At 43.4% G+C, this 144,179-nt stretch overlaps 1 protein-coding gene across 3 annotated transcripts; it reads right to left on the reverse strand.

Moving 5' to 3' along the window:
- Window positions 1-11,704: 11,704 nt before the first annotated feature.
- On the reverse strand, window positions 11,705-110,534 carry C1H4orf19 (chromosome 1 C4orf19 homolog). Of its 3 annotated transcripts, XM_069744621.1 has the most exons (5): window positions 110,371-110,534; window positions 64,995-65,045; window positions 19,799-19,841; window positions 18,321-18,373; window positions 11,705-13,742 (listed from the first exon to the last, which is right to left on the reverse strand). In XM_069744621.1, the coding sequence occupies exons 4-5, from the start codon at window positions 18,350-18,352 to the stop codon at window positions 12,947-12,949; spliced, it is 828 nt and encodes a 275-aa protein (XP_069600722.1). In that variant the 5' UTR covers window positions 18,353-18,373; window positions 19,799-19,841; window positions 64,995-65,045; window positions 110,371-110,534; the 3' UTR covers window positions 11,705-12,946. The 3 variants fall into 3 exon arrangements, with proteins under 3 accessions (XP_069600722.1, XP_069600723.1, XP_069600721.1); XM_069744622.1 differs by lacking the exon at window positions 64,995-65,045 and having other exon boundaries at window positions 110,371-110,522; XM_069744620.1 differs by lacking the exon at window positions 19,799-19,841 and having other exon boundaries at window positions 12,804-13,742; window positions 110,371-110,506.
- Between the last annotated feature and the right edge of the window lie 33,645 nt (window positions 110,535-144,179).

A 144,179-nucleotide genomic window follows, 5' to 3' on the forward strand; every position in this document is an offset into this window, starting at 1 on the left:
GGTCATAATGCACATACGGTGTCACCCGTTTGCCACTTGATCCGCTTGGTGTATTCTGACTGTTCCGGTAGTCACGGACAAAGCGATCGCGGATGGACTTCCAACGGGTATGGACAGCATCGGCTTTAAATTTAAAAAAAAAAAAAAAAAATATAAAAATAGTAGATTGTGTTAAGATATAGGAAAAATTGTTCATAGTTTGCTACGATAGTTGATATATAAATAGTAGATAGATAGTTGTTAGATAAGAAATAGTGTAGAAATAGTGTATAGATAGATAGATATATAGTGTACAGATAGTTGATAATTGAGAGATAGATAGCAGACAACAAGTGGATAGGTTGATAGGATAGAAAATTTTTTTTTTTTTAAACATTTTCCGATGTTACGTCACCAATATTTACCAATTTTTTTCTTTGAGGTTGTCGACTTCTCCATGTATCGGGGATCAAAGTGACAGATTATTTGATCCCACAACTTCCGGTTCTTCACGATGTCATGGTGGGAGCTGTCGCTCTGGTCCCATATGGAGGGGTTGGCTTCCACAAGGTTAATAAGTGTCTCATTGTGGATAGTCAATGGCTCTTCGTCAACGACAATCCTTTTTTTTTTTGTTGCTGACTTGGACTATGTAAACACAAAACGTTATGTTGATAGTGTCAATTTCACTGGATGGCCATATTCATATATACAGAGATAGATAGATACATAGATATAGCAATATATAGATATATAGATAGATAGATAGATGTAGATAGATAGATATACATTGATAGATAGATACATAGATATTGATAGATAGATATATAGATAGATAGATACATAGATATTGATAGATAGATATATAGATAGATATAGATTGATAGATAGATATTGATAGATAGATATAGATAGATAGATAGATATAGATAGATAGATAGATACATAGATATTGATAGATAGATATATAGATAGATACATAGATATAGATAGATAGATATAGATAGATAGATATAGATAGATAGATAGATACATAGATATTGATAGATGATATATAGATAGATACATAGATATAGATAGATAGATATAGATAGATAGATAGATACATAGATATTGATAGATAGATACATAGATATAGATAGACAAATAGATGGAGCGATAGATAGTTGATAGATAGTTTATAGATATAGTAGATAGAAAGTGAATAGATAGATTGTTGGTAAATATTGGATAGAATATTTCTAGTTTTATATTTACCACTGGCAGTTGTGGCGACGACAGACGTCTAGGGACCTTTTTTCTTTTTTGTCCTCCTTGTGCCACAACCTATTGTGTATGTAAAATGTAAAAAAAAATATTTTAACATTAAATAATGTTAACATTCATTGGATCAATAAATTTATGCCTGAAAAATTCAAAATGTGTGCTATGTACCTTTGTTGTTTTTGCGTGTTTTTTGGGGGGAGGTCTAACAGCCTCGGGCTCAGAAGACTCCTATTCACAATAAAACAATAAACAGGATTGTTATGCCTAGCTCAATACAATGGAGTTTCACACAACATGGTTTTTTAAAGTGCAAGCCTACCGACTCAGAAGAAAAAATCGCAGACACGCTGCTGCTGCTGACATCTGTATCGACATCTGTGTGCAACAAAACAATACATTTTTAGTACACACACATCCGACTGACATTACAGACTCCCATGATGTATACAGAGATATATAATATATAGAAATGTACTTACAATTTATAAGAGCTACGGCAAAACACTCTGTCACGTGCAGGAGACTTTGTGTGAGTGGGATATTTTAATGGCCGAAGTCACATTTCCTGTCACATGACCACATGTGACCACCCTCAAACGCTATTAAAACGTGTGGTTCTATTTGGAAATTTTTCATGATTTGCGTCTGACTGCGTTTGCCATAGCCTTCTATGGCAGAATGAACGCTTCCGTTAGTAGTGCGTTAGCTTGGCCGGACCCGAAAACGCTGCAAGCCGCGTTGAAGGTCCGTCAGAAAAAAAACGTTATGTGACAAACGCATACCAATTTAGGGATGCGTCACGATGCGTCAGACAATGCAAGTCTATGGGCGCGTTAGTATGTGCGTTACATTGCGTTTTTACTACTTAAAAACAAGTCCGTTAGACGGACACACCTAGCGCAATGTGAACCCAGCCTTATGGTACTTTGTGTTTGCTAACTGTGCAAGAAGGCTAATGGGTGGTTAGAATACCATTGAAAACACTTGTGCAAGCATGTTAGCACAGCTGAAAACAGTTTGCCTGATTAGAGAATCTATAAACCTGACCTTCCTTTGAGCTAGTTGAGAATCTGGAGCATTACATTTGTTGGTTCCATTAAGCTCTCAAAATGGCCAGAAAAAAATAACTGTCATGTGAAACTCGACAGTCTATTCTTGTTCTTAGAAATGAAGGCTATTCCATGTGAGAAATTGCCAAGAAACTGAAGATTTCTTACAACGGTGTGTACTACTCCCTTCAGAGGAGAGCACAAACAGGCTCTAACCAGAGTAGAAAGAGAAGTGGGAGGCCCCGCTGCACAACTGAGCAACAAGACAAGTACATTAGAGTCTGTAGTTTGAGAAATCGATGCCTCACAGGGCTGTTTCATTAAATAGTACACGCAAAACACCAGTGTCAACTTCTACAGTGAAGAGTTGACTCCGGGATGCTGGCCTTCAGGGCAGAGTGGAAAAGAAAAAGCCATATCTGAGACTGGCTAATAAAAGGAAAAGATTAATATGGGCAAAATAACAGACATTGGACAGAGGAAGATTGGAAAAAAGTGTTATGGACAGATGAATCCAAGTTTGAGGTGTTTGGATCACACAAAAGAACATTTGTGAGACGCAGAACAACTGAAAAGATGCTGGAAGAGTGCCCGTCAAGCACGTATGTACCCGTTCTGAGGAAGACTTTGTCATTGAAACGCACATCAAGGGGGACGTTGGACGGAACTGAACTCTGAGTATTTATCTGTGGTTTTAACTTTTGCTGCTATAATTAGTTCCCTTGATCTTTGATATGCATGACACTGTCCCTGATTGCCCTTAGGGGATTATGCACTTAATACTCTACTAGCTGAAGAGCCCAGCATTGCCTGGGCATAGTAAATATCTGTGGTTAGTTATAGCACCTCACTTCTCTTATTTTCCCATCACGCCTCTCATTTTCTCCCTCACACCTCTCATTTTCACCCTCACTCCTCTTATTTTCCCCCTCACTCCTCTCATTCCCCCCTAACACTTGTCATTTCGACCTCACATCTGTCATTTTCCGATCACTCCACTATTTTCCCTCACTCCTCTCATTTTGCACTCACACCTTTTCATTTTCACCTCACACCTCTCATTTTCACATCAAATCTCTCATTTTCCCCTCAGTATATACATGTTTGTCATCTCCCTTATATATAGTATACACCTGTATGTCATCTCCTGTATATAGTATATACCTGTATGTCATCTCCCCTGTAAATAATATATATCTGCTGTATGTCATCTCCTCCTGTATATAGTATATACCTGTATGTCATCTCTTCTGTATATAGTATATACCTGTATGTCATCCCCTCCTGTATATAGTATATACTTGCTGTATGTCATCTCCTCCATTATATAGTATGTACCTGTATTTCATCTCTTCTGTATATAGTATATACCTGTATGTCATCTCCCCTGTATATAGTATATACCTGCTGTATGTCATCTCCTTCTCTATAAACCTATGTGTCATCTCCTCTTTTATATAGTATATACCTGTATGTCATCTCCTCCTGTATATAGTGCTCCTCCTGTATATAGTATATATCTGTATGTCATCTCCTCCTATATATAGTATATACCTGTATGTCATCTCCTCCTGTATATAGTATATACCTGTATGTCATCTCCTCCTGTATATAGTATATACCTGTATGTCATCTCCTCCTGTATATAGTGCTCCTCCTGTATATAGTATATATCTGTATGTCATCTCCTCCTATATATAGTATATACCTGTATGTCATCTCCTCCTGTATATAGTATATACCTGTATGTCATCTCCTCCTGTATATAGTATATACCTGTATGTCATCTCCTCCTGTATAAAGTATATACCTAGACAAGGAAAATGGTGTGCACTCAGGTCAGGGACAAGGAGGTGCTGGTAAACTGACCGTGAGGTCAAGTCAATCATTCAAAAAAGATTACCGCACATTCAAGACTGGTAAGATGCAAAAGGTGTATGCCAATTTTATTGAAGAAAACAAAACAAAAAAGAAGTGGTTGCCACATTCATATTCATTTGAAATAGACAAAAACCAGACGTTTCGACCCTCCCGGGTCTTACTCATGGGGTTACTCAAGTCCTTTGACATAGATGCATAATAGTGGCAGTGGTAGGGGGTGTACGACCGATCCCTTGTTAAGGCACAACCTTATAATAAAGCCAGTCCGGGCAGAAGTGTCCCGGGAGCACAGAATCTGTGTGGTGAGGGCCATTAGACACCTAGTGGGTCTGAAAAGGGTCCCTGGGAGGATTAGCGGCGCATCCCGCGCCTTGCTGCGATGTCCTGGGGGGAGACCCGGAAAGTCACTTGAGTAACCCCATGAGTAAGACCCGGGAGGGTCGAAACGTCGGGTTTTTGTCTATTTCAAATGAATATGAATGTGGCAACCACTTCTTTTTTGTTTTTTCTTCAATAAATTTGGCATACACCTTTTGCATCTTACCAGTCTTGAGTGTGCAGTAATCTTTTTTGAATAAAGTATATACCTGTAAGTCATCTCCTCCTGTATATAGTATATACCTGTGTGTCATCTGCTCCTGTATATAGTATATACCTGTGTGTCATCTTCTCATGTATTAGACCTCGTTCACACGTTATTTGGTCAGTATTTTTACCTCAGTATTTGTAAGCTAAATTGGCAGCCTGATAAATCCCCCTGATGAAGCCCTCCCCCCTGGCAGTATATATTAGCTCACACATACACATAATAGACAGGTCATATGACTGACAGCTGCCGTATTTCCTATATGGTACATTTGTTGCTCTTATAGTTTGTCTGCTTATTAATCAGATTTTTATTTTTGAAAGATAATACCAGACTTGTGTGTGTTTTAGGGCGAGTTTCATGGGTCAAGTTGTGTGTGTTGCGTGTGGCGACATGCATGTAGCGACTTTTGTGAGATGAGTTTTGTGTGGTGACATGCGTGTAGCAACTTTTTGTGTGTTGAGTTACATGTGACAGGTTAGTGTAGCAAGTTGTGTGCAGCAAGTTTTGCGCATGGCGAGTTTTGCGCGTGGCGAGTTTTATGTGTGGCGTATTTTGAGTATGTGCAAGTTTTGTGTGAGGCAACTTTTGCATGTGTTGCAACTTTTGTGCTTGTGGCAATTTTTCCGCGTGTGCAAGTTTTGTGCGTGGCGAGTTTTGCGTGAGCCTAGTTTTGCATGTGGTGAGTGTTGCATGTGGCGAGTTTTGAGTGGCGACTTTTGTGTTTCAACTTTTATGTGGCGAGGTTGGTGTATGTGTGGTGAAATGTGTGCTGAGGGTCGTATATCAGTTCAAACACGTGGTAGTGTGTGGCGCATTTTGTGTGTGTGTTCATATCCCCATGTGTGGTGAGTATCCTATGTCGGGGCCCCACCTTAGCAACTATGGTATATACTCTTTGGCGCCATCGCTCTCATTCTTTAAGTCCCCCTTGTTCACATCTGGCAGCTGTCAATTTGCCTCCAACACTTTTTTCCTTTTCACTTTTTCCCCATTATCCATTATGTAGATAGGGGCAAAATTGTTTGGTGAATTGGGAAGCGCGGGGTTAAAATTTTGTCTCACAACATAGCCTATAACGCTCTCTGGGTCCAGACGTGTGACTGTGCAAAATTTTGTGGCTGTAGCTGCGACGGTGCAGATGCCAATCCCGGACACACACACACACACACACACACACACACACACACACACACACACACACACACACACACACACACACACACACACACACACACACACACACACACATTCAGCTTTATATATTAGATTACACTTTCCTTTCCTGAGGCCAATCAGGGAGAGCGGAACTCCCAGATACATGTGTGTAACGTATTAAATATTTTATATCTGTCTTGAGACTCTTTTGGTTATGAGCATTATGCACTTTATTCTGTATTTACCTATATGCAATATTGAACTGTGCCTCAAGTGGATGATATTATATTCTTCATCTTGGATGTAGTACACGTGGTATATTTATACCCAGGATACTGTCATCATCATACATGTTCTGTCCAATGTATGTTTCTTTCCATCCTGTTTTTAAGTTTGCTCTTATCTCCTTAAAACATTTTAAAATTTGTATTTTCAATAAAGAAATTATTGATTCTTTATGCTGTGTTGGGAGACTTTCATTGCTAGTTTACAGATTTTGTGGTTGCCTCTTTCAAGCATGGTGGAGGTAATGTGATGGTCTATGGTTTCTTTGGTGCTGGTAAAGTGGGAGATTTGTACAAGGTAAAAGAGATTTTGAATAAGGAAAGCTATCACTCCATTTTGCAACGCCATGCCATACCCTGTGGACAGTGCTTGATTGGAGCCAATTTCATCCTACAACAGGACAATGACCCAAAGCACATCTCCAAATTATGCAAGAACTATTAGGGAAGAAGCCGGCAGCTGGTATTCTATCTGTAATGGAGTGGCCATCGCAGTCGCCAGATCTCAACCCCATTGAGCTGTTGTGGGAGCAGCTTGACCGTATGGTACGCAAAGAGTGCCCATCAAGTCAAACCAACTTGTGGGAAGGGCTTCTGGAAGCATGGGGTGAAATGTCTCCAGATTACCTCAGCAAATTAACTGCTAGAATGCCAAAGGTCTGCAATGCTGTAATTGCTGCAAAGGGAGCATTCTTTGACGAAAGCAAAGTTTTAAGGAGAAAATTATTGTTTCAAATAAAAATCTTTTTTTTCGAACCTTGTCAATGTCTGGACTAGATTTTAAATTCATTTGACAACTCATTTGATTAATAAAAGTATGCGCTTTCATGGAAAACACAAAATTGTCTGGGTGGCCCTAAACTTTTGAACAGTAGCGTGTATATACACACACACATATATATATATTTATATATATATTTATGTGTATATATATATATATATATATATATATATACAGTACAAACCAAAAGTTTGGACACACCTCATTTAAAGATTTTTCTGTATTTTCATGACTATGAAAATTGTACATTCACACTGAAGGCATCAAAACTATGAATTAACACATGTGGAATTATATACTTAACAAAAAAATGTGAAACAACTGAAAATATGTCTTATATTCTAGGTTCTTCAAAGTAGCCACCTTTTGCTTTGATGACTGCTTTGCTGCTTTGCACACTCTTGGCATTTTCTTGATGAGCTTCAAGAGGTAGTCACCGGGAATGGTTTTCACTTCACAGGTGTGCCCTGTCAGGTTTAATAAGTGGGATTTCTTGCCTTAAAAATGGGGTTGGGACCATCCGTTGTGTTGTGCAGAAGTCTCATGGATACACAGCTGATAGTCCTACTGAATAGACTGCTAGAATTTGCATTATGGCAAGAAAAAAGCAGCTAAGTAAAGAAAAACTAATGGCCATCGTTATGTTAAGAAATGAATGTCAGTCAGTCCGAAAAATTGGGAAAACTTTGAAAGTGTCCCCAAGTGCAGTGGCAAAAACCATCAAATGCTACAAAGAAACTGGCTCACATGAGGACCACCCCAGGAAAGGAAGACCAAGAGTCACCTCTGCGTCTGAGGAAAGGTTTATCCGAGTCACCAGCCTCAGAAATCGCAGGTTAACAGCAGCTCAGGTTAGAGACCAGGTCAATGCCACACAGAGTTCTAGCAGCAGACACATCTCTACAACAACTGTTAAGAGGAGACTTTGTGCAACAGGCCTTAAAGGGAACCTGTCACCTGAATTTGGCGGGTCCTATTTTGGGTCATATGGGCGGTGTTTTTGGGTCTTTTATTAACCCCTTTTTTCCCGCTGGCCGCATGCTGGTCGCAAAATTGACTTGCTGTTGATTCGCTTTCCTCCCTAGTTAACGCGTGTGCAAAGCCATCTAGCCTTCTGCACGCGCAGTATGCTTTACCCAACTGCGGGCAAAGCCGAAAACCATTAGTGCGCATGCGCCGGCGCACTATGTCCCGGAACACAGCAAAATACTTCCGCGACCTTTGATGACGTCGCGGTCACATGAGCAGTCAGGTGACCCGTCACCTGACCCCTCATGTGACCGCGACGTCATTGAAGGTCCTTCACTCACCGCATTCTCAGGAGCGGAGGGAGACGCTAGCAACGCTGTGAGCCAGGGCCCGTCCGAGGGTGAGTATATCCATGTTTTTTATTTTTATTCTTTATTTTTTACATGAATATGGATCCCAGGGCCTGAAGGAGAGTCTCCTCTCCTCCAGACCCGGGGAACCACACGCCGAAATGCAGGATCGCTCCCTGCACACGCCGTACCCGGCGTATAAGACGACCCCCGACTTTTGGGACAATTTTTAGGGGTCAAAAAGTCGTCTTATACGCCGGAAAATACGGTACACATATATTTCATGCGTTATATGTGTAATAAATATATATCTATATATATATCTATATATAGTGGTCCAGAAGTACAGTAGGTGGACAGTATGTTGTGTAATAGGATTATGAAGGGATATTTCAAGTTTTGGGGTTTTTGGACCATTTTTTTATGGAACAGTCACAGGAGATAAGTATCTTGAAATTCTGATGAATGAAGTTGTTCCCCCAGTTAAAGCAACAGCCTAATTGAAATGACCTTTATTTCCATTAAGTTGGGGCCCCTCCACATTATTCGAGAGTAGTTCGAGAGTATCTTGATGAAACATTTCCTAATAAATGGTTTGGCCGAAGAGGCCCACTTGATTGGCCGGCACGTTCACCAGACTTGACCGCAATGGATTTTTTCTTTTGGGGAGTACTCGAGGACAAAGTTTATAGTCGAAAACCAAAACGTGTAAGTGATTTGAAAAATTACATACGACATGCATTTCAAGAAATTAATACCCAAAGAGACTTGTGCAAAAATGTGTGTCGAAGCGTAAGGGTACCGTCACACTGAAACGACGCTGCAGCGATACGACAACGATGCCGATCGCTGCAGCGTCGCTGTGTGGTCGCTGGAGAGCTGTCACACAGACAGCTCTCCAGCGACCAACGATCCCGAAGTCCCCTGGTAACCAGGGTAAACATCGGGTTACTAAGCGCAGGGCTGCGCTTAGTAACCTGATGTTTACCCTGGTTACCAGCGTAAACGTAAAAAAAACAAACATTACATACTTACGTTCCGTGTCTGTCCTCCGGCGCTCTGCTTTCCTCTGCACTGTCAGCGCCGGTCAGCCGTAAAGCAGAGCGGTGACGTCACCGCTGTGCTTTCCGGCTGGCCGGCGCTGACACAGGATGCAGGAGGAGTGCAGAGAAGCACAGCGCCGGGGACAGACAGCAGAAGGTAAGTATCTAGTGTTTGTTTTTTTACGTTTACACTGCCCTGCGCTTAGTAACCCGATGTTTACCCTGGTTACCAGTGAAGATAGCGCTGAATCGGCGTCACACACGCCGATTCAGCGATGTCAGCGGGAGATCTAGCGACGAAATAAAGTTTCAGACGATCTGCTACGACGTACGATTCTCAGCGGGGTCCCTGATCGCAGTAGCGTGTCAGACACAGCGAGATCGTAACGATATCGCTGGAACGTCACGGATCGTGCCGTCCTAGCGATCAAAGTGCCACTGTGTGACGGTACCCTAAGAGGCAGACTTCAAAGCTGTGCAAATTGTGATGGAAAACAGTTTGAGCACCTGCGTTGATAACATTTATTGTTAAGAATAAAATTTAATTGTCAATGTTATGCTTGTGTTAGTAAATATAATTTTATATATAAATTAAAATAAATGTTATTATTTTCTGTCCACCTACTTTTGGTCCATCCTGTATATATAAAATCAGACACATTAGACAGTAAAAGAAGATTGTGATATGACCCACAGATGGCACTCTGTGCGCTTTTTAAAATTTTGCATTAATTTAAATGGATACATTTTATCAAAATGAATATATATTTTTTTGCGGACACTTGGTCCACAATAAAAGCATGAACATGTGAACAGTCTTATAGACTAACTAAGATAAAAACAGAAATGGAATGTCCAGAAAAACAGTCGGTAAGTAAATATAAAATCCAAGGTTTGATTGAACAGTGGCGGCTGCCCCAGTAACATCAAACCAATGTGTTTCAGCTTTAGCATGAGTAAGACTTGGTAAGCCGAAACGCGTTGGTTTGATGTTGCTGGAGGAACCATCACTGTTTTAACCCGTTAATCCCATATGATGTACTATCCCGTCGAGGTGACCTGGGACTTAATTCCCAGCGACTGGATAGTACGTCATATGCAATCGGCCTCGCTCGCGGGGGGAGCGCAGCTGGGTGTCAGCTGACTATCGCAGCTGACATCCATCACTATGTGCCATGAGCAGTCACGGACTGCACATTAACCCTCGAAACACTGCGATCAAACATGATCGCAGCGTTCCGGGGGCATAGGGAATCATAAACTTCTGTGAAGCACTTGGTGAGTCAAAGTGCTCACCACACATCTAGATAAGTTCCTTAGGGGGTCTACTTTCCAAAATGGTGTCACTTGTGGGGGGTTTCAATGTTTAAGTACATCAGGGGCTCTCCAAACGCAACATGGCGTCCCATCTCAATTCCTGTCAATTTTGCATTGAAAAGTCAAACAGCACTCCTTCCCTTCCGAGCTCAGCCATGCGCCCAAACAGTGGTTTACACCCACATATGGGGTATCAGCGCACTCAGGACAAATTGCACAACAACTTTTGGGGTCCAATTACTTCTCTTACCCTTGGGAGAATAAAAAATTGGGGGGCGAAAAGATAATTTCTGTGAAAAAATATGATTTTTTATTTTTATGGCTCTGCATTATAAACTTCTGTGAAGCACTTGGTGGGTCAAAGTGCTCACCACACATCTAGATAAGTTCCTTCGGGGGTCTACTTTCCAAAATGGTGTCACTTGTGGGGGGTTTCAATGTTTAGGCACATTAGTGGCTCTCCAAATGCAACATGGCGTCCTATATCAATTCCAGTCCATTTTGCATTGAAAAGTCAAATGGCGCTCCTTCCCTTCCGAGCTCTGCCATGCGCCCAAACAGTGCTTTACCCCCACATATGGGGTATCGGCGTACTCAGGACAAATTGTACAACAACTTTTGGGGTCCATTTTCTCCTGTTACCCTTAGTAAAATAAAACAAATTGGAGCTGAAGTAAATTTTTTGTGAAAAAAAGTTTAATGTTCATTTTTTTTCAAACATTCCAAAAATTCCTGTGAAACATCTGAACGGTTAATAAACTTCTTGAATGCGGTTTTGAGCACCTTGAGGGGTGCAGTTTTTAGAATGGTGTCACACTTGGGTATTTTCTATCATATAGACCCCTCAAAATGACTTCAAATGTGATGTGGTCCCTAAAAAAATGGTGTTGTAAAAATGAGAAATTGCTGGTCAACTTTTAACCCATATAACTTATGTGGGAAATGTTACTTATTAAGTATTTTGTGTGACATATCTCTGTGATTTAAGGGCATAAAAATTCAAAGTTGGAAAATTGCGAAATTTTCAAAATTTATGCCAAATTTCCTTTTTTTTTCACAAATAAACGCAGGTAATATCAAATAAATTTTACCAATATCATGAAGTACAATATGTCACGAGAAAACAGTGTCATAATCATCAGGATCCGTTGAAGCGTTCCAGAGTTATAACCTCATAAAGGGACAGTGGTCAGAATTGTAAAAATTGGCCTGGACATTAACGTGCAAACCGCCCTTGGGGCTTAAGGGGTTAAACATCTTTAATAAAACCTTGGATTTTATATTTACCTACTGTTTGGCTGGATACTCCATTTCTTTCTTTGTTACTACGTCTGGTCCGGGACAACTCTGTGCAAGGCTTCATGGTTGTCCTGCTGCAACATATCGGTGAGCTGACTCTCCTTTCCCCTTTCCCATATATTCTATAGACTAACATAGGTACACATTTTATATGTGAAAAACGGACATCTATGTGAAGACCAACATTTACAGCAGTACTGTGGCTCAGTGGCTAGCACTCCGGAGCATTGGGATCCTGGAATCAAATCCCACCAAGCGCAAGGAGTTTGTATGTTCTCGGTGTTTGTGTGGGTTTCCTCCAGGTTCTTCAGGTTCCACCCGCATTATAAATACATACTGATAAGTAACCTACATTGATGTCTGTAAAGTGCTGAGGAATTAATGGCGCCATATAAGTGAGTAAAAAAAATTTACCAATGTGTAAATAATTGTCTATAGTCATCCACATTTGAGAAAGGATGATTCTACTTTTCTCACAAACTGATCTACCATAGGTTTATATGATGGAAAAATAGAATCCATTTAATGTTAAAATGTACCAATCCTTTACATTTATAGATAGGATGGATAGAGGGTATCAGGAAAATAGTAATTTATCAACACAAGTTCTTCTGCAATACGGACTCTATGTAACAACCCCATTTTTTTTTTTATATACACGAGGCCCAATTGTCCTTGATTAAACAATAACAAAAAGATCACACTGTACAATCATTCCAATAAATATTAATAGTTGCACTGAGAAATTAAATTACAAGATAAGGGAGACTGCTTCGACCAACCAGTGGTATACAGAACATCTGCTTAAAATGGACATAATGTATTAAGCATTTCATCAACAGCTTTAAATAACATCATCTGGTGTCCCTGATGACCTTTATTATATTTCCCATTATAATTTGTTTTTCTGAAAATTGTACTGTCTTGACTTGCTTTTAAATTTTGACTTGCTTTTAAAGTGCACGTACCCCCACTCCCAGGTCTCTAGTAGTCCTCATACTCTTCACCAGCTATTGCAGCGGCCAGTGCTGCTAGTGCTTCAGCCACATCTGGATCCATATCCTCTTCTAGGATTGCCCCATTTGTAACCACTTTTCTTTTACTGGAACCTCTTGCTGCGCTTCTTTCGATCATGAGGTCAATCAATGAGGGGAATCTTGACCTCTCTATTGGAACATGTTCATTTGATTGGGAACTGGATCCAGGGTCAGCTTTGTCTGGAGGATCTTTGTTGGGGTCCTGTACATAGTTTGCCTCTTTAGGAAGACTATCAAATTGTATAACTTTTCCAATGTCAGTGGAGGACTCTAAGTTTAAATCACTAGTTTTGACCTCAAGTATTGCACTTTCCGTAAGAGAAATATTTTCCAGTATTGATCCAGACAGCTCATGTTGCATGCATTCTGGCTCATCTGAATTGGCTGTGTGGTCATTTGGTATATGTTGGCTGGAAAGATGAGTTGACGTCAAGTTGTTGTCAGTAGATTGGGAGGAATAGTTATCTTGTTCTTTGACATCTTCTATGAAGTTCTCATTTAAAGCTTCATATGGTGAGAAACTTGGTTCCGTGGAGTCGGCATCATCCGTTTTAGCATTGATCTTTTCTGGCGGATTATACAAATCATGTGAATCAGTGAATCTGTCTCGTTCGATTATGTTGTACCCCTCATTCATAAGTTCACTGATCTTTATAGTTGGTGACTTGGATCGGTCATGCTCGTAGCTGCGTGCTTCATTCACATGTCCATTTGATGGTATTTCATGTGGCTTGAACATATAACTGAAAGACACCAGAATGTGACTTCATATAGATAATTACTTCATAACATATATGCGAATATAAAAATATACTTTGTACCATGTTAGCCAGTAGATAGAAAAATATTAAGATTTGAGAGTCCTCAATGGTTGATACCTTATAATGGCTAACTGAAAAGACGGTAACAAATTACGAGCTTTCGAGACTACACAGGTCCCTTCATCAGGCATAGAATTCTATGCCTGATGAAAAGACCTGATTGATCAGTCTCGAATCTTGCAATTTGTTACCATCTTTTAAGTTAGCCATTAAAACATGACATGGCTGGTTTGGGAAAAGTATCTCTACACCACCAGTGTTTCTTGTCAGAATTGCCAAGAAGAAAAAGATAATGGATTCCTTTCTGCCCAAGACCATCAGAAATGTTTGAATAAACCCTTTCATTATAATTAGACCACCTGGGTTGTTGGCATAGAAGTTAAGTATTCTTACCAAGACTTTTAAGAATTCTGCATTAATCTACTAATACTCTAGACCTGCGCTACATTGAGCAGAGGGTTGGACACAACCCTTTAGGTCGCTTCCAATTCTAACACGCAGATTTACCTATCTGGACCTCACCTCACCTCCTTACTGACCAAAATCTCACAATGTCTGTCTGCTATTTCAGCTTTCTTTTCTGCTCGCTTTCTAAAACTGAACATGAACCAAACAGAATTCATCATCTTTCCCCCTTCTCACTCCACCCCTCCACCAAACCTATCTATCAATGTCAATGGCTACTCAGTTTCCCCAGTCCCGCATGCTCGGTGCTTCAGGGTGATCCTCGACTCTGCCCTCTCTTTCAAGCCACATATCCAAGCCCTTGATTCCTCCTGCCATCTCAAACTCAAAAATATTTCCCGGATCTGCGCATTCCTTGTCCACAAAACCAAAAACACTAGTGCACACCCTTATCATCTCCTGCCTCAACTACTGCAACCTCCTACTCTCTGGCCTCTCCCCTCTAGCACTCTGACAAAGCTCCAATCCATCCTACACTCTGCTGTCCGACTAATTCACCTGTCTCCCCGCTATTCCCCAGCCTCTCCCATATGCCAAGCCCTTCACTGGCTTCCTATTGTCCAGAGGCTCCAGTTCAAAACCCTAACTATGATGTACAAATCCATCCACAACCTGTCTCCTCCATACATCTGCGACATGGTCTCCCGGTACTTACCTACACGCAACCTTCGATCCTCACAAGATCTCCTTCTCTACTCCCCTCTTATCTCTTCTTCCCAAAATCGCATACAAGACTTTTCCTGTGCCTCCCCATACTCTGGAACTCTCTACCCCAACACATCAGTCTCTCGCCTACCACGGAAACCTTCAAAAAGAACCTGATGATCACCTCTTCCGACAAGCCTACAGTCCTAGTGTATCCTCACCCATCTCCTTTAGTCTGTGAGCCCTCGCGGGCAGGGTCCTCTCTCCTTCTGTACTTGTGTTTGCCATGATTTTGCTCATGTTTATTGTACTTGTCTATATTTGCCCCTTTTCACATGTAAAGCACCATGGAAAAATGTCTACTAATAATAACATTCTAGGATTCTAAAGACCACCAGGGATGTGGACATAAACCAAAAGAGATGTTAGCATATACATCAAAAACTAATTGTCTGGATACTGTGTACAAGTTTCTACCCAGTTACGGTGGGGGCACTGTGAATCTAGCTCATGTGCAGGTAATTATTAATCTCATAGGGCTGTGCTGTACCTCTTTTGCACCCCAGTCTTGATGAACTGTTGGCTGAAATAAAGTGCCAAATTAATTCAGAAGCAAGATCCCCTAAATGAATTTCTCACATTATTCAACTGCCATGTGCCACACCAGAAATGGTACTCCAGCTCAGACTTAAAGGGAATCTGTCACCCCCAAAATCGAAGGTGAGCTAAGCCCACCGGCATCAGGGGCTTATCTACCGCATTCTGTAATGCTGTAGCTAAGCCCCCGATGTATCCTGAAAGATGAGAAAAAGAGGTTAGATTATAATCGCCATGGGGCGGTCCCAGTACGATGGGCATCGCGGTCCGGTCCCATCTTTTAAGATGACGTCCTCTTCTTGTATTCACGTTGCGGCTCTGGCGCAGGTGTACTTTGTCTGCACTGTTGAGGGCAGAGCAAAGTACTGAAGTGTGCAGGCGCCGGGCCTCTCTGACCTTTCCCGGCACCTGTGCACTGCAGTACTTTACTCTGCCCTCAACAGGGCAGACAAAGTACGCCTGCGCTGGAGCCGCAACGTGACTACAAGAAGAGGACGTCATCGTAAGAAGATGGGAGGCCCTGGACTGGACCGCGACGCCTATCGGACCGGACGGCAGCGAGACCGCCCCTGGGTGCGTATAATATAACCTCTTTTTCTTATCTTTCAGGTTACATTGGGGGCTTATCTACAGCATTCCAGAATGCTGTAGATAAGCCCGTGATGCTGGTGGGCTTAGCTCATCTTCGATTTTGGGGGTGACAGGTTTGTAAGTACATTTTTGGTGTAATTTTGGGTACTTTAGTTGGATAAATCATGAATCATTCGAATGCACTTGTTCATGTCCCACTCTACCTACTATTTTAAAAGTTGACGGACTCAGATCCATGTAGCATGAGAGGGGAGTTTGATGTGCTCCATAAGACTTCAGATTCTTTTTAGGCCCTCACAAAAATGGCAAATTCTTATTCATGAATCATGATATAGTTTAGAAACTTTTGTATCTGGCATAATTGGTTTGGTTTCTAGCCACTATAATCCTATTGTTGTGGCCTCTGGGACATGACCTACAGTTGTAAGTGAATTCTGCCATGCAAGATTTATTGCACAGGTAATTTGAAGAAAATTATGATGACATCGCTGCAGGGTATGTGCACTTATTTCCAAAATTAGTAGTATAAGAATCTAAGAAAAGCACGGAGATAGACACACAGAGGGACACACAGCCTTTCCTCTCTGAGTCCTTTCTTTTACCTTTGGGATAAGTCCTCTCCATTGTTTGCAAACAATGCAGTTACTCTGTAGAGACCTAGAAACAGGTCCTCTCCACTCAGTACATAAGGGTCAAGGGGCCAAAAAGGACTGAATCATAGCTCTCCAAGGGCCCCACTACAGCCGCATTGGCAGATCTCTGATACGAATGCCCTTGAACATGGCCATTTAGATGTTAAGATCTAAAAAATGTTAATATCTCATGAGGCACACCCTGAATAAAGAAGAAACAGTGTAGATTTGGACTTTTAGGGGCCTTCAAAATGGACACATTCAACTTTGAACACTGAGCGACAATGTGGCAATTCAATAAGGATTTGAAGCCAGCCATGTGTATTGTAACAGTGAGGGGTGTGAATCCACTGCGCCACAGGCTGGTCTTACTTTGGAGGGGTGTGACTAAGTGTCTACCTGGTTGTCACTAGAGTCTCTGGTGGCGACGATAGGCATGGCTGCAGGTAGTCACCAGGTGCCACTCCAGGGCAGTCCCCGGACTGAAGATTCAGAGGCACAGAATGCAGTACAGGAGGGCAAAGACAACAGCGTCAAACAGTCCAAGGTCAGAGAAGGTATCACAGGTTCTGGATACGTATCCGAGGTCAGGAGTGGAGAGTCCAGACAGAATGGGTTGGCAAGCCAGGTCAGTAATGGAGTAACAGAAATGCACAAACACATCACTACCAGGACCAACAGGCTAAAAACCAACATTTGGGCATAGTGTGGTGGGAGGAGCTGCCAGATACAGAGCCTGCAGAGACAAGATTGTCAGGCAAACCTAATCTTTACACAGCAGAGTTAAATTCCTGCAGAGACCGTCCACACCCACTAAGGCAAAATGGAAACCTCCGTAAGATGTAAGATGTAGTAGTGCAGCAAGAGGCAAGATTCACCGTGCCTCGTAATGACCACGGTGCTGGACAGGCATTCATGTTACTGCCATGACATGTATACTGATTGGTGTTCAAACGAATGTTTGTATGAATGTTTGCAATCATCCAGTGTAAATCAGCTAGCAATGCAAATTTCTAATGTTAAGCTCCCATGCATATTACACTAAATTCTGTCCAACCTGCCGGGTTTGGCTGACACTCTAATGAGTAAAAGAGTCCTGCGTAATTGATTTTGAGGAGTTAAAGATCTGGCTTGTCCGATTTTGGTCTGCTGATCCTTTTGTTGTAAGTCGCTTTCAGACGTGGCAGTAGCATCTCTCTCATAGAGCACACAATAACGATCAGCTGGTCTATGGTAAACCCAGCCAAGATGGCTGCTGATTGAACCAACAATCGACCAACAGCCATCCAACATGTATGGCTGGCTTTAGCGCTTCCATTTAGGCCACGTTCACACGCTCAGTGTTTGTTCAGCATTTCACATCAGTATTTGTGATCCAAAACCAGGAGTGGGTGATAAATACAGAAGTGTTAATGTGTTTCTATTATACTTTTTCTCTTATTGTTCCACTTCTGATTTTGGCTGACCAAATACTGAACATATGAACGTGACCTTATAATTTTGGATCAGACAGGACCTCAATAGAATATGGTGATACATAATATTTGTGTAGTAAAAATAAGCAGTGTACCTGTTCAGCATTCGGCAGCAGTTGCACCCCATCTGGTTAAGGTCTCTCAATACCTGATTGTGAAATAATAAAGACAAAATAATTGGGGAAACACAAGTTAAACGGGTTGTGCACAATTCTACATTTACTTTAACCCCCGTAAGTCTTCAGTCAATTTTATTTTTTTGTGTTTTACTTTTTTCCTTTTCTTCTAAAAGCCATAACTTTTTTATTTTTCCATTGACATAGCCGTAGAAGGGCTTGTGTTTTGCGATATGAGTTTTTTTATAACCTCATTCATTGTACCTTATAATGTACAGAAAAAAAATCAAGTTAGGTGAAATGGAAAAAAAACTACCCCAGCTACCATGGAAGCCATTCTGTATTTTAGAAGAGGAACCGGAGTGGACTTCCCACCAGGATTGTGCCACTTCAGTACTGCTGAAGAGATTGGCTGCAGCGATCTGAGCGGGCTCTGATTGCTGCTGTTAGAGGCAGGTGCTTTCTGTTCATCTGTGCCAGCACCTGCCCAGTGTAGAGAAGGCTCAGCTCCTAAACTGGTACCATGACCGATATACATCATGGAGCAGTAAGGACATAAAAAGGTTTTCTGAGGATATTATTTTTTTATTATAGTATTATAGACATTGAAAACACAAACACACCGATATTCAGTCTTATCAGGTCCAGCGCTGCCTTTCCACTGGTGCTCCAGTGATTGGTCACAATGGTAAAGTGTGTGGCAGCCTGTAACCAAAGACCACCAGCAGAAAAAAAGGGCAGAACTAGACCTAGAGAGGATGAATAGTGGTTTGTTTGTATTGTCTGTAACCCTATATTAGAAAAATTCCCTTTAAGGCTGTAAGTACAATACATGGCTGGTTTCACATTAAGGCCACGTTCACGTATTTGGTCAGTATTTTACCTCAGTATTTGTAAGCCAAAATCAGGAGTGGAACAATCAGAGGAAAGTATTAGGCCGGGATCACACATGCGAGAAATACGTCCGTGTCTTGCATGTGAAACCCAAGCTCTGGCGCCGGCACTCCAGAGCGGAGCGTGCGGCCACATAGGAACACATGGAGCTGCACGCTCCGCTCCCAAGTGCCGGCGCCAGAGCTTGGATTTCACATGCGAGACACGGACGTGTTTCTCGCATGTGTGATTCCGGCCTAATAGAAACATGTCGCCACTTCTGTATTTATCAGCCACTCCTGGTTTTCGCTTACAAATACTGACCAAATACTGAACGTGTGAATGTAACCTAAGCATCACTAGCAGCACAGTGTCAACTTGGTAAAGTTTATGTGCTTACTCACTGCACCAGTTGGAAAAAAGGTCTCCTTTACCCAACAGACACCATGAGAATGAAGAATTTGTGATACAGTTATTAGTAATATGAACTTGATAACTGAATTACAATTTCTAACTACAGGGATAAAAAGAACTCCTCTACATCTTTACAGAAAGTAAAAAAATAAATAAAAATAAAGCTTTACCTGGGAGGTATTCCATTAAACATCAGACATTGGAGCCACATACCTGTAGAAAGAATAATTGTCTATTAGTAAAGTATAGAAGGTGTGAGAGGCATCATGATGATAACGCATTTAAATACAATAATAATATTTCATTTTATAAGGCATTAAAAAGATTAAATGGTCAGCGTGTGGCATGAATCATCCGGACATACGCCGGTTACTAATCTACTAAAAAAAATTGTTCAGAACAACTCTCATTTAAAAATGAAACATCGTACAAAGAAGTCTGTAGGATTGCTGAGGCTGACATCCAACCTAAACTTCATACAAGTAGGGCTCGGGCATACAATCGTAAAAATCGGGCAAGTGCTGAGCCGAGACTAGGCCGCAGCAAAGGGACGGACGTGGGAGTACAAAGTTATGACTGGGGCCGTGTTTCAGGGAACGAAAGTGGAGAGTGTGAAGCGTGGGCAGACTGACTCACCAACCTGGGACTTGCGGACTAGTGGATAGTACGGTCGAGCAATGTTGGGGCCTGCGTGTCGTCTTGTGTTGCCTAGAGAGCGACAACAGTGACGGGCCCAGAAGTGACACCCTTAAGGTTGGGGTATTAGTAACATAGTAACATAGTAACATAGTTAGTAAGGCCGAAAAAAGACATTTGTCCATCCAGTTCAGCCTATATTCCATCATAATCAATACCCAGATCTACGTCCTTCTACAGAACCTAATAATTGTATGATACAATATTGTTCTGCTCCAGGAAGACATCCAGGCCTCTCTTGAACCCCTCGACTGAGTTCGCCATCACCACCTCCTCAGGCAAGCAATTCCAGATTCTCACTGCCCTAACAGTAAAGAATCCTCTTCTATGTTGGTGGAAAAACCTTCTCTCCTCCAGACGCAAAGAATGCCCCCTTGTGCCCGTCACCTTCCTTGGTATAAACAGATCCTCAGCGAGATATTTGTATTGTCCCCTTATATACTTATACATGGTTATTAGATCGCCCCTCAGTCGTCTTTTTTCTAGACTAAATAATCCTAATTTCGCTAATCTATCTGGGTATTGTAGTTCTCCCATCCCCTTTATTAATTTTGTTGCCCTCCTTTGTACTCTCTCTAGTTCCATTATATCCTTCCTGAGCACCGGTGCCCAAAACTGGACACAGTACTCCATGTGCGGTCTAACTAGGGATTTGTACAGAGGCAGTATAATGCTCTCATCATGTGTATCCAGACCTCTTTTAATGCACCCCATGATCCTGTTTGCCTTGGCAGCTGCTGCCTGGCACTGGCTGCTCCAGGTAAGTTTATCATTAACTAGGATCCCCAAGTCCTTCTCCCTGTCAGATTTACCCAGTGGTTTCCCGTTCAGTGTGTAATGGTGATATTGATTCCCTCTTCCCATGTGTATAACCTTACATTTATCATTGTTAAACCTCATCTGCCACCTTTCAGCCCAAGTTTCCAACTTATCCAGATCCATCTGTAGCAGAATACTATCTTCTCTTGTATTAACTGCTTTACATAGTTTTGTATCATCTGCAAATATCGATATTTTACTGTGTAAACCTTCTACCAGATCATTAATGAATATGTTGAAGAGAACAGGTCCCAATACTGACCCCTGCGGTACCCCACTGGTCACAGCGACCCAGTTAGAGACTATACCATTTATAACCACCCTCTGCTTTCTATCACTAAGCCAGTTACTAACCCATTTACACACATTTTCCCCCAGACCAAGCATTCTCATTTTGTGTACCAACCTCTTGTGCGGCACGGTATCAAACGCTTTGGAAAAATCGAGATATACCACGTCCAATGACTCACCGTGGTCCAGTCTATAGCTTACCTCTTCATAAAAACTGATTAGATTGGTTTGACAGGAGCGATTTCTCATAAACCCATGCTGATATGGAGTTAAACAGTTATTCTCATTGAGATAATCCAGAATAACATCCCTCAGAAACCCTTCAAATATTTTACCAACAATAGAGGTTAGACTTACTGGCCTATAATTTCCAGGTTCACTTTTAGAGCCCTTTTTGAATATTGGCACCACATTTGCTATGCGCCAGTCCTGCGGAACAGACCCTGTCGCTATAGAGTCACTAAAAATAAGAAATAATGGTTTATCTATTACATTACTTAGTTCTCTTAGTACTCGTGGGTGTATGCCATCCGGACCCGGAGATTTATCTATTTTAATCTTATTTAGCCGGTTTCGCACCTCTTCTTGGGTTAGATTGGTGACCCTTAATATAGGGTTTTCATTGTTTCTTGGGATTTCACCTAGCATTTCATTTTCCACCGTGAATACCGTGGAGAAGAAGGTGTTTAATATGTTAGCTTTTTCCTCGTCATCTACAACCATTCTTTCCTCACTATTTTTTAAGGGGCCTACATTTTCAGTTTTTATTCTTTTACTATTGATATAGTTGAAGAACAGTTTGGGATTAGTTTTACTCTCCTTAGCAATGTGCTTCTCTGTTTCCTTTTTGGCAGCTTTAATTAGTTTTTTAGATAAAGTATTTTTCTCCCTATAGTTTTTTAGAGCTTCAATGGTGCCATCCTGCTTTAGTAGTGCAAATGCTTTCTTTTTACTGTTAATTGCCTGTCTTACTTCTTTGTTTAGCCACATTGGGTTTTTCCTATTTCTAGTCCTTTTATTCCCACAAGGTATAAACCGCTTACACTGCCTATTTAGGATGTTCTTAAACATTTCCCATTTATTATCTGTATTCTCATTTCTGAGGATATTGTCCCAGTCTACCAGATTAAGGGCATCTCTAAGCTGTTCAAACTTTGCCTTCCTAAAGTTCAATGTTTTTGTGACTCCCTGACAAGTCCCCCTAGTGAAAGACAGGTGAAACTGTACAATATTGTGGTCGCTATTTCCTAAATGCCCAACCACCTGCAGATTTGTTATTCTGTCAGGTCTATTAGATAGTATTAGGTCTAAAAGTGCTGCTCCTCTGGTTGGATTCTGCACCAATTGTGAAAGATAATTTTTCTTGGTTATTAGCAGAAACCTGTTGCCTTTATGGGTTTCACAGGTTTCTGTTTCCCAGTTAATATCCGGGTAGTTAAAGTCCCCCATAACCAGGACCTCATTATGGGTTGCAGCTTCATCTATCTGCTTTAGAAGTAGACTTTCCATGCTTTCTGTTATATTTGGGGGTTTGTAACAGACCCCAATGAGAATTTTGTTACCATTTTTCCCTCCATGAATTTCAACCCATATGGACTCGACATCCTCATTCCCTTCGCTAATATCCTCCCTTAAAGTGGACTTTAGACAAGACTTTACATAGAGACAAACCCCTCCTCCTCTCCGATTTTTACGATCCTTTCTAAACAGACTGTAACCCTGTAAGTTAACTGCCCAGTCATAGCTTTCATCTAACCATGTCTCGGTTATTCCCACTATGTCAAAGTTACCTGTAGATATTTCTGCTTCTAGTTCTTCCATCTTGTTTGTCAGGCTTCTGGCGTTTGCGAGCATGCAGTTTAGAGGATTTTGTTTTGTTCCAATCTCCTCACTGTGGATTGTTTTAGAAATGTTCTTACCTCCCTTCTGAGTATGTTTTCCTGGGTCGTCTTTGTTCGAGTCTAATGTTTTTCTTCCCGTCCCCTCTTCTTCTAGTTTAACGCCCTCCTGATGAGTGTAGCGAGTCTTCTGGCGAATGTGTGTTTCCCAGGTTTGTTGAGGTGTAGTCCGTCTCTGGCGAGGAGTCCATCATACCAGTAATTCACACCGTGGTCCAGGAATCCAAATCCTTGTTGTCTGCACCATCGTCTTAGCCAGTTGTTTGCATCAAGGATCCTGTTCCATCTCCTGGTGCCATGCCCGTCTACTGGAAGGATAGAAGAAAAAACTACCTGTGCATCCAGTTCCTTTACTTTCTTCCCCAACTCTTCAAAGTCCTTGCAGATTGTCGGTAGGTCCTTCCTTGCCGTGTCATTGGTGCCAACATGTATCAGAAGAAATGGGAGGACGTCCTTGGAGCTGAAGAGCTTTGGTATCCTATCGGTCACATCCTCGATCATCGCACCTGGAAGGCAGCATACTTCTCTTGCAGTTATGTCCGGTCTGCAGATGGCTGCTTCGGTGCCTCTCAGTAGTGAGTCTCCCACCACCACCACTCTTCGTTGCTTCTTGGCTGTACTTTTTGCTGTCACTTGTTGCTGTGTGCCCTTTTCTTTTTTGCTTGCTGGTATTGCTTCATTCTTAGGTGTGCCATCTTCATCCTCTACAAAGATTTGATATCGGTTCTTCAGTTGTGTGGTTGGTGATTTCTCCATGGTCTTCTTGCTTCTTTTGGTCACATGCTTCCACTCATCTGCTTTTGGAGGTTCTCTGACACTTTTTGCACCTTCTGTGACCAGTAGAGATGCTTCTGTTCTGTCTAGAAAGTCTTCATTCTCTTTGATGAGTTTCAAAGTTGCTATTCTTTCTTCCAGACCCCGCACCTTTTCTTCTAAAAGGGCCACTAGTCTACACTTCTGACAGGTGAAATTGGATTCTTCTTGTGGTCGATCTGTGAACATGTAGCACATGCTGCAGCTCACCATGTAGGTTGTCACAACTGCCATGTTGCTCCTAGATCCTGCTGACTTGCTGTGTGTTTTCCTTCTTGTGTAATCTACTCAGCCAAGCTCTCTTGCAATAATGTCCTACAGGCAAAAATTCGCGCGCCTTACGGCGCGCGGTTTGGTGATGCTTTCGAAGCAGCTGGTCCCGGCTGTACCCAACGATCTTCTAGCTTAGGGAGACTTCGCTTCTCCCAGAAGGCACCTGGAATATGCAAATTAGCCTCCTGAAGCTTGAATCCCTGGTTTGGTGATGCTTTCGAAGCAGCTGGTCCCGGCTGTACCCAACGATCTTCTAGCCAGTGATGTACTAAGACATCACTGGCGATAAGTTATTTATTGGTAATAAAAGAACGACAGTGTGTAAGAAGCATTGTGCCAATATCCTGTTCATCTGAACTACTGTATTCTTGGAACATAGCTTGTGTTATTTTCCCTATATGTGCTATCCCCTGATATTGGGCGGAGGGCACCCCATCATTTGTGTTAATCGAATAAATAGCAGCTGGTTTAGGTACCACTGCCTCCTCATTGTCTGCGCTGTTGCATCCTCGTACCTGTTAACACTCATACAGGGCAGTGAATTCGCAGCTCTTCATTCATTATTAAAGAGAACCAGTTAACAGGTCAAGTGGGCAGATTTTGCTCCTGTTTCATTCCTCAGTATTTACTTTTTTTGTTCTTTTTTTTAATCTACCATCTGGTTATAGATATCAATGGCCTTTATATTTAGTGCAAATTTTTATGTGTTTTTTTCACCAAGGGTATGTGGTTCATATGGTAATTACCCAGAGTAGCCTAAAGACATGCCCCTTTGGTTAAGACAATTAAAACTTCCATATTTTTTAATGTAATTTTTAGTGTTTTTAGTGTTTGACACTAGAATATAGCAGGAAAAGAACTTCGAGGTACTTTTAACTTCTCAATGAACGCCGATATGCATTAAAATGACAGTCAATAGGGGGCCTTATTCCCTCAGAAATAAGTTAATATTGCATCCCCTTGGGCAAAATTATCACAAGTGACAGCTGTACATGACAGCTGACATCCTGCGGTATCAGCCTCTGCCAGGTTTGGCACCGATCGGGGGTGATTTAGCTATTAAATAAGTGATTAAAAGGGGTTAAAATGTAAGGGGATGATGAGGAAAAAGAGCCCAAAGGAGGTTGATTTCCCTGCTCCTTACCTGGAACCACTTAGCATTACAAAATGCTGTAGATAAGCCCCTGATGGCGGTGGCCGCAGCTCATACTCGAATTTTGCTGTGACAGACTCCCTTTAATGAGTCTTGTCACATGACAAGTGACAAAAGCAATAAAAGCTTTTATCCATTGTCATCATGTGACAAGGCTTGTTAAAGGGTCAACATTGACTTTTAGGATTGCCACTTCCTATACTTTGCACTCGAGTTCTAGTCCTCTTTCTCTCTGAAGAGACAATTTGCATATTTCCCAGAGGAGAATTGCGGCTTAAAAGTCTCATCTCTGCATGCATAAGGTCACACAGTGGCATTTTGATCGCTACGACGGCACGATCCGTGACGCTCCAGCATCGTAACAATATCCCTCCAGCGTCATAGACTGCTGTCACACTTCGCAATGTACGACGCTGGAGTGATAATTTCATGACGTGTTTGCGATGTAGAAGCCGTTGGTTACTATGCGCATCGTATACAATATCGTGCACACCTTTGTTACACCATGCGATCATGCCGCCACAGCGGGACACTAGACGACGAAAGAAAGTTTCAAACGATCTGCTACGACGTACGATTCTCAGCGGGGTCCCTGATCGCAGGAGCGTGTCAGACACTGCGAGATCGTAACTATATCGCTGGAACGTCACGAATCGTGCCGTCGTAGCGATCAAAATGCCACTGTGTGACGGTAACTTAACATGTCCCTCTCTGCAAAGAGAAATGTTACTCCTTGGTCCTTATGTAATTTTCGTTTTTACATCTACATTTTAAAAAGTTCTGTGAAGCACCTATGGATTCATCATGCTCAACACAGTCCTAGATGAATTCCTTGATGGATCTAGTTTCCAAAATGGAGCCACTTATGGGGGTTTCTGCTATTTTGGTATCTCAGTGCCCCTGCAAATGAGACATGGGGTCTGCAATCTATTCCAGCAAAATTTACGTTCCAAATACCAAATGTCACTTCTTCCCTTCTGATTCCTGCTGTCAGGGCTGCCATCAGGGCATTACTGCCCTGACTGGCGTATGGGGCCCGGTGGGCATCTGCTCACCGGGCCCCTACTGGCAGGCTAAACCGGGCCCTTAGCAGTGCTGCGGCAGTTTAACTCTATTGACGTGCGGGTCTGCGCCCGCACATCAATAGTTAACAGCCACCAGCCAATCGGAGGCTGGCAGGTGAAGTCAGCAGCAGCACGCACGTCGCCGGCGTCTGATGTCATTGTCAGTTGCCGGCGAGTGCGCGCTTCAGCTGCGTGAAGGGAGCGCGGCCAGGTAAAAAGAACTTATTTTTTTTTCTTTATTGAGAGGGGCGATCCAGGGGGCCAGGGACAGAACGTGAGACATGGGGGCAGAATGCTGGACACGGGGGCAGAATGCGGGACACGGGGGGCAGAATGCTGGACACGGGTACAGACTGTGAAACACGGAGGCAGAATGCTGGACACGGGGGGCGGAATGCTGGACATGGGGTAGAATGCTGGACATGCGGACAGAATGCTGGACATGATGGCAGACTGTGAGACACGGGGGTGGAATGTTGGACATGGGGGCAGAATGCTGGACACGGGGGCAGACCGTGAGACACGGGAGCGGAATGGTGGACACAGGGGCAGCATGCTGGACACGAGCAGAATGCTGGACACGGGGGGCAGAATACTTAACACGGGGGGCAGAATGCTGGACACGGGGAGGCAGAGTGCTGGACACAGGGTGGAATACTGGACACGGGGGACAGAATGCTGGAAATGGGGGGGGGCAGAATGCTGGACACGGGGCGGAATGCTGAACACGGGGACAGAATGCTGGACACAGGGACAGAATGCTGGACACGGGGGCGGAATGCTGGACACGGGGGCGGAATGCGGGACACGGGGCAGAATGCTGGACATGGGGGTGGAATGCTGGACACGGGGGTCAGAATGCTGGACACGGTGGGGCAGAATGCTGGACATGGGGGGGCAGAATGCTGGACACAGGGGCAGAATGCTGGACATGGGGGCAGAATGGAGATACAGGGCATGATTGGAGACATGGGGCAGGATGAAAGGCATGGGGGCATGACTGGAGACACTGGGGGCATGACTGGAGACACTGGGGGCATTACTCGAGACACTGGGGGCATGACTGGAGACACTGGGGCAGGATTGGAGACACTGGGGGCAGGATTTGAGACATGGGGCAGAATGGAGACACGGGGGCATGATTGGAGACATGGGGCAGAATTGCAGACATAGGGGGCATGATTGGAGACATAGAGGGCAGAATGGAGATACGGGCATGATTGGAGACATGGGGCAGAATGGAGATACAGGGCATGATGAAATACATGGGGGCATGATTGGAGACAGATGGGGCAGGGTTGGAGACAGATCGTACATGATCATGGGGCAGGATGGATACGATGGAGACAGATGGGGCAGGATTGAGATGCAGGGGGCATGATTGGAGACACGGGGCAGGATTGCAGACATGGTCGCATGATTGGAGACATAGAGGCAGAATGGAGATAGGGGCATGATTGGGGACACTGGGAGCAGGATTAGAGAGAGATGGGGCAGGGTTGGAGACAGATCGTGCAGGATCATGAGGCAGGATGGATATGATGGAGACAGATGGGGCAGGATGAGGAGATCATATGGGGCAGAATGGATACTCATGAGGGCAGGATGGGAGAACATATGGCTGAAGCCAGGAATGAGACACACGGGGGCTAGGATGGGGAATATTATTACCATAGGGGCAAATTAAGGGATATTATTACTGCAGTGCTGTATTTATTTTATTTTTTGAGTATACTCTTTTAAATGGGGGGACGGTCATGTTACTGTGTAAAGTGATACTATGTCGCCTTTTTTTCTTCATGTGGGGTAAGGTAGAAGTTGGGAAAAATTAAGTAATCTTTTCTGCAAGCGGAGCTTGAGATAACTACTGTGTTATTTCCTGCAGAGATGAGCCTTGGCTGGAAGAAGTGATGGCGGTCTGTGCTGGATGAAAGATAAAAAGCAAAAATGAAGGACTTCACGTAAAGACGTCACTGGTAAGTCAGTGTGCTACCTGTACACTGACACTATACACTGTATACTATATACAGAGGTCCTATGTATAATGTCACCAGTGATCACTGTATTACCTGTACACAGACACTGCATACTAAGTACAGATCTCCTGTGTATAATGGCACTTACGGTGATAGTATTGTGTTTTTTTTTATTATTGATCAGTATTGTAGTATTCAGTCACTGTGTGGTGGTAATATGTGGTCTGGACATGGTGTTGCGGTATATGTTCCTTGTATGTGCTATTTTGGCACTTTGTGGTGGTAATATGTGGCCTGGTCATGGTGCAGTGGTATTTGTTCCTTGTATGTGATATTATTCAGTCATTTTAAAAATTGAAAAATAAATAAAAATATACCTAAATTGTATTGCATATTTTAACAAATATTTAATAGGTTACAGTAGAGTAGGGCCCGGCCAAAAGTGTCTACCGTGTTATGGTGGCGGCTTAAAAAATCTTTTGGTCAAAACAAAAGCTGCCGGCTATATGTGTGATCTGGTGATGGGAACTGTTAATGTGTAATAGGTGAGAAGTGGAGTTTTTCCAAGAGAGAGCGGTGGGACTGTGGACAGTTCGAGGGGTAGAGCCTGGGCAGAGTCTCAAGGGGGCCCCGAAAATTTTGCCAGTATGGGGCCCTGAAATTTCTAGTGGCAGCCCTGCCTGCCCTGTGCCAAAACAGTACTTTTTGATTACTTGTGGGGTAACGTTGCCCTCAGAAGAAAGTGGGTAACAAAATGTGAGGTAAACTTTTACGGTTTCCTCTTGTAAAACTGAAAAATTTGGAGGTAAAGGAAAATGATGCATATGTAAAGTAGACTTCTGGGAAATGTTATTTATTGATTATTTTGTACCACCTGACTAACTGGTTAAAGGATTAGATAGAGATTTTGATAATTGCTAATTTTTCACCAAAATTCTGATATTTTCACAAATAAATACAAAACTTGTCAACCTAAATTTACCACTAACATAAAGTACAATGTGTCACATAAAAATAATCTCAGAATCAGTGGGATCTGTTGTAGTATTCCAGAGTTATTAGCAAATTAAGTGACGCTGGACAGATTTAAAAAATTTGGCCCGGTCACTAAGGTCAAAATTGTTTAAAAAAAAAAATTGGCTCGGTCAGTAAGGGATAAACTATGCATATAACAAAAAACTGAAAACGCCAAATATCATTCCCCCATCTGTGCTATAACTTGAAAGAAGGGGAGAAGAAAAATAAAGAAAAGAGAATCTGATATTCATTTTCGTATCATTTTAAAAATTAAGAAATATTGTCTGCAAAAAATATCAATAAAACCTTTATATTAACCTATAGTTTCCCTCGGATTCAGACTCTTTACACATTCTCCTTTTCTCCATTTTGTCACACGCATTTTTATAGTCCTATTTACTGAGGTTCCTCTCTGTATTTTGCCTTCTTGCCAGCATGGTTACATGGATGTCATGCTGCTTTTTCATTATACCCTATAGGCACAAACTACATAACAGCTGCACGTCTATCAGATAGGAGCACTTTTTTTTATTCATCTCATGTCAGAAGCGGCCGCACCCATAGTACTGTGCAGTGATCATTTAATTTAGAAATGTATTAAGTTGCAAAATTGCAACCTGATCTCCCTATCAATACCAGCAGAATAAGCCTCAATGATGGGCAGCACTCTATGATGTCCATAAAACAAGGGCAAAGCAGGTCATACAGGGGAACATTTGCCATCACCAGAATATTGAAGGTTTTCCAATTGAATGGTGAACAGCTCAGTTGCTATTATTATAAAATCTCTACTAGATGGAGGGTGGTAATGTCATGATGGGGGCAGGCATGCGGCACTGTTGTTGCCTACTGGCATCCTGTGATAATCTAATGACTTTTGCATCAGGGGACTCATGCGCTTGACGCCTATGCTTAAATGCATTGTTTTTGTCCCAGCGATGCTGTTGCTCCTCAAGAGTCTCATTTGCCCTTTGTTGTCTTCGACGTTGTGCCTTTGCTGCTTTCCTTTCATTGTCATTGGCGTACTTTTTAGGAGGAGCCATGTTGGCGTTGATATTTGCTTTTTAAAGGGGTTTTCCCATGAACGAAAGTTCATTTTAAAAATTGTCTGTGTCTTACCATGTACCGAACATACCACAGCTCCTGGGCAGGGGAGGAAGCAAAAGACAATTCTGACATTACAGCAGGAGATCGCAGAGGATACACTTTGTAAGGCAAAATATTTTTTAAAAACAGTCAGTGAAATATTTAACCTCACAAAATGAATCCAGTGTGATCTCCTGCTGTAATGTCAGTATTATGTTTTGCTTCCTCCCCTGCCCAGGAGATATGGTATTCTCCATACACGGTCAGACACAGTCAATTTTTAAAATGAACTTTCGTTCATAGTTAAACCCCTTTTAATGTGACCAGCTTCCTCTGCCTGTAGACACGTTACGCATCTGCCGCCGGGATCAGCCAAATGATTCACTGCACCTGCGCGTAATTCGCGCAGGCGCAGTAAATCAGACCGTCACCATTTTTGTGGAGACAGATAGTGGTGGTCACATTATAACTGCGCATGCGCTCCTCCTGTACAAAGGTGGCGGCAGTCAGTGAATCATTCAGCTGATCCTGGTGGGGCGGCGTGTTTGCGACGGTGTTCCACTAGTGGTACCATGCAAGAGGCTGTGTGAGTGTGAGTGTGTGAGGTGCTTACGGCATATGTGTGTGTCATGCGATGGTGTTCCGTTGGTGGTTCCACGCAATAGGTTGGTACCAGCAGCAGTTTCATTATCAAGACACCCATCACTTGGGTGTCCCAATATGGCGGTCAGTGAACTTCCTCCAATTGGAATTCTGGGATACAGTGACATCTGGACAGAACAGGAAATGAAAAGATTACAAGGCAATTATATAAATAGATTATATCTATCTATATATTTTAAAAACATTATTTTCAACATAAAATTGATATTATAATGTAACACCCCAGGAAGCTGGTTGTTACAGTGGTATTGCCTTCCTCTCGGGGAGGGTGATGCCATGCCTGGAAACAAGGAGGATCCCTTTAACAGGTAACATGTGCACACAACACTGTTCTGACTCCAGGCCAGAAGGGGGATCTCTAGACCCAGTTTCAGGGGAGCTTTCCTATATATATTCTGGCTGGGGGAGGAGTTAGTAGTCAGTCTGAGAGAGAAGTGAGGAGTGGAGGAAGAGAGTTGAGAGGATAGCTGGAGCCGTGCAGACACGGGGTTCTGCAGCTCCTGAGTCAGTCAGATTGTAAGAGACTGTGAGGGGAGAAGAAGCAAAGGAGAGGAAAGATACTGGGAGGGAAGCTGCGAGTGGGCTCCCTCCAGAATCAGCGCAGGAACCGGACACCGGGAATCCGAGACTGTGTGGGACTGTATACCCTACAGCAGAAACCGGAGGGCAGGAGATTTGAAGTCGTCTGTCCACAACTACATCCAAAGGCACAGCAGCATATAGAGCACGGAGTCGCAACAACTAGGGACACCTGTAAAAAGGCTTGTGTTGCCTGCAATATTGGACTGAAGTTCATTCTCTGTCCTCCATAGTACACGCCTGCGCAAGGCAAGATTGCCTTGTGCAGGCATGTACTACACAAGACAGAGAATGAACTTCAATCCAATATTGCAGCCAGTATGTAGCCAGCGGGTAAGGAAAGGGTGAATCAAACACCCAAAAACCCCGCCCCTATGGCTGAAAATTGTTCCGTCCAAATTCAGGTGACAGAGTCCCTTTAAAGACTTTCCCTTTAACTTGGACGCCCAGGGCCACAGACTGGGTCACGCCACTGTGACTACCCCTTTAATGACCACCGGACCCGACCCGAGTACCCCAAGGTCCTAGCGGGCGCTCGAATAATACTACACTATAGCAACACTAACATGAGAGAGGCAGATTTATTAATTCTTGATTAGAGAGATTAACACTAGACCATTGTCTCACGCAATGTGACAGATTTGGTGCATCTTGTTTATATTTAGGCATTTATCCCTACGCCACTTCATGGACAACTTACTTTAGGCCAATATTTTGCAGTAAGATTTTCGTCAATTTTAAACCATGCTTTTTTCAGAAAATCATCCCAAATCCCTGTTAGCCACAACCCTCTTTCTAAGACCGGGGTTACCCTTGTGAGTGCAATGCGAGAAACTCACACGAGTCTCTCGCATCAATACCCGGCACTCAGGACACGAGTCTCTCGCATCAATACCCGGCACTCAGCACCGGAGCGTTCAGCTGCATGTACTTCTATGCAGCTGAACGCTCTGGTCCCGAGTCCCGGTGGCTGTGTCGGGTATTGATGCGAGAGACTAGTGTGAGTTTCTCGCATTGCACTCGCAAGTGTGACCGCGGCCTAAGGATTGCAAAATATTTGTATTGCTCATAGATTGCATTAGATTTAGCAATTTTTTTTGGTACAACTTATGACCTCTATATCATTAGATGAAAGTCAGCTGAACCAGCTGATTTCGGCAGGATCAACCAACCATCTAATTCATATAGGGGCCTTGTGGCTGCACCTAAACCAATTATCTAGAGGGACATAAGAATTGGGCATCTGTACTTTAATGGCCTGATCCTTTAGTTCGGTGGGGAGATTAGCCGCTAACAGATGATTCTAGCAGCGTCCCTCTCATAGATTATGCGAATAGCCTCTTCAGAGAGGAAGAAGACTTGAACCTCTAGTACAACTATTGATGAGGGGCAAATACCCTGAAACCTGAAATGTGTCTGCAAATGAAGTGTCTGGTTTGGCTTCTTAGTCATGTGGCAAGACTCATTAAGGGTCTATGTTGACTTTTAAGATTGTTGCTTCCTATAGGTAGCTAGAGTTCCTGCCTCTTCGTCACTGAACAGGATATTTTCATATTTAAGTTTCTGCAGGAGCATTGCATGGCATATAAGTCTCCTTACCTGGCTTAGTGTTCTCCACAAGGAGAAACTTTACTCGTTAGACCACTGGAGCACTCGCTGGGATAAGTACTCCTTAGTATGGGAGCTGCGTTGGAGATCGTTTGCCGCCAGCTATCTAATCTACATACTAGCATTAAATCATTACTATGGGGTATTTAATTTGACCCATTATTTTCATTTAATCGCAATAATGATATCAGATGTAATCAAAGATTGCTCTTTGGGTCTCCCTAGCAATCGTAAGAGAATGTGGCCTGCATCCTTGGTCCCTGAAGTTTAACAGGATACCTATCAATGCTGACAATGACTTGTTAAATTGCACTAGATGTTATGTTGGATCATTTGATCAAGGGGTATGAAAAAATGAGCTTTGATAAGGATCCCCATTTTAACCCAGTGCAGTGAACGCTCCACATTAAACAGAGCTACCTCTCAACAACAGAAAGATGACAATGAGAAAACATGGATGAATTTACCATATTAATGAAAATGCTATTTTCTGAGAAATTATTGATTAAAGCGAGAACACGATCTTAATGGAAGCCTTCACATTACTAAAAGACAAGCATATGGTCCACGTCTTATGGTACGAAGCTGCACGCTTAATCGGACATATGGCTGAACATCTGGTAAGACAGAACCAATTGCAGAATGCGAGCAAAGCTCTTAATGAAATCATAGGTGAAATGTTTCCATGGCTGCACATGAGAAGTCATATTGCCAATCTGTGCCGTGTGTGATATGCGCAGCCCATGTACAAAGCACACGGCTGGAACAGCATGGTAAATAGTCCGCCCTGAGCACACATTACGTCACAAATGCAAAGTGCGAGGCACAGACGTCTTATCTGGAGGCTCTGTGCCTTTTATTGGAAACAATTTACATGTTGGCTGAATACGCCAGCGAGCGTTACACAAACCACCGCACCCTTCTTTGTTCTCCACTGCTCGTCAATTTTAATACAAGTCCTTAGGACATATATATTAAATGCTACCAGACCTGAAAAGTCTAGAGCAATTCCAGTGAGAATCCTGGATGGAAACCAACTTCTGTCTCACCCTTTTCTTATCAGTATGTTTAATATGTTGCTGGCGTGTTGTATCTGAAGGTCATGTGATGCTGTACTGTGCATTTTCCCTGTGGGTGGTGCTTTCCTCTTTATGTCACGGTGGCTTCCAGGTGGTATGTCACATGGCGCCTGTGAGGAACATGTCCAATGTCAAGGTATTAGAGATAATTGTCTGGGTCCCCTAATGAGGTGTGTTCCTGGGACGCGGCGTCCGCTGTCACTTTGTACAGTGTATTAGGAAGATACTATTTAGTGAGTAATTATGTTGGGCGTGAGCTTGTTACTGTTGGGCGTGAGCTTGTAGTGTGACCATACATTCTGATGGATCCTTGGAGAGCCAGAACCTGAGCCATATCTTCCCACATAGTGACGTCAGCTGACTGCAAATGGCTACTGAATTGTATACAGATGAGCAGGCTGGAGAGGAATGGTCCATACAGGAGGAGTACCGAGTCCTCCTCCATGCTGATCCTGAGGCGGAAGAAGTGAGTCTCCATGCGTGATAGTGAGGGCTAAGGCTAAGTTCACATTTGCGTATATTTGCGCAGCGTATCATCTGCATACGCAAATGCATGCCAAAACGCATGCAAACGCATTTTTACACAGCGGTTTTTATCCGTGTCAGCTTATGCATGACGGCAAAAAAAACCGCTGCGTGTGCATGCGTTTGTATGCGTTATTGCCTGCGTTTGCATTGTTTATCTGCATGCGCTTGATATTTCCAGGAGGGCGTGTCTCAATGGGCATGTCTCAGTTAGTTCCTGGACATGCGCACTCCGAAGTACGCAAGCGCATCGAACGCATGCGTACGCAAGGACATGGGTATGCATGAGTTCCCATAGACAGTAATGCGTTTTTTTAACGCACTCATCTGCATGCGCATGCCTGCACATATTTGACAGATTTTTGACACCTCCAAAAATGCATCATGTTGCGTTCGCGGACCCCGCCGCACATGTGAAATGACGCATGCGTACGCAAAAGCATGCAAACGCATGTCCGTGCGTACACCATGCTAAATATATGTACGCATGACGCATGCGGATGTATGCGGATCTAACACTGCGCACACAGATGCAAATCTGAAACCAGCCTAAGAAAAAGTAAAAAAAAAAAAGGTGGAAAATTGGACTGGAAATAAAGTCATCACTAATCTGCCGACCTACGCATATTATTCTGACTAAAGACTGTTCATGTTTCGTGCCTCCCTGAGTACCGCTATGATCGTAGACCCTTTGGAAGTGTAACCATTGCGCTGTGCACCTCTTCCAATGTGTAACCACAAAGCTTTTGTGCCTCTGCGAAGAAAAGACAAAAGATTGTTCCACTTGAAAACTGGAACAACAGCAGATGCGTAAGTCATAGCTGTATACATCTATCACAGTTTGCTGTAAGGCTCAGGCCTCTACGCTCCTCATACTCCACATCCATCTTCTCCCTCTGTGCTGGACTGTCCATTGCTGGCTGCAGAATGAAGGAATTAAAGATCAGTTCGCTTGTTCTGACGGGAGAGTTTTATCTGTCTTTTCCTGAGCTCCTGTCAGCTGATTTATGACCACATGAAGGTTCACCTCTCCTTTTAATGTGGTTTATGGTCATAAATCAGCTGATAGGAGCTCTGTAAGAGACATACTGTATATAAGAGCTAAAGTGCACTTACACTGCATGATTATCGGGAATGAGCGTTTCTAGGAATGCTCTTTTCCGGATTATCCTGCAGGCCGCCAGTGATCCAATTTGCTTTGCTCAAAAGATGATCATTCTAGACTGCACACTGTATAAGCAAGCCAAGTGCTGCCGAGAACACTGACAGTGTACGTGCGCTGAACGATCTACTACTGATTATTCTACGTGCATCTGAAGCATGGTCTACCTATCTGAACAACGTCCCAATCGGTGGCCATTTAATGGGCCGGATGAGTAGCGTAACCTTTTCACTCCAACCATCAAAACAGGATCAATGATGGATTTTAATGATAGTGGTATTCTCAAGTTTAAAAGATACAGGATAACTTTCCAATTGCTTTGAGTCCAACTGCTAGATCCTGAGAACTGGGGATCTGAAGAGCCATGCTCGATTGGTAGCGGAGGTCAGTCATGTGCACTGCCGCTCCTTTTATTCTTACGGGAGTGCTAAAGACCAGTCAAGCGCTGCTCTTCCAAACCTTCTGATTCCTCCGCAAAGCAATTCCACTGTTTAGGGGCACAACATTTAAGAAGAAAAATCAAATCAGAACTTTCTTTTTTTTTAAATTTTGCATCAATAAGATTTTGCGTTCTGTTGCCCGCTTTATCACATTACTAGCTGAAGAGCCCGGCGTTGCCTGGGCATAGTAAATATCTGTGGTTAGTTATAGCACGTCACTTCTCTTATTTTCCCATCACGCCTCTCATTTTCCCCTCACATCTCTCATTTTCTCCCTCACATCTCTCATTTTCTCCCTCACTCCTCTCATTCCCCCCTAACACTTGTCATTTCGACCTCACATCTGTCATTTTCCGATCACTACACTATTTTCCCTCACTCCTCTCATTTTGCACTCACACCTTTTCATTTTCACCTCACACCTCTCATTTTCACCTCAGTATATACATGTTTGTCATCTCCCTTACATATAGTATACACCTGTATGTCATCTCCTGTATATAGTATATACCTGCTGTGTGTCATCTCCCCTGTATATAGTATATACCTGTATGTCATCTCCTCCTATATATAGTATATACCTGTATGTCATCTCCTCCTATATATAGTATATACCTGTATGTCATCTCCTCCTATATATAGTATATACCTGTATGTCATCTCCTCCTGTATATAGTATATACCTGTGTGTCATCTCCCCTGTATATAGTATATATCTGTGTGTCATCTCCTCCTGTATATAGTATATACCTGTATGTCATCTTCTATATATAGCATATACCTGTATGTCATCTCCTCCTGTATATAGTATATACCTGTAGGTAATCTGCTCCTGTATATAGTATATACCTGTGTGTCATCTCCTCCTGTATTTAGTATATACCTGTATGTCATCTCCTCCTGTATATAGTATGTACCTGTATGTCATCTCCTCCTCTATATAGTATATACCTGTGTGTTATCTCTCCTGTATATAGTATATATCTGTGTGTCATCTCCCCTGTATATAGTATATACCTGTGTGATCTCCTGTATTAGACCTCGTTAACACGTTATTTGCTCAGTATTTTTACCTCAGTATTTGTAAGATAAATTGGCAGCCTGATAAATCCCCAGCCAACAGGAAGCCCTCCCCCTGGCAGTATATATTAGCTCACACATACACATAATAGACAGGTCATGTGACTGACAGCTGCTGTATTTCCTATATGGTACATTTAGCCTATGACGCTCTCAGGGTCCAGACGTGTGACTGTGCAAAATTTTGTTGCTGTAGCTGCGACGCTTCCAACACTTTTCCTTTCACTTTTTTCCCCATTATGTAGATAGGGGCAAAATTGTTTGGTGAATTGGAACGCGCGGGGTTAAAATTTCGCCTCACAACGTAGCCTATGACGCTCTCGGGGTCCAGACGTGTGACTGTGCAAAATTTTGTGGCTGTAGCTGCGACGGTGCAGATGCCAATCCCGGACATACACACATACACACATACACACATACACACATTCAGCTTTATATAGTAGAGCAGCTGAAGAGCCCGGCGTTGCCTGGGCATAGTAAATATCTGTGGTTAGTTATAGCACGTCACTTCTCTTATTTTCCCATCACGCCTCTCATTTTCCCAATCACATCTTTAATTTTCCCCCTCACATCTCTCATTTTCTCCCTCACACCTCTCATTTTCTCCCTCACTCCTCTCATTCCCGCCTAACACTTGTCATTTCGATCTCACATCTGTCATTTTCCGATCACTACACTATTTTCCCTCACTCCTCTCATTTTGCACTCACACCTTTTCATTTTCACCTCACACCTCTCATTTTCACCTCAGTATATACATGTTTGTCATCTCCCTTATATATAGTATACACCTGTATGTCATCTCCTGTATATAGTATATACCTGTATGTCATCTCCCCTGTATATAGTATATACCTGTTGTGTGTCATCTCCCCTGTATATAGTATATAGTATATACCTGTATGTCATCTCCTCCTATATATAGTATATACCTGTATGTCATCTCCTCCTATGTATAGTATATACCTGTATGTCATCTCCTCCTATATATAGTATATACCTGTATGTCATCTCCTTCTATATATAGTATATACCTGTATGTCATCTCCTCCTGTATATAGTATATACCTGTGTGTCATCTCCCCTGTATATAGTATATATCTGTGTGTCATCTCCTCCTGTATATAGTATATACCTGTATGTCATCTTCTATATATAGCATATACCTGTATGTCATCTCCTCCTGTATATAGTATATACCTGTAGGTAATCTGCTCCTGTATATAGTATATACCTGTGTGTCATCTCCTCCTGTATATAGTATATACCTGTATGTCATCTCCTACTGTATATAGTATGTACCTGTATGTCATCTCCTCCTTTATATAGTATATACCTGTGTGTCATCTCTCCTGTATATAGTATATATCTGTGTGTCATCTCCCCTGTATATAGTATATACCTGTGTGATCTCCTGTATTAGACCTCGTTAACACGTTATTTGCTCAGTATTTTTACCTCAGTATTTGTAAGATAAATTTGCAGCCTGATAAATCCCTAGCCAACAGGAAGCCCTCCCCCTGGCAGTATATATTAGCTCACACATACACATAATAGACAGGTCATGTGACTGACAGCTGCCGTATTTCCTATATGGTACATTTGTTGCTCTTGTAGTTTGTCTGCTTATTAATCAGAATTTTATTTTTGATGGCTAATACCAGACTTGTGTGTGTTTTAGGGTGAGTTTCGTTTGTCAAGTTGTGTGTGTTGAGTTGTGTGTGGCGACATGCATGTAGCGACTTTTGTGAGATGAGTTTTGTGTGGCAACATGCGTGTAGCAACTTTTTGTGTGTCGAGTTGCATGTGACAGGTTAGTGTAGCAAGTTGTGTGCAGCAAGTTTTGCGCATGGCGAGTTTTGCCCGTGGTGAGTTTTATGTCTGGTGCCTTTTGAGTATGTGCAAGTTTTGTGTGAGGCAACTTTTGCATGTGTTGCAAATTTTGTGCATATGGCAATTTTTCCGCATGTGCAAGTTTTGCGTGTGGCGAGTTTTCCATGAGGTGAGTTTTGCACTTGTGGCGAGTTTTGCGTGAGCCAATTTTTTGCATGTGGCGAGTTTTGCGCGTGGTGAGTTTTGAGCGGCGACTTTTGTGTTTCGACTTTTATGTGGTGAGGTTGGCGTATGTGTGGTGAAATGTGTGCTGAGGGTGGTATATGTGTTCAAGCACGTGGTAGTGTGTGGCGCATTTTGTGTGTGTGTTCATATCCCCGTGTGGTGAGTATCCCATGTCGGGGTCCTACCTTAGCAACTGATCGGTATATACTCTTTGGCGCCATCGCTCTCATTCTTTAAGTCCCCCTTGTTCACATCTGGCAGCTGTCAATTTGCCTCCTACACTTTTCCTTTCATTTTTCCCCATTATGTAGATAGGGAAAAAATAGTTTGGTGAATTGGAAAGCGCGGAGTTAAAATTTCACCTCACAACATAGCCTATGACGCTCTCAGGGTCCAGACGTGTGACTGTGCAAAATTTTGTTTCTGTAGCTGCGACGCCTCCAACACTTTTCCTTTCACTTTTTTCCCCATTATGTAGATAGGAGCAATATTGTTTGGTGAATTGGAAAGCGCGGGGTTAAAATTTCGCCTCACAATATAGCCTATGACGCTCTCAGGGTCCAGACGTGTGACTGTGCAAAATTTTGTGGCTGTAGCTGCGACGGTGCAGATGCCAATCCCAGACATACACACACACACACACACACACACACACACACACACACACACACACACACACACACACTCGGCTTTATATAGTAGATATTAGCAGATTCTAAAACAGACATGGATGTGGTGGGAGTCGGAGGGTTTCTTAATGAATTTATACCTATGCTGTGCTTTTCTCTGGCAAAAGTTTGTGAATGAGTAAGTTCTGCCCTCACTCCATGAAATCTGGCATAAAATAGCTTGACGCTAGATCCACATGGCTACTTGTGTTGTGTGTTGAGTTGTCGTTGCCGTCTTTTGCCTCCTCCGTTCAAATTATCGACGCTCCCCAATCCCCACATCTGTATCAGCACTAAGGTTATGTGGTTTAGATATAGGGACACTAACGGAATAATGTGGATTTTGGATGGCTTTAGGAGCCTATGTCAGATTCATTTCCATACCTTTAGTCCTTTTCATTAATGTTACATTTATATAGTGTGCGGGAAGTCCTTTCTGAAGTTTCTCACTCTTACAAAAGAAGTTTAGTGCGCGTCAAGGACAAAAGGATTGGGCATTCCTCTGCATAACAATGTTGTCACAGGGCAAAGAAAGGAAAAAAGGCCCCATGTCAATGTGAAATAGCTGAAACCTTTGTCATCCCAGTGTCTCCACCAAAGTCAATGCCGCAGAAGACACACCTCATGGAAAGAGTTAGGGTATGTGCACACGTCAGGTTTTTTTCCTGACAAAATCCGGAGAATTCTGCCAGAAAATCGCGTTTTTTTCCACGCGGATTTCTCGCGTTTTTTGCGCGTTTTTTGCGCGGTTTTTGTGCGGATTTTTTGCGGATTTTTTGCGTTTTTTTTTTTTTCCTGAATGCATGAAATCCGCAAAAAATCCGCAAAAAGAATGAGCATGGCCATTCTTTTTGCGGATTGCGTTTTTTTTGCGGAAAAAAACGCATCCATCTGAACAAAAAATCCGGAATGCATTCTAAATGATAGGATGCATATTTTTAGCGTTTTTGATGAGGAATTATAGCGTTTTTATAGCGAAATTCCGCAAAAAAAACGCTAAAAATCCGGACGTGTGCACATACCCTAATAGTCTCCAAAATCATCTCATTATTTGTTCAAAGCTAAGATAGCAGAGCATACCTGTACTGGCCCCGAACAACACAAAACTGCACCTGGGATCAAAACTGTGATGTATACTGCACCGTATGCTGATGGAATATTGCATTTACAGATTTCTCTCTAAATCCTAAATTATTACATCTACTCTTATACTGCTGAGAATCTACACCGTGTGTTTGCCACCTAATCTGAGAGCGGCATGATGAAGAGACAGAGACCCTGATTCCAATAATGTCTCATTTACAGGCCTCCTTGCTCTAGTAAAATATCTGTTTTATCAGGAGGATAATATAAGTAGAGGACTGGTAAACCTGCTGCCATGTAGACCTCCAAAATCATGAACTCTATAATCCTGCCCCCCACCACTGATTTGCTGCTTTCTGGCTATGCACAGTGTACACAGAAAGCTGCCAATCATTGGTGTGGGCGGGGTTATACAGAGCTCAGCATTCAGAGAACTGCTAGATCTGTAGCATATAAAACAGTGTTTTCATTAAAACTGTAGCAAGCACGTCAGTAAGTGAAACTGCCCCTACGTCATGCTGCTCTCAGATGGGGTAGCGAAATCCTGGTGACAGATTCCCTTTATCCTAACTACATTGGAAATTATAGGGGACATTTATGAGCTGGAACAGATTTGTGCTATAATTTCAAACAATTTCAGTCATAAATTACAATAAATCTGTCACACTGTGGATGGCATTCCCAGTAAGCCCCTCAAAAGAGCATTTAAAAAAAAAAGGCAAAAATTCTAATCTTTTTTTTCACACATACGGCTTTGTAATTCCACAATTGTGGCACGTGACCATTCATTAACCCCTTTCTGACCTCGGACGGGATAGTACGTCCGAGGTCAGAAGCCCCTCTTTGATGCGGGCTCCAGCGGTGAAAGTCATAAAGTCAGAGCATAAAGTCAGAGCAGGAAAAGCGCATAAAGTCAGAGCAGGAAAAGCAAGAAATCAGCTGAAGTACATTGAAGGAAATGAATCCATTGTGATCCATATTCATCTCATCATCAGTGGTAATGATAATAATTTTTTTTTTTCAGCACAATTTTTGAAACACTATTTTTTTTTATAGAAAGTTATAAGGGTTAAAAGTTGACAGCGATTTTTCATGTTTCCAACAAAATTTACAAAACCATCTTTTTACGAACCACCTCACATTTGATGTTACTTTAACAGAAAAGACCCTAAATTAATAAAATTCTAAAACCTGCACCCCTCAAGGTGCTCAAAGCCACATTCAAAAAGTTTATTAACCCTTCAGGTGTTTCACAGGAATTTTTGCAATGTGAAAGGAAAAAAAAGAACATTTTTTTTCACAAAAATGTTACTTTAGATGCAATTTTTTTATTTTCACAAGCGTAACAGGAGAAAATGGAATGCCAAATTTATTGTGCAATTTCTCCTGAGCATGACGATACCCTATATGTGGGGAAAAACAACTATCTGGGCGCATGGCAGTGCTTGGAAGAAAAAGCGCACTGTTCGACCTTTTGAACACAAAAATGTCTGGAATCAAGAGCGGATGCATTTGGAGTGCCTCTGATGTGCCTAAACAGTGGAAAACCCCAACAAGTGACCCCATTTTGGAAACGAGAAACCTCTAGGAAATTATCTAGATGTGTGGGGAGCACCTTGAGCCTCCAGATACTTCACAGAATTTTTTAACGTTGAGCTGTGAAAACCAAAAATTTAATTTTTTCCAAAGATGTTCTTTTGGCCCCAATTTTTTTATTTTCACAAGAGTAACAAGAGAAAATGGACCCCAAAAAGTGTATTGAAATTTCTTCTGAGTACGCCGATATCCCATATGTGGGCGCACAGCAGGGCTGTGCAATACTGCTTAGTCATAAGGATAGAATAGATTGCAGACTCCATATACAGAGCCCCTAAGTGCTAAAAGAACAGAATCCCCCCTCAATTGACCCCATTTTTTAAATTATACCCTTTTGAGAATATACAGGTGTAGTGATGATTTTGACTCCGTGGGTGTTTTCTAAAAACAGGCAGCAGTGGATGTTGCTCAGTGAAAAGTGCAGACTGTCGTTGTAGTGACCAGTATGTTGTCATGACCAATACATTGTAGTACCCAGTACGTTCTAGTGAGCAGTACAGGGTAGTGAACAACTTGTGCTTCCGGAGACTTGCACACGTAAATTAGATGAGCTCTCATCGCTACAGAAATGCCAAACATGTGGTCGCTAAATGGGGTTTTAGCACAATATGGGACTCAGAAGGAACGGGGCATTATTATTATTATTATTTATTTATATAGCACCGTTAATTCCATGGTGCTGTACATGAGAAGGGGTTACATCAAAATAAAAATATCACTTACAGTAAACAAAACTAACAATGACAGACTGGTACAGAGGGAAGAGGACCCTGCCCTTGCGGGCTTACATTCTACAGGCATGTGGATTTGGGAGCACAGAATTCATTGGATTTCTTTTAGGAGAGGAGCCTTTTCTTTTTTCCACAGCCTTTGTGCTACCAGTAACATGGAAGCCCCCTACATTTCCATTAAAAGAAGACGGACCTGAGTGAGGACTTTTTTTGTCGATTGATTTGGAACATTTTACCTAACATTTGGCTTCACATTTATCTTGCGCTCTAAGTTGGGCACTTATATCGAGGTTTCCATCTAAATCTCCTATTGAGGCGAGTCAGATGAAACCCCCATGGGACGTTGGAATGGATATTCACTATAATGAGGCAAAAAGTTATTCTGGACTTTGTTTGGCCTCTATTCTTTTCAGAAGTGCACAAAACTGTGTTTGAACACGCTGCTATGCACGCCTAAAAACAAAAACACTGCTGGATCATAGGTCAGACAGATTCCATCTGCCTCATTATAGTGAATGTTTTGCCAGGGGTTTTGTCTGAATCACGTATTTCAGAGATTTACATGGAAACATTGGTGTAAGCGCAGGATAAATGTGAGCCAAGCCTTACTGCATTCTTTGGGAGGCAGAATGAACAAATCAACAGTAGATGAAAAATTGTTTTTTAGCAATGGCAATTTTTTGATGGCAGAATAAACTTGAGTTTTTGGAATTTGTCACCATGAATTGATGCTGGTTTCTTCAGTTTATGCATACTTTGACTTTTAGCAGTCTGATCTCAGTTATAAAGCATAGCGATGCAGGAGCATTACTATGCTTTATAATTGTCAGTTCTGCACTGACATAAGTTAGTTAGATCACGCACAGAGCATGTTCTACCTAACTTGCTAAAACATGGTGACCCGGATGTCATTATAACGACATCGGATCACCATGGCAAGGATCGAGCCTCCTAGATGACGTTGCGGGGTATGCCAATTCCCTCCCTCTGACTTCTAAATGCTGTGATTAATATTGATTGCAGCATTTAGGGGGTTAATCTTTAGGGAGCGCTCCTGGCATTGAGTGCTGGGTGTCAGCTGTCATATCAGCTGAACACCTGGTGGCGATGGCGCAAATGTACTCAATACGTCCAAGGTTGGGAAGCACTTCCCAACCATGATGTGTTGATAACATCCAAGGCCAGGAAGGGGTTAATAAATAATGCATCCTGGTCGCTCAGTATTAAAATAGCGATGCCCAGCCACTTCTTTTGTCCTTCACCAAAGAAGCAAAAAAACAAGTATACAATGCCTCAAACTAAGAAGCAGGAAAAATTGAATGTTTTGTCCTTCACCAAAGAAGCAAAAAAAACAAGTATACAATGCCTCAAACTAAGAAGCAGGAAAACTCTTCCTCCCCGAAACTCTACCTGTTAGTTCCGCAGGGTTCCCATGGGACAGTAGGTGGCAGTTTCCAGACACAAATACCGGATAGTGCTGGGGAATGTCATCCTTTGCTGCAAACCCTCTTAGGCTGGCTGCACATTTGCATAGGGCAGAGCTGCGGAGGGCTGCATAGTTCCTCCATTAAGCCCCGCCCACTGCCACACCTCTTCCATTCAGCTCCGCCTACATCGGCATGTATCCTGTGTACCTATCTTTAACATTGGGTATGTTGAGCCAACCGCAACAAAATGCAACATGTTGCGTTCGACACAGTTCGGCGCAGCATCAAAATGACGCATGTGGAGGCATCCGCATACATTCACATGGCCTGCGTACCCAATGTTAAAGATAGGTACACAGGATGCATGCCGACGTAGGTGGAGCTGAATGGAAGAGGTGTGGCAGTGGGCGGGGCTTAACAGAAGAACTACGCAGCCCTCCGCAGCTCTGCCCTACGCAAATGTGAAGCCAGCCTAAGAGGGTGTGCAGCAAAGGATGACATTCCCCAGCACTATCCGGTATTTATGTCTGGAAACTGCCACCTACTGTCCCATGGGAACCCTGCGGAACTAACAGGTAGAGTTTCGGGGAGGAAGAGTTTAGATGGTGCACCAGGTCATGTTGCCTTGATAATGCAGTTCCCTGATTTAAGAGGCCAGAGCAGCAAACTGGGAAGAGATTTGGCACAAACCAGTGAGACAAGCAGGATGTGTGTGCAAGGGGACCCTGAGGCTGAAATCCTGGAGTGAGCCAAAAGGCATGAACCAGTGTGCTATGGTGTGCCCCTGAGTAGGGTCCAGACAACGCTGGTCAAGGTGCGCAAACCAGACTACGCCAGTCAAGACCTGAGGTCCAGATCCACTCCAGGCAAATTGATAACAAGTCTGGGCCATTCGAAACCTGGGACACCGCCCTCTTTCTAATTGTTTTCTCACAATGGCGAAGGCCTGTTAATCTCTTGTGGGTGCGCTCCCCAGTATAAGATAGGTTTCATTTTTAATCCAAAATTTATTATTGCATTATTTAGCCCCTTTTATTATGAATTAAGAAAGAAGAGCAGTGTTTTTCCTCTGCAGAACTAAAATACGGTACATATAACAAACCTTGAAGAGGTGTTGAAGGGTTTTGTTGACTATCGAAAATGGTTTAGATGTTTGGACAAAGAGTGTTCGATGCTAGAATTCCCACTGACTTTGAGAACGAGTCCCCATCTCTCCGCATTAATAAGGTGATGAGGAGGATTGGAGAGAACAGCTATATTCTATGGAAGATATAGGTTCAAAAGCATCTGAAGCATATAGATTAGAGCTTATTAGTATGTAGGAGCTAATAATGTAATTTTCATACTTGTGTGTAAAAGTTTACGTTCCCTATTATGGCATATGGACATCGTGGACGCAAACTTCCTCTACAAATGCATGCAAAAAAAGGATTTTCTTTTTTAAAGTCATTACAGTTATAGTAATGATTTATAGTGGAGGAAAAACATATTCTTCAGTGTCCACATTGCTTCCAGTTAATATGTAGCTTGGTGCTGTGTTTGTCAGCCAAGTGTAATAGTTCCTTTTCATTTTTAACACACAATGTCCTGTAGAACAAGGCAGGTGATTCATGGGTTGTTATGGACATGAGCAATGCAGTGCTAACCATGTAGGTAAAGCTACTAAACTACAACTACGATGACTGTAGCCATGATGCAAAAATTACATTAGTGCTGGTCTGTGAATTTCATCTAAAATTAGGTCCAATTTTCTGTAAACTGAAACTGTCCAACACAACGTCTAGACAAATTGCAATCATTGTTACGGCTCCCGAGTTCCCTACATTTTTTGGGTAGAAATAATGGCGTTCAAATTCCTACCAATCTCTACAGCACAGATATTTTCCACTCTAACATATTCTTTCCACTAATCTTGTGTAAGGCTCATGATATAAATTCGATATATTCTCAAATCGTGACATATAGCACATACAACACCCGACAGAGTATATAACAAAGGGATTTTTTTCCCCAAAGCTGGTCATCTCGCGACATCATGACAGTATATGTCAAGTCAAAGAGAAAGATATTGAAGGAAAGATATGTATACCATTTTATGATACTTGCAGACCATTAGACCATCACTGTGACTTCTTGGGAACCTGTGAGAAGGGTCAGAGCCCACAATGTCCTAATCTCCCACAAGAAATGCAGGATCATTCAGTCCCTCACATGGGAAAGAGGCAATGCAATATATAATTAGGTCTACATATAATCTTTCCTTAATATCAGACTTATATAACAAGTCACTTTGCTTTTGGAGGCAGCATCTAATTCATGTCTCATGTTCCTTGTAGAAATCAGCTGGCTGTAGACATTTGGGTCATTTTCACAAAGGGCAGTGGAACACTCTTATTTTATGAGATCAATATACAGTTAGGTCCATATATATTTGGACAGAGACAACATTTTTCTAATTTTGGTTGTAGACATTACCACAATTAATTGTAACCAAAACAATTCAGATGCAGTTGAAGTTCAGACTTTCAGCTTTCATTTGAGGGTATCCACATTAAAATTGGATGAAGGGTTTAGGAGTTTCAGCTCCTTAACATGTGCCACCCTGTTTTTAAAAGGACCCAAAGTAATTGGACAGATTCAATAATTTTAAATAGAATGTTCATTTTTAGTACTTGATTGAAAACCCTTTGTTGGCAATAACTGCCTGAAGTCTTGAACTCATGGACATCACCAGACGCTGTGTTTCCTCCTTTTTGATGCTCGGCCAGGCCTTCACTGTGGTGGTTTTCAGTTGCTGTTTGTTTGTGGGCCTTTCTGTCTGAAGTTTAGTCTTTAACAAGTGAAATGCTGCTCAATTGGGTTGAGATCAGGTGACTGACTTGGCCATTCAAGAATATTCCACTTCTTTGCTTTAATAAACTCCTGGGTTGCTTTGGCTTTATGTTTTGGGTCATTGTCCATCTGTAGTATGAAACGACGACCAATCAGTTTGGCTGCGTTTGGCTGGATCTGAGCACACAGTATGTCTCTGAATACCTCAGAATTCATTTGGCTGCTTCTGTCCTGTGTCACATCATCAATAAACACTAGTGACCGAGTGCCACTGGCAGCCATGCATGCCCAAGCCATCACACTGCCTCCGCCGTGTTTTACAGATGATGTGGTTTCCTTTGGATCATGAGCTGTACCACGCCTTCACCATACTTTTCTCTTCCAATTATTCTGGTAGAGGTTGATCTTGGTTTCATCTGTCCAAAGAATGTTCTTCCAGAACTGTGCTGGCCTTTTTTGATGCTTTTTAGCAAAGTCCAGTCTAGCCTTTTTATTCTTGATGCTTATGAGTGGCTCGCACCGTGCAGTGAACCTTCTGTAGTTACTTTCATGCAGTCTTGTCTTTATGGTAGATTTGGATATTGATACACCGACCTCCTGCAGAGTGTTGGTCACTTGGTTGGCTGTTGTGAAGGGGTTTCTGTTCACCATGGAGATTATTCTGCGATCATCCACCACTGTTGTCTTCCGTGGGCGCCCAGGTCTTTTTGCATTTATCAGTTCACCAGTGCTTTCTTTCTTTCTCAGGATGTACCAAACTGTAGATTTTGCCACTCCTAAAATTGTAGCAATTTCTCGGATAGGTTTTTTCTGTTTTCGCAGCTTAAGGGTGGCTTGTTTCACCTGCATGGAGAGCTCCTTTGACCGCATGTTTACTTCACAGCAAAACCTTCCAAATGCAAGCACCACACCTCAAATCAACTCCAGGCCTTTTATCTGTTTAATTGAGAATTACATAATGAAGGGATTGCCCACACCTGTCCATGAAATAGCCTTGGAGTCAATTGTCCAATTACTTTTGGTCCCTTTAAAAACAGGGTGGCACATGTTAAGGAGCTGAAACTCCTAAACGCTTCATCCAATTTTAATGTGGATACCCTCAAATGAAAGCTGAAAGTCTGAACTTCAACTGCATCTGAATTGTTTTGTTTAAAATTCATTGTGGTAATGTCTATTACCAAAATTAGAAAAATGTTGTCTCTGTCCAAATATATATGGACCTAACTGTATCTTAGCTGCTGTAGGAATGTAGGATCTCACTTCTGTTTCTGCCTGCAGGTTGTATGCAAACTAGATGCCACCTGTCACATTTACACGGCATATGTGTGCGCTGGAACACGCGAGGAGCCAAGATTATTATAATTTTATTTATATAGTGCCAACATATTCCGCAGCGCTTTACAAATTATAGAGGGGACTTGTATAGACAATAGACATTACAGCATAGCAGAAATCACAGTTCAAAATAGATACCAAGAGGAATGAGGGCCCTGCTCGCAAGCTTACAAACTATGAGGAAAAAAGTAGACAGGAGAGGTGGATGATAACAATTGCTTTAGTTATTCAGACCAGCCATAGTGTAAGGCTCGGGTGTTCATGTAAAGCTGCATGAACCAGTTAACTGCCTAAGTATGTAGCAGTACAGACACAGAGGGCTAATAACTGCATAAAGTGTATGAGAACATGTTGCGAGGAACCTGATTATGTTTTTTTTTTAATGGGCCACACAGGGATAGTTAGGTTAATGCGTTGATGTGGTAGGCCAATGTGAACAAATGAGTTTTTAGGGCACGCTTAAAACTGCGGGGATTGGGGATTAATCGTATTAACCTAGGTAGTGCATTCCAAAGAATCGGCGCAGCACGTGTAAAGTCTTGGAGACATGAAAGGGAGGTTCTGATTATTGAGAATGCTAACCTGAGGTCATTAGCGGAGCGGAGGCCACACGTAGGGTGGTAGACTGAGACCAGAGAGGAGATGTAGGGTGGTGCTGAGCCATGGAGTGCTTTGTGGATGAGGGTAGTAGTTTTGTACTGGATTCTTGAGTGGATGGGTAACCAGTGTAATGACTGGCACAAGGTAGAGGCATCGGTGTAACGGTTGGTGAGGAATATGATCCTGGCTGCAGCATTCAGGACAGATTGGAGTGGGGAGAGTTTTGTAAGAGGGAGGCCAATTAGTAGAGAATTACAGATTATATTTCTTGCATATATAAAACTATGATCATTAATGGTTTCTGCATTAAATGCGGTCAAAACAGAATCATTTTATCATTGCAGTGAGAACTAAAGTCCCCTAGAGTAATTATTTATCTGGCCCTCCAGAATACCTATCAACCAATGATTCTGCTCTGGTGTTTGTGGAGGAACCTAAATAGTTAGATCAGGCCATGGTATACACTAAACAAATGTATATTATCAATATATACAGTATAGATACATAATATGGACAAAAGTATTGAGGCTGGAGTAGAGCAGAAACATTTGCAGGACCCTTGTCTGAGGTCCACTTTGGAACGCCATTTCCACTGACCTGAGAACTTCCTCAGCCGGCTGATAAAAGCTGGCATACTTGGCAGGCAGTCAAAATCTGGCACCTCTGGTGTTTACAAAGCATCATGACCAGGGTCCTGTGAATCTTTTCTTCAGCTGTAATTGGGGTACCTACACATTAAACATACAGGAGATTTTATTTTATCCCCTTCTAAATATATCAGCATTAATTGAGTTTCCACTTTGCATCTAAAACAACGTCCACTCTTCTGTGGAGGGATTCTAAAAGGATTTGTAGGGTGTCTATGGGATTTTTCTGATGCAGAAGAGCATTTATGAGATGAGACACTGATGCTTGATGAAACAACTCACAATCTCTTTTCTAGTTTATGCCAAAGGTGTTGTATGGAGTTGAGCTCAGGGCTGTGTGCGGCCGGGCACGTTCTTCCATACCAAACTCACAATGCTTTTATGGACCTTGAAAAACATCTCCACAGCATTATCTCTCCTCCACCAAAGGTGAAGCAGTTGCCACAATTTAGTCAGACAGGTAATGTTCTCCTGGTATTTGCCGAATCCAAACTGGTTCTTTAGACTGTTATGCAGAGAAGTCTGGTTCATCACTACTCAGATCATGTTTCCAACATGTGTGCAACGTGCTTTACAGTGCTAATGTGCAGGATGATGTATGACTTCCATGCAGGTGCTCGGCCATGGAAATCCATGCCATGAGCTTCTGTCACACAATATTTATCCTGATGCTAATGCAATAGATTTGGAGCACTTGAGTTATTGCAGTTCGGAGTGACTTTTATACCTTCTGCTCCTTAGCAATCGGTGACCCCACTCTGTAACTATATGTCTCCACTTTGTGGCTGAGTTGCTGTAATTTCTTTCACTTCTCAATCATAGGTAATTGTGGAATATTTGGTAGAGAAGAAATGTCATAGACTAAACTGACTTGTTCCAACGGTGATATCCTATTACAAGATTGTGCTGGTATTAGTGAGTGCTTTACCATGACCCATTCTTTCACATGTTAGTATAGGCAGACAGCATGATGATGGGCCATATGTTAGACACTGTAACTGCATGCCCAAATTGAATTACCGTGAATTATTAATAAGCGTGTCCTAATACTTTTGTCCATGTAATGTACGTTACTAGGTGTGATACAGTAGGTGTATTTGGGGGGAAGGCAAGTTTCATATCAAAGATTGAACCTAGACCTCTTTGGGGTCACACTTATGGATTCATTAGTGTTCCCATTCTATTTTCCACTTGTGTGCTAACATTTAAGCACCTGTGTAAACTAAATATCAGGTTTTGTACTGGATTCTTGAGTGGATGGGTAACCAGTGTAATGACTGGCACAAGGTAGAGGCATCGGTGTAACGGTTGGTGAGGAATATGATCCTGGCTGCAGCATTCAGGACAGATTGGAGTGGGGAGAGTTTTGTAAGAGGGAGGCCAATTAGTAGAGAATTACAGATTATATTTCTTGCATATATAAAACTATGATCATTAATGGTTTCTGCATTAAATGCGGTCAAAACAGAATCATTTTATCATTGCAGTGAGAACTAAAGTCCCCTAGAGTAATTATTTATCTGGCCCTCCAGAATACCTATCAACCAATGATTCTGCTCTGGTGTTTGTGGAGGAACCTAAATAGTTAGATCAGGCCATGGTATACACTAAACAAATGTATATTATCAATATATACAGTATAGATACATAATATGGACAAAAGTATTGAGGCTGGAGTAGAGCAGAAACATTTGCAGGACCCTTGTCTGAGGTCCACTTTGGAACGCCATTTCCACTGACCTGAGAACTTCCTCAGCCGGCTGATAAAAGCTGGCATACTTGGCAGGCAGTCAAAATCTGGCACCTCTGGTGTTTACAAAGCATCATGACCAGGGTCCTGTGAATCTTTTCTTCAGCTGTAATTGGGGTACCTACACATTAAACATACAGGAGATTTTATTTTATCCCCTTCTAAATATATCAGCATTAATTGAGTTTCCACTTTGCATCTAAAACAACGTCCACTCTTCTGTGGAGGGATTCTAAAAGGATTTGTAGGGTGTCTATGGGATTTTTCTGATGCAGAAGAGCATTTATGAGATGAGACACTGATGCTTGATGAAACAACTCACAATCTCTTTTCTAGTTTATGCCAAAGGTGTTGTATGGAGTTGAGCTCAGGGCTGTGTGCGGCCGGGCACGTTCTTCCATACCAAACTCACAATGCTTTTATGGACCTTGAAAAACATCTCCACAGCATTATCTCTCCTCCACCAAAGGTGAAGCAGTTGCCACAATTTAGTCAGACAGGTAATGTTCTCCTGGTATTTGCCGAATCCAAACTGGTTCTTTAGACTGTTATGCAGAGAAGTCTGGTTCATCACTACTCAGATCATGTTTCCAACATGTGTGCAACGTGCTTTACAGTGCTAATGTGCAGGATGATGTATGACTTCCATGCAGGTGCTCGGCCATGGAAATCCATGCCATGAGCTTCTGTCACACAATATTTATCCTGATGCTAATGCAATAGATTTGGAGCACTTGAGTTATTGCAGTTCGGAGTGACTTTTATACCTTCTGCTCCTTAGCAATCGGTGACCCCACTCTGTAACTATATGTCTCCACTTTGTGGCTGAGTTGCTGTAATTTCTTTCACTTCTCAATCATAGGTAATTGTGGAATATTTGGTAGAGAAGAAATGTCATAGACTAAACTGACTTGTTCCAACGGTGATATCCTATTACAAGATTGTGCTGGTATTAGTGAGTGCTTTACCATGACCCATTCTTTCACATGTTAGTATAGGCAGACAGCATGATGATGGGCCATATGTTAGACACTGTAACTGCATGCCCAAATTGAATTACCGTGAATTATTAATAAGCGTGTCCTAATACTTTTGTCCATGTAATGTACGTTACTAGGTGTGATACAGTAGGTGTATTTGGGGGGAAGGCAAGTTTCATATCAAAGATTGAACCTAGACCTCTTTGGGGTCACACTTATGGATTCATTAGTGTTCCCATTCTATTTTCCACTTGTGTGCTAACATTTAAGCACCTGTGTAAACTAAATATCAGGTTCTTACCACCAATCAAAAATACAGTGGGGCAAAAAAGTATTTAGTCAGTCAGCAATAGTGCAAGTTCCACCACTTAAAAAGATGAGAGGCGTCTGTAATTTACATCATAGGTAGACTTCAACTATGGGAGACAAACTGAGAAAAAAAATCCAGAAAATCACATTGTCTGTTTTTTCAACATTTTATTTGCATATTATGGTGGAAAATAAGTATTTCGTCAGAAACAAAATTTCATCTCAATACTTTGTAATATATCCTTTGTTGGCACTGACAGAGGTCAAACGTTTTCTGTAAGTCTTCACAAGGTTGCCACACACTGTTGTTGGTATGTTGGCCCATTCCTCCATGCAGATCTCCTCTAGAGCAGTGATGTTTTTGGCTTTTCGCTTGGCAACATGGACTTTCAACTCCCTCCAAAGGTTTTCTATAGGGTTGAGATCTGGAGACTGGCTAGGCCACTCCAGGACCTTGAAATGCTTCTTACGAAGCCACTCCTTCGTTGCCCTGGCGGTGTGCTTTGGATCATTGTCATGTTGAAAGACCCAGCCACGTTTCATCTTCAATTCCCTTGCTGATGGAAGGAGGTTTGCACTCAAAATCTCACGATACATGGCCCCATTCATTCTTTCATGTACCCGGATCAGTCGTCCTGGCCCCTTTGCAGAGAAACAGCCCCAAAGCATGATGTTTCCACCACCATGCTTTACAGTAGGTATGGTGTTTGATGGATGCAACTCAGTATTCTTTTTCCTTCAAACACGACAAGTTGTGTTTCTACCAAACAGTTCCAGTTTGATTTCATCCGACCATAGGACATTCTCCCAAAACTCCTCTGGATCATCCAAATGCTCTCTAGCAAACTTCAGACGGGCCCGGACATGTACTGGCTTAAGCAGTGGGACACGTCTGGCACTGCAGGATCTGAGTCCATGGTGGCGTAGTGTGTTACTTATGGTAGGCCTTGTTACATTGGTCCCAGCTCTCTGCAGTTCATTCACTAGGTCCCCCCGCGTGGTTCTGGGATTTTTGCTCACCGTTCTTGTGATCATTCTGACCCCACGGGGTGGGATTTTGCGTGGAGCCCCAGATCGAGGGAGATTATCAGTGGTCTTGTATGTCTTCCATTTTCTAATTATTGCTCCCACTGTTGATTTCTTCACTCCAAGCTGGTTGGCTATTGCAGATTCAGTCTTCCCAGCCTGGTGCAGGGCTACAATTTTGTTTCTGGTGTCCTTTGACAGCTCTTTGGTCATCACCATAGTGGAGTTTGAAGTCAGACTGTTTGAGGGTGTGCACAGGTGTCTTTTTATACTGATAACAAGTTTAAACAGGTGCCATTACTACAGGTAATGAGTGGAGGAAAGAGGAGACTCTTAAAGAAGAAGTTACAGGTCTGTGAGAGCCAGAAATCTTGATTGTTTGGTTCTGACCAAATACTTATTTTCCACCATAATATGCAAATAAAATGTTAAAAAAACAGACAATGTGATTTTCTGGATTTTTTTTTCTCAGTTTGTCTCCCATAGTTGAGGTCTACCTATGATGTAAATTACAGACGCCTCTCATCTTTTTAAGTGGTGGAACTTGCACTATTGCTGACTGACTAAATACTTTTTTGCCCCACTGTATGTGCCTAGAAAGAGTCTTTTTCTTCTCCAGGAACACCTTGGCAGCCTTATTGGTTGACTCTATGGAATGTCACCTACATTCAGCATAAGTGAAGGTAGCATTTATACATTACCCCTATTTATTACAATCATGGTTGGACCATATATGAAAAGCATTTTTATAAACTTTTTGTCCCCCATATTTATAGGGTCTTCACTCCTCTTAGTATATGATAAATTTTCTAATGTTTGATATTGCCTGTACATAAGTGCTGCGGAATGTGTTGGCGCTATACACATAAAATAATGATCAAATACTGAACATTCTACCAGTATCACTGCTTCTTTTTCTCCCCCACGGAGTAGTGTTCTTGGTCTGGATGAGTACTAAATGGAGGTAACACATCTGGAGAGTTCTTTGCAAAAGTAAGTCTGATAATATTGCAGTCAGAGTCAATCATTTTCTCACTTTTATTGTCCCTGTGACTGCTCTTTACTTGTCACACAGACTATGTTATTAACATGAAGCTATAAATCTGGGATATGTCCGTACATAGCATTAATGTGAGGCATCTCCTCATATTTATGCTTGAATTTTCAAAGATTATATCTTGATTCACTACTTGGTTCCTTGCACATCACATATTTCAGTAATTGTCAGTGTAATGTTAGCATTGTCATATTCATATTTCATATAATCAAGAAAAGACACGTGAGTGTAATAAACAAGGAGAATGTTATCCTTATTTTAGTACTTGGCACTTCATAACATGCGCTCTGTGTGGAAATGAGCGCTCCTCCAAGAGAAAGATAGGAAGTAATCTCCAGAACGAGAACTTGTAGACCTAAATGTTCCAGATGAATCAAATGGTGTAGGTTCATCTTCAGTTTCTTCCCTAACAACCACCAGCAGACCATAAGATGTCATCAGAACATCTTCCTAATTTATACCTACTTTTTTTTAAACTGCCTTTGGATCGATCTTGAACCATGGTGACTTGATGAACAATCTGTAGAAAGAATGATCTTATGCAAGCCTATATAGTTCCACTTGGGCCTTCTTCAACGTCATCTTCTTGAAAGTATTAAGCCATCGGGTTGGTGGTCTTCCTCTTCGCCTTGTTCCTTCTTTTCTTCTGACCATGATGTCCATCTCTAGTGATTACTCTCTTCTTATGATGTGTCCAAAGTCAGCAAGTCGTGGCTTGGTGATCCTTGCTTTTTGTGACATGTCTGACTTGATTTGTGCCAAAATAGATTTGTTTGTTCTTCTTGCCATCCATGGTATTAATAACATCCTTTTCCAGCACCATATTTTGAAGGCGTTGATTCTTCTTTTGTCTTGTGGCTTTATCGTCCAGGTTTCGCATCTGTATGTTAACATAAAAAAGTCCAAACTATTTACGAGCTGTAGTTAAAAAAAAATCACTGCAAACGTACGAGTTGAAAATTATGCTTCAAGTGAGAATTTATTAATAGTGATTGCTGAAGCGAGCGACAGGCAAAATGACATTTTGGCCAGTTAATAGCCTTGATCACATAGTCGCCCATTTAATGAAGCATCTTAGGTCAGAGATAATTATCCCTGTGGTGTAGTATTTCATACAATATGATATGGTGTATGAGGGATCTTTTCCCAGGTGCTGACAAAGGAAGGTTCCACACAGTAGGTTCTGGTGTGGAGCTGTAGCTACACCACGCTTAGACACTGAAGTGTCAGCATCTACCACTGTGCCAACAGATAGCGACAGCTCCACACCAGAACCTACTGTGTGGAACCTTCTTTTGTCAGCACCTGTGAAAAGATCCCTCATGCACCATATCATATTGTATGAAATACTACACCACAGGGATAATTATCTTTGACCTAAGATGCTTCATTAAATGGGCGACTATGTGATCAAGGCTATTAACTGGCCAAAATGTCATTTTGCCTGTCGCTCGCTTCAGCAATCACTATTAATAAATTCTCACTTGAAGCATAATTTTCAACTCGTACGTGTGCAGTGATTTTTTTAAACTATTTTTTATGGGACCACTGACCCCTTTCACAAGCACCGTCATTCTAATCTTTAAGTTGAGTGTTAGCCATCGTATCCTTTGAGTCTATTTACGAGCTGTGTTTTCGTCACCAGTGAAAACAGTATATGGGTATGAGTTCATGGATATGGCCATGCTAATGTAATTTAATTTTTCTTTGTAGGTCTGTGCAAAAATCACAAACTCCTGGAAAATCCCTTATATCAAAGCTGACGTTCATATTTACATTTGTGTTTTAAGCTAATTCTGACCTTGTGATGTGGAACTGACCTCAAATCCTTCAGTCGCAGGCAGTTTATGTATAAAATATGTGATGTATTCTGTATATTCTGCTCATTTTCCTTCTGTGGTGTTTGGTGCAGGTATGGCAGATTTCTATGATTTGAAAACCTCTAAATGTCCTTCTAGGTCAACCCCTCCACATCTACATATTAATAGCGTGAACAATTACCCCTCACTGGCAGAATATTGTGTTAGAAGGGCCGTTTTGTGTACTGCTGGTAGCAGGCAAAACCCTTCAGAAATCCTTTAATCTCCTGACGAGTGATTACGGGATTCTTACAATTTCCATATTGTGCCCTGCACTGACATATTACATTTCATCAGATATTTCCCCATGAACACATTTCTGATGCTGTAAATGTGTAGTGACTTCAAAAAGACATTCAGGGACGTTCACCTTCTATCTGACTGAGCACATCAAACAGCGCGGCTGTAAAATTGCCTTTCTCCAAGGTGCTTGCACACTTTCAATTCATTTATCTTTGGACCTTGAAATTAGCATGGCGTCTTTAGTATTTTCATGGGAGCAATCGTCTCATATATTAATAAGACCTGCATTAAAAATGTTGATGAGAAGCGTGAATTTCATAAGATGAATGTCAGCGGTGCGCGAATTAGAATATTAACAATGCCGCTTTATTAAAAAAACAAAATCCTTCACCAACTCGTAGTTGTGTGCAATATTCACCCGTTCCCATAGGATCGGAGATACGATATAGGATAACAGCTGATGAATGTAGGATAAGTATGAGCTAGATCTGCAGAATTACAATTCTCCATGAGCAGCAAAAAAGCAAGCAAAGCCGATACTGACTGTAGAGGGTATTTATAATATAAAGTCAGATATGGTTCTCAGAATATTTGTGAATGACATAAATACCAATCTTCTCGTGACATTACATCCTGAAAGGCTTTGTGCAATTTAATAATTCCTGCATTGCTCTCTGGATCCTTTACTATTATCGAAAAGATGACGGCAGCAAAATAAATGCACCAGGCAACAGCACATACATCTAGCCTTACAATGAATGTCCACCTATTACTACTTGAAGGGGGTATCAGGACTATTTTATTTTTTTGACTATGGTCCTAAGAACTAACAGCGAAGTAGCTGCTCCGCATCAACAGAGCAGTTCTTCCACTTCTGGGCTGCTCTGTCGATTGAGCGTGACTGCCATTATCATGTTGATTCACAGAGCTCCCCGCAGTAGGGAAGTGGGGAGCTGGCTGTCACTCAGTATAACATCTGTAGTTAAGTCCCGTCAACAGAGGACAGTGAAAGAGGAGCCACTGCTCTGATGACGTGATGTCAGTGAAAGCTGCTGAATCAACAGGAAGAGAGGTCTGTGACTGCTCTGTGGTGGTGGAGATCAGCGCCGTGCACAGCAAGCAGGTAGTTAGCAACCAGCTGCCTGTTAGTACTTATGCCCATAGTAAAAAAAAAAAACATAATCCCAGATAATCCCTTTAAAGAAAAGGGGTTTAAAAATGTATTTTAAAATATACATACAGTGGGGCAAAAAAGTATTTAGTCAGTCAGCAATAGTGCAAGTTCCACCACTTAAAAAGATGAGAGGCGTCTGTAATTTACATCATAGGTAGACCTCAACTATGGGAGACAAACTGAGAAAAAAAATCCAGAAAATCACATTGTCTGTTTTTTTAACATTTTATTTGCATATTATGGTGGAAAATAAGTATTTGGTCAGAAACAAAATTTCATCTCAATACTTTGTAATATATCCTTTGTTGGCAATGACAGAGGTCAAACGTTTTCTGTAAGTCTTCACAAGGTTGCCACACACTGTTGTTGGTATGTTGGCCCATTCCTCCATGCAGATCTCCTCTAGAGCAGTGATGTTTTTGGCTTTTCGCTTGGCAACACGGACTTTCAACTCCCTCCAAAGGTTTTCTATAGGGTTGAGATCTGGAGACTGGCTAGGCCACTCCAGGACCTTGAAATGCTTCTTACGAAGCCACTCCTTCGTTGCCCTGGCGGTGTGCTTTGGATCATTGTCATGTTGAAAGACCCAGCCACGTTTCATCTTCAATGCCCTTGCTGATGAAAGGAGGTTTGCACTCAAAATCTCACGATACATGGCCCCATTCATTCTTTCATGTACCCGGATCAGTCGTCCTGGCCCCTTTGCAGAGAAACAGCCCTAAAGCATGATGTTTCCACCACCATGCTTTACAGTAGGTATGGTGTTTGATGGATGCAACTCAGTATTCTTTTTCCTCCAAATACGCCAAGTTGTGTTTCTACCAAACAGTTCCAGTTTGGTTTCATCAGACCATAGGACATTCTCCCAAAACTCCTCTGGATCATCCAAATGCTCTCTAGCAAACTTCAGACGGGCCCGGACATGTACTGGCTTAAGCAGTGGGACACGTCTGGCACTGCAGGATCTGAATCCATGGTGGCGTAGTGTGTTACTTATGGTAAGCCTTGTTACATTGGTCCCAGCTCTCTGCAGTTCATTCACTAGGTCCCCCCGCGTGGTTCTGGGATTTTTGCTCACCGTTCTTGTGATCATTCTGACCCCACGGGGTGGGATTTTGTGTGGAGCCCCAGATCGAGGGAGATTATCAGTGGTCTTGTATGTCTTCCATTTTCTAATTATTGCTCCCACTGTTGATTTCTTCACTCCAAGCTGGTTGGCTATTGCAGATTCAGTCTTCCCAGCCTGGTGCAGGGCTACAATTTTGTTTCTGGTGTCCTTTGACAGCTCTTTGGTCTTCACCATAGTGGAGTTTGGAGTCAGACTGTTTGAGGGTGTGCACAGGTGTCTTTTTATACTGATAACAAGTTTAAACAGGTGCCATTACTACAGGTAATGAGTGGAGGAAAGAGGAGACTCTTAAAGAAGAAGTTACAGGTCTGTGAGAGCCAGAAATCTTGATTGTTTGTTTCTGACCAAATACTTATTTTCCACCATAATATGCAAATAAATTGTTAAAAAAACAGACAATGTGATTTTCTGGATTTTTTTTTCTCAGTTTGTCTCCCATAGTTGAGGTCTACCTATGATGTAAATTACAGACGCCTCTCATCTTTTTAAGTGGTGGAACTTGCACTATTGCTGACTGACTAAATACTTTTTTGCCCCACTGTATATATATGTATATTTTTCCCATTTTCCATATCACTGTCCTTATAAAAAAAAAAAAATCACAAGAGCACTAAACCTAATAATGCATTTTTTTAGAAGTCATTTCAAGCAGTCTCATTATCATCACAGACAGGATTACAATGAAAGGTAACATCTCTTGTTACAGAAGATAACAGGATCCACCATTCATAGGTGACGGCCACAGCTCACTTCCTCACACTCCCTACACAATGACCTTCACCCAGATCAGAGCATGTACATAACATTTTAGAGTTCAGTAGGGACAGAGCCAATCTACTGATGCGCTTAACCACCTGGATTCTAAAAAGGACAGGAAGTATTAGAATAATGTTAATCCTAGTGTCCAGCATGAAAACACTCTAACAAATATCCAACTGCCAGCCACTTGGTTATTCCCTTTTGGTCTAAGTTGCTGTCCATTGCCTGTTGTAAAGTGTCATCTGTCTCTAGCAGTCATCCAACTGAGAAGGATTACAGGACATGGGGGAGGGGTACGATCTCTTTGCTCCGCTGTCTATCAAATTGCTTTTAAAATAACCACAAGAAAATATGGCAAAGGCTATTAAATATACATTTTTATTTGAAAAAAAAAAAGTTTTCTCATGGGTTTAATGTTTTTATTTCCATGCTTGGAAGAGTAATTGGTATTGCAAGCTGAAAGTAGTTATAACTGACAGGTAGGCTTAAAGTTTGAGGCAAGGAAGTCATTTCGTAATGGCAGAACATAGTTGAACATCAGGAAAATGAAGTTCCAGGACCTATAGTGCTGGCAGAATACTAATAACTCACTGAAAAAGATTGGTGTCAGGATTCCTCCTCTTAGTAATTGTGAAGAGGGAGCAGCCGCCATCTTGGATATGGGGCATAATGCTGGCCTCCTATCAGAGATTGGCCTGACTCCATTTTGTCTCATATCAGAATTCACCTGGTCACACGTCTGCAGGGACATGAGCACTCCTGGCCCCCACCTTTTCCCTACTTGAATGAAAACCCTTTAGTATGGTAATGGACTGAGACCAGTGTAGCAGGCATATGGCACTTCAAAGCTTGAATGAGGAAGCCACGCCAGCAGGGGGCATGGAGGTGCCTGGGGGCTCAATTAAAGCATACATGTCAGATGGCTACAGGAGGACACGTCTATTGTCTCCCCAGCTGGACCATCTACAACATGAAATTATGAATTATGGATGCATCATCTAAGGTACAGGCTCATAAAAAATATCCTGGAACCTGAGATATAGAGATCAGCCTCCCACAGTAATCGAATGGGTCTAGGTTAGATCCCTGTACGACCGGCAGAACAAACCACATGCACTGGTACCGCCCGTGTACTGATCCGATCATCCTGAGAGAAGTTATTCCAATTATTAGGTATTGGGAATATATTCTGCAGGAAAGCTGAAGGGTGGATATTGTTAGCCCACCCAGGTACAGGGGAGAGGGACACAGAAGGATTAAGAGCTGAGGACACATGGAGAGTCAGACTCAACAGAAGAATATGATGATGAAATAAGGAACAGGGCATATGCCAGCCAGAGGGGAGCAGGCACATGCTTTTTGGGGGCTGCCCGGCAACTAGAAGTCTTGTACCTGTGGAACGCAGAGCTCCCCAGCCTCCACAAGCGACCTTCAACCTGGTAAATTGACCTCCAGCTTTATGACTCTAAGCCTTGTATTATTATTGTTATATTTTACTCTGACTGTAACGCTAGGTATATTTTTACTGTATATTTCTTGTATTTATCTAGTTCTCCCTTAAGGCAATTAAACCATAAATTAATTTTGGGCTGATCCTTTTATTCTGATTGCGAATCTTAGAATACCCAGCGTGGGTAACAGGGCAGTCTCCCCAGTGGCCATTTGCTCTAGGTGCAGTTCCCTTATTGACCTGAGAGACAAAGGGGGTGCCGGAGAGCTGTGCCTGTGTAGTTACGCCATGGATTGGTGACGTGGGGGGAACTAGTTTTCTTCACAGTAATTGTTTTGCTGTCCTATGGAAATTGGGTCATGCTGAGTTGTCAGTGCTTTGATTGACAGCTCGGTTGTCCAATCTTTTGATGGGTTGCTGAATTGTCAGTGCTTTGATTGACAGCTCAACTGTCCAATCTGGGACTGGGAGGTACGAGACTTTCTCCAGGTGTTCTCTGTTCTGGAGACTGCCAAGCTATTTAACTGAACTGTTTGCCTCTGATCCCTGTCAGATGTAGTTTATGCTTCCTGGTGAGTATTTGCCTGATTTTGTTGTTCTGAGTTCTGATCTTCCACTGCCTGACCCTTGGACCGTGTTTTGACTAATACTATCCCTTTGTCTTGTCCTTTTGCTTTTATCCGCTATCTCCTGGTATTTTGACCCCAGACCGTGACCTGACTTACGCCTTTGTCCAGCAGAGCGATTTATTTCTGTATGTTTTTGATGAAAGCACATTTTCAATAACAGAGTCACCACTAGAGGGAGCTGAGTGTGTACTGCATACCATTTGATCTCTGAGTTCAATTTATGAATGTAGCAGTTAATAAGCTCAGTACCTCCCCCTAGTGGTGGCTGCAGGCAGCCAGTATTTCACTAGTCCCATACTGTATAAATAGAGGATTTAGGGCTCTGAATGAGAAAAACAAAGCTATAAAAATAAATTATGAAATTAATCAGCACATAGTTGCCCTATTAGACACTTCTGGACTATGGACCTATTAGAGACTATTATATAATTCCCATATCTGCACTGGCAGGAAGGAGTAGACATGGACAATCATTATGGTGGACCTTTTTTATTGAGCTGTATGTTCCTGGACATTTTGCTGCTGTCATTAAAACTGCATTATTCTCCTGTCATGACCCCTGTTATTTCCTAAGAGGTAGAAATAAGACATTTGGATGACTTTCTTCACTTGGCTGCGGTGGATATGTCTCATTACCGCTCACACAGTGAACGTGTTTGGCATAAAATATTTGATTAGCTTTTATAAACAATTATTTCTTTTGACTTCTTGGTGTCTAATGAGCGTAACGTTATCATACAACGAACAACAGCGAGAATAAAGTGAAATAAGCTGCAGATTTCAGTTTACAATGGAGCGCATGTCGGTGATCAGACAACGTGATGTCAGATGACTGCAGTCATCGATGTTAATTACTACTTTCTGTGGCTTACAACAACATTGGTGTAATTGCTCTTATTATTGTGCGGATAGTAATGTGTTAATAATAGTGGCAACAGTATTTTGTATTTCACGCCTATCGTTTGTCAAGTATTAGTCATTTATTTCATCCAACTCCACCATAAGCGTGTGATGGGGAGAGAGGAACAAGGTGGAATAAAAGGTGTCCAAAAGGTAGATTGGGCCAGTTTCCCACATTCAACATTTTGCGATCCGAGCATAGACTGCAATGTCTGGACCGGCCTCGGGTCTCCTGACCAGAACTCGACAGCCTCAATGGCATATACAGTATGAGGCTGTTGTGTTCGAGCCAAGAGACCTGCAGCCGTTCTGGACTTTGTGGTCTGTACTTGAAGTGTGAGCATCAAACCGGCCCAGAGTGAGTGAAAAATAAAATCACTGGCGATTGTTCTTTAATGTGAACACCTAAAAACTCCCTATATCTCATCTTGACATTGCTGATGCTACTGTGATGAATGATTTCTGATCTAGCAGAACCAGCAAATTGGTGGATATTTAGAAACTCCCAAGCTTTGGAAATTGCTGCATTGTGAATTTAATTATTCATATGTAGGATTTTTTAACCTAACAACAACGCATTAAAAGGACTGTCCTCTACTGGACAACCTGTCCGTAAATGGATTGTCCACTACTCGGACAAACCCCTCCTCAATCCCAATGTTTCCCCCTAGTATAATAATGCCTGCAGTATACGCCGCTCCTGTGCCAACGCCATTTCAGCGGTGTCAGCACTGGTTCTCCTGGGGCTTATGTGACATTATTATGTCACGTGACCACTGTAACCCCTAATGGCCACTGATCATCTGTAGCCTTTCAGTAATCCATCAGCCATTCTCTTTTTTTCTAAAATAGTCACCATTGTTGCATGGGGAGTGCTGTGAAAAGTCTGAACCATGCCTTACCTGCTTTTCCATTGAGAGGGATGGACCAGTAGTGAAGACAATGATGGCAACCTAAAGCACGGAAACAGAAAGTGAGACAAGTTTCACATGATCAAGAGCACTCTCCATACTTCTTGGTGGCCATATTGGAGGAGATAACAGACTTGATATCTAAAAGAATAAGAGAGGAGAACAGAGGGCACCAGATATGGTGGCTATACCTGAGAAATGTATAGTCCTGTTTTGTTTTAGGAGTGGATATGAATGTAATAAAAGGTCTGGGGAACAAATGGTCCGATTCACTTATGTCTCTGGTACTGAAGTGCCAATGTGCTAGGGTGATTTATAGTGGAAATTCATTTATCTGTGATGTTTGAGAGGCATTTTCATTTCTCATTTCACCTGGACTATATTTTTATATCCAACCATCTCTACCAAGGTCAACAGAACAATTAATATTTGGTTGTACATTTGAAATCTCCTTTTACATATACCAACAAGAGGCACGCTAAGGCCACCCATCGGTAAGCATTTTCTGATCGAGGGTCACTTGAGTGCCTGCTGACACAAGCAGACCAAAGCAAGCGATGCACACCAAGTGATCTATGCTTGACAGCCCGGTACACATAGGCGGCCACAGTTCTTAGCAGCTCAAGTCCTGTGTACACGAGAAGATGCCCCACCGAGTAAGATGAACTTTTGCGACAAAGCTTTGCGTTTTGCTCGCACATCATCAGTCCGTTGGCAAGATAATGGTGTAACGAGCAGTTTTAACAAAGTTCTTTCACGATTATCTTGCAGTGTAATGCTCCTTAAGTTTATTAGTTTTTTGCTGTAAAGGTTTCATAGCATAAAAAGTTTATTCCTTTGTACCCAAATCAAAACTAGAAATAACATGAAATATGGCACTTATTCATCTTCAGACTGTTTAACCTTGTGGGCAATGATAAAGTGAGTCAACATTAGCAGGTAGAAAACTTGGGTCAAGGATGTTTAAAATGAGATAAACACTAAGATACACAAATGTGGGAACCAGTCTTGGCTATGGCAAGTCAGCTGCTCTAAGCCCAGGCTAACATTTATTTAGTCAATCACAAATGAACCTAGTGTTAAGTAAATGAGGTGACAACCAAGAAAGTTAATAGACACCTTTTTTTATTTCTCACAACTTCCCACGGAGCTTTTAGGACGGAGTTGAACGTGTCGGTGTACTTAAAAGGGTTGTCTACCGTTGGGAATTTATTTATTTATTTTTATTTAAATGGATGTATTTGGGGTTAAAATCATGTTTACCATTCAGATTTTATTAACAGTTTTGCTCTGCTTGACTTTTTCCAGACTCTCTATTTTGCAGCTCATTCAACTTTGATGTGGTCTGTTTCCATAAATCAGGTGAGAGGGGCTCAGCTAAAAAAAAAGTTATAAATTCTCCTATCATTGACTTTTATAATAAGGGTTGTCCACTTCTGGGGATTTTTTTATTTTTGCAAAAAAGGAATGAGCTGACGCCATTAATAATACCTTATTTCCCTTTAGAACAAAGCATCAGGCATGTGAAATCCAACAGGTCCAATCTCCCCCCCCCAACATTTGCTAAGGTGGGCAAGGGAGGCAATCCCTAACGATGATCTTGCATGTTCCAATATTGTTGTATTCAAAAGATATTTTTTAGAATGGAAGCAGTCTACGACAATGACGACATCTTGACTTGGCTTTACATATATAGATGTTATAGAACTATGAGTTGACAGCACTCATAGGTTTCCATATCTCCAACCTAGTTAAATGCATAGCTGCCTGTCTATTGAGCCTAAAAATTGGGACTTGAGACTTGTAGAGTTTTCCAATGCCACACCCCAATGATTGATCTAGTAAATATGAATCTCAAGTCTAGGAACCCAAAGATAAATTCAGACTAATTTTAGACTTGTCTGATTATCTAGTTTAGGGTTTCAAATCTGCTTTGTTGATGGTTTTTGGTACTGAAGAGGTTAATGCAGCTTTGCTAGTCTCGGGTAATGGAAGGATTCATATCAGTCTTTTGTAATAATATGGTTTATTGGTAAAATGACCTGTTGTCATATTATAAAACTGCCTAACAGAGAGAACAATTGTGTCATTGTCAGCCCATGAGGTGTAAAATCCCACTGCGTTCATCTAATCTCGGTGAGATACATTGCACAACTTTCAAGTCTTACTGAAAGTGACAGTGATTACCAGAGCAGCGGTAATGCCGAGGCTTATTGCCTCTAAATGCAAGATTGGTTTCTGAAAACTACTAAACAAAGTCATCCGCCTTATGGCCCACAGCTTACATTTACACTGATATGCAATAGTAAAAGGTCAAAGCTTTTACCACAATACACGGGAGGAAAAGGCCACAGTCAGCACAAGAAGAGCAGCAGCCTGCATAAAAGCGGCCATCGGAAAAAACACAAAGCACTAAATATAGGTATATACCATATAAAACATCTGCCTATTATATGCTTCATAGAAATGAGATCAGAGGTCTAATAACATCCTAATGCCACAACGCTTTCAAGTAGAATATGTCCTATCTAGAGATGATCGAAACATTCCAAATTCAAATACATCAGGTTCGCTGAATATTTCCCCAAAATGTGATTTGTGGGTTGTGGGTAAGAAATGTACTGCAAATTGCAGGTAGCTCTGCACTGTGGTTTCTTCGGAGTATTGCCAACCTCTTTCAATATCTTTAAAGAGAATCTGTCCATAGGTTTTTGCTATGTAATCTGACAGCACTATGATGTAGGGACAGGGACATTCACAAAAATGAATGCATAAGAAATGCCAAAACCTGGTACAGTCACCTGAGACAAGCAAGCACACCATCTAAAACTAATTTAACATTTTTATCACTGTAAAAACTATTGTGCTGTCTTGCTTCTGCTTTTTAGTGCATTAAGAATAAAGAATAAAAATGTAATTGTATTTCAACTGCGGCATGACAGATACCAGCTACACCATATCACTGATCAATCACACTGATTCTGGCACCTCTTTTATCTCTTACTTTCCGTCTATCAATTAAATCTCTATATCATTTGCAAACTACTATTCTCATTTTCTTCACTGCTGCAGTTGCGCAACACATTGCAGTATGGAGCACTTGTCCAATGTTTAAGGACTTTCACTTCCTGTCTTTATTGCTGAACTGTGAGTGCTAATGTCCTCTCACTATCTTAAATCATTATAAAATGGTTGCTGCATTCCCTGGCTCAGCTTTTATACAGTCTATGATAGGCTCGCCTGATTGCCTGCGCTATAACAAATGCAAAGATAGCTGGAAGGCTTTCTTGGGAAGATTTTGCTTTCTCGTCTGAGGTTATATCAAACTTGTGTGACTGATACAATCTTATGCAAAAAGTAAAAAGGTGGCAAGTATTAACATCGAATCACAAACTGTTTGAATTAGCTGAGACCTGGGAAATTCATCAAATTCATCTCAAATTCAATTTGCATTGAATCGGTTGAATCATCTCTTGGCCTTGCACTTCGTCTTAGGTCTGTGCTTGTCTAACAAAATTAAAGTGGTTGTCAGATTACTATTGAATTGAAATACAACACGTCAGAACATTGTATCACTTTTTATTATTTTTATGAAGGGAGAAAACGCTTCACCGTTTCTGGGTATTTCTTGGCAGATTAGCTACATAAACTATTTCCAGAAAACAAATAGTTATGTATATTTGCTGTTGTAACTAGAGTTGAGCGACCTTGACCTTTTTAGAGTCGAGCCGGGTTTCGCGAAACCCGACTATCTCAAAAGTCGGGTCGAGTGAAATCGGCCGATTATGGCGAAAAGTCGGGATCGACCGAAACACGAAACCCAATGCAAGTCAATGGGGCAGCATAGTCGGCAGTGAGTGGGGGCCAGGAAAACACCTAGAGTGCCCATTTTAATGTCAAAACCATCCATTCTTCTTAATGAAGCTTGTCAAGCGTAATTTACCTTATAATAATTGGAAGGCATTTGAAATTGGGGGTCATTTGGCTAAAGTTGTGTGGGGTGGGGCTGGTTCAAGTAATTAGTGGGCCCAGGAAATCTGGACCACGTCACGGCAGTGGAGCAGGGAGAGGTAAGTATTTCAACTTTGCAAGTGCTGTGATCCTGAGCAAGCCGGGGGGGCCCACTTGTCGGCATTGGCACTGGCACAGGGCCCCTCAAAGTACAGCGGTGTGTTTGCACGGCGGGGGCGCCTCCCACCGGCAGCAACACTTTTGCGTACTATGAGAGGCCCTGTGCCAGTGACGTCGCCAACTAGTATTCCTCCCCCCACCTGATGAAGGAACCTGCACTTTCATCTGCACCTTCCTCTTTGTCCCCGTGTAAGGTGGTATGGTATGCGGGAAGAGCAACCTGACTTTCAGCAGGGTCACAATGTTGTTGTGTAGCATGCACGGGGAATGTTGCGTTATGGGTCAATGTACCAGCAGACTCATCTATCACTGGCTGGGCAATGGGCACGATGAAGTGGAAACACAGATATAGGCCCAAAGAATAAAGTGGGCTAAATGCAGTTCAAAATTGGTAACACAGGAATAACCAGGGGGCATTGCAGTGGAGGACAACTGGAATGAGAGGCTGACACAGAGAGTAGGGCCAAATCAGTAAGTAGTCGAAATGCAGTTCAAAATTCGCAACCGTAGTAAACAGGCGGCACAGCTTTGTTCAGTGGAGGAGAACAGCAAGGAGTGGCAGACACCGATAGTAGGCCCCAACCCAACTAGTAGGCCAAATGCAGTCTAACATTAACAACTACTTAACGAGAGCCTGAAAATGGAATTTCAGGACAGGAAACCAGGAGAACAGCAAGGAGTGGCAGACACCGATAGTAGGCCCCAAACCAACTAGTATGCCAAATGCAGTTGTTCCATTTAACCACAATTTAATGAGAGCCTGAAGATAGAAGCTCAGGAAAGGCAACCTGGGGAACACCTTGGAGTGTAACACACCATCTCTCTCCACCCCATACCCATTTTGTAGGCCTAATGCAGTGTACTTTTCTACAACTACTAAACGAGAGTCGGAAGACCGAAGCAATGGCAAGGAAACCTGGGGAACACCTTGGAGTGTAACACACCATCTCTCTCCAGCCCATACCCAATTTGTAGGCCTAATGCAGTGTAGTTTCCAAGAACTACTAAACGAGAGCCGGAAGATCGAAGCTCAGGAAAGGCAACCTGGGGAACACCTTGGAGTGTAACACACCCTCTCTCTACACCCCATACCCAATTTGAAGGCCTAATGCAGTGTAGTTTCCAAGAACTACTAAACGAGAGCCGGAAGATCGAAGCTCAGGAAAGGCAACCTGGGGAACACCTTGGAGTGTAACACACCCTCTCTCTACACCCCATACCCAATTTGAAGGCCTAATGCAGCGTAGTTTCCAACAACTACTAAACGAGAGCCGGAAGATCGAAGCTCAGGAAAGGCAACCTGGGGAACACCTTGGAGTGTAACAAACCCTCTCTCTACACCCCATACCCAATTTGTAGGCCTAATGCAGCGTAGTTTCCGACAACTACTAAACGAGAGCATGAAGATCGAAGCTCAGGAAAGGCAACCTGGGGAACACCTTGGAGTGTAACACACCCTCTCTCTACACCCCATACCCAATTTGAAGGCCTAATGCAGTGTAGTTTCCAAGAACTACTAAACGAGAGCCGGAAGATCGAAGCTCAGGAAAGGCAACCTGGGGAACACCTTGGAGTGTAACACACCCTCTCTCTACACCCCATACCCAATTTGAAGGCCTAATGCAGCGTAGTTTCCAACAACTACTAAACGAGAGCCGGAAGATCGAAGCTCAGGAAAGGCAACCTGGGGAACACCTTGGAGTGTAACACACCCTCTCTCTACACCCCATACCCAATTTGAAGGCCTAATGCAGCGTAGTTTCCAACAACTACTAAACGAGAGCCGGAAGATCGAAGCTCAGGAAAGGCAACCTGGGGAACACCTTGGAGTGTAACACACCCTCTCTCTACACCCCATACCCAATTTGAAGGCCTAATGCAGCGTAGTTTCCAACAACTACTAAACGAGAGCCGGAAGATCGAAGCTCAGGAAAGGCAACCTGGGGAACACCTTGGAGTGTAACACACCCTCTCTCTACACCCCATACCCAATTTGAAGGCCTAATGCAGTGTAGTTTCCAAGAACTACTAAACGAGAGCCGGAAGATCGAAGCTCAGGAAAGACAACCTGGGGAACACCTTGAAGTGTAACACAACGTCTCTCTACACCACGGAAGGGCTGATTCTTAGGAAGGAAGGCTGTTGGAAATAAGCATTGCGCGTCCGAGGGTGATTATATTCTTATTAGGTATATACTCACCCTCGGACGCGCCCTGCTTCTTTATTTGGAATGAATGTTTATTTGCAATGTGGTGTTGACTTTCTCTATTATTTTGGTAATTAATGATTTTATTATTTTCATTGTTTTGCATCTTCTCGGCAATAATATAAAGAAGACGCGACAGGACAACACTCGGTGGATGCCATATCTGTGTTTTCAATTTAAAAAACCTTTCAGTTAAATACTTGCAGGATAAAGTAATTGTAGCTGGTGGCCATTTTTAGTACTGTACCAGATTTTAGTTGTGTGTTTGTTTTTAATGTTAAAATGTCTGCATTTGATATCTCACCAGTATTTTCTTTTTTATAAGCAAAATACTTTTTTTTTTATTTTATGATGTTGGTTCAAGGGGTACACGGGCAGCAGTAGACAGGTCAGTGGAGGCCTAGTGGAAGGAGGGACCGCAGACAGGCTTCGAAGCCCTAACATAATAAATTGGGCTGCCTGTAGGCAGTTTAAAATTGGTTCCAGGGGAACACGGGCAGCAGTAGACAGGTCAGTGGAGGCCTAGTGGAAGGAGGGACCGCAGACAGGCTTCGAAGCCCTAACATAATAAAATGGGCTGGCTGTAGGCAATTTAAAATTGGTTCCAGGGGAACACGGGCAGCAGTAGACAGGTAAGTGGAGGCCTAGTGGAAGGAGGGACCGCAGACAGGCTTCGAAGGCCTAACATAATAAATTGGGCTGCCTGTAGGCAATTTAAAATTGGTTCCAGGGGAACACGGGCAGCAGTAGACAGGTAAGTGGAGGCCTAGTGGAAGGAGGGACCGCAGACAGGCTTCGAAGGCCTAACGTAATAAAACGGGCTGGCTGTAGGCAATTTACAATTGGTTCCATGGGAACACGGGCAGCAGTAGACAGGTCAGTGGAGGCCTAGTGGAAGGAGTGACGGCAGACAGGCATCAAAGGCCTAACATCATAACATTGGGCTGTTGGCAATTTAAAATTGGTTCCAGGGGTACACGGGCAACAGTGGTCTGGTCAGTGGAAGTCTAGTGGAAGGAGTGATGGCAGACAGGCATCAAAGGCCTAACATAATAACATTTGGCTGTTGGCAATTTAAAATTGGTTCCAGGGGTACACGGGCAACAGTGGTCTGGTCAGTGGAAGTCTAGTGGAAGGAGTGACGGCAGACAGGCTAAGAAGGCCTAACATAACAAAATTGGGCTGGCTGTAGGCAAGTTTAAATTGGTTCCAGGGGAACACGGCCAGCAGTGGCCTGGTCAGTGTAGTAGTTGTAGAAAGAACGGACCGCAGACAGGCTTCGAAGGCCTAACATAACAAAAATGTCAAAACAATGGTATTGTCAGTGCCAGGCATTGAAGGATGTCAGCGCATAGACTAAACATTGGTGAAGCTGTGAGAGATAATTTTGCTAGTGGTAGAGCACTGTTTGAGCTGGGGGGGAACTGTCTTGTGGCCGGCGGTACAGGCCCAGGGCCCCTCATATTACAATGGTGTGTCTGACGTTGGGTGCGCACCACCACCGCCAGAGACACTTTATTGTACTATGAGGGACCCAGTGGCAGTGCCGTCGACCAAAAGCGGGCACACCCACCTCTTCAGACAAACAGCACTCTCACGGGTGCTGGCGCAAAGTGGCGATACCACGGCCCCGTGTGGGGAGTTTGGCCATTTTGTTAGGAGTAAACATGTCGTATGCTGGACAATCAGGTGCAGAAAATTACGAGATTGGAAAAGTCATTCAGAAGAGTCCACAGGCAAGACCTTTTCATAGGAAAGTTAGGTGTCAGCCGGGCAAGGTGGGGCAAAAGATTTCGAAATCCAGTTGTGGTTCATTTTAATGAAGGTTAGATCATCTACATTTTGGGTAGCCAGACGAGTCCTTTTTTCAGTTAGTATTGAACCTGCAGCACTGAATACTCTTTCTGATAGGACACTAGCTGCCGGGCAAGCAAGCTCCTGCAATGCATATTCTGCCAATTCTGGCCAGGTGTCTAATTTGGATGCCCAGTAATCAAATGGGAATGACGGTTGAGGGAGAACGTCGATAAGGGATGAAAAATAGTTTGTAACCATACTGGACAAATGTTGTCTCCTGTCACTTTGAATTGATGCTGCAGTACCTGTCCTGTCTGCGGTCATAGCAAAATCACTCCACAACCTGGTCAGAAAACCCCTCTGGCCAACGCCACTTCTGATTTCTGCCCCTCTAACACCTCTGGTCTGCTGGTCCCTGGAGCTCGTGTGAGAACGATCACGGGCGCTGTGTGCAGGGAATGCCAGAAGCAAACGGTCAACAAGAGTTGATTGTTTTGTTGCTAATATTAGTTCCAAGTTCTCATGTGGCATAATATTTTGCAATTTGCCTTTATAGCGAGGATCAAGGAGGCAGGCCAACCAGTAATCGTCATCGTTCATCATTTTTGTAATGCGTGTGTCCCTTTTGAGGATACGCAAGGCATAATCCGCCATGTGGGCCAAAGTTCCAGTTGTCAAATCTGCAGTTGTGCTTGGTTGAGGGGCAGTTGCAGGCAAATCTACGTCACTTGTGTCCCTCAAAAAACCAGAACCCGCCCTTGCCACGCCACCAATTTCCAATGACCCCGGGAAAGCTTCCTCATTAAAAATATACTCATCCCCATCATCCTCCTCATCCTCCACCTCCTCTTCGCCCGCTACCTCGTCCTGTACACTGCCCTGACCAGACAATGGCTGACTGTCATCAAGGCTTTCCTCTTCCTCTGGTGCAGACGCCTGATCCTTTATGTGCATCAAACTTTGCATCAGCAGACACATTAGGGGGATGCTCATGCTTATTATGGCGTTGTCTGCACTAACCAGCCGTGTGCATTCCTCAAAACACTGAAGGACTTGACACATGTCTTGAATCTTCGACCACTGCACACCTGACAACTCCATGTCTGCCATCCTACTGCCTGCCCGTGTATGTGTATCCTCCCACAAAAACATAACAGCCCGCCTCTGTTCGCACAGTCTCTGAAGCATGTGCAGTGTTGAGTTCCACCTTGTAACAACGTCTATGATTAGGCGATGCTGGGGAAGGTTCAAAGAACGCTGATAGGTCTGCATACGGCTGGAGTGTACAGGCGAACGGCGGATATGTGCGCAAAGTCCACGCACTTTGAGGAGCAGGTCGGATAACCCCGGATAACTTTTCAGGAAGCACTGCACCACCAGGTTTAAGGTGTGAGCCAGGCAAGGAATGTGTTTCAGTTGGGAAAGGGAGATGGCAGCCATGAAATTCCTTCCGTTATCACTCACTACCTTGCCTGCCTCAAGATCTACAGTGCCCAGCCACGACTGCGTTTCTTGCTGCAAGAACTCGGACAGAACTTCCGCGGTGTGTCTGTTGTCGCCCAAACACTTCATAGCCAATACAGCCTGCTGACGTTTGCCAGTAGCTGCCCCATAATGGGAGACCTGGTGTGCAACAGTGGCAGCTGCGGATGGAGTGGTTGTGCGACTGCGGTCTGTGGACGAGCTCTCGCTTCTGCAGGAGGACGAGGAGGAGGAGGAGGAGGAGGGGGTGCGAACGGCTACAGCCAACTGTTTCCTAGACCGTGGGCTAGGCAGAACTGTCCCAAACTTGCTGTCCCCTGTGGACCCTGAATCCACCACATTTACCCAGTGTGCCGTGATGGACACGTAACGTCCCTGGCCATGCCTACTGGTCCATGCATCTGTTGTCAGGTGCACCTTTGTGCTCACAGATTGCCTGAGTGCATGGACGATGCGCTCTTTAACTTGCTGGTGGAGGGCTGGGATGGCTTTTCTGGAAAAAAAGTGTTGACTGGGTAGCTCGTAGCGTGGTACAGCGTAGTCCATCAGGTCTTTGAAAGCTTCGCTTTCAACTAACCGGTAGGGCATCATCTCTAACGAGATTAGTCTAGCTATGTGGGCGTTCAAACCCTGTGTACGCGGATGCGAGGCTAAGTACTTCCTTTTTCTAACCATAGTCTCATGTAGGGTGAGCTGGACTGGAGAGCTGGAGATCGTGGAACTAGCGGGGGTGCCGGTGGACATGGCAGACTGAGAGACGGTGGGAGATGGTATTGTTGCCGCCGGTGCCCTAGATGCAGTGTTTCCTACTAAGAAACTGGAGATTCCCTGACCCTGACTGCTTTGGCCTGGCAAAGAAACCTGCACAGATACTGCAGGTGGTGCAGAAAATGGTGGCCCTACACTGCCGGAAGGGATGTTGCGTTGATGAGTAGCTTCATTGGCCGAGGGTGCTACAACCTTAAGGGACGTTTGTTAGTTAGTCCAAGCTTGCAAATGCATGGTGGTTAAATGTCTATGCATGCAACTTGTATTGAGACTTTTCAGATTCTGCCCTCTGCTTAAGGTAGTTGAACATTTTTGACAGATTACTTTGTGCTGATCAATTGGATGTTGTTTAAAAAAATGCCAGACTGCACTCTTTCTAGCATCGGATACCTTTTCAGGCATTGCAGACTGAGCTTTAACCGGATGGCCACGCTGTCCTCCAACAGGTTTTGACTTTGCCACGCGTTTTGGCCAAGATACGGGCCCGGCAGATGGAACCTGTTGCGATGTTGATGCCTGCTGCGGCCCCTCCTCCTCCGCTTCAGAACTGCTGCCGCCTGCACCCTGTTCCCCCAATGGCTGCCAATCGGGGTCAAGAACTGGGTCATCTATTACCTCTTCTTGTAGCTCGTGTGCAACTTCGTCTGTGTCACCGTGTCGGTCGGTGGTATAGCGTTCGTGATGGGGCAACATAGTCTCATCAGGGTCTGATTCTTGATCAGCACCCTGCGAGGGCAATGTTGTGGTCTGAGTCAAAGGACCAGCATAGTAGTCTGGCTGTGGCTGTGCATCAGTGCACTCCATGTCAGATTCAACTTGTAATGGGCATGGACTGTTAACTGCTTCACTTTCTAAGCCAGGGACGGTATGTGTAAAGAGCTCCATGGAGTAACCCGTTGTGTCGCCTGCTGCATTCTTCTCTGTTGTTGTTTTTGCTGAAGAGGACAAGGAAGCGACTTGTCCCTGACCGTGAACATCCACTAACGACGCGCTGCTTTTACTTTTACCAGTTTCACGAGAGGAGGCAAAAGAGCTAGAGGCTGAGTCAGCAAGATAAGCCAAAACTTGCTCTTGATGCTCCGGCTTTAAAAGCGGTTTTCCTACTCCCAGAAAAGGGAGGGTTCGAGGCCTTGTGTAGCCAGACGACGAACCTGGCTCCACAGCTCCAGACTTAGGTGCAATATTTTTTTTCCCACGACCACCTGATGCTCCACCACTACCACTACCCTCATTACCAGCTGACAATGAACGCCCCCGGCCACGACCTCTTCCACCAGACTTCCTCATTGTTTTAAAAACGTTACCAAACGAACGGTATTTGTTGCTGTCACACAACTTACACGGTGAGCTATAACTTCAGTATGATTTAGCTACCCCTTTACAGGTGGGTGAGACCACAACGAAAATCAGCCACAATGTTACACACTCTGTTGTTGTTGGCAACAAATGAGATGGCACACACGCAGGACTGTCACTGAAGCGCAAATGTAAATATTTATCTCCAACTGATTTGTGTTTGTTTTTTTTAAAAGGGAGACTTCAGAAAAAAAAAAAATTAAAAAAAATTATTTTTTACAGAAGAATTTATAAAACAAATAAAATGAAATGATTGTTTCAGGGAGAATTTAGGAAAAAAAAAAAAAAGGCTTTGTAGGGCCCACTGAGTGAGAGAGGACGCACACAGGAGTCAGGAGTGGCACACAAGCCCAGAGGCCAATATTAATCTCCCACCGATTGATTTAGTTATTTTTTTTGGTAGATTTTGGAACCCAAATCAAGCAAAAAAATTAATAGGCTTTCTATGGCCCACAATTGGGGAGAGAGAGAGAGATGGCACACCCAGGAGTCAAGACTGGCACACAAGCAGAAGGGGCAATATGAATCTCCCACAGATTTTTTTTTTTTTTTTTTTCAGGGAGACTTGAGAGAAAAAAAAATACAAAAAAAATGATTTTTTTCAGGAATAATTTAGAAACCAAAGAAAATAAAATGATTTTTTCAGGGAGAATTTAGAAAACAAATAAAACAAAAAATAGGCTTTCTAGGGCCCACTGAGTGACAGATGACGCTCACAGGAGTCAGGAGTGGCACACAAGCCCAGAGGCCAATATTAATCTCCCACTGATTGATTTAGTGATTTTTTTTGGTAGATTTTGGAACCCAAATCAAGCAAAAAAATTAATAGGCTTTCTATGGCCCACTATTTGTGAGAGAGATGGCACGCTCAGGACTGGCACACAAGCCCAGAGGCCAATATTAATCTCCCATTTTTTTTTTTTCCAGGGAAAATTTATAAACCCAATAAAAAAAATAATAATAAATAGGCTTTCTATGGCCCACTATCTGAGAGAGAGAGATGGCACGCTTAGGACTGGCACACAAGCCCAAAGGCCAATATTAATCTCCCACTGATTGATTGATTGATTTTTTCAGGTAGAATTATGAACCCAAATCAACCAAAAAAATAAATAGGCTTTCTATGGCCCACTATTTGTGAGAGAGATGGCACGCTCAGGACTGGCACACAAGCCCAGAGGCCAATATTAATCTCCCACTTTTTTTTTTTTTCCAGGGAAAATTTATAAACCCAATAAAATAATAAAAAAATAGGCTTTCTATGGCCCACTATCTGAGAGAGAGAGAGATGGCACGCTTAGGACTGGCACACAAGCCCAAAGGCCAATATTAATCTCCCACTGATTGATTTATTGATTTTTTCAGGTAGAATTTAGAACCCAAATCAAGCAAAAAAATTAATAGGCTTTCTATGGCCCACTGAGTGAGAGATGGCACACAGGAGTAAGGAGTGGCACACAAGCCCTGAGGCCAATATTTTTCTCCCACTGATTGATGTTGTGATTTTTTCTGGTAGATTTTGGAACCCAAATCAAGCAAAAAAATAAATAGGCTTTCTATGGCCCACTGAGTGAGAGATGACACAGACAGGGATGGCACTCTAGCAGAAATGTCAATCTTAATCTCCCACAAAAAAAAAAAAAAAATCAGGGAGTGTCCTTCAATTACTATCTCCCTGCAGTAATCTCAGCCAGGTATGGCAGGCAGCAATAAGGAGTGGACTGATGCACAAATTAAATAAAAAGTGTGGACAAACAAACAAGATAGCTGTGCAGAAAGGAAGGAACAACAGGATTTGTGCTTTGAAAAAAGCAGTTGGTTTGCACAGCGGCGTACACACAGCAATGCAGCTATCAGGGAGCCTTCTAGGGCAGCCCAATGAGCTACAGCGCTGAGGAAAAAAAAAAAAAAAGGAGCTTCCACTGTCCCTGCACACCGAAGGTGGTGTTGGGCAGTGGAAATCGCTACAGCACAAGCGGTTTTGTGGTTAATGGACCCTGCCTAACGCTATCCCTGCTTCTGACGAAGCGGCAGCAACCTCTCCCTAAGCTCAGATCAGCAGCAGTAACATGGCGGTCGGCGGGAACTCCCCTTTATAGCCCCTGTGACGCCGCAGACAGCAAGCCAATCACTGCAATGCCCTTCTCTAAGATGGTGGGGACCAGGACCTATGTCATCACGCTGCCCACACTCTGCGTTTACCTTCATTGGCTGAGAAATGGCGCTTTTCGTGTCATTGAAACGCGACTTTGGCGCGAAAGTCGCGTACCGCATGGCCGACCACGCACAGGGGTCGGATCGGGTTTCATGAAACTCGACTTCGCCAAAAGTCGGCGACTTTTGAAAATGTTCGACCCGTTTCGCTCAACCCTAGTTGTAACCACTTTCTATATCTTTCTATATATTCCCAGAGGACAATATTCTGTATATAAATGACCTATGTCAGCTTGCCTTCTCTTTTGTGTTGTCAGATGGTTTTACGCCTCTGTCCTATTGGTAGATTCTACAATATGCATAATAATATAATAATAGATACAGAAAAGCTTTGCTAAAGCCAGTGATAAAATGAATGAAGAACTCTGTATGTAACATACATTACGCAGTCCTTTGCATTATTCCAATTTTCCATTTTAGCTCCAGAGCCTTCACGTCCCGCCACATTGAATTCACAGAGTAAACCAGTCTGACTGCTGCCGACTATGAAGTATGGATCGCGCAGATAAGCTATAATTCACCCATATTGATAAGATCTCCAGCAAGTAAACAATCCAAATCTGTTGTTTTCTGCAATCATTGTTTCTTTTGACCTCCACCTAAATGGACCGCTATTATTGACAGCGGCATTTACCTAGTTAATAGCTGCGGTTGGGTCGCGATTCCACCAACGGCTGTTGTGGTCACATGTCAACTGTCATGTGTCCGGAAAGGTGCGGGCTCAGCCCTGGAACCCGCACCAAAGAGGGGGAGTCCGGCATCTGCGTACTATTACACCCAATGTCAAAAAGAGGTTTATAAACGCCGATAGCTACTACTGAGCATGCGCCGGTGGAGCCATCTTGGAGGAAGAAATTATTTTTTTCTCTAGCAAGATGACGCCACCGGCGCATGCGCAGTAGTAGACGCAGTTGCGGCCATTTTCAAATTGATTTTTTTTCGGAATATCAGGATGTCCTGAAACATATTAATTATATACACAGTACATATGTGATTATACTGCAATGCAGGTGCCACGGCTGGTGCCTGCCTGCAGATGTTTTTTTTTTCAATATGTGTATATAATATTCATTATGTAAACTAGGGGGCAGTCAGTGAGGGATCAGTGACCTGTCAGCAGTCTGCATCATGAATATCTAGTCAGAGCACCACATGAAGACCCCCACAGGCCGCGCCGGAGCACGAACAAAGCATTAACTCAAAACTGCAAATAAAGATTAAACAACAACCACAAGACGGATTTCACCAATCAAGGCATCATTGTAATCAGTATAACAGCGCCGACCTCACACTGTCTGTAGGTTACAGTGCACTATCCTGCTGACAGGTTAAAGGGAACCTGTCAGCTGACACAGTACATGCTGCTCAAACCGTGGGCAGCATGTCTCAGACATTGGCTGTACGATCACAGCCATGTATGTTTGTCTCTGAAATGCTGCCGTGTTCATACTTATGACAGCCGCCTCCTCGCCCCCTGACAGTGACTGACAAGCCTTTAGGCAAAGGCTTGCCAGTCACTGTCATTGGGCTGGGAGAAGTCATTTGGGACCTGCCTGTGAGACTAGTCACCTGCGTGTCTCGGTCCTTGGCATCTGTTAAAAGTGTGTTTTACCAAACATACATGGCTGTGTTCGTACAGCCGGTGGCTGATACATGCCACTCATGGTTTGGGCAGCATGTATGAGCTGACAGTTTCCGTTTAAGAAACTGATAAGATAATGTTACCATGGTCAGCAAGACAGTTTGTAGGTGTTTGCTATGAGATAACTAGTATACCTCTATAGTCCTCATCATGTTTTATGTAGACTTCCATCTAATTACAGACAAGTCCTGAACCTGGTTCCTTCCTTCTAAGCTGAAGACGCGGTTGTCATTGAGATAATTGATGTGTATTCATAATTATTCTTTACCTTTATTTATCACAGTGACCAATAATTAACTCCCCGGTAATATTTCCTTTTTGTGATATTATCTCGTGTCTGGGCATGTACTAAGGCTCCCGCTTCATACATATCACAGAAGCTACGAGTTATCTACCTAGTGAATACATCCACTTGACGCTGACTCTCTTTTTCTCTATCGCAATCTCTCTCTCATCTATCTGCTTAGATATCTATCTGTCTGTCCACCTAGAGAATAATTGAACCATTGATCTATCTTTGAGGTCGCCTTGTTTTGGCAGATATCATTTGATTATAACGTGCACCAAGAACCTCTCGTCTATATTAATAAATAATATGCCAGTAATATAATGTTTCTTTGTTTTTACAGTCAAAGCAGATTTGCACTTACACATGTTATTTTAAAGGCATTATCTGAGATTAATTAAAAAATAGCTAAGAGGGTGAATTGCCAAAATAAGCATTAGTTACCTGTTACACCCTCTGTGCTCCTGGTCTTTGTTTCCTTCATTACTTCAACATGGAGGTCACATGTGCCAATGGGACATAATTTTTGCAGCTGTCCCAACCCTGAGGACAGTCAGTGACTGCAGTGGCCACATGTGCTCTCTGCACACATCTGCATTCAGTAGAAGGTGCAACAGATTAGCTCCTTGTGCTATTACTGTCCAACAATGTCCCAAATGTGCTCGATGGGAGACCAGTCTGGAGACGCTGCAGGCCACGGTACCATTTTTAGATGCTCACAGTAGCCCGAGCTCCATGCATCCTGGCATTGCCATGTTCAAAAAACATCTCCTGCAACACACTGAAGAAATGCCTGAACCGCTGGTTGCCTGGCAAAATGAATGAAATAAAAACTAGAATGACAGCACAATAGGGTCTTATTCAGTTTACAAATAGGTAAAACAGGAATTACTCACCTGGTGGGGTTGTGACAGTCACAGCCCCTTTGTTAGCTTGTTTGAATAAATAGGATGTACTAAGATCCACCAAAATGATAGGATGCAAACTTGAAGATAAAGTGGACATAGGGAGGGAGCGCCATCATTGTGGGTTGTCCTGATGAAGAGGTATGAATACCTCAAAACGCGTTGATAAACAAAGGCCACGTCCATCCTTTCTTTTGGTCTCTCATCTTATATTGGACCTCTAGCAATGTGGATTTATATCCATTTTTTCTCCAAGTTTCCATGACCAAATTAATATCAGATCAAGTTGTTTACATACCTGGAATAAAGAATAGGGGGATCCGCCTTACGCACATTCTGCCATCCCAGACCATAATCCTTGGAGTAGGAACTGTGTGGCATTCCCTTGTGAAAGCTTATTCATTGACCTCACGCCACCGCTTTTGATGGCTACCAAGGTGCATAGCAAGGTGGTAATGGAGGTGATAATGGACATCTGTAGGCTTCAGCAATAATTTACACTTTGCTTGGACGCAATGATTATCCAGAGATTATTGTAGAGACCATGTGGACAACTCCACGAAGAAGCTTTCACAAAGGAACGCCACCCCTGTCCTACTCCAAGGTGTATGGTGTGGGGTGACATAAAGTAGTCTTCATTCCAGGTACACGAACAGCTTGGAGTTACATTGATGTGGTTATTGAACCAGTGGTGCGGACATTTCTACAAAGTGTCCCAGGAGCCATTTTTCAACACTACAACACCAGGCAGCATGTTTCTCATTCTAAACTGAACAGATTACTTGTCCTAAACCTGCTACCGTGGCCTACAACATCTCTAGCATATTTAGAAAATACTGGTTGGGAAATGCAAAGGGAACTGCCAGCAGTGGATTTTGATGATTTTGCAAGTGCGTTTAGCAAGGCAGAACATTCCTCGGACAACCATTAATATCCTTATGGATAGCAGCCAAGGAGTGGAAGTGTGAAGATTTCTGCACTGAATAAATCGAGAGGTTTTGAAAATGTTGTTTCCATTTTTCAATCATTTGTAAATCACTCACATGTCTGTAAATCCTCTGATTTCCAGAATTCCACAACTTTTCCTTCCTAATGTTGCAATTTCAGTTTTGTGGAGTGTCCGCTGTCTAGCATAAGATAAATAGGTAAAATTCTTTAAGGCCCGGTGGAATAATAAACAGGCAGAATATATGTCGGCTCTCTGTAAATAACCAAGCAAACATTCATGTTTATATTTCATCACGAGAATGTAATTAACATACCTCTCCTAACCCAACCTATTTTAACCTGAACAAAAGGTTATACAGCTACAGCATATTTCCATTGGCTTAATATCTCCTATGTAACCTGTAAGAAGAACCAGGGGCGTCCATACCATACAGGCAGCACAAGTAGTTGGCTTGGAGACTCGGAGAGAAGGGACTCGGCCATCGTTGGTCTTATCCTAGATTGGCAATATTAGCAAAGGAATGGGGAACTGGAACAAAGAGTCATAATGGGCAAAACCTGGTGCTATAATCTAGGCCCATTTTTATCTTCAGGACCACCTCTTCCATGCATGTCAGTCACGACTACTACCATCAATATGTTAAAGCTGCTTCATGGCTTCCATTTGTTAGGGGCTGATTTAAAGGGAATCTGTCAGCAAATTTTTGCTCTGAAATCTAAGAGTAACATGATGTAGAGACGGAAATCTTGATTCAAGTGATGTATAACTTACCGGACTGCTTGCTGTAGTCTTGATAGAATCCCTGTTTTCTCTGCTGTAGTAGATGTTGCAGTGCTGAAAATCCTGAGCTGTGTATAACCCCGCCCACACCCCTGATTGGTAGCTTCTTGTGTACAATGTACATTGTCAGCAAACTGCCAATTGGTGGTGGGGGCGGGGTTACACAGATCAGCCTGACTAGTGTGCACGTGACTCCCAGTCCTCTAGTCATAATCTCCAGCTGATAAAACACTGATTGTATTGAAACTACAGCACACTGCCTAATAAGTAACACATCACTGGAATCGGGGTCTCTGCTCTCAGACTAAATAGCTAAAACCTGCTGACAAATTCCATTTAAGTAAAAGATATACTATGGAGAGTTGCTGGCAATACTATTCCCTAATAAATTAACATACATTGTTTTTCATTTCATTTCTTTTAAAACCTACAGCCTAGAAGACAAGATTTATGGATGTATTATACAGAAAGGAATGACCTTTCACATATTCCTCTGCACTGAGCATTTCATCTTATTCCTAAGCATGGAAAGTAGTAACCTCTGCCACTGGAATTTCCACATGATCACATTACCAGGGCTTAAGCAAATTTTCAGAAAAGGACTGCAATGAGCAAGTGTGTACACAAATCAGTGCTACGTGCTATATCTTTCTATACTTTACATTTGTACTGAATTATGTTATTAATAATAGATAAAAAAAATATTATCACTATTCTATTACTGAGGAAAAATCAGTATACAGACTACAAAGGCAAAATAATGGCACCACATCATGACTACATAATACCACCGCATATTGACTGAATAATAACACCATAAAGGTCATTAATATAAAAAACACGGTATTAACACTAAAATTACCACAGCACAGTGACGGTAAGATGGTAGATACCAGTTATACACTGGCGCTCTGCAGACATTATACTTTTGTGCTGTCCCATCCTGCTTGTTATGTGATCGCGGGGTACGAGAGCCGAGGGTCTGCTGATGATCCTGTTCCTGTCATTACGAGCCTCCTGTGAATGCCGGCCTGTGGCCGGCATTCATAGGAAATAGGGATTTCTGCTATACTTAATAGTGCTGAAGCCCTGCTATGTATAGCACAGGCGGTCAGACGATCACAGCTTCAAGTCTCCTTAGGGGACTATTAAAATCAGTAAAAAAAAAAAAAAAAAGTACAGTATTTAAAAATATTACCCCCCACAACAAAAGTTCAAATCACCCCCATTAAAAATAAAAAAAATACACATATTTGGTATCACTGCTTTCAGAAATGTCCCGTCTACCAAAATATAAAGTAAATTAACCTAATCAGTACACGGCGTAATGAAAAAAAAAATCAAAGTGCCAAAAATACTTTTTTTAGCCTCTTCAAAATTGCAAGAAAATGCAATAACAGGCGATCAAAACAATATATCTACCCAAAAATAGTATCATTAAAAATGTCAGCTCTGGGCATAAAAATAAGCCCTCACCCAGCCCCTGATCTCGAAAAATGTAAGCGTTATGTGTCTTGGAAAATGGCGACAAAAGCCAAATTAATATTTTTTACAAATTTCCGCATTAATTTTAACCACCTAAATAAAAAAAACAAAAAACCTATACATGTTGCGTATCTGCGTACTTGTAGTGACCTGGAGAATCATATTTCCAGGGCAGTTTTACCATAAAGTGAACATGGCAAATGAAATATCCAATAAAACAGTTGTGAAATTGAATTTTGTTTTGCTATTTCAACGCACTAGGAATTTTTTCCCCTTTTCCAGTACAATAGATGAGAAAATGAATGGTGTCATTCAAAAGTAGAACTCTTCCAGCAAATAACAAGCCCTCATACGGCTATATTGACAGAAAAACAAAAAGGTAATGGATCGTGGAAGAAGGGGATAGAAAAAAAATATAATGGAAAATTGCTGGGTAGTGAAGGGGTTAATCTGTTTAGAATACTTTGGTGGATTAATAATATTGTTCTCCTTCTATTTCTTTATGGTCGGATTTATATGTCTCTGATATATTTCATCATAAGCAATGATCCTCCCCGCCACTATGTGATCTGTATGAGTGTTCTGCCGTCCCCATGACATTATTAGCATACACTTGCCGCTATATCTAACTCTCCCTTTTTTCTCTATATTTTATATATATATATATATAAATATATATATATATATATATATATATATATATATATATATACAGGATATTACATTGTCCTAATATTCCATTTTTTTTACCTCTTTTACTAGTATTTTTTGAGCATTACGGTTATTGAATATTTGTATATTTTCTCCTAATAAAGTATATCAATTATATTATTGTGGATATGCCGCGTGAATTTTTCATTTTTCATTTTCCTCCATTGTAAGAACTGTTCAGCATTTAACCTTTTCATCTCCGTGATCCTGTGATTTATACATTAATCTCTGTAACTAGAACAAAACTTTGTGATGGGAGAATTGTAGGCGGTAAACCTGTACAAAACGTGCCATTAGTTCCCGGTGATGCATCTGTCTCTGAGGTCATGAATTACACGTCCAACCTGGTTCCCCCACATTCTTCTAGGATTCAATACCTCATGTTATTTGTCATCATAGTGGAGCAACTCCCAGAGGCGTTCTCTTTCTCCAGCAATTAACACTCCATATTACGAGCCTGTTTTTCCACCCACTAAAAGTCACAATACAAGAAGAGTATATCTTACAGTAATGATCACATCCACCATGCCGGCCAATAAAATGTCTCTCCTAAAGCCGCTATAGCTGTAATTATTCCATTCGTTGTCATTGTGGATGGTTTCCCTACTGCCATTCGTTAAGCATTAGTTTATCCTGGTAGAATTGATGCCGTCATTCTCGTGGCATCCCCGAGGAAGCAAATTACTAGATTTTATGGTAGTGAGGAGTGGGTATAACAACTAAAATGATGTTTCCTTAAAGTGGAACATACAATTACAGCTAATTCTCATTGGTGTCTCGATGTATATTGCTAGCATGTGACTTACTAGTGATTTAAAGGGAACCTGCAGCCCTTGCATAAAAATAACTGAAGAACAGCAGTAATGGCAGCGGCCGAAAATTATAGAACAGACACGTGTAATACTGTAATTTACTATAGTTTGGATGCATGATGTATCATTTATGTTATTTCCTTCCTAAGCATACCACAGTAGTCACAAGAAGTGAGAAGATCAAGTGCTCATTAAAGGAGTTTGTCTAGGGTGCTCGGGTGCGCACCGAGTATCACGGGTGCTCCAGTGACATGTTCGAGACCCCGCGCCCATATGATTCGCGGCTGTTAGACAGGCACAAAACATGCGGGGATTGTCCGTGTTTGTCAGGTAATTCCCGCATGTTTTATGGCTGTCTAACAGGCCACAGGGACTCAAACATGACAGTCAAGCACTCGCGATACACGGTGTGTACCCGAGCACCCTAGGCAAACTCAAGTAACGAGCACTTGCGCTCAACACTAAGGTCTCAAGGCCTGTTGATTATTATCTGTGTAGATAATAAAACATGTGACCGTTGAGGTGACTGATTAGCTGCTTTGGGCAAATGGCGGTGTAGCACTTGTGTATTGGTTGCCTATCAACAAAGACGGGCAGCTTATTACCGGAGCAGGTGCGCTGGATCAGGAGGGAATTGAAGATGTAAATTTTTGCAGATCTTTTTTTTTTAAAGAGAACCTGTCATTAGATCCATGCTACTTGACCTATGGGCACCATGAATCAGAGCCTGACTGCGCAGTTGTCGCTGGCCAGTTTCTCACCACCACGCTCCTGTTGAGTTGTGTCTTCCTATGTACACACATGGGAGAGATCTGTCAATCAGCTGGAGTTGGGCGGGAAGAAGCCAGACGGGGAACGCATCACAGTAGTCATTTTAGAGTTAGGCATACCTGGCTGCAGTCGCACAACCAGGGCTCTGATACATGCGGTTCGTGGTTTGGGCAGTATGAATCTAATGACAAGTTTATTTTAACAACATAGAAATCCTTCTAAAGAACTTTCTGCCTTATTAAAAAAAGACAAGAAGATATTCCCATCCCAGGAACTCACTCTCTGCTACAGTAATGCCATCCCGAATTGATTAGGTCCCAATCATCAGTCTCATGATCCTGCAGGCAATCATTGGCTGCAGCAGTCGGTGGCTGGGTGTCATGGCCTCATTGTAAGTGGCCCAGGGAAAACTCGAAGATGCAGCGCTGGAGCAGGGAGCAGATTCCCATGGTGAGTATATATTTTTTATACCCATGGCTTGCCACTATTAATCTTTAAAACAAGCCAGAAGTCCTATCTATGCTCTGAGTTACCCCATAAATTGAATTTGTATTTACGGTAATCATCCTCATAAAAAGTAACTTAAAAAGACTTTCAGAAAATCGCCTTCATTAGAATGAGCTTGACAATGACGTAAAATCATAATTCACGATAGAAGAGAGATAGCCTGAATACTCCCCTCTTAAATTAGCACATAGAATTTTTCACAGATTATTGAACATTAATGGATCCGTCCTATTAAACAGGAAACCATGATGCCATCCTGAACAAAGATTAGATTGTGTTATTAGAAAATGTGGGGTCGGAGTTAAGAAAAAAGTAGCCGAACTTCTCTTCTTACATTGCAGTTCCTCTGGGGAGGGGCATCCAGCACAAGTTCTCACCAACCAATGAAAAGAGAATGAGATCAACCTGATCTGCGCCATCTCTCTACTACTGTCTGACCTGTCTCCTTGTTTTCTAAGCCCTTTTACTAGTACGTATGAACACTAAACCAAAATATAAATAAATATATATATATTTATATATACATAGTGACAATATATCAAATTAAACTGAAAAACCTAATAAAGGATACAAAACCAAAAGGTATAGGGTAATATATAAAATTACATATATTATTTATAAAATTAAAACATGCGAAGGGAAATGCCACAAAAATATTATGAATAAAATACACATCCAAAATGGTGTGAGGAATAGATAATAGACAAAAATCACAGCATACACATGCGCTGTTGCACTACACACCCAAAAATCATATATATCCATAGAGCATTGTAAGGCCATATATGTGCACGGTGTCTGTTATATGATGCACTAAAGAGATTATAGTGTAATATAGATCACTAAATAAAGTGCATCAGTGCGTACGAAGTATATATATCACTATAATCAGATGTTAACATAAGTTAAGTGCACCTGGGCAAATATTATCAGAAATAAACATGCAGAATGTATAATGTTTAGCATCACAAAGGGATATCATAAAAGGATATAGAGAAGTGCATCAGAGTATACACAGCCAAAGTAAAGTATAATATGGAGTGCAATATTATTATTATTATTATTATTTATTATAGCGCCATTTATTCCATGGCGCTTTACATGTGAGGAGGGGTATACATAATAAACAAGTACAATAATCTTGAACAATACAAGTCACAACTGGTACAGGAGGAGAGAGGACCCTGCCCGCGAGGGCTCACAATCTACAAGGGATGGGTGAGGATACAGTAGGTAGGGTAGAGCTGGTCATGCAGCGGTTTGGTCGATCGGTGGTTACTGCAGGTTGTAGGCTTGTCGGAAGAGGTGGGTCTTCAGGTTCTTTTTGAAGGTTTCGATGGTAGGCGAGAGTCTGATATGTTGTGGTAGAGAATTCCAGAGTAGGGGGGATGCACAAGAGAAATCTTGTATGCGATTGTGGGAAGAGGAGATAATAGGGGAGTAGAGAAGGAGATCTTGTGAGGATCGGAGGTTGCGTGCAGGAGAGTACCGGGAGACGAGGTCACAGATGTATGGAGGAGACAGGTTGTGGATGGCTTTGTATGTCATGGTTAGGCTTTTGTACTGGAGTCTCTGGGTGATGTGGAGCCAGTGCAGGGATTGACAGAGGGGAGAGGCCGGGGAATAGCGGGGGGACAGGTGGATTAGTCGGGCAGCAGAGTTTAGAATAGATTGGAGGGGTGCAAGAGTGTTAGAGGGGAGGCCACAGAGCAGGAGGTTACAGTAGTCAAGGCGGGAGATGATGAGGGCATGGGCTAGGGTCTTTGCGGATTCTTGGTTTAGGAATGTGCGGATCCGTGAAATATTTTTGAGTTGGAGGTGACAGGAAGTGGAAAGGGTTTGGATATGTGGTTTAAAAGAGAGATCAGTGTCAAGGATTACCCCAAGACAGCGGGCTTGTGGGACTGGGGAGAGTTTACTGTAATGGATAGGTTCGTTGGGGAGGTCGTGTGAGATGGGGGAAAGATGATGAATTTTGTTTTGTCCATGTTAAGTTTTAGAAATCTAGTGGAGAAGAAGGATAAAATAGCAGACAGACATTGAGGGATTCTGGTTAGTAGGGTGGTAATATCTGGTCCGGAGATGTAGATCTGTGTGTCGTCAGCATAGAGATGATACTGAAAGCCGTGAGATTCTATGAGCTGTCCCAGGCCAAAGGTGTAAATGGAGAAGAGCAGGGGTCCTAGTACTGAACCTTGCGGGACTCCGACAGATAGGGGGCGAGGTGAGGAGGTGGTGTGTGAGTGGGAGACGCTGAATGTACGGTCAGTTAGGTATGACGAGATCCAGGATAGGGCCAAGTCTGTGATTCCAAGGGATGAGAGGGTCTGCAGCAGCAGGGAATGGTCCACTGTGTCAAAGGCAGAGGACAGGTCCAGGAGGAGGAGGATAGAGTAGTGTCGCTTGCTCTTGGCAGTTAATAGGTCATTGGTTTCAAAAAACTTACTTACTTAAATAGGTCATTGGTGACCTTAGTTAGGGCAGTTTCAGTGGAGTGGTGTGATCGGAAGCCTGATTGAAAGCGGTCGAAGAAGGAGCAGGAAGATAGATGGGAGGACAGTTCAAGATGGACATGTTGTTCCAGCAGTTTTGAGGCAAAGGGGAGAAGTGATATAGGGCGATAGCTAGATACAGAGGATGGGTCAAGAGAGGGCATTTTGAGGATAGGTGTGATTGAGGCATGTTTAAAGCTTGAGGGGAAAATGCCAGTTGTGTAGTGATAGGTTGAAGAGATGGGTTAGGGTTGGGATGAAGACTGTGGTGAGGTTTGGGATGAAGTGGGATGGGAGTGGGTCAAGTGCACAGGTGGTGAGATGCGATCTTGAGAGTAGAGTGGAGAGTCCGTCTTCTGTGATGGTGGAGAAGTTGGTTTTGGAGGTGGAGGGCTGGGTGGTTGGGAGGAAGGGTTCTGGGGGTTGTTTACTAAAACTGTCTCTGATGTTCTCAATTTTCTGCTTGAAAAATGAGGCAAAGTCTTCTGCTGAGATGAGTGGGGAGGGAGGAGGTGCTGGGGGACGGAGGAGAGAGTTGAAAGTGTTGAATAACTGTTTGGGGTTGTGAGACAGGGAGGATATGCGAGATGAGAAGTAGGTTTGTTTGGCTGTGGCGAGTGTGGTCTTGAAAGTAGTGAGGGACTGTTTGAATGCGATGAAGTGCTCGTTGGAGTGGGATCTTTTCCATCTGCGCTCAGCAGCTCTGGAAGCTCGCCTCAGTTCTTTGGTCATGCTGGTGTGCCAGGGTTGTCTGTTGATTTGTTGATCAGGAAGGATATAATGGAACTAGAGAGAGTACAAAGGAGGGCAACAAAATTAATAAAGGGGATGGGAGAACTACAATACCCAGATAGATTAGCGAAATTAGGATTATTTAGTCTAGAAAAAAGACGACTGAGGGGCGATCTAATAACCATGTATAAGTATATAAGGGGACAATACAAATATCTCGCTGAGGATCTGTTTATACCAAGGAAGGTGACGGGCACAAGGGGGCATTCTTTGCGTCTGGAGGAGAGAAGGTTTTTCCACCAACATAGAAGAGGATTCTTTACTGTTAGGGCAGTGAGAATCTGGAATTGCTTGCCTGAGGAGGTGGTGATGGCGAACTCAGTCGAGGGGTTCAAGAGAGGCCTGGATGTCTTCCTGGAGCAGAACAATATTGTATCATACAATTATTAGGTTCTGTAGAAGGACGTAGATCTGGGTATTTATTATGATGGAATATAGGCTGAACTGGATGGACAAATGTCTTTTTTCGGCCTTACTAACTATGTTACTATGTTACTATGTTACTATGATTTTGCGAGCTTTGGTATGTGTGAGAGGGGCAAGAGATTCCAAAGCTGCAGCTATTGTGGTGTTATATAGAGCGGCAGCATCATCCGCATTGTGTAGGGAGCTTATGTCTGTGAGAGGGAGGATGGATTCAGAGAGTGAGTGAAGATCAAGGTGTTTAAGATTTCTGCGAGGATGTGAAAGTTTGTGGGGTGGGGGTTGTAGGCAAGGAGTGGAAAGGGAAGAGAATGTGAGTAGGTTGTGGTCAGAAAGAGGAAGAGGTGAGTTTGAGAGGTTAGATAGGGAGCAGAGGCGGGTGAAGATGAGGTCCAGTGTGTGACCATCTTTGTGGGTGGCTGTAGAAGACCATTGAGTGAGGCCAAAGGAGGAAGTGAGAGATAGAAGTTTAGAGGCAGCTGAGAGGGAAGTGTCAATGGGGATGTTGAAGTCGCCCATGATGATAGTGGGGATGTCAGCGGCAAGGAAATGGAGTAGCCAGGTGGTGAAGTGGTCAAAGAAGGTGGTGGCTGGCCCTGGGGGACGGTAGATGACAGCCAGTTGGAGGTTGGAGGGTGAGTAGATGCGTACAGAGTGCACCTCAAAGGAAGGGAGGGTAACAGAGGGTGGCAGTGGGATTGGGGTGAAGGAGCAGTTATCTGACAGGAGAAAACCAACTCCTCCGCCATGCTTGCTGCTGGGGCGGGGTGTGTGAGAAAGGTGGAAGCCACCGTAAGAGAGTGCAGCAGGGGAGGCTGTGTCAGAAGGGGTGAGCCAGGTTTCAGTGATGCCGAGGAAGGAGAGTGCTCCAGATAGGAAAATTGGGGGAGTGGGGGCAGGATGAATGGGTATGAGGTTACTATGGTTGTGAAGACGTGTAGAGGATCGTGGCAGGGGATTAGAAATGAGTGTGGGAATGTGATGAGGAGGGCCAGGATTTGGGGATATGTCGCCAGCAATGAGGAGCAGCAGACTGAGCGTTAGAAGGTGTGAGCTGGATAGGTCATGATGTGGCCGTGTGTGTCTGGAGAAAAAGGATTGTGTGTGGAGGAACAGTTCTGTGGAGGAGGTGAGGTGGCTGGGGAGGATTGAGGAAGAAATGACTAGTTCCTTACTGGGTGGAGGGATTACAGGAGATAGGAAGAAATAAAGTAGTATGGGGGTGAATGTTAAAAGAAAACGAAACATTATAGCCCAGGATTTGTTTGTATGTCATATCATCAGGGTATAGGTAGAAAACAACGTGCCCATCAAGGTGAAGGTACAACCAAATGATAAATAGGCAAATATAGGTACAAAAAGTATTAAACATAAAACACAAAAATCGGCTATAAAAAGCCGTAGCCAGCTCACCAACCAGACCAGAGATACGGAGCACAGGAGTTCGTCCTGACCTGGACGTCGAACAGCAGCAAATCCAAACAAACAAATGTAGGTACTCCAGCTCCAGTAAAGTCTTTATTCATCCAACGTGGTTAAAAGATAATCCTTACATCTGGTGGACCAAACAGGTGATTGTGCAGATATTACGGCAACGCGTTTCGACCAAGATAGGTCTTACTCATGCCCAAAAAGTATAATGACATTTATATAAAACATGCTGTAAAGCATACAGAGTTATATACCTCAGACCGATTGGTGATTCCCGACGCGCGTTTTTCCGGTGCCTGATTTTTTTCATTTTAATATGTATGGACATGTTCAGAGTCAACAAAGACCTGAGGAGTGCTGGAGCAGCAGGGGATAAGTACTGCTGATTTTGTTATTTTTACACACAAAATGCCTATGGCAATGAAAATCTGGAAAACCCATTTTAGAAAATCCCTGAACCCCTATTTTCACATAATATTCCTTTTGTACCACGTTATGAATTATAGATTTTACATCTTCTGGTTAAATTGTGTGTTTTATCAAACCAATTTCCAGTAGCAAACCAGCACTAAATATAACTCTGCCCCCCATAGACTATTGAATATCCTAGTGTTGCTATAACAAGTCCACTAAGACACTGTACATTGAATGTCATTAATCATTATTATAGGTTTCTTCCAGGACAATTTGCTTTACAAGATGTCAGGCTTCTCAAGCTTTTGGCAATTGGTCGATAAAAATGCTGACGTACCTGTTCTAGAATTATAGACTACACATAATTCTGTGACATTCTCAGGATAAGCCATTACAAGTACCTGGAGTATGGCTTCAGTTAATGAATTACACCTCTTCTTTCACCACATTTCTGGCTATTCTCAATATCAGATAGTAATAGGAAAATCTGTACAAATTTGCTTTACCGAAAGACAAACTTCTTATTTTAGGGCTGTGTTTCCTATGTGTCAGATGGCAATGGCAGCAGGCTACATTCTTCAAGCATTTTATCGGAAGTCACACAGTAATAAAAACATATTAACTGTATTTCTTAGTGACAGCTTTAAGTCGCTCACTTTCCACTTCTTTAGGCTAAAATTGATGGCACATATCGGGCACCAGTTTCATTCCTACTTATATTCCATCTATCTCCACTCCCTCTTCCTTGATTGACAGCTCTGGCTTTATAGGAGGTGCACCGAACTTCTATGCTTTGTTTGAACAGTTGTTTTCTGCTGAAAGACTCATTTTAATCACATTCACCATTAGACTAGACTTGGTGACCTGATATATAGAACACTGTATATAGGCAGGTTAATTATAAAATCTCTCCAATGTAGTGAACACTATACGCCCATCATCTTCTTGCACATCTGTTACAGTCATATTCTCTTCGTCCCTATTGATAAATTTGAACACTCCTGTTTGCTGATGCCTTCACTAAGGTTCTGAATCCTAAGTGTCTTTTTTAGGTACCCAAACTCTCTTTCTATTCTGACTTGATAGTATATAGCAGCAGTCGTCTTCTGATAATCAAACAAGACATCAGAACTGACAAAATTCCTCTTAAGGGGAACCTGTCAGGTCCCCCATGACTAGTGTATGCAAACAAGTGCCATTCCTAGTCAACTATGATCCCTCAAATCCGTTCTTCTATGGTTGACATTGAATGTACACGTTATAAAAATAGAAATAGCATAGAGCCCCTCATATTATTATATATTAATACAGCATCATTGATTCCATGGTGCTGTACATGAGAAGGGGTAACATACAAATTACAGATATCAGTTACAGTAAGCGAACTAAAAATGACAGACTGATACAGAGGGGCGAGGGCCCTGCCCTTGCGGGCTTACATTCTACAGGATGGTGGGGAAAGAGAAAATGGGTTGGGGGGTTGCGGCAGCACCGGTGTTGGTGAGGCGGTAGCTCTGGTGGTGGTGAGGAGGCAGCAGCGGGGTCATTGCAGGCTGTAGGCTTTCTTGAAGAGGTGGGTTTTCAGGTCCCATCTGAAGGATCCAAATGTGGTTGATAGTCGGACATGATGGGGCACAGAATTCCAGAGGATGGGGGATATTCGGGATAAGTCTTGGAGGTGATTAGGTGAGGAGCGAATAAGTGTGGAGGAGAGAAGGTCTTGGGAGAACCGGAGGTGACGTGAGGGAAGATATCAGGAGATTAGGTCAGAGATATATGGAGGAGACAGGTTGTGGATGGCTTTGTATGTCATTATTAGTCATTTGAACTAGATACCCTGAGGGAATGGGAGCCAGTGAAGAGATTTGCAGAGGGGAGAAGCATTGGAATAGCAGGGAAAGAGTTGGATTAGTTAGACAGCAGAGTTAAGAATGGACTGGAGAGGTGCGAGAGTGTTAGCAGGGAGGCGACAGAAAAGGATGCTGCAGTAGTCGAGGCGAGAGATGATGAGGGTGTGCACAAGCATATTAGTAGATTGAGGGTTGAGGAAACAACGGATTCTGGAGATATTTTTGAGCTGGAGGCGACAGGAGGTGGAATGAGCTTGGATGTGCGGTTTGAAGGACAGGGTAGAGTCAAGGTTTACTCCGAGGCAGCGGACTTCCGGTACGGGGGAAAGCGTGATGTCCTTAATGGTGAAAGATAGATCAGGTAAGGAAGATCTGTGAGATGGAGGAAAGATGATGAGTTCAGATTTGTCCACATTGAAATTGAGGAAGTGAGAGGAGAAGAAGGAGGATATGGTTGATAGACACTCCGGGATTCTGTACAGCAGAGAGGTGATGTCTGGGCCAGAGAGGTAGATCTGAGTGTCATCAGTATACAGGTGGTACTGGAATCCATGGGACTTTATGAGTTGTCCCTGGCCAAGTGTATAGATTGAGAAGAGTAAGGGTCCTAGATAGAACAGAGCCTTGGCGAACTCCAACAGAGACAGGGTGGGATGAGGAGGTAGTGTGGGAGTGGGAGACGCTGAATGTGCAGTTGGAAAGATATGAGGAGATGCAGGATAGGGTGAGGTCTTTGATGCCAAAGGAGGAGAGGATCTGTAGTAGAAGGCAGTGGTCAACTGTGTTGAAAGTAGAGGACAGGTCTAGAATGAGGAGTATAGAGTATTGTCAATTAGCTTTGGCTGTAAGTAGGTCATTAGCAATTTTGGTCAGGGCAGTCTCAGTGGAATGATGGGGACAGAAACCAGATTGTAGATTGTCAAATCTATTCAATGATTCCTCATCACAAGGATTAAGTGAGGGTAAAGAACAGAAGAAATTAGAAGATCTGCCGCACAGAATGATATTGCACTTCATGTCACCCTACTTGAACCTTACATCCAGCTTCTTTCCATCTATACTGCAAAATGTATTAAAAGGTTATTCCCAAATTTGCAAGTTATTACATATACACAGAATATGGATAATTTGCCGATTAGTGAATGACTCTAGATAAAACTGCCAGGACGTCATCGCTTCATTCATTGTCTGTAGGATTGCCAGAGGTCCCCGGTGTCTGGGAATGTAGGGGTCCCACCGTCCCAGCAAGGTGTCACCTATACTTTGGATCCTGCAGAGTTTGGGCTAATGTTTCATGCTCAGAAGGATAATAAAACTCCATTGAGTGTGACATTTGCTGTTCTTTTTCAGGTTTCACATCATAATACACATCTTTTTTTCCCTGCATTGATTTTCTACATGACAGATCCTGGGTGTGCATTGACGAGATTTTCTAAGATTATCTAAGTATTAAACAACATATACAATTTTAGATTGGCGCTATGATACATGCTGAGAGTTGTAGTTCACCTGCATTGATTAAGCACCTAAACGTTTCATGTGTAGATTAAACAAAGTGTAAGTAACATGACACGATGGCTGAATACAAAGTCCCAGCTGCTACTGCAGCAATAAACTGCAGTGTAGGACGATTATTAGGAGATAGAAAGTGCTACAGTTGTTACCCAGCCGAAAACTACAGAGTTTTCTATAGGAAGAAATCTACCTGACCCCAGAGAATCGACCTTTAGAGGTAACAGCTCCTGTTATGTCACGCAGAGTATTCAGATGAGTCTCTTCTCTATACAAGAAAAATGGCGTCATATGTCGGATGCTCTAATTTACAAGTCAATGTGAACCTTTCAGTAAATCTTCACAATTTATCATTATGACGTTTTTAGGTCCAACATTCTATGCCGATTACTTTCCTAGTTTATCTTGCAGTGGTCATAGCGTTATTCCCAGTGTAGATGGAAATTTACATAAGAAAACTCCGACATGTGACACCTAGCTGAAATCTGTGTTTTAACCCCTACCTCATGCTGTCCTGAGATTAAATAATAAAAACCCGCCAACTTCATAATGAAATGGTATGTGGTGTGCTCATCATGACTTCCCCTAATGGTGGAGAAAGACTGGGGAAAGTGACTGCAGAGATCATCCGAGTGATTACGGACAGGGAATCAGGAAACATCTGTGGCCACATGATCACCATGAAGCTAATTAAGAAGCTTTGTAATAATGGCATAAATCCACTATTATGAGATGTTTTTTTTGACCAAAAATGTCATCTGCATCACCTGATGACGATCCTTCACTGCTCTGCTGTCAGCACCTCTAATTTTCATACTTCCCAGGCAACAAATCCAGCAGAATACATGGGGACGTGTTTGTGACAGGCGAGAACATCAGTTTGGGGCTTGTGGCAGGAATAGACTTAATATTACATCTAAATATCAAATCTATGACATGCTTTCTTAAAGGTGCAGTCATACTAAACTCTGCACATAGAATATACTAAGACCTTGTTCATAGGTAGACATAATTCACACAGAAGTCAACATTATTCACAAAAACAATTTGGATGGTTTTTTTGAATCATTTAAAAAAAAAAAGAAATCATATTTCCCATTTCTTGAAATCTAGCTATGGAACCTTACTGCATTAAGTGCTGATAAACCTGTCACCAGGTGGCCATTGTCTATTTCTCACTGGTCCCCTTTTTTCTTTAAATCCGCCATGCTGTTCTAGAGGTATGGGTATTTTTATTTGGTGCTAATTTTTGATGGTCTTTACAGAGGAGCGTGGCTCTCGGGATCCTCTGGGGCGTGTCTTTAGGCTGCTCTGTATTATTACCCTGTTAGTATGGCCCCTTGGCTAATGGCCATATAAAATGTAGCTAGATATATAGACCCAAATCTCTGGAACCCTGTGGCAGATTTAACCCCACCCCAAAAAAAAAACCCTGAATACTCAGGCAGTGTAGCTTATTGTCCACTGCCTGCAGTCACCTATGTAATCCGTCTCTAGCAGCAGGCGCTCAAATGGATTACTGGGCGTTGGGTCGGGTCCAAGCTGCACGCAGGCATAGGGCTACGTTCACACCTCTGCGCTACTTTTATATCTGTGTAAAGCAGACAGCTTTCACTCAATTTGATCCCGTTTTGACTCCGTTTTAAATCTGTGTTGCGTCTGTATTTTTTCTCATCTGTTTTTAACAACTCAAGAAGGTGAACTATTTTATTCATTCAGTGGATTAGTTAAAAAAGGATGAAACACGGATGGAACACTGAGAACTCTGGTTGTCTTCCATTTTTCATCTGCTTTTGATGGATCCTCAAGGAAATCTGACAGCGGATACGCTGCCCGAGCCACAGGGTTCCCGATGGCTTCTCTGCACCTAGATTGACAGATCTCTCTCGGTGCGCGTATAGGGAGAGACCTGTATAAGGTACGTTTTTCTCTGAAACCCTTCAACACTTCAGAGTCAAACATGTCTGAGTTCATACAGCCAGAGCATTGGGCAGCTTGTATGAGCCACCATGTTCACGTCAAGTCTGAGATGGTAAGAATGGGACACAGACTGGACGCACCCATCCATTTATAAAACAGATGTGTGTACGGATCAATGGAACATTTCGGGTCAGTGTGCTGTCCTGTTATAAAGCAGACAGCACACAGGCATGTACATTGGATGTGTGATTGTAGCCCTACGGAGAGGTAGGTTTTCAGTGCAGGGCAGACAAGCTGTTAGACAGCGGCAGATGCAGTTGCATTGCATGCTGGAGCGTAAGGTTACATTGCCACAACGAGCTTTTGGTGAGTTTTTGTTGTTGCAGATTTTCTGCACCCATTTGGTTACTTGCATTTCTTTTTTTAAATACCCAGTTTTAAAAACTCACCAAAAACTCATTGTGGGAACATAGTCTAAGGGAAAGAAAATTACTGCATCTCTGAAGAGTCGGTTGTCAATCACAGTGCCAGGGCGACCTTACAGACTGTCGTGTGCTGCTGTACTGTGCATTATGACTGAAAGCCGGCAGCTCCTGGGAGGAAATAAGTACATTTTTTCCCAGAAGCTGCACTAAGACTTCTGGGCATCATTGTAAAACTATTTACCTGCAGATTAACCCTATATCACATCTTACCCCTCCGCCCCGACCTCAGTCACTCTGGGAAAAAATCAGCTGAGATCTGTCATGGTCTAAGCAAGACAGGCCCAGTGAGGTGTCAGGTTACAGTTTCTATTAAACTCTATGCAGAGTAGACAGGACAGGAGGAGTGAGGAGCACTCGGCACAGTGAGAGATCAGGCAGACAAAGGCAGATCGAGCTGCAGCGTCTAGCAAATGTATTTCACTTATTTTTTGTATTCATGTGTAATGTCTACCGTGTTGTTGATTCTCTCTGTGTTCTACAGAGAAAGAAGAACAAGAATCTATCTCTGTGGGCTGCACTGTATATGCGAGAATCCGAACAACTAGTCTCCACTCACTAGCTCAGAGACAGCTGTAAAATAGATATCAAGCCTGCAGAGCGAAAACTGGTGAAGAAATACAGGATTCGGGTCATGTATTGGCCAGAAATTATGTTATTCTTCAAGTACTTACGTAACTTATTCCGAAAAGTTACATAAAATAGCAGATATGCCTTAAGATCTAGTTCCAAGAAATATTGCTGCAGAAGGGATTGTTTCTTTGTATATGTATCCACATTCATACAACGTTATACATGTATCTCTATGTTTATCCAGGAGCCAGGTTTTGACCTTTTTTGGGCTGAGACCCTGACAAAGCCAAAATACAAAAAGCTTATAAGACTTAGCTGAGCACACTTTCAGATACCTTATTCTTGAAGATTATGATCTTTGGGGATTATTTTGCAATTTCACCCAGTTCTACCAAAATTGGCAGAGCTGGAGTGGAGCGGGAGCGTGATGCTACAGCTAATCTAATTCATGACAAGCTGTGTCATCATTTATGCCAGAAATCTTACTCCAGTTCATGACTAGAGTAAGATTTTTGGTGAGGCGCATGGAGACGCACACCACTTTTCAGACGTGCAGGTTTCATTAAGGGACGTGCTCCTCTTAACCCCTTCCCGACCCATGACGCCACGTAGGCGTCATGAAAGTCGGTGCCAATCCGACCCATGATGCCTATGTGGCGTCATGGAAAGATCGCGTCCCTGCAGATTGGGTGAAAGGGTTAACTCCCATTTCACCCGATCTGCAGGGACAGGGGGAGTGGTAGTTTAGCCCAGGGGGGGTGGCTTCACCCCCTCGTGGCTACGATCGCTCTGATTGGCTGTTGAAAGTGAAACTGCCAATCAGAGCGATTTGTAATATTTCACCTATTATAACGGGTGAAATATTACAATCCAGCGATGGCCGATGCTGCAATATCACCGGCCATGGCTGGAAATACTAATGTGCCCCCACCCCACCCCACCCCACCGATCGCCCCCCCAGCCCCCCGATCTGGCCGGTACACTGCTCCGGCTCCCCTCCATCCAGTGCTCCGCTCCCCCCCGTGCTCTTGTCCGCTCCCCCCGTGCTCCAATCACCCCCCCGTGCTCCAATCACCCCCCCTGCATTCCGATCCACCCCCGTGCTCCGTTCCACCCCCCGTGCTCCGTTCCAGCCCCCCCGTGCTCCGTTCCACGCCCCCCGTGCTCCGTTCCACGTCTGCCGCGCTCCGATTCCCCCCCCGTGCTCCGATCCCCCCCCCCCCCGTGGTCCCCCCCACCCCATCATACTTACCGATCCTGCCGGGGTCCCGTCCGTTTTCTCCCTGGGCGCCGCCATCTTCCAAAATGGCGGGCGCATGCGCAGTGCGCCCGCCGAATCTGCCGTCCGGCAGATTCGTTCCAAAGTGCATTTTGATCACTGAGATAGATTATATCTCAGTGATCAAAATAAAAAAATAATAAATGACCCCCCCCTTTGTCACCCCCATAGGTAGGGACAATAAAAAAATAAAGAAATTTTTTTTTTCCACTAATGTTAGAATAGGGTTAGGGTTAGGGGTAGGGTTAGGGTTAGGGGTAGGGTTAGGGTTAGGGGTAGGGTTAGGGTTAGGGGTAGGGTTAGGGTTAGGGTTAGGGGTAGGGTTAGGGTTAGGGTTAGGGGTAGGGCTAGGGTTAGGGGTAGGGTTAGGGTTAGGGCTAGGGTTAGGGTTAGGGGTAGGGCTAGGGTTAGGGCTAGGGGTAGGGTTAGGGTTAGAGCTAGGGTTAGGGTTTCGGTATGTGCACACATATTCTGGTCCTCTGCGGATTTGATAAATCCGCAGTGCTAAACCGCTGCGGATTTATGGCGGATTTACCGCGTTTTTTTCTGCGCATTTCACTGCGGTTTTACAATTGCGATTTTCTATTTGAGCAGTTGTAAAACCGCTGTGGAATCCGCACAAAGAAGTGACATGCTGCGGAATGTAAACCGCTGCGTTTCCGTGCAGTTTTTCTGCAGCATGTGTACAGCGATTTTTGTTTCCCATAGGTCTACATTGAACTGTAAACTCATGGGAAACTGCTGCGGATCTGCAGCGTTTTCCGCAGTGTGCACATACCTTTAGAATTAGACTATGTGCACACGGTGCGGATTTGGCTGCGGATTGGCCGCTGCGGATTCGCAGCAGTATTCCATCAGGTTTACAGTACCATGTAAACATATGAAAAACCAAATCCGCTGTGCCCATGGTGCAGAAAATACCGCGCGGAAATGCTGCGTTGTATTTTCCGCAGCATGTCAATTCTTTGTGCGGATTCCGTGGCGTTTTACACCTGTTCCTCAATAGGAATCCGCAGGTGAAATCCGCACAAAAAACACTGGAAATCCGCGGAAAATCCGCAGGTAAAACGCAGGGCCTTTTACCCGCGGATTTTTCAAAAATGGTGCGGAAATATCTCACACGAATCCGCAACGTGGGCACATAGCCTTAGGGTTAGGGTTGGAATTAGGGTTGTGGTTAGGGTTGTGATTAGGGTTATGGCTACAGTTGGGATTAGGGTTAGGGGTGTGTTGGGGTTAGTGTTGGAGGTAGAATTGAGGGGTTACCACTGTTTAGGCACATCAGGGGTCTCCAAACGCAACATGGCGCCACCATTGATTCCAGCCAATCTCGTATTCAAAAAGTCAAATGGTGCTCCCTCACTTCCGAGCCCTGACATGTGCCCAAACAGTGGTTTACCCCCACATATGGGGTATCAGTGTACTCAGGATCAACTGCGCAACAATTACTGGGGTCCAATTTCTCCTGTTACCCTTGTGAATCTAAAAAAATGCTTGCTAAAACATCATTTTTGAGGAAAGAAAAATGATTTTTTATTTTCACGGCTCTGCGTTGTAAACGTCTGTGAAGCACTTGGGGGATCAAAGTGCTCACCACATATCTAGATAAGTTCCTTGGGGGGTCTAGTTTCTAAAATGGGGTCACTTGTGGGGGGTTTCTACTGTTTAGGCACACCAGGGGCTCTGCAAACGCAACGTGATGCCCGCAGACCATTCCATCAAAGTCTGCATTTCAAAAGTCACTACTTCCTTTCTGAGCCCCGACGTGTGCCCAAACAGTGGTTTACCCCCACACATGGGGTATCAGCGTACTCAGGAGAAACTGGACAACAACTTTTGGGGTCCAATTTCTCCTGTAACCCTTGGGAAAATAAAAAATTCTGGGCTAAATAATTATTTTTGAGGAAAGAAAACGTATTTATTATTTTCACGGCTCTGCATTATAAATTTCTATGAAGCACTTGGGGGTTCAAAGTGCTCACCTCACATCTAGATAAGTTCCTTTCGGGGTCTAGTTTCCGAAATGGGGTTACTTGTGGGGGGTTTCTACTGTTTAGGCACATCAGGGGCTCTGCAAACGCAACGTGACGCCCGCAGAGCATTCCATCAAAGTCTGCATTTCAAAACGTCACTACTTCACTTCCGAGCCCCAACGTGTGCCCAAACAGTGGTTTACCCCCACATATGGGGTATCACCATACTCAGGAGAAACTGGACAACAAATATTGGGGTCAAATTTCTCCTGTTACCCTTGGGAAAATTAAAAAATTCTGGGCTAAATAATTATTTTTGAGGAAAGAAAACGTATTTATTATTTTCACGGCTCTGCATTATAAACTTCTATGAAGCACTTGGGGGTTCAAAGTGCTCACCACACATCTAGATAAGTTCCTTTCGGGGTCTAGTTTCCAAAATGGGGTCACTTGTGGGGGGTTTCTACTGTTAAGCCACATCAGGGGCTCTGCAAACGCAACGTGACGCCCAAAGAGCATTCCATCAATGTCTGCATTTCAAAAGTCACTACTTCACTTCCGAGCCTCGGCATGTGCCCAAACAGTGGTTTACCCCCACATATGGGGTATCAGCGTACTCAGGAGAAACAGGACAACAACTTATGGGGTCCAATGTCTCCTGTAACCCTTGGGAAAATAAAAAATTCTGGGCTAAATAATTATTTTTGAGGAAAGAAAACGTATTTATTATTTTCACGGCTCTGCATTATAAACTTCTATGAAGCACTTGGGGGTTCAAAGTGCTCACCACACATCTAGATAAGTTCCTTTGGGGGTCTAGTTTCCAAAATGGGGTCACTTGTGGGGGTTTTCTACTGTTAAGCCACATCAGGGCTCTGCAAACGCAACGTGACGCCCACAGAGCATTCCATCAAAGTCTGCATTTCAAAACGTCACTACTTCACTTCCGAGCCCCGACATGTGCCCAAACAGTGATTTACCCCCACATATGGGGTATCAGCGTACTCAGGAGAAACTGGACAACAACTTTTGGGGTCAAATATCTCCTGTTACCCTTGGGAAAATAATAAATTGCAGGCTAAAAGATCATTTTTGAGAAAATAATTTTTTTTTTTTTTTTCATGGCTCTGCGTTATAAACTTCTGTGAAGCACTTGGGGGTTCAAAATCCTCACCACACATCTAGATTAGTTCCTTTGGGGGTCTAGTTTCCAAAATGGGGTCATTTCTGGGGGATCTCCAATGTTTAGGCACACAGGGGCTCTCCAAACGTGACATGGTGTCCGCTAATGATTGGAGCTAATTTTCCATTTAAAAAGCCAAATGGCGTGCCATCCCTTCCGAGCCCTGCCGTGCGCCCAAACAGTGGTTTACCCCCACATATGGGGTATCAGCGTACTCAGGACAAACTGGACAACAATATCTGGGGTCCAATTTCTCCTATTATCCTTGGCAAAATAGGAAATTACAGGCTAAAAAATCATTTTTGAGGAAAGAAAAATTATTTTTTATTTTCATGGTTCTGCGTTATAAACTTCTGTGAAGCACCTGGGGGTTTAAAGTGCTCAATATGCATCTAGATAAGTTCCTTGGGGGGTCTAGTTTCCAAAATGGGGTCACTTGTGGGGGAGCTCCAATGTTTAGGCACACAGGGGCTCTCCAAACGCGACATGGTGTCCGCTAACAATTGGAGCTAATTTTCCATTCAAAAAGTCAAATGGCGCGCCTTCCCTTCCAAGCCCTGCCGAGTGCCCAAACAGTGGTTTACCCCCACATATGAGGTATCGGCGTACTCGGGAGAAATTGCCCAACAAATTTTATGATCCATTTTATCCTACTGCCCATGTGAAAATGAAAAAATTGAGGCGAAAAGAATTTTTTTGTGAAAAAAAAGTACTTTTTCATTTTTACAGATCAATTTGTGAAGCACCTGAGGGTTTAAAGTGCTCACTAGGCATCTAAATAAGTTCCTTGGGGGGTCTAGTTTCCAAAATGGGGTCACTTGTGGGGGAGCGGTAATGTTTAGGCACACAGGAGCTATCCAAACGCGACATGGTGTTTCATTCAAAAAGTCAAATGGCGCTCCTTCCCTTCCGAGCCTTACCATGTGCCCAAACAGTGGTTTAACCCCCACATGTGAGGTATTGGTGTACTCAGGAGAAATTGCCCAACACATTTTAGGATCCATTTTATCCTGTTGCCCATGTGAAAATGAAAAAATTGAGGCTAAAAGAATTTTTTTGTGAAAAAAAAGTACTTTTTCATTATTACGGATCAATTTGTGAAGCACCTGGGGGTTCAAAGTACTCACTATGCATCTAGATAAGTTCCTTGGGGCGTCTAGTTTCCAAAATGGGGTCACTTGTGGGGGAGCTCCAATTTTTAGGCACACGGGTGCTCTCCAAACGTGACATGGTGTCCGCTAAAGAGTGGAGCCAATTTTTGATTCAAAAAGTCAAATGGCGCTCCTTCCCTTCCAAGCCCTGCCGTGCGCCCAAACAGTGGTTTACCCCCACCTATGAGGTATCAGCGTACTCAGGACAAATTGGACAACAACTTTCGTGGTTCAGTTTCTCCTTTTACCATTGGGAAAATAAAAAAATTGTTGCTAAAAGATAATTTTTGTGACTAAAAAGTTAAATGTTCATTTTTTCCTTCCATGTTGCTTCTGCTGCTGTGAAGCACCTGAAGGGTTAATAAACTTCTTGAATGTGATTTTGAGTACCTTGAGGGGTGCAGTTTTTAGAATGGTGTCACTTTTGGGTATTTTCAGCCATATAGACCCCTCAAACTGACTTCAAATGTGAGGTGGTCCCTAAAAAAAATGGTTTTGTAAATTTCGTTGTAAAAATGACAAATCACTGGTCAAATTTTAACCCTTATAACTTCCTAACAAAAAAAAATTTTGTTTCCAAAATTGTGCTGATGTAAAGTAAACATGTGGGAAATGTTATTTATTAACTATTTTGTGTCACATATCTCTCTGGTTTAACAGAATAAAAATTCAAAATGTGAAAATTGCGAAATTTTCAAAATTTTCGCCAATTTCCATTTTTATCACAAATAAACGCAGAATTTATTGACCTAAATTTACCACTAACATGAAGCCCAATATGTCACGAAAAAACAGTCTCAGAACCGCTAGGATCCGTTGAAGCGTTCCTGAGTTATTACCTCATAAAGGGACACTGGTCAGAATTGCAAAAAACGGCAAGGTCTTTAAGGTCAAAATAGGCTGGGTCATGAAGGGGTTAATGAATCAGGAGCATCTGACTTCAACGCGTCCTCTCACCAATATCAGCGTAAATGTTGCTGATTTTGATGAATTGGGGACAAATTATGTAATTTATTGTTTTGCCTTTCATTTTGTACTGTTGGATCTTTCGCAAAATTAACGAACATCTGGCTCACAATGTTTTATGAATTGGCAAAAATTCAAAAACGGCTATTTTGTTGGTTTGTTTGCATATTTTTAGAGTAAAAAGATGTACGATCATTTTCAATATGTTGTAACATGTTGCACACTAGTCTTCAACTGCACAAAAAAAAATTAGACAGATTTTGTAATCCGCTAATTGGGAAAAATCTCACATAAATGTTGCAATGTTTTGAAAAGTCACAAATTACGAATAAGGCTAAAACGTCTGAATAACCAAAACAAGGCTCATAACGGTGAAAAAAAACAAAACAAAAACAAAACAGATGAAACCAAGTAAAAAAAGGCGCAAATTAAATAATTAATTAAGCACACATAAAATAAAAAAATCAGTATTAGGCCAGTCTCACACGTCCAGATAATTCCGGTACCGGAAAAATCGGTACCGGAATTATCCGTGTCCGTGTGCTGGTGCGTTTCTGTGGCACATCAGTGTGGCACACGTGCGGCACACGTGTGCCACCCGTGTGCCCACTGGGTACCACACGCACCGTGCCGGAGACAGCGCTAAAGTTTAGCGCTGTCCCCGGCATCGTGCTGAAGCCCCATTCATATCTTCCCTGCAGCAGCTTTTGCTGTAGAGAAGATATGAATAATAGTGTGTAAAATCCAGATCCATGTCCCCAACCCCCTCCCACCCCCTGTGCGCCCCCCCCCCCCCACTGTGATTAAAATACTCACCCGGCTCCCTCGCCGCACCTTGTACTGTATGAGTGGTCACGTGGGGCCGCTCATTTACAGTAATGAATATGCGGCTCCACCCCTATGGGAGGTGGAGCCGCATATTCATGATTGTAATGGGCGGCCCCACGTGACCGCTCATACAGTACAAGGTGCGGCCAGGACAGGAAGCAGCGAGGGAGCCGGGAGCCAGGTGAGTATTTTAATCACAGCGGGGGGGGGGGGGGGGGGGCACAAAGGGGGTGGGGACCTGGATCTGGATTTTACACACGATTATTCATATCTTCTCTACAGCAAACGCTGCTGCAGGGAAGATATGAATCTCGGCTTCAGCACTAGTGGGGGGGACAGCGCTTACTGTAGCGCTGTATCCTGCACAGCACACGGACTGCACACGGACAACGTCCGTGTGCGGTACGTGTTTTACACGGACCCATTGACTTTAATGGGTCTGTGTAATCCGTGCGCTCCTACAAACACTGACATGTCTCCGTGTTTGGCACACGGAGACACGGTCCGCAAAAAATCTATGACATCTGAAAAGATGCATTGATTTTAATGTGTGTACGTGAGTCAGTGGCTCCGGTACGTGAGGAAACTGTCACCTCACGTACCGGAGCCACTGACGTGTGAAACCGGCCTTATAACCACTTTCATTCCGGAAAAAGGCATAAAAGCATTGAGTAATCAGCCTCTTTTTCTCTTTAGCGTCACCACACTTTAAATTTTCAGATGGAATTTGAAAACACATCTCTTCAAGAAAACGTACAGCCTGCAACAACCCCACTGCTACCTCTCTACCACCGGAGATGACGCAGCCACCCCAGCCTACTGTCCCTTTCCCCTTCACCCTATAGACTGTAAGCCCACAAGGGCAGGGCCTTCTCCCCTCTGTACCTGTCTGTCATTGTTAGCTTTTTGTCTGTAATTTATATTTGAGCTTTGTATGTAACCCCTGTCATGTACAGCACCATGGAATCAATGTTGCTCTAAAAATAAGAATAATAATTATAGTAATAATAGCTTGTAGCCAAAAGTAACCTGAAAGCTATGGCAGATTGACACGTCGGGTCTCTTTCTCAGGTCTCATGCTGAAGACCGTATTTTCCGTCCGAGTGTGATCCAACAAAACACCAGATTGCACTCGGACCAGCGTTATTCAGTGGTGCATAAGTCCGATTCTTTTCCTTTGCCTGAATTTGTCCATGGAAAATATTGCCGCATGTGCAATTTTCATCAGTAAATTGGATTGCACTCAGCCATGCAAATCAAATGGGTGCGCCAAAAATGTTATCAAGATTTTTATGGACTTACAGAATGGAGAGGATGGAGAAAGGCTTTTTGGCTTTTTTTCCCATTTTTTTTCCACAGCTGAGAAAATCAGAGCACACTCTGATCACACTCTGGTCAAACTCTGAACTCACTCTGATCACACTCTGATCAAACTCTGAACTCACTCTGATCACACTCTGATCAAACTCTGAACTCACTCTGATCACACTCTGGTCAAACTCTGAACTCACTCTGATTACACTCTGATCAAACTCTGAACTCACTCTGATCACACTCTGAACTTACTCTGAACTCACTTTAAACGCAATCTGATTGCACTCTGAACTTACACTGCATGCACTCTGATCACACTCTGAACTAAAGGTACCGTCACACATAGCGACGCTGCAGCGATACCGACAACGATCTGGATCGCTGCAGCGTCGCTGTTTGGTCGCTGGAGAGCTGTCACACAGACAGCTCTCCAGCGACCAACGATCCCGAGGTCCCCGGTAACCAGGGTAAACATCGGGTAACTAAGCGCAGGGCCGCGCTTAGTAACCCAATGTTTACCCTGGTTACCAGCGTAAAAAGTAAAAAAACAAACGCTACATACTTACCTTCCGCTGTCTGTCCTCGGCGCTCTGCTTCTCTGGTCTGGCTGTGAGCGCCGGGCAGCCAGAAAGCAGAGCGGTGACGTCACCGCTCTGCTTTCCGGCTGACCGACGCTCACAGCCAGAGCAGGAGGAGAGCAGAGCACAGCGCTGGAGGACAGACGGCTGTAGGTAAGTATGTAGCGTTTGTTTTTTTACTTTTAGGATGGTAACCAGGGTAAACATCGGGTTACTAAGCGCGGCCCTGCGCTTAGTTACCCGATGTTTACCCTGGTTACCAGCAAAGACATCGCTGAATCGGTGTCACACACGCCGATTCAGCGATGTCTGCGGGGAGTCCAGCGACGAAATAAAGTTCTGGACTTTCTTCCCCGACCAGCGATCTCCCAGCAGGGGCCTGATCGCTGCTGCCTGTCACACTGGACGATATCGCTAGCGAGGACGCTGCAACGTCACGGATCGCTAGCGATATCGTCTAGTGTGACAGTACCTTAACTCTAAACGCACTCTGAACTCACTCTGATCACACTCTGATCACACTCTGAACTAACTCTAAACGCACTCTGAACTCACTCTGATCGCACTCTGACCCTAATACCTCAGCCAAAGATGTAGCAGAGCACGATTTGTCCTTGAACATTATCGACACTCCAATAACTTTAACATGCAATACGATGTAAACCTAAAATCTAGCAAATGACAAACTTGGCGCTGCTCCATGTATATTATCCAGGATGTCACCGTGCCAACTTTTACTGGCTTTTATGTACAAAACATGCTTTTGTTTGTTTGCACTCACATCGTACAATGATTTATGTTGCAGTTTCTGGCCACAATACGCAGGTAAGTATAAAACTGCAAATATTCAATTGCATCACTGTATATTTCTTCTAACAAGTAGCAGAATAGACTGTAACTCTCAGCATCCACAACTTCACCCAGACATATGGCACCGTGACTGACGCCGGGGGTCTCAGAAAAGAGCGCACTGTGCAAGAACATTATATGAGCCCTGTGCAGCCCAATAGCTCATCATCGTGAACCTCCCATCTGCTTTGAGGTTAGTGGTGGCCCCTTCCTTACCTGTTGGACCCTGGTTGCCCCAATGATCTGTCCGTATTCTATAGTGAAATAATATCTAATACATTTCCTTTTCCCCCAACAGTCTGGGCCTCTAATAGCATTAGTCTTCTAGCTTAAAAAATGGGGAAAAAATGGTATTTTCTAATGGACACAAGACGGCAGGTAAACCCAGGTTATTTTAAGTTAAAATAATTGAAAAGTTCTATGTGGTGAAATGAGTGATTGAGCGGTGGCGGCGATATACAGTCGCGTCCTTGTTCTGTGTAACAGGTGTGGCAGCACTCATGGCTGCTAGGACAGGTGAACCCAGCGCTATATAGAAGGTAGAAGGTTCCTTACTTGTCTTTTCTCAGCTCGGGGTGGACACGTCTTCTTCTATGTAGGTTCCATAGTTTTCAGTCCGTCTTCTGGATCTGAATGTGAGATGAATGTGACTTGCCGGAGCCGCCTGCAGTTTGCATGACCTCTCCTAATGAGGGACTGGAGCTGGTGACACCGAGAATTAAGGCATCACGTGACCTGACATGGAAATACATTCTTTCATACTTCCTAGACCTACAATGTGTAACTCTTTACCTGCAGGGCGAGAGAGGCTTAACTATTGCCGGACTGGTTTAGTCACCTAGGCTCGGCAGGTAGCAGAGTTTCTGGCAGACACTGCAGATTGTGTTAGGGGACAGGGACAAAAGGAAGGGGCCTGAGGATTTTTCACAAAGAACTCGCTGAACAATACAGACCAAGACAAGTGAGACTAACAGGAGACGATTCATGTAAATAATTTTCCGCAAACTTTCGATAAGGTTAAAATACTGGGCAATGTTAGTCTGGGTTTAGATATACGGCGAATGAAATAAGTACTAGAAACATCACCAATTTTCTACAGGCGCTATTGACATGAAATTCTCACCAGGTGTCGGTAACGACCCATCCAACCCACACAAAAAAATCAAACCATGGATGTCCGTAAATTAAGTTATGTGTCATTGCTCTTTTATACTAGCGTATAAGATTTATACGATGTTTTATTGGATAGCACTCAAGCCAATGTTATACTTTGGGGCAGTGGAGATCAAGTGCGTCTCATAATCAGATCACGCACACCCATACAAGTCTATTGGGTGCATGTGAAACATCTCACTGCACTTGTATGTCATCTGAGTGCAGTTCAATTTCTGAGTACACAGAGAATGGAGAATATGGAGAAATTAAGTTCTCCATCTTCTCAGCTATGAGAGAATCAGACCACAGTAAGATTACACTCGGCTCAAACTCTGACGCATATTCAATCCGATTGATTCATATGGGAGAATATACGGCAATGTCAGCAAGCCCTAATAATGAGAAATGTCATGGGGAAAAAGAATTGAACACATGAAGAAAGAGGCATCTTGAAAAAGGCATCTGCCGAAACGCGCAGTTTTAGGGGGGGGGTGAGGGGTTACATTTTTGTCTATACATGTAACATTTTTGGATTCATTAAATATTGAGAAGTTCTTTGCATAAACATGTATCACTGTTCCATCTACGCTCACTGGATGCAATCCCTTTTTTTGCTTGGGTACAGCTATGCTTAGTCTGGACTGAACTACTTCTGTGCTGTAGCATCCGAAACGGCCGTGATAGTAGTGAGCTGAAATTATTTATATTTTTTCCTTCATTAAGAAACAGGGGTGCAAAAAGCCATGGAAAGCCATGACACTAGCTGAAATCTATCAGTAATTAGAAAGCAATCCTGCCAATTATTGAAATATAATGTCAGCAGGTTCAACTGATGACCAATAAAAGGTGTGTCATTACCAAAGTGCCACTCAAGAAACATCTCATGATGGGTAAAAGCAGTGAGCTGTCTCAAGACCTTTGCAACCTTATTGCTGAAAAACATACTGATAGCATTGGTTACAGAAGGATTTCTAAACTAATGAAGGTTCCAGTCAGCACGGTTGGGGAAGAGGAAAGAACATCATTTCACCATAAACCACCCATGACCAAGTGCTCCCACAGGATTTCAAACACAGGGGTGAAAATAATTATCAGTAGAGTTGTCCAAGAGCCAAGGACGACCTGTGGAAAGCTACAGAAAGACCAGGAATCAGCAGGTACAAGTGTTTAAAAGAAAACTATAAATAATGCACTGAAAATCCATCCCCTGTACGTATGTTCACCATGCATGACTCTACTGTATTACTGAGCAAAAAGCATGTTGAAGCGAGTTTATAGTTTACTAAACAACATTTAGACAACATATGAAATACTGGGAGAATATAGTCTGGTCAGATGAGACCAAAATTGAACTGTTTGGATGCCACTGTAGGGGGTGTGCAGGCAGCTGACATGGGCCCTGCATTCCTGTGTATGCCTGCCTAATGAAACCGGGTATGTGTTATGTGTTTATTATGGCTGACAATGTCTTGATGTGAACTGGTGAACCTGTGTTTATGTCTGTATATGTTAGGGACAGAATTAGGGACAGTCAGTGTTAGAGTTAGGTCAGCATTGGTAGAGGGAAAGACAGTGCAATGCTGGGTTAGTATTAAGGGGGCACTATAGAGTTAAATGTAGTTGTTAGATTAAGATAAGAATTAGTTTTAGCCAGAGTGGTACCACCAGTTAAATAGTTATGCCAACAGGAGGGAGGAGCGAGAGCAGTGTGAGGAGAATTGTTCTAGAAGGAGTTGTGGTAGTGGAGAGTGAGTTGCGGTTGAGAGAGACAGAAGAAGCACTGAAAGAAGAGATGTTAAATCATGGAGCACGTGGGAAGCCAGGCAGTCTTTCAGGGTCGGTGGCTTGTCTGTGGGTTACCTCCTGTGACATCCGGGACATACGGTCCGAATAGCTGGGGAAAGTAGACGGGGAGCACATAGTATCAGAAAGCTGGAATTCCCAGGGACTGCGGGTCTGTTCGCCACGGTGCAAGAAGATAAGCTGAAGGAAAAGACCAGGGAAAGTGCAGGAGACGGAGTTCTCATGTCTTCTGGAAATGACTGGACTGTAACTGCTATGAAGGAGCAGGAGTTAAGTAAAGTATTCTGACTATATTTGTGTGTGTCTGAAAAGGAGATCCCTGACCCACAGGTGGTGAAATACGTGACACACACAGCACACCACAAAATGGACACGATATTTCGGTAGCAGAGCGTCGGGGTGTGATGAGGAAGCAGCAGCAGTCCCTCAGTATGGCTACCGCCCTGGCCCCCATTACATCACATCATGTTCGGAGGACAAAAGGCACTCCACATCACCCCAACAACACTATATCAACAGTGAAGTTTGGAGGTGAGAACATTATGGTGTGGGGCTATTTTTCAGCATACGCAACTGGAAAACTTCATATAATTGAAGGAAGGACAAATGTACCATAAAAATCTGCTGCCATTTACCAGGATAATGAAGATTAAACATTTCAGCAAGACACTGATCTCAAACACACCGCCAAGGAAACTCAATTAGTTTCAATGATGTCCCCATCCAGGTCCCCATATTGCAGTTATGTACCCATAGAAAATAAAGCTGCTAGAATGATTGCCCAGCCAATCACCTGGCCTGAATCCGATAGAATATGGAAGGAACTAAAGTTCAGAGTTCATAGAAGACGGAACCTCCAGGATTTGAAGAGTGTTTGTGTTGAAGAATGGGCCAAAATCACACCTGACCAATGCATGCGACTAGTTTCTCCATACAGGAGTCATCTCGAAGCTGTCATGACCAACAAAGTTTTTTGTATAAATCATTAAATACATTTCAGTAAGTGTGTTCAATGCTTTTTCCCTGTGTCTTGTAGTAATGTCCTCATCCTGTAGTAATGCCCCATCCTGGCCCCCTTCTTGTACTAATGCCTCATCCTGGTCCCCTTCTTGTACTAATGCCCAATGCTGGTCCCCTTCTAGTAATGTGACCTCATCTTCATCTTGTAATGCTTCCCCATTCTAGCCCCCATATTGTAGTTATGTCCCCATATTGTAGTTATGTCCCCATCCAGGTTCTCATATTGTAGTTATGTCCCCATCCAAGTCCTTAAATTGTAGTTATGTTGCCATATGGTAATTATGACCCCATCAAGGATCCCTATATTTTAGTTATGTACCCATATTGTAGTTATTTCTCTGTCCAGGTCCCCTTATTGTAGTTATATGCCCATATTGTAGTTATATCCCTTCCAGGTCCCCATATTAGAGTTATGTTCCTATCTAGGTCCTCATATTGTAGTTATGTTCCTATCTAGGTCCTCATATTGTAGTTATGTCCTTATCCAGGTACTCATACTGTAGTTATGTCCCCATCCAAGTCGCCATATTGAAGTTATGTCCCCATCCAGGTCCAAATATTGTGGTTATGTCCAAATCCAGGTCCCCATATTGTAGGTATGTCCCCATCCAAGTCCCCAAATTGTAGTTACACCCTCATCCGGGTACCCAAAATGTAGATATGTCCGCGTCCAGATCCCCATATTGTAGATATTGTCCCCTATTGTGCCATTCATCTAATATATAAAGCTGAATGTGTGTGTGTGTGTATGTGTGTATGTATGTCCGGGATTGGCATCTGCACCGTCGCAGCTACAGCCACAAAATTTTGCACAGTCACACGTCTGGACCCTGAGAGCGTCATAGGCTATGTTGTGAGGCGAAATTTTAACCCCGCGCGTTCCAATTCACCAAACAATTTTGCCCCTATCTACATAATGGGGAAAAAAGTGAAAGGAAAAGTGTTGGAGGCGTCGCAGCTACAGCTACAAAATTTTGCACAGTCACATGTCTGGACCCTGACAGCGTCATAGGCTATGTTGTGAGGTGAAATTTTAACCCCGTGCTTTCCAATTCACCAAACAATTTTGCCCCTATCTACATAATGGGAAAAAATGAAAGGAAAAGTGTTGGAGGCAAATTGACAGCTGCCAGATGTGAACAAGGGGGACGTAAAGAGTGAGAGCGATGGCGCCAAAGAGTATATACCATACAGTTGCTAAGGTGGGGCCCCGACATGAGATACTCACCACACAGGGGGATATGAACACACACACAAAATGCGCCACACACTACCACGTGCTTGAACACATATCACCCTCAGCACACATTTCACCACACATTCTCCAACCTCGCCACATAAAAGTCGAAACACAAAAGTCGCCGCTCAAAACTCGCCACGCGCAGAACTCGCCACATGCAAAAACTAGGCTCTTGCAAAACTCGCCACAAGTGCAAAACTCACCTCATGGAAAACTCGCCACACGCAAAACTTGCACACGCGGAAAAATTGCCACATGCACAAAAGTTGCAACACATGCAAAATTTGCCTCACACAAAACTTGCACATACTCAAAAGGCACCACACAAAACTCGCCACGCGCAAAACTCGCCATGCGCAAAACTTGCTGCACACAAGTTGCTACACTAACCTGTCACATGCAACTCGACACACAAAAAGTTGCTACACGCATGTTGCCACACAAAACTCATCTCACAAAAGTCGCTACATGCATGTCGCCACACGCAACTCAACACACACAACTTGACAAACGAAACTCGCCTTAAAACACACACGTCTGGTCTTATCCTTCAAAAATAAAAATCTGATTAATAAGCAGACAAACTACAAGAGCAACAAATGTACCATATAGGAAATACGGCAGCTGTCAGTCACATGACCTGTCTATTATGTGTATGTGTGAGCTAATATATACTGCCAGGGGGAGGGCTTCCTCTTGGCTGGGGATTTATCAGGCTGCCAATTTATCTTACAAATACTGAGGTAAAAATACTGAGCAAATAACGTGTGAACGAGGTCTAATACAGGAGGAGATGACACACAGGTATATACTATATACAGGGGAGATGACACACAGATATATACTATATACAGGAGAGATGACACACAGGTATATACTATATAGAGGAGGAGATGACATACAGGTACATATATATACAGGAGGAGATGACATACAGGTATATACTATATACAGGAGGAGATGACACACAGGTATATACTATATACAGGAGCAGATGACCTACAGGTATATACTATATACAGGAGGAGATGACATACAGGTATATGCTATATATAGAAGATGATATGCAGGTATATACTATATACAGGAGGAGATGACACACAGATATATACTACACACAGGTATATACTATATACAGGAGGAGATGACATACAGGTATATACTATATATAGAAGGAGATGACATTCAGGTATATACTATATATAGGGGAGATGACACACAGCAGGTATATAATATATACAGGGGAGATGACATACAGGTATATACTATATACAGGAGATGACATACAGATGTATACTATATATAAGGGAAATGACAAACATGTATATACTGAGGTGAGGAGGTGAAAATGAGAGGTGTGAGGTGAAAATGAAAAGGTGTGAGTGCAAAATGAGAGGAGTGAGGAAAAATAGTGGAGTGATCAAAAAATGACAGATGTGAGGTTGAAATGACAAGTGTTAGGGGGGAATGAGAGGAGTGAGGGAGAAAATGAGAGGTGTGAGGGGGAAAATGAAAGATGTGATTGGGAAAATGAGAGGCGTGATGGGAAAATAAGAGAAGTGAGGTGCTATAACTAACCACAGATATTTACTATGCCCAGGCAACGCCGGGCTCTTCAGCTAGTTTATATATATAATTGTCTAAGGGTCACTTCCGTCTGTCTGTCTGTCCTTCTGTCACAGTTATTCGTTCGCTGATTGGTCTCAGCAGCTGCCTGTCATGGCTGCCGCGACCAATCAGCGATGGGCACAGTCTGATTAGTCCCTCCCCTACTCCCCTGCACTCACTGCCCGGCGCCCGCTCCGTAATCCCCTCCACTCACCGCTCACACAGGGTTAATGGCAGCGGTAACGGCCCGCGGTGTAACGCACTCCGTTACCGCTGCTATTAACCCTGTGTGTCCCCAACTATTTACTATTGATGCTGCCTATGCAGCATCAATAGTAAAAATAGTAAAAATATGTCATATTAAAAATAATAAAAAAACAAAAACCCTGCTATACTCACCATCCGCCGCCTTTCCCGCTCCTCGCCACGCTCCCGGGACCGCTCCATTGCAAGCGGCAGCTTCCGGTCCCAGGGCTGGTGTGCGACAAGGACCTGCCGTGACGTCATCATAGGTCCTGCTCACACCAGCCCTGGGACCAGAAGCTGCCGCTTGCAATGGAGCGGTCCCGGGAGCGTGGCGAGGAGCGGCAAAGGCGGCGGATGGTGAGTATAGCAGGACTTCCAACGGGCCTTCGGAAGGTGAGTATATGTTTATTTTTTTTTAAGTCTCTAAACTACGTGGCTCTGTGCTGGGCAATATACTACGTGGCTCTGCTATATACTATGTGGCTGGGCAATATACTACGTGACTGGGCAATATACCGTACTATGTGGCTGGGCAATATACCGCACTACGTGGCTCTGCTATATACTATGTGGCTGGGCAATATACTACGTGGCTGGGCAACATACTACGTGACTGGGCAACATACTACGTGACTGGGCAATATACTACGTGACTGGGCAATATACTATGTGCCTGGGCAATATAATACGTGGCTCTGCTATATACTACCTTGCTGGGCAATATACTACATCACTGGGCAATATACTACGTGACTGGGCAATATACTATGTGACTGAGCAATATACTACGTGACTGGGCAATATACTACGTAGCTGGGCAATATACTACGTGGCTGGGCAATATACTACGTGACTGGGCAATATACTACGTCGCTGGGCAATATACTACGTGACTGGGCAATATACTACGTCGCTGGGCAATATACTACATGCTGGGCAATATACTACGTCGCTGGGCAATATACTACGTGACTGGGGAATATACTACGTGACTGGGCAATATACTACGTGACTGGGGAATATACTACGTGACTGGGCAATATACTACGTGACTGGGGAATATACTACGTGACTGGGCAATATACTACGTGACTGGGGAATATACTACGTGACTGGGGAATATACTACGTGACTGGGCAATATACTACGTGGACATGCATAATGTAGAATACCCGATGCGTTAGAATCAGGCCACCATCTAGTCACACCTAAAAGAGAAAAAGAAAATAAAAAGATTCTGTTCCCGCTATGTACTTTCTGCACATGCAGTTGCTGGCACTGTAGACCCCTTGACGATCGTAGCCCGGTCTAGGGGCCGTTGATGGCAAAGCTTTATTTCAGCTGAATGTTCGTCCTTGGAAGCACATTCAATTGAAATGTATTGCCGCTCAGAGACAAGCTCTCTGCACAGCAATACCAATGCCAGCCTTATTCAATTTTACCCTTGCCCTATTAATCCCTTTTTGAGATCTGACTTCTTGTCACATATTCCTAGCCACTATGTCTGACCACAATACCACCGTTTTTGGAGATACGAACCAGAACTTCAGGAGATCAAAATGAAAGTCTTTTATCAATCAGTAACCTCTCTTACACCTAAATCCAGGGTCAGACTGGCCCACTGGGACACCTGTGAAATGCCCTGTGGGCCCCAGAGCGAAGGAGGAAGAAGAAAAAAATATTTTTTTTTTAGGGACTAGGGCCCTTTAAAACTGAAGGAGGCAGAGGTGCACGTGCACGCAGTCCTGACCCACCTCCACCACCAGGGTTGGTATCACCACCCAGCGAACCCAAGTGAGTGCTGGGGGCCCTGGGCCAATGGGGGATGGGACACACAGTATGGAGTCCGTGACTCAGGGGAGCCCGATGCTGGTGATGGCATCTGTCTCCCCTCTAATACGCACCTCTCCTAGTTCCCGGCAGCTGCAGCGTCTTCAGCACCCTCTGACTCTTCGATTTCTCAGGGCAGAGGGCGCGATGATGACATCACTGCGCGCTTAGCCTCGGTCCTAAGTATTGCAGAGCCGGGAGAGATGCTGAGTATACCGGACCTGCGGAGGGAACGAGAGAGGTGAGTACTTGATTTTTTTTTCTTATATATGCAGCATTACATGGGGCCCATGATGTACTGCATGTATGAGCATTACATGGGGCCCATAATGTGCTGCATGGAGGAGCATTACATATGGCCCGTAATACTTTATGGAGGACCATTACATATGGCCCATAATACTGTATGGAGGAGCATGTGGCCCATAATACTGTATGGAGGAGCATGGGGCCTATAATACTGTATGGAGGAGCATGGGGGCCATAATACTGTATGGAGGAGCATGTGGCCCATAATATTGTAGGTAGGAGAATTACATGGGGCACGTGATGTGCTGTACGGAGGAGCATTACATGAGGCTCGTAATACTGTATGGAGGAGCATTACATGGGGCCCATAATACTGTATGGAGGAGCATTACCTGGGGCCCATAATACTGTATTGAGGAGCATTATATAGGGCCCATAATACTGTATGGATGAGCATTACATGGGGCCCTGTTATGATAAGGTAATTCAGTACCACAATGGACAAAGAGGTCAGAGCACATACAGTGACCTGACAATAACCCAAAAACATAGAACGGGCTCTGAGACGTGGGAACTCTGCTGACCGCAATCCCTAATCCTCTCCAATCACACTAGAGGCAGCCGTGGATTGCGCCTAACGCTCCCTATGCAACTCGGCACAGCCTGAGAAACTAGCTAGCCTGAAGATAGAAAATAAGCCTACCTTGCCTCAGAGAAATACCCCAAAGGAAAAGGCAGCCCCCACATATAATGACTGTGAGTTAAGATGAAAAGACAAACGTAGAGATGAAATAGATTTAGCAAAGTGAGGCCCGACTTTCTGAACAGAGCGAGGATAGGAAAGGTAACTTTGCGGTCAACACAAAACCCTACAAAAACCACGCAAAGGGGGCTAAAAGACCCTCCGTACCGAACTAACGGCACGGAGGTACACCCTCTGCGTCCCAGAGCTTCCAGCAAGCAGGAAAAAACAAATAGACAAGCTGGACAGAAAAAAACAGCAAACAAATAGCAAAGAGGAACTTAGCTATGCAGAGCAGCAGGCCACAGGAACGATCCAGGAGGAAACAGGTCCAATACTAGAACATTGACTGGAGGCCAGGATCAAAGCACTAGGTGGAGTTAAATAGAGCAGCACCTAATGACTTCACCACACACCTGAGGAAGGAAACTCAGAAGCCGCAGTACCACTTTCCTCCACCAACGGAAGCTCACAGAGAGAACCAGCTGAAGTACCACTTGTGACCACAGGAGGGAGCTCTGCCACAGAATTCACAACAGGCGTCTCAGTGACGTTGACACTACCCGGAACCAGCTGACGGTGCTGGAACCAGGATGCGTTGCCTATTAAAGATTGTCTTCCTACAGCCCCAACTAGTGGTGTTGGAGCAAAGGGTAAGCAGGAGCTCTGCCACAGAATTCACAACAGTACCCCCCCTTGAGGAGGGGTCACCGAACCCTCACCAGAGCCCCCAGGACGACCAGGATGAGCCATATGAAAGGCACGAACAAGATCGGGAGCATGGACATCAGAGGCAAAGACCCAGGAATTATCTTCCTGAGCATAACCCTTCCACTTAACCAGATACTGGAGTTTCCGTCTTGAAACACGAGAATCCAAAATCTTCTCCACAATATACTCCAACTCCCCCTCCACCAAAACCGGGGCAGGAGGATCAATAGATGGAACCACAGGTGCCACGTATCTCCGCAACAATGACCTATGGAATACGTTATGTATGGAAAAAGAATCTGGAAGGGTCAGACGAAAAGACACAGGATTAAGAACCTCAGAAATCCTATACGGACCAATGAAACGAGGTTTAAACTTAGGAGAGGAAACCTTCATAGGAATATGACGAGAAGATAACCAAACCAAATCCCCAACACGAAGTCGGGGACCCACACAGCGTCTGCGATTAGCGAAACGTTGAGCCTTCTCCTGGGACAAGGTCAAATTGTCCACTACATGAGTCCAAATCTGCTGCAACCTGTCCACCACAGTATCAACACCAGGACAGTCCGAAGACTCAACCTGCCCTGAAGAGAAACGAGGATGAAACCCAGAGTTGCAGAAAAACGGCGAAACCAAGGCAGCCGAGCTGGCCCGATTATTAAGGGCGAACTCAGCCAAAGGCAAAAAGGACACCCAGTCATCCTGATCAGCAGAAACAAAGCATCTCAGATATGTTTCCAAGGTCTGTTTGGTTCGTTCGGTCTGGCCATTAGTCTGAGGATGGAAAGCCGAGGAAAAAGACAAGTCAATGCCCATCCTACCACAAAAGGCTCGCCAAAACCTCGAAACAAACTGGGAACCTCTGTCAGGAACGATATTCTCTGGAATGCCATGTAAACGAACCACATGCTGGAAGAACAATGGCACCAAATCAGAGGAGGAAGGTAATTTAGACAAGGGTACCAAATGGACCATCTTAGAGAAGCGATCACAGACCACCCAAATGACTGACATCTTTTGAGAGACGGGAAGATCTGAAATAAAATCCATAGAGATATGTGTCCAAGGCCTCTTCGGGACCGGCAAGGGCAAAAGCAACCCACTGGCACGAGAACAGCAGGGCTTAGCCCGAGCACAAATCCCACAGGACTGCACAAAAGAACGCACATCCCGCGACAGAGATGGCCACCAAAAGGATCTAGCCACTAACTCTCTGGTACCAAAGATTCCAGGATGACCAGCCAACACCGAACAATGAACCTCAGAGATAACTTTATTCGTCCACCTATCAGGGACAAACAGTTTCTCCGCTGGGCAACGATCAGGTTTATTAGCCTGAAATTTTTGCAGCACCCGCCGCAAATCAGGGGAGATGGCAGACACAATTACTCCCTCTTTGAGGATACCCGCCGGCTCAGATAAACCCGGAGAGTCGGGCACAAAACTCCTAGACAGAGCATCCGCCTTCACATTTTTAGAGCCCGGAAGGTATGAAATCACAAAGTCAAAACGGGCAAAAAACAGCGACCAACGAGCCTGTCTAGGACTCAACCGCTTGGCAAACTCGAGATAAGTCAAGTTCTTATGATCAGTCAAGACCACCACGCGATGCTTAGCTCCTTCAAGCCAATGACGCCACTCCTCGAATACCCACTTCATGGCCAGCAACTCTCGATTGCCCACATCATAATTTCGCTCAGCAGGCGAAAACTTCCTGGAAAAGAAGGCGCATGGTTTCATCACCGAGCAATCAGAACTTCTCTGTGACAAAACAGCCCCTGCTCCAATCTCAGAAGCATCAACCTCGACCTGGAACGGAAGCGAAACATCTGGTTGACACAACACAGGGGCAGAAGAAAAACGACGCTTCAACTCTTGAAAAGCTTCCACAGCAGCAGAAGACCAATTGACCACATCAGCACCCTTCTTGGTCAAATCGGTCAATGGTTTAGCAATACTAGAAAAATTGCAGATGAAGCGACGATAAAAATTAGCAAAGCCCAGGAACTTTTGCAGACTTTTCAGAGATGTCGGCTGAGTCCAATCATGGATGGCTTGGACCTTAACAGGGTCCATCTCGACAGTAGAAGGGGAAAAGATGAACCCCAGAAATGAAACCTTCTGAACACCAAAGAGACACTTTGATCCCTTCACAAACAAAGAATTAGCACGCAGGACCTGAAACACCGTTCTGACCTGCTTCACATGAGACTCCCAATCATCCGAGAAGATCAAAATGTCATCCAAGTACACAATCAGGAATTTATCCAGGTACTCTCGGAAGATGTCATGCATAAAGGACTGAAACACTGATGGAGCATTGGCAAGTCCGAATGGCATTACTAGATACTCAAAATGGCCCTCGGGCGTATTAAATGCAGTTTTCCATTCATCGCCTCGCTTAATACGCACAAGATTATACGCACCACGAAGATCTATTTTGGTGAACCAACTAGCCCCCTTAATCCGAGCAAACAAATCAGATAACAACGGCAAGGGGTACTGAAATTTAACCGTGATCTTATTTTGAAGGCGGTAATCTATACAAGGTCTCAGTGAACCATCCTTCTTGGCTACAAAAAAGAACCCTGCTCCTAATGGTGACGATGACGGGCGAATATGCCCCTTCTCCAAGGACTCCTTCACATAACTCCGCATAGCGGCGTGCTCAGGCACAGATAAATTAAACAGTCGACCTTTTGGGAATTTACTACCAGGAATCAAATCGATAGCACAGTCACAATCCCTATGCGGAGGTAGGGTATCGGACTTGGGCTCATCAAATACATCCCGGTAATCAGACAAGAACTCTGGAACCTCAGAAGGGGTGGATGACGAAATAGTAAGAAATGGGACATCACCATGTACCCCCTGACAACCCCAGCTGGACACAGACATGGATTTCCAATCTAATACTGGATTATGGACTTGTAGCCATGGCAACCCCAACACGACCACATCATGCAGATTATGCAACACCAGAAAGCGAATAACCTCCTGATGTGCAGGAGCCATGCACATGGTCAGCTGGGTCCAAAACTGAGGCTTATTCTTGGCCAAAGGCGTAGCATCAATTCCTCTCAATGGAATAGGACACTGCAAGGGCTCCAAGAAAAACCCACAACGCCTAGCATACTCCAAGTCCATCAAATTCAGGGCAGCGCCTGAATCCACAAATGCCATGACAGAATACGATGACAAAGAGCAGATCAAGGTAACGGACAGAAGAAATTTTGACTGTACCGTACCAATGGTGGCAGACCTAGCGAACCGCTTAGTGCGCTTAGGACAATCGGAGATAGCATGAGTGGAATCACCACAGTAGAAACACAGCCCATTCAGACGTCTGTGTTCTTGCCGTTCAACTCTGGTCAAAGTCCTATCGCACTGCATAGGCTCAGGTTTAAGCTCAGGTAATACCGCCAAATGGTGCACAGATTTACGCTCACGCAAGCGTCGACCGATCTGAATGGCCAAAGGCATAGACTCATTCAGACCAGCAGGCATAGGAAATCCCACCATGACATCCTTAAGGGTTTCAGAGAGACCTTTTCTGAAAATAGCTGCGAGCGCACCTTCATTCCATTGAGTGAGTACGGACCACTTTCTAAATTTCTGACAATATACCTCTATCTCATCCTGACCCTGACACAGAGCCAGCAAATTTTTCTCTGCCTGATCCACTGAATTAGGTTCATCGTACAGCAATCCGAGCGCCAGGAAAAACGCATCAATATTACTTAATGCAGGATCTCCTGACGCAAGAGAAAATGCCCAGTCCTGAGGGTCGCCACGTAAAAAAGAAATAATGATCCTAACTTGTTGAACTGGGTCACCAGAGGAGCGAGGTTTCAAAGCCAGAAATAGTTTACAATTATTTTTGAAACTCAGAAATTTAGTTCTATCTCCAAAAAACAAATCAGGAATAGGAATTCTCGGTTCTAACATAGAATTCTGAACCACAAAGTCTTGAATATTTTGTACTCTTGCCGTGAGCTGATCCACACATGAAGACAGACCTTTAATGTCCATCGCTACACCTGTGTCCTGAACCACCCAAATGTCTAGGGGAAAAAAAAGGCAAAACACAGTGCAGAGAAAAAAAAATGGTCTCAGAACTTCTTTTTTCCCTCTATTGAGAATCATTAGTACTTTTTGGTCTTCCAGTACTGTTATGATAAGGTAATTCAGTACCACAATGGACAAAGAGGTCAGAGCACATACAGTGACCTGACAATAACCCAAAAACATAGAACGGGCTCTGAGACGTGGGAACTCTGCTGACCGCAATCCCTAATCCTCTCCAATCACACTAGAGGCAGCCGTGGATTGCGCCTAACGCTCCCTATGCAACTCGGCACAGCCTGAGAAACTAGCTAGCCTGAAGATAGAAAATAAGCCTACCTTGCCTCAGAGAAATACCCCAAAGGAAAAGGCAGCCCCCACATATAATGACTGTGAGTTAAGATGAAAAGACAAACGTAGAGATGAAATAGATTTAGCAAAGTAAGGCCCGACTTTCTGAACAGAGCGAGGATAGGAAAGGTAACTTTGCGGTCAACACAAAACCCTACAAAAACCACGCAAAGGGGGCAAAAAGACCCTCCGTACCGAACTAACGGCACGGAGATACACCCTCTGCGTCCCAGAGCTTCCAGCAAGCAGGAAAAAACAAATAGACAAGTTGGACAGAAAAAAACAGCAAACAAAATAGCAAAGCGGAACTTAGCTATGCAGAGCAGCAGGCCACAGGAACGATCCAGGAGGAAACAGGTCCAATACTAGAACATTGACTGGAAGCCAGGATCAAAGCACTAGGTGGAGTTAAATAGAGCAGCACCTAACGACTTCACCACATACCTGAGGAAGGAAACTCAGAAGCCGCAGTACCACTTTCCTCCACCAACGGAAGCTCACAGAGAGAATCAGCCGAAGTACCACTTGTGACCACAGGAGGGAGCTCTGCCACAGAATTCACAACAGGGCCCATAATACTGTATGGAGGAGCAGTACATGGGGCCCGTTATGTGCTGTACAGAGGAGCATTACATGGGGCCCGTGATGTGCTGTACAAAGGAGCATTACATGGGGCCCGTGATGTGCTGTACGGAGGAGCATTACATTACATTTTCATACAATTATTAGGTTCTGTAGAAGGACGTAGATCTGGGGATTTATTATGATGGAATATAGGCTGAACTGAATGGACAAATGTCTTTTTTTGGCCTTACTAACTATGTTACTATGTTACATGGGGCCCATGATTTGGTGTATGGAGGAGCATTATATGCGGCCCATGATGTGCTGTATGGAGGAGCATTATATGCGGCCCGTGATGTGCTGTATGGAGGAGCATTATATGCGGCCCATGATGTATTATATGGAGGAGCATTATATGCGGCCAGTGATACACTGTATGGAGGAGCATTATATGGGGCCCATAATACTGTATGGAGGACTATGTGATTGCCCATAATACTATATGGAGGACTATGGAAAGCACATAATACTGTATGGAGGACTATGTGGTGCCAATAATACTGTATGGAGGACTATGAGGTGCCAATAATACTGTATGGAGGACTATGTGGTGCCTATATATTGTACTATACCTGTATTTTTTATCTGTGCATCAGGAATCGTAGCATGTGTTAAAGGGGCCCACTGATACTTTTTCACCTAAGGCCAGGGCTGGTTTTAGGCAAAGTGGGGCCCTAGGCAAAAGTTTAAAATGGGGCCCCAAATGCCAACATATTGCCCATCACACAGAAGCATTTCTGTTGTATTTACGTGCGCTGTGTTCAGGTAGCTAAACAAGTGTGATCGACAATACTGAAGTCATTCAGCACTTCTTACCCGGCCTCCTTACACCAACTGAGAAAGATTGATGGGAACAGAATCATGCCGGTATAGTTCAAAGCAGTGGTGGTGGTGGTGGGAGTTGGTGCTGGCGGCAGGAGGGCCCCCATGACCCACGGGCCCCATAGCGGCTGCATGATGTGCCGCTATTTGTGGCACGCCTCTGCCTGGAGGCCCCTGGGGGAGCGGAACAGAAGCAGGTAAACATAAGGTCCAGTGTGTGACCATCTTAGTGAGTGACCGCAGAGGACCATTGAGTGAGGCTGAAGGAGGCAGTGAGCGGTAAAAGTTTAGATGCAGCTGAGTTGGGAGTGTCAATGGGGATTTGAAGTTGCCCATGATGATAGTGGGAATGTCAGTGGAGAGGAAGTGAAGTAGCCAGGTGTTGAAGTGGTCGAGAAAGGTGGAGCTGGCTACTTCTGGGGAGTGGTAGATGACAGCCCGCTGGAAGTTGGAGGGGGAGTAGATGCGGATGGAGTGCACCTCAAATGAGGGAAGAGTAGGGGAGGGTGGTAGCAGAATTGGAGTAAAGGAGCAGGTGTCAGACAGGAGCAAGCCAACTTCTCCATCGTGTTTGTTGCTGGGGCGAGGGGTGTGAGAGAGATGGAATCCGCCATAAGAAAGGGCAGCTGGAGAGGCTGAGTCAGAGGGGGTGAGCCAGATTTCAGTGATGCCAAGGAAGGAGAGTTTGTTGGTGATGAAGAAGTCATGGATATATGACAGTTTGTTGCTGATAAAGAGTGTGTTCCATAGTGCTCCAGGTAAGGGGACCGAGGGAGTGGGTGCTGGATGAATGGGTGTGAGGTTATCATGGCTGGGAAAACATGTAGAGGATCGTGGCAGGGGGTTATAAATGAGTGTGGGGATGTGTTGAGGAGGACCAGGATTTGGGGATACGTCACCAGCAATGAGGAGTAGCAGACAGGGCGTTAGAAGGTGGGAGCAGGATAGGACATGATGCGGCCATGTGTCTGGCAAAAAAGGATTGTATGTGGTGGAACAGTTGTGAGGAGAAGGTGAGATGGCTAGGGAGGATGGAAGGGGAAATTACTAGGTCCTTACTAGATGGGGGGATCACAGGAGGTAGGGAAAAATTGAGTAGTATGGGGGTGAAAGTGAAAAGAAACCGAAACATTGCAGTGCTTTTATATTCCGTTACCTTATAGCCAATGCATGTCCAATTCTAGTCTAATTCAGAGTAGTGTAATTAGAAATCTGTAATTTGAAATATGGAATTTGAAAGATGCCTGAATCAGACTACGTCTGGATCAGACGTATGGCTTAATATATGTGCTACTAAGAGCACTCAGCTGTGAGTGGATGTGGGGGTGTGTGGCCAGAACACATGTTCAGAGTTAAGGGAATCTGTCACCCCTTTTTTTGATATGAGGTAAAAATATTGTTCAATTCAGCATAAGCTCTGCATTATAGCAGTACCTTTCATACCCCCTGACTCCCCACCTTTGATGACTAAATACTTTTTTAATCTCTACGGCGTTGTATATAAATCTCCTCAGTCCGGTCCGATGGGCATGGCTTATTCGCCTTCTTTCCCCACCTCCTGTCTTGCTCTACGAATTTATTTTTCTTCATTGGTAAATGCACGTACATTTCCCGTGCGTGCGCACTGAAATGTCCTCTCGCGCGTGCGCAGTATGGTTTGCCCAACAGTGATCAAAGCCTAAAAATCATTACTGCACATGCATCGGCATTTTACATTACGTTCTGTGCCCCAAAAGTCTTGCCATGCAGGGGGGCATGGAACGTAATGAAAAATGCGGGTGCATGCGCAATAGTGATTTTATGCTTTGACCACATTTGGGCAAAACATACTGCGCAGGTGCGAGAGGCCAATTCAATGCGCACGCGCGGACACTGAACGGGATCTGTGTATTCACAGATCTCATTACATCCAGCAAGCCGAGGAACGCGAATAAGCCCCGCCCATCAGAGCAGACCGAGGAAATTTACATACAACGCCGGAGAGAATAAAAAGGTATTTAGTCATCAAAGTTGGGGAGTCAGGGGGTATGAAAGGTACTGCTATAATGCAGAGCTAAATTGAACAATATTTTTACCTCATATAAAAAAAGGGGTGACAGATTCCCTTTAACCCCTACACCCCGAAGCCTGTTTTCAACTTCCTGACCAGGCCATTTTTTTCAATTCTGACCACTGTCAGTTTATGAGGTCATAACTCTGAAACGCTTCAATGGATCCTGGTGATTCTGAGATTGTTTTCTCGTAACATATTGTACTTTATGATAGTGGTAAATTTCTTTGCTATGACTTGCGTTTATTTGTGAAAAAAACAGAAATTTGGCCAAAATTTTGAAAATTTTGCAATTTTTAAACTTTTAGTTTTTATGCCCTTAAATTAGAGAGTCATATTATACAAAATAATTAATAAATAACATTACCTACGTGTCTGCTTTACATTAGCACAATTTTGGAAACATCATTTTTTTCGTTAGAAAGTTATAAGGGTTAAAAGTTGACCAGCAATTTCTCATTTTTACAGCAAAATTTGCAAAACCATTTTTTTTAGTGACCACCTCATACTTGAAGTGACTTTGAGGGGCCTATATGACAGAAAATGCCCCAAAGTGACACCCTTCTAAAAACTGCACCCCTCAAGGTACTCAAAACCACATTCAAGAAGTTTATTAACCCTTCAGGTGCTTCGCAGGAATTTTTGGAATGTTTAAAAAAATTGAACATTTAACTTTTTTTCACAAAATTTTTACTTCAGATCCAATTTGTTTTATTTTACCAAGGGTAACAGGAGAAATTGGACCACAAAAGTCATTGTACTATTTGTCCTGAGTATGTTGATACCCCATATGTGGGGGTAAGCCACTGTTTGGGCACATGGCAGAGCTTGGAAGGGAAGGAGCGCCATTTGAATTTTCAATGCAAATTTGCTGGAATTGAGATCGGACACCATGTCACGTTTGGAGAGCCCCTGATGTGCCTAAACAGTGGAAACCCCCCACAAATGACAACATTTTGGAAAGTAGACTCCCTATGGAACTAATCTAGATGTGTGGTGAGCACTTTGAACCCCCAAGTGCTTCACAGAAGTTTATAATGTAGAGCCGTAAAAAAAAATCTTTTTTTCACAAAAACGAATTTTCACCCCAATTTTTTTATTTTCCCAAGGGTAACAGGACAAATTGGACCCAAAAAGTTGTTGATCAATTTGTCGTGAGTATGCTGATACCCCATATATGGGGGTTAACCACTGTTTGGGTGCATGGCAGAGCTCGGAAGGGAAGGAATGGCGTTTGACTTTTCAATGCAAAATTGGCTGAAATTGAGATCGGAACCAATGTCGGGTTTGGAGAGCCCCTGATGTGACTAAACAGTGGAAACCCCCCACAAGTGACCCCATTTTGTAAAGAAGACCCCCTAAGGAACTAATCTAGATGTGTGGTGAGAACTTTGAACCCCCAATTGTTTCACTAAAGTTTAGAATGTAGAGCCATGAAAATTAAAAATTCATTTTTTTCCCACAAAATGATTTTTAGCCCACAATTTTTTTATTTTCCCAAGGGTAAAAGGAGAAATTGGAACCCAAAAGTTGTTGTTAAATTTGTCCTGAGTACGCTGATACCCCATATGTGGGGGGGAACCACCGTTTGGGCGCATGGCAGAGCTCGGAAGGGAAGGAGTGCTGTTTTGGAATGTAGACTTTGATGGAATGGTCTGCGGGCGTCACGTTGCATTTGCAGAGCCCCTGATGTACCTAAACAGTGGAAACTCCCACAAGTGACCCCATATTGGAAACTAGACCCCCCAAGGAACTTATCTAGATGTTGTGAGAACTTTGAACCCCCAAGTGTTTCGCTAAAGCTTATAATGCAGAGCCGTGAAAATAAAAAATATATATTTTTTAACGAAAATGATATTTTAGCCCCCAAAGTTTTATTTTCACAAGGGTAACAGGAGAAATTGGACTGCAAAAGTTGTTGTCCAATTTGTCCTGAGTACGCTGATACCCCATATGTGGGGGGAACCACTGTTTGGGCGCATGGCAGAGCTCGGAAGGGAAGGAGCACTGTTTTGGAATGTAGACTTTGACAGAATGTTCTGCGGGTGTCACTTTGCATTTGCAGAGCCCCTGATGTACCTAAACAGTAGAAACCCCTACAAGTGACCCCATATTGGAAAAAAGACCCCTGTTGTGAATTCTGTGGCAGAGCTCCCTCCTGTGGTCACAAGTGGTACTTCGGCTGATTCTCTCTGTGAGCTTCCGTTGGTGGAGGGAAGTGGTACTGCGGCTTCTGAGTTTCCTTCCTCAGGTGATGTGGTGAGGTCGTTAGGTGCTGCTCTACTTAACTCCACCTAGTGCTTTGATCCTGGCTTCCTGTCTATGTTCCAGTATTGGACTTGTTTTCCTCCTGGATCGTTCCTGTGGCCTGCTGCTCTGCATAGCTAAGTTTTCCTTTGCTATTTTGTTTGCTTTTCTTCTGTCTAGCTTATCTATTTGTTTGCTGGAAGCTCTGGGACGCAGAGGGTGTACCTCCGTGCCGTTAGTTCGGTACGGAGGGTCTTTTAGCCCCCTTTGCGTGGTTTTTAGGGTTTTGTGTTGACCGCAAAGTTACCTTTCCTATCCTCGCTCTGTTCAGAAAGTCGGGCCTCACTTTGCTAAATCTATTTCATCTCTACGTTTGTCTTTTCATCTTAACTCACAGTCATTATATGTGGGGGGCTGCCTTTTCCTTTGGGGTATTTCTCTGAGGCAAGGTAGGCTTATTTTCTATCTTCAGGCTAGCTAGTTTCTCAGGCTGTGCCGAGTTGCATAGGTAGCGTTAGGCGCAATCCACGGCTGCCTCTAGTGTTGTTTTAGAGGATCAGGGATTGCGGTCAACAGAGTTCCCACGTCTCAGAGCTCGTTCTATGTTTTTGGATTATTGTCAGATCACTGTGTGTGCTCTGACCTCTATGTTCACTGTGGTACTGAATTGCCTAATCATAACAGTCCAGCTGGGGTTTTGTGCCCGACTCTCCGGGTTTGTCTGAGCCGGCGGGTATCCTCAAGGAAGGAGTAATTGTGTCTGCCATCTCCCCTGATTTGCGGCGAGTGCTGCAAAAATTTCAGGCTAATAAACCTGATCGTTGTCCAGCGGAGAAACTGTTTGTCCCTGATAGGTGGACGAATAAAGTTATCTCTGAGGTTCATTGTTCGGTCTTGGCTGGTCATCCTGGAATCTTTGGTACCAGAGAGTTAGTGGCTAGATCCTTTTGGTGGCCATCTCTGTCGCGGGATGTGCGTACTTTTGTGCAGTCCTGTGGGATTTGTGCTCGGGCTAAGCCCTGCTGTTCTCGTGCCAGTGGGTTGCTTTTGCCCTTGCCAGTCCTGAAGAGGCCTTGGACACATATCTCTATGGATTTTATTTCAGATCTTCCCGTTTCTCAAAAGATATCAGTCATTTGGGTGGTCTGTGATCGCTTTTCTAAGATGGTCCATTTGGTACCCTTGTCTAAATTGCCTTCCTCCTCTGATTTGGTGCCATTGTTCTTCCAGCATGTGGTTCGTTTACATGGCATTCCAGAGAATATTGTTTCTGACAGAGGTTCCCAGTTTGTTTCGAGGTTTTGGCGAGCTTTTTGTGGTAGGATGGGCATTGATTTGTCTTTTTCCTCGGCTTTCCATCCTCAGACTAATGGCCAGACCGAACGAACCAATCAGACCTTGGAAACATATCTGAGATGTTTTGTTTCTGCTGATCAGGATGACTGGGTGTCCTTTTTGCCTTTGGCTGAGTTCGCCCTTAATAATCGGGCCAGCTCGGCTACTTTGGTTTCACCATTTTTCTGCAACTCTGGGTTCCATCCTCGTTTCTCGTCAGGACAGGTTGAGTCTTCGGACTGTCCTGGTGTGGATACTGTGGTGGACAGGTTGCAGCAGATTTGGACTCAGGTAGTGGACAATTTGACCTTGTCCCAGGAGAAGGCTCAACGTTTTGCTAATCGCAGACGCTGTGTGGGTCCCCGACTTCGTGTTGGGGATCTGGTTTGGTTACCTTCTCGTCATATTCCTATGAAGGTTTCCTCTCCTAAGTTTAAACCTCGTTTCATTGGTCCGTATAGGATTTCTGAGGTTCTTAATCCTGTGTCTTTTCGTCTGACCCTTCCAGATTCTTTTTCCATACATAACGTATTCCATAGGTCATTGTTGCGGAGATACGTGGCACCTATGGTTCCATCTGTTGACTCTCCTGCCCCGGTTTTGGTGGAGGGGGAGTTGGAGTATATTGTGGAGAAGATTTTGGATTCTCGTGTTTCAAGACGGAAACTCCAGTATCTGGTTAAGTGGAAGGGTTATGCTCAGGAAGATAATTCCTGGGTCTTTGCCTCTGATGTCCATGCTCCCGATCTTGTTCGTGCCTTTCATGTGGCTCATCCTGGTCGGCCTGGGGAGGGTACTGTTGTGAATTCTGTGGCAGAGCTCCCTCCTGTGGTCACAAGTGGTACTTCGGCTGATTCTCTCTGTGAGCTTCCGTTGGTGGAGGGAAGTGGTACTGCAGCTTCTGAGTTTCCTTCCTCAGGTGATGTGGTGAGGTCGTTAGGTGCTGCTCTACTTAACTCCACCTAGTGCTTTGATCCTGGCTTCCTGTCTATGTTCCAGTATTGGACTTGTTTTCCTCCTGGATCGTTCCTGTGGCCTGCTGCTCTGCATAGCTAAGTTTTCCTTTGCTATTTTGTTTGCTTTTCTTCTGTCTAGCTTATCTATTTGTTTGCTGGAAGCTCTGGGACGCAGAGGGTGTACCTCCGTGCCGTTAGTTCGGTACGGAGGGTCTTTTAGCCCCCTTTGCGTGGTTTTTAGGGTTTTGTGTTGACCGCAAAGTTACCTTTCCTATCCTCGCTCTGTTCAGAAAGTCGGGCCTCACTTTGCTAAATCTATTTCATCTCTACGTTTGTCTTTTCATCTTAACTCACAGTCATTATATGTGGGGGGCTGCCTTTTCCTTTGGGGTATTTCTCTGAGGCAAGGTAGGCTTATTTTCTATCTTCAGGCTAGCTAGTTTCTCAGGCTGTGCCGAGTTGCATAGGTAGCGTTAGGCGCAATCCACGGCTGCCTCTAGTGTTGTTTTAGAGGATCAGGGATTGCGGTCAACAGAGTTCCCACGTCTCATAGCTCGTTCTATGTTTTTGGATTATTGTCAGATCACTGTGTGTGCTCTGACCTCTATGTTCACTGTGGTACTGAATTGCCTAATTATAACAGTCCAGCTGGGGTTTTGTGCCCGACTCTCCGGGTTTGTCTGAGCCGGCGGGTATCCTCAAGGAAGGAGTAATTGTGTCTGCCATCTCCCCTGATTTGCGGCGAGTGCTGCAAAAATTTCAGGCTAATAAACCTGATCGTTGTCCAGCGGAGAAACTGTGGTACTGAATTGCCTAATCATAACAGACCCCCAAGGAACTTATCTAGATGTGTTGTCAGAACTTTGAACCCCCAAGTGTTTTGCTAAAGTTTATAATGCATATTTTCACAAGGGTAACAGGAGAAAATGGACCCCTAAAGTTGTTGTCCAATTTGTCCTGAGTATGCTGATACCCCATATGTTGGGGTAAACCCCTGCTTGGGTGCATGGGAGAGCTCGGAAGGGAAGGAGCACTGTTTCACTTTTTCAACACAGAAACGCCATGTCGCGTTTGGAGAGCCCCTGATGTGCCTAAGCAGTGGAATCCCCCAATTCTAACTCCAACCCTAACTCCAACGCACCCCTAAACCTAATCCCAACCATAACCCGAACACACCCCTAACCCCAATCCCAACCCTAACCATTACCCTCACCACACCCCTAACCCCAACACACCGCTAACCCTAATACCAGCCCTAGTTTCAACCCTAACCATAGCCCTAACCACACCACTAACCCTAACACACCCCTAACCCTAATCCCTACCCTAACCCCAACCATAAACATAATCCAAATCCTAACTTTAGCTTCAACCCTAACCCTAACTTTAGCCTCAACCCTAACCCTAACTTTAGTCCTAGCCCTAACCCTAACTTTAGCCCCAATCCTAACCCTAACTTTAGCCCCAACCCTAACCCTAACTTTAGCCCCAACCCTAACCCTAACGTTAGCCCCAACCCTAACCCTAACGTTAGCCCCAACCCTAACGCTAATAGGAAAATGGAAATAAATACATTTTTTTAATTTTATTATTTTTCCATAATTAAGGGAGTGATAAACGGCGGTTTGATTTACTATTTATAGTGGGTTTTTATAGCAGGCTTTTGTTTGGAAGCTGTCACACGCTAAGAGACGCTTTTTATTGCAAAAAATAGTTTTTTGCATCACCACATTTTGAGAGCTATAATTTATCCATATTTTGGCCCACAGAGTCATATGAGGTCTTGTTTTTTGCAGGACGAGTTGACGTTTTTATTTGTACCATTTTTGGGCACATGACATTTTTTGATCGCTTTTTATTCCGATTTTTGTGAGGCAGAATGAACTAAAAACAGCAATTTCTGAATTTCTTTTAGGGGGGGGCGTTTATACCATTCCACGTTTGGTAAAATTGATAAAGCAGCTTTATTCTTCGGGATAGTACGATTATAGTGATACCTCATTTATATATTTTTTTATGTTTTGGCGCTTTTACACAATAAAAACTATTTGATATAAAAAATAATTGTTTTTGCATCGCTTTATTCTGAGAGCTATAACTTTTTTCTTTTTCTCCTGATGACGCAGTATGGCGGCTTTTTTTTTTTTAACGGGACAAGATGATGTTTTCAGCGGTACCATGTTTATTTATATCCGTCTTTTTTATCACATTTTATTGCACTTTTTGTTCGGCAGTATGATGATAAAGCATTGTTTTTTGCCTCTTTTTTATTCATTTTTTTGTGGTGTTCACTGAAGGGGTTAACTAGTGAGATAGTTTTATAGAGCGGGTCGTTACAGACGCGGCGATACCAAATCTGTGTACTTTTATTGTTTTTTTTTAATTTACATAACTAAATGGATTTATTGGAAAATATTCATTTATTTTTTTCTTTATTTGCGGATTTTTTTTTTTTTACTTTCTACTTTTTTACTTTCTAACATTGTCCCAGGGTGGGACATCACTATGTTACATCAGATCGCTGATCTGACACTTTGCATAGCATTGTGTCAGATCAGCGATCTGACTGGCAGTGCAGGAGGCAAGCCACCTCAGCGAAGGACCCGAAAGGAGCCCCGCTAGCGCCGATCGTGGGCATTGCTGCTTGGTGTCAGCTGTCACATACAGCTGGCACCTGCGCGCGATCGCCGCGGTGCTCACTGTGAGACCGCGTGATCGTGCCACCATACTAGTACTGCGGTTTGCGGAACTCAGTCCCCGCAGAGCAGTACTAGTACGATGCATGTCGGGAAGGGGTTTAACAAAAGGTCATAAAATGGGGGGAGGGGTTAGACTGACCACTCAGATATGCGTGCAAACACAGGAGCAGTGAAATACATTGTGGATACAGAGTGATCGGGTAAGCACAGCATACCATAGAAAATCAATGCAATATACTGAGACATTCAGGAGCTAGGGAGAGTTCTCCATTCTTCTGATCGGTGCAATTTTCAATGGTTGAATTCCACCAATCATTAAGTTATCACCTACCTAACCTACGGCTAGCACGCTTTAATGCAAACTGCCGTAATTGTACATCACAGTTAGGGTGGCGCATAGTAGATGTACAGCAGCCGCCTGTGTTTTACAGTTGACACTTCACTATATCGGGGATAACAGCTACGTTATTTGCATATAGCTGTAGGGTGGGCCCCTAGAGTCAATTCCCCCTTCGGGCCCCAGACATCCCAGTCTGACCCTGCCTAAATCATTTCCACCTGCATGCAGAACTAATATATCCGGCATCCTATCTAAACGCGCGGCCCTATGCAATTCAGGTAAAACCCTGCTTCATACCATACCTCTAAATCCAAGCCATCTAACAATCAGGGCAACTCTTTGAAAACCTAGCTTCCTTCTCTCAGGTCTGATATCTGCAAGGCGAGCCCCCCAACGAACGAATGTCCAAAAAGCCAGGCTAACTATGGATAGAAAAAAACAAATAACACTTCGAAATATCAACCAATTTTCATGCCTACCTTAAACAACCACTACTGCTCATACATCTTAATGACAAATATAAGATTTATACCGAACAGATCTCCACCTCCCTATTCATTGTATTTGTTCCGGTCTAAGGTCTCTGTTTGCCTCTGTCTGCCATCCGGAATTCTATTTAGAAAGGGAACCATCGCGTGAAGACTCACCGGTGCCTCCCTTTTTTTATTAATGGTACCACCTGTTCCCTTCCCTTTTTTAAATCAACTGGCTGCCCCATGAGATGACCCAAGCAATATGAGCAGACATGGCTAAGTTTACAACTGAACCCATATTTACATTGCTACTCATTAAATTGCCAACATGCTCCTGATTTCTCTTTTTCTTCCTGTGACCCCTGACCACTGCCTCCCCCAGATCCGTTTTGCTCCCCCAAGAAAGGACTGGCCATATTTATAAGGAGCCATAACCATTAACCATAGTCCAATATTCTTTGGTCCCACCTAATACTAGGACGTACTGCCTTCCTTTGCCTAAATTGTTTGTCGTAGTGAAGCCAGGCTTGTCTCTTATATGTTGTATGTGCATTCCCTATAGCGTCCATATAGCAAAAAGGGAGGAAACAGTTCTCAGGAGCCTTCTCACCGATTACACTTGTTAAAATTGCAAATGCCTATAGCCAGTTTATAAAAGTCTGCGGTATCTCCATTTTTCTTCCTCCTCTTTTTTGCTATCTACCTTTTTCCCCCTATCAAGATTAAACTTCTCTAATGATAGCAGGGAAAATAGCTACACATACTCATCCTTCCAAATTTTTTCTTTTACCTCCTTTTTTAAATGAGCCCCCAGTGTTCCCTTGAAACACACGTACAGTTAGGGCCAGAAATATTTGGACAGTGACACAATTTTCGCGAGTTGGGCTCTGCATGCCACCACATTGGATTTGAAATGAAACCTCTACAACAGAATTCAAGTGCAGATTGTAACGTTTAATTTGAAGGGTTGAACAAAAATATCTGATAGAAAATGTAGGAATTGTACACATTTCTTTACAAACACTCCACATTTTAGGAGGTCAAAAGTAATTGGACAAATAAACATAACCCAAACAAAATATTTTTATTTTCAATATTTTGTTGCAAATCCTTTGGAGGCAATCACTGCCTTAAGTCTGGAACCCATGGACATCACCAAATGCTGGGTTTCCTCCTTCTTAATGCTTTGCCAGGCCTTTACAGCCGCAGCCTTCAGGTCTTGCTTGTTTGTGGGTCTTTCCGTCTTAAGTCTGGATTTGAGCAAGTGAAATGCATGCTCAATTGGGTTTAGATCTGGAGATTGACTTGGCCATTGCAGAATGTTCCACTTTTTGGCACTCATGAACTCCTGGGTAGCTTTGGATGTATGCTTGGGGTCATTGTCCATCTGTACTATGAAGCGCCGTCCAATCAACTTTGCAGCGTTTGGCTGAATCTGGGCTGAAAGTATATCCCGGTACACTTCAGAATTCATCCGGCTACTCTTGTCTGCTCTTATGTCATCAATAAACACAAGTGACCCAGTGCCATTGAAAGCCATGCATGCCCATGCCATCACGTTGCCTCCACCATGTTTTACAGAGGATGTGGTGTGCCTTGGATCATGTGCTGTTCCCTTTCTTCTCCAAACTTTTTTCTTCCCATCATTCTGGTACAGGTTGATCTTTGTCTCATCTGTCCATAGAATACTTTTCCAGAACTGAGCTGGCTTCTTGAGGTGTTTTTCTGCAAATTTAACTCTGGCCTGTCTATTTTTTGTATTGATGAATGGTTTGCATCTAGATGTGAACCCTTTGTATTTACTGTCATGGAGTTTTCTCTTTACTGTTGACTTAGAGACAGATACACCTACTTCACTGAGAGTGTTCTGGACTTCAGTTGATGTTGTGAACGGGTTCTTCTTCACCAAATTAAGTATGCGGCGATCATCCACCACTGTTGTCATCCGTGGACGCCCAGGCCTTTTTGAGTTCCCAAGCTCACCAGTCAATTCCTTTTTTCTCAGAATGTACCCAACTGTTGATTTTGCTACTCCAAGCATGTCTGCTATCTCTCTGATGGATTTTTTCTTTTTTTTCAGCCTCAGGATGTTCTGCTTCACCTCAATTGAGAGTTCCTTTGACCGCATGTTGTCTGCTCACAGCAACAGCTTCCAAATGCAAAACCACACACCTGGAATCCACCCCTGACCTTTTAACTACTTCATTGATTACAGGTTAACGAGGGAGACGCCTTCAGAGTTAATTGCAGCCCTTAGAGTCCATTGTCCAATTACTTTTGGTCCCTTGAAAAAGAGGACGCTATGCATTACAGAGCTATGATTCCTAAACCCTTTCTCCGATTTGGATGTGGAAACTATCATATTGCAGCTGGGAGTGTGCACTTTCAGCCCATATTACATATATAATTTTATTTCTGAACATGTTTTTGTAAACAGCTAAAATAACAAAACTTGTGTCACTGTCCAAATATTTCTGGCCCTAACTGTATAACTCCCCTTTTGCTCTATCATCTAGTTTTACCATATCTGTTTTTTCTTTTTCCGTCTGAACTGACACTGATACCCCGAATCACTTTCCTGCGCAAGTGCTATCGCCAATGCTTTCTATCCCTGACGGGCTAACCTGATCTGATAACCATGCTGTAGTTGGGCATACCCTATTCCCCTTTCCCGATCCATGCTCCAAACATGACAAGAACTCTTTCACATTGCCTAATAAATCCCTAATACCAGAAATGTCTATATTACTTCCTCCTTTGCTTGGAGTCACCAAAGGGGACCTCAGCTGTCCTCCTGTTAGGACTGGTGGAACGCACCAAGTAAAAGATGAAATAATATTAGTGCGTTCGCAGTCCGGGGTCCACCGTGCAGGTGAAAACCTGCTGCTAGTAAATGGCAGCGCTATATGGCGGTGGAAGCGAACCCTGTAAAGCCACAGGTCCGCAATACCGCACAAATGAGTGCAAGCAAGGAGTCAGCGAACTCAATCCCAAGACTCAGGGTTGAAGTCCGTACAGACTACTTGCGCACCACACCGCAACTGGGTGTGTTAGGTATAGTAAGAGCACCGAAGTGCGAACTGTGCCGTGCTGGCAGACACCACTAGTACCTGGACGTGGGTTAGGAAGCGCACTACTGGCGCGTGGCGCCGCACTGTCGGTCACAGCAATAGACGCTGATTCGTATGTAACACGTTGAGTGATTAGTCGGGTACTAGGTAGCAGCCATACACCTTACGCGAACAGTCGTACAATAGGGTAGGGGTATTTAATGAACGACTTGCACTCACAACAAACACACGTATACAAATGTACACTAGCGCATGGCCGTGCGGCCATGCGAGCTTTATATAGCTGCAGCAAGTAAAAGACCTTCCTAGAAGAACCAATGAGGAACTGCCATACCTGAGCATGTGACCCTAAATCTCCACTCAGAGATCTTGCCCTGGGCATGCTCAGTGTGTGCAAAGCAAGACTTAGTCCTAGCACTTAAAGGACCTTCCTGAAAGGACCAATGGACTTAGCTGCAGTATCTGACCATGTGACCCTCGATCTCCACTGAGAGATCTTACTTAGGGCATGCTCAGAACGAGAAAAGCAGGACTTAGTCCCAGAAGCGTCTGCTCGCCGCTGCCCAGCACTGACTTCAATGGCAGAAGCCGAAAAAGCAGCAGTAACTCTTTGTACAGAGTGGGACTGAGCAAGACGCTGGGACCAACGTCTCCGCTGAGCAGGTTCCACTGCGGCAGGAGGAGAATGGGAGACCGCAGCAGAAACGGCCCGAGATTCCCCCTGTGCAGAAGCGGGAACTTGACCCCTAACACTCCTACCCCCAAAACTGAAAATCTACCGTTCTGAAGGACAAAACATAGAGCCATACTCACTAAGCTGCACAGGTGCAGTAAGCCTGCCAGCCACAGATCCTGCATCCAGCCTCTCTCAGAATGGTGCTCTCTGACCTGATGTCTCGTTCTCGCTTCTGTCTTCCACCTGTCCCTCACCCCTCACCTCTGTAGTGGCTGGGGGTGTTTGTAATCCAAGTGCCGATTCCTCGTTGTCCAGGCCAGTATACTGCTGCCTGTTCCTGCTCCTGCTGCCTGCCTGATGACCTCTCCCCGTGGCTCGTCTTCTCCTTTCCTGGGTACCATCTCCTCTCCTTGGTCCCCGTTCAGTGATACTAGCAGACCCTGCATCAGGAACTCCATTACCGGGACCTGCCACCTAAGGCCTCTTTCACACTTCCGTCTTTTAACTTCCATCATAATGCATCGCTTTGTGAAAAAAAACGGATGCTGCGAATTTGCCCGCAGGAAGCATTTTTTCTCATAGACTTGTATTAGCGACAGATCGCGATGCATGGCCACATGTTTCATCCGTCATGCACTGGATCCATCGGAATTTGTTGACACGTCTGGAAAAAACGTGCAATGAAACATTTTTGTCTGCGTCTGAAAAACGTGCCACAACGGATCCTGCGGCGTCCGTCGTTGGCTAGAATGGAAGCCTATGGACGCAGGATCCGTCGTGTTACGTCACATGACGGAATCCAGTGCTGGATCCGTTTTTTTACACTGAGCATGCTCCACATCAGTATTTAGTAGCCAATTGGCCAGACAGCCCCAAATCTGTATAAACCTGCCATGTGGCTTCATTCCTCAATGTGCGAGCGAGAAGCATACAAGCAAGAAGCCTGCCAGCAACCTGCCTGATAGATGGTCACAATGTTTGGTTGAACTCCTTCCATTTCTGCCGCTTGCTCTAAACCCTCTCAAAGATGGGGTGTTAAAACACTCAATATATAGGTTTCCATTATTTTCCAGTAGCCAATCACATTTGGGAGACTCCCATTTGGAGGTATAGAAAACGGATCCGTCCAACAAAATTGATGAAACGGATTGAAAAAACTGATAAGACAGATGTAACGAATCCAGTTTTTCGAAGGAACCGTATAGCGGATCCATCGAAAAACTGGATCCATTGCATCCGTTTTACACTATTTTTGACGCATCAGTCAATACGTTGTGCCGACGGATTGTGACGGCCGCCAGACGACTGAAGTGTGAAAGAGGCCTAACCTCTCTCTCCTTGCATTCTGGATCCAGCTCCAGTCGTCCGTCCACCTGCAGTTCCAACTTCATCCACTAGATGTCACCGGTCTCCCATTTTACAAGCGGGCCCTCTGACAGGAGCATCGCCTGTAGAGCCTGCCACAGAGGAATCCACTTCTGGTCTTCCAGGAGAAGCAGGCTGGTCACGCTGTGGCCTAACTCCTCCTGCAGACCCAGGCTGGCTGTTAGGATTTCAACCAGGCCACGGGCGCCGTCCAGATGTAGTCTGCAGGTGCCCGCTGTACGGAAGGTCCCCAGTGAGGCTCCTAAACCGACGCCTGCAGCGAGGGGTCACATCGGGGCTCAATCTTTCCGGCGGCCTTTTCCTCCTTGTCCGCCGACTGGATATCTCAGGCTGAGGCTGTGTCTCTCCTCTCCCCAGCAGCTCGGATAATTGCTCTTCCAGCCAGGCCTCACCTCTCTCCTGCCGCATTTCTCAGCTGGGTCATAAGGGCCTCCAAATTAGACATCCCAAAAGGTAAAGAGGTGAGGGAGTGTGTGTGTGGGCTCTTGTTATTGATTTGCCGACAAGAATGATCCCTCTTTTCCCGCACATTTTTTTTTGTACCTCCCTTTTACTGCTCCTCCCACTCCTTCATGATTAAATCCCATAGCCCCCATTCAAACTTTATATCCCTCTCCTGGCCCAATCACCGTTATATGGGTTTCTGCCTACAGGTACGGCTCCGGCCCCTTCTGAAACGGTGCTGGCACCAGAGGTGACAATGTGTTATTATTTTAAAAAGGAGAGTCAGAGGACAGAGAAGGGGTTGTCTGATTAGTGAAGAATCCCTTTAAAACCGGCATTGAGTACACCAATATAATGAAGGGCTTGCTGGAGTACGAGATACCTAATTCATTAAGAGATGCACACCACGTAATAATTTTGGTGCATCTTATAAGTGGGTGACCTTTCCATGCGCCTTATCAAAAAATTTAGTTACTTTTCAAAGCATTTGGCAGCTGTTTTGTGGACTCAAAGCTTTGATGAATTGGGCCACATGTGTGTACTTACCCTAACAGTATAAAGATTTTGATCTTTCTTTCATAACTCTTACAGGTGAATTTTAAATCCCTTGCAACAATAACACACAACATCTGATAGTCCGTATGTTTTCTAGTGATTAGTGATGAGCGAGCATGCTTGTCACTACTCGTGACTCGCTTGAGCATCAGTGTGCTCGGAAAGCTTGTTACTCTGCGAGTATTTTTTAAATTCTCGAGCGGGAGCTGGAGCCCCTGTCCCACATGTTTGGCACTTTTTAGACAGCCAATAAACATGTGAGGATTGCCTGCCAGTCACTGTAATGCTGTAGCCATCTTGGTTGTGGCATTACTGTGATTGGCTGGCCACATAGCTTCATCAGGTCTATAAAAGACCCATGACGCCATGCTCGTCACACTGTACCATGGAAACAGGTAGAGTAGGGAGAGGTGCTGAATGCTGATGAGAGAGGGATGAAATTGTAGCTGCATATTAGCCAGAGATTCAATAACATTTATATTTATGTGAAGTACAACAACAGTCCATCTTAGGGCTAATGCATAGTAATACTACTGTTAGCAGCACTTAGGGAGAGATTGTGCTGAAAGGATCATGTAGACCACGATAGGGTGAATTGCATGTTCTTTATGTTGCAGCCTGCAACTTATACCAAAACCTCTTCTCAGGGCTAACAATATTCTTTTTGTTCTGAATCCTGAAATTGTTCTGAGCAGGAAAATATTATACACCATTTTTACTGCAGCAGCTGTGCATCAAAAGCATAGAGCCAAACTTGGTTGGATCTCAATAGCATTGCTATATTGATACTGCAGTCTCATACATCCATCTCAATTGGGCAAATTTGCATGACATTGTAATACTGCAATTTTTTTGAGCAGTGAAATTTTATATGGTATTTATTGTGCTATAGTCCGACCTCAAAACCCCCTGGAAAAGAAATTGTTGGTTAAAAAAATCATATTGCTATATTTATACTGCAGTCTCATACGTCTGTCTGAGGTGTGCAAATTTGGTTGCGATTGTAATTTATCCTCTTTTATGAGCTGTGACATTTTATACGGCATTTATCATGCTAGAGGGGTCCTCAAAAGCACCCCCTAAAAAACCTTTGCTAAAAAAATCGTATTGCTATATTGATACTGCAGTCTTATATGTCAATCTGAAGTCAGCAGATTTTGCTGGCATTGTAATACTGCAATTCTTCAGCAGTGTCATTTTATACGGCATTTATCATAAAAGAGTTGAGCCTCAATACGCACACACACAAAAATTTGGTTTTAAATATCTTTGCTATATTGATACTACAGTCTTATATGTCCATCTGTAGTGGGCAAATTTTGCTGGCATTATAATACTGTCTGCCACATTTTCTCAACAGGGATATATCATACGTAATGTAAAATGGGCAAGGTTAAGGGATGGGGAAGTGGGCGTGATGCTGATGGTGAGTGCAGAGGCTGAGAACGTGGGCAAGGTGAAACTGTGCCTGCCACAGGAGCACAAAAAACACACATCATGTCGATCTATCTTTCTGTGCCACTTTGTAGGGGGAGTGTTACACAAAAGGTTATTGTATGTATAGCAGAAAATGCTTCCAATCACTTTGCCAGCACTACCCTGTCTACCACACAATTCTCTCAGTAACCATGATTCTGGACCATACAATCCTCACCCTGATCCT

This window comes from Ranitomeya imitator, chromosome 1, assembly GCF_032444005.1.
Source record: "Ranitomeya imitator isolate aRanImi1 chromosome 1, aRanImi1.pri, whole genome shotgun sequence".
Lineage (NCBI taxonomy): Eukaryota > Metazoa > Chordata > Amphibia > Anura > Dendrobatidae > Ranitomeya > Ranitomeya imitator.

What these genes read in the sequence shown, in the direction of transcription:
- C1H4orf19 (XM_069744620.1), bottom strand. An exon ending in TGCTGCCGAATGCTGAACAG is followed by an intron (nt 13,743 to 18,320) that starts GTACACTGCTTA and finishes GGTGTCTTTCAG; the next exon opens with TTATATGTTCAAGCCACATG.